Source organism: Coptis chinensis, chromosome 2, assembly GCF_015680905.1.
Source record: "Coptis chinensis isolate HL-2020 chromosome 2, ASM1568090v1, whole genome shotgun sequence".
Taxonomy (NCBI): domain Eukaryota; kingdom Viridiplantae; phylum Streptophyta; class Magnoliopsida; order Ranunculales; family Ranunculaceae; genus Coptis; species Coptis chinensis.
In genome coordinates, this window is record NC_141457.1 from 6,687,407 (window position 1) to 6,831,585 (window position 144,179).

Sequence of the window (144,179 nt, forward strand, 5' to 3'; positions counted from 1 at the left end):
GGGGGAGCTGTGACAATAGCGATATTGTCAGCAAGGTATATGCACCAGGCTTGACCACTTGTTCATGAAAAGCGACTGAAGTAAGAAATACCACTCTAAGTGGGCTGATAGGATCAATCTCAAGACGGAGGGGTTTATCAGCTTCAACTTTAAAGCTGCCGCTATCTTCATTTGATGACAATGTGACTTCTCCTTTTAGAATCTTAAAAACCTCATCGTGTATGATTTGTCTTTGAGAGGGACTAAGCGGGACCAGCCATACAATATTTTCCTTTCCCCCGGAAGGTTGGGATCCAAAACTAGATGATATGGGCAAAGATTGACCATCTGAAGAGAGTACTCGACAAAATCTTTCACTGAACTGAAATTGAAATTAATGGCAATAATACCCATCCTCTCTCCGCTGGAGTGAGGAGATTTATCAGAATCTTGTTCAAAGTCAATGAAGGTTTGCTTGTGGTTCTATTGATAGGTGTTTGTAATGGGCTTTCGATCGATCTTGGTGAGAGAAAGGGTTGTTTACCTAGAATCCATATTCCATAGAAGAGGAACGGACATAGGTTATAGTTGTTCCTTTTCCAACGTCTGAAGCTAGACAGGGTCGGGGCAAATAAGATGGAAAAGGGATCCTCCACTATTGAGACAAGTTTTTTTAATGGTTGATAAGTAGGACTAAACTCTAATTTGTCAAATAACAGTAGGGACCAAGTCGTAGAAGATGGTCTTATTTCTTGTATCAAAGTCTAACTTATATATTCACATGATCACGTTGCACGTGAGGGGTATTATTGTCATTTCAAAAGTACAAGTAGAGTGACCACAGTCAACTGAGTTGACTAACAGTCAACAACTAAAACTAGGACTAAACCCTAATATTCAAGCTTTTCTGGACCAAACCTTAATAAACCCACTATTGTTAGGACCAAAGTCTAAATTTTTTTTTTTAGGTTGTTGAAGGTTACCTTCCAAATATGAAAAAGAACTAACTATCAACTTAGTGATCTAACTTGTCGACTTTTGTCGATTTGGTGAGTGGACTTTTTTTTTTTCATTCAATTTGACCTCTACTTTTAATTTTTTTTGAATTTGGTGATTTTGTAAAAATCAAATTGACAGGCGTTAATTATTTTCATACGTGGCAATGGTTATTCATTTTTTTTCACACGTGACCTACAATGACTTGGAAAATATGAAAATACTGCTGGGATGCTTTAGATTGTTGGAGTCTACCACACATGTCTATGTTTCAAGATATTAAACAAAATATTGATGAGAGAAGATTGCAACCCGTGGCACTGTTCAGAAACCAGTCGACTGAAAGTGTTTTGAAAAAAAAAAATGATTGAACTCGCCATGATTGAAATAAAAACGATTGAACCCTAAATTTTTAAAAATTTAACGTCGAAGAAGGAGAATGAAGCCATTGACTAAAGGAGGACGAAGACATTGGATTGGATCAACAAGCGAACGGAATTGCGCGAAGAAGGAAGAACTAGGGGAGGTGGTGCAAGCATTGCCACCACCAAGAACAAAAAGAAGGTGATCGTAGAAGAAGTGAGTCAACTAGTTGTTCTAGTTTGAAGTCCACTTCAATTCCTTTGTTCGTGTCCATGTTTTTCTTTGAGTGTTTATGTTCTTGTTTAAGTATGTGTGTTGAAACTGTTTTTGTTTCAAGTCCATGTTGTTGTTCTAAAGCTAGTGAATGTTCTAAAAGTTCTTCTAAAACAGAGCAACTTTCATTACATTCCAAAACAATTTGAGAATCTTTAAATTTGACTGAACCAACTAAAAATCAATAAAATTACAAGGATTATAATGAACTTGTTCTTCTTTGTAAAAAAAATGAGTTTTTGGGAACTCACAAAGTTTTGGGGAAGAAATGAGTTGGAGAAGAAGCGTATTTATTATTTCAAGAAATTGGTCCCAAGGCCCAATTTTGGGGAAAATGAAGTCTAGAGGACACGGTTTTTTGTGAGTAACTCACAAGGACAAATTTTGGGGAAAAGTAACTCACAAACCCACTATTTCAAAATTAGTAACCCTTCAGGACAAAATAAGTTGGCCTCGCCTTTTTACATTTTTTAAAATGCCAGTTATACCCTTCTGTGAAAATAACCCTCTAGGACAAATAACCCGGATTTAAAATAAATATTTTCCAATTTTACCCTTTTTGTCATTTTACTATGAACAATGAGTGTTCATACCTTCTGCTGGTGTATGAACAATGATTATTCATATCCAAATAGGTGAATGTATGTACCTTATACAAGATATTGATGTATGAACATTGAATGTTCATACCCAAAGGACTATGAACATTCAATGTTCATACCCAATCAATATTCATACCCAAAGACTATGAACATTGAATGTTCATACCCAAAGGACTAAGGACTATGAACATCGAATGTTTATACCCAAAGGACTATGAACATTGAATGTTCATACCCAAGGACTATAAACATTGAATGTTCATATCCAAGGACTATGAACATTGAATGTTCATACCCAATCAATATTCATACCCAAGGACTATGAACATTGAATGTTCATACCCAATCAATATTCATACCCAAGGACTATGAACATTGAATGTTAATACCCAAGGACTATAAACATTGAATGTTCATGTATGTACATTGAATGTTCACATACCCAAAAGACTATGTACCCAATCAATGTTCATACCCAAGGACTATAAACATTGAATGTTCATACCCAATCAATATTCATAACCAAGGACTATGAACATTGAATGTTCATACCCAATACACCGGGTCGTTTCGTCTAGGTTGGGATGTTAATTATTTTGTATCAGGGGTATACTTGACATTTCATCTACCCAATCCATTTTTTATTTTGCGTCAAGGGTATACTTGACCTTTGATCTACCCGGTTCTTGTGAGTTACAAAAATAAAAAGGTGTCCTTGAGAGTTACTTTTTCGGCATTTTTGTCTTTGAGAGTCACTCCCTGTTATTATTTAAGCAGATGAAATATGACCGTTGGATTGGTAATTTCAAACCAAAGTTGAGATGGAAGCTAGCCCACGTGGAATGTAGTGTATGCCTATATGATGTCATTTTGTCATTATTCTCACGTATGAAAAAAAGTTAATAACTATTGCCACGTATGAAAATAGTTAACGTCTGTTAACTTGATTTTCACAGAATCACCAAATCGAAAAAAATTGAAGGGTAATTTCCCAAGTAGTAACCCATAATGTCAATTTGTTCCCAAGTAGTAACCCACTTTCAATTTTGACTTTTCAACGCGGCTTTTGATATTTTTGCCCTTCAAATAAAAACTAAGCAGTATTCTCTCTCCTCCTACAATCTCTCTCCTCTTACACTTTTCTCTCTCTTTGTCCCAATGATGTTGACGTATTTTAGTTTTATTTTTAACAGAACAGACTCTCTCTCCTCTTACACTTTTCTCTCTCCTCTTACACTCAATCAATTGATTTTTGAGTTTTTTTTTTTAATCTCTTAAGTAATTAAAATGACTAAAAATATAATAGATAAAAATAATTAATAAATAATAAAAACAATAAATTTAACACAATCCATCTTCATTCAAATAACAAAATTCATATTCTTTGCAAAATAATAAAAGATACCTCATAATAAAATTAACAAAAGATATATTCCATTAAAATGGTAAAATTCATATTCTTTTCAAATTTATTGTATCAATCTAACAAAACCGAAATTCTAAATCATGAAGTAGTTTCATCAGTAGATGGGATAATTATTAGTCAATGTATAACAGTAAAGTTGCTGATATACAATGTACATGAGTTTGTCAGTCCCTCACTTATAAGATGAAAATAGACAAATGAATTTGGCGGGAAAATTGTTAGGCAGGAATAATTGAGCGGGAAAACTGTTAGTGAGAAAACAATTAATAGTAGTAAAGTTGCTGATATACAGTGCATGTGAGTTTGTCAGTCTCTCACTTGTAAGGTGACAAAAGACATAATGAATTGGGCGGGAAAATGGTTGGGCGGGAATAATTGGGCGGGAAAATAGTTAGGCGGGAAAACAACAAGATATCTCATTTTTCTTCTTACATTTCTTATTACTCAGCTCATTTCCACATACTTTCTTTTATTTTTTTTTCAACTTTTGTTTTCTTAATGCTTCAATTCTCTTGTTATTCACTTTTCCCCATTTACCATTTTCATTATCCCTACATTTATCTTCTTCATTTGAATAACTATTCTCTCACAACCAATTATATTATCCATTTTAAATATTTGTTCATATATAATTCACATGGAATAAACAAGGGTTTATTAGTGAAAACCCCCCATTTTATGGCATGTTTTTGTGTTTACCCCCCAAATTTTGAATTATCACAAAAGTCCCCCCACTCCGTCCTAGCCCGTTCAGAAATCATCTATATTTGTTCTATTGCCTAAAGTACCCTCAGGGGTAAACACAAACTAAAAGAAATCAGCCCAAGCCCAACTAACTAAAACTAAACAATGAATGGGTGTATAGGATCACCCTCGAACTCATATTCTTCCTCAACCACCGAACCAGTGAACCCTAAGCACAACAAATCCAACTGAACCAGCAACCTCGGGTCGAAGAACGCTTCATTTGGAATGTATGTTCATACAACGAACAACTGAAAAAGAAACTACATGTCTAAATAAGTTAAGCAATTCCCTTTGCACTGTTATGGAATTTTTTCAATACAAGACCCTGACTCACATTTTCACCTTGCACTGTGAATGCTCGAAGCTCTTAATAGCAGGCAATCAGGCACATGAAGTCACGAACACAGGTCCACATGTCTCTTCTATGGGCTTGAACTTGAATCTTAGACCCATTTGTTCTCATATGCAATACAGAGCTGATTTTCATCTTGTTTCACTCTAAGAACAGATCCCAATTTCATCAATGGAAACAACTAAATTGAGATTCTTATAATTTCACCTCTTCACTTGCTTCCTTTTACCGTCCATGTGGTAAACTTGGAATGAGCATCACACTGAACCGAGTGAACACCACCGCAATTTTTATTTTTAATTTCTTTTGTTTCATACTTTAATTTTTCAAATGTTGATGCAGACAAAACACTAACATGAGAACATCTTCAGTAATCTAAGCAAGATCTGACAAACCACAGTCAATAAAACTTCAATCAAGTGACATGCTGCTGATTTGGATCATTGGCTCGTCCGCCACAGGAATAAATTTCAGGGTGGCAAATTGAACGATCTGCTTGGTCAAAGTAAATACCACACACATTAAAGTACGATATAGAGATGCAAAAATCTTCATCTGATTTTTTTCTGTTAGATTAGCGGCTGCCAAAAAATTAATAACATCTGTGTTTTGCAGTAGGGTGTTAATCTTATTAGTGCCTATTGAAGCGTTCTTCGACCCGAGCTTGCTGGTTCAGTTGGATTTGTTGTACTTAGGGTTTGTTGGTTCGGTGGTTGAGGAAGAAGATGAGGGCGAAGGTGATCCTATACACCCATTCGTTGTTTAGTTTTAGTTAGTTGGGATTGGGCTAATTTCTTTTAGTTTGTGTTTACCCCCGAGGGTACTTTAGGTAATAGAACAAATATGGATGATTTCTGAACGGAGCTAGGACGGAGTGGGGGGACTTTTGTGATGATTCAAAATTTGGGAGGTAAACACAAAAGCATGCCATAAAATGGGGGGTTTTCACTAATAAACCCAATAAACAAATATCAACTTCATATTTTAGTTTGGTTGCTTGTATCTTCATCATTAATCTACAAAAATCCATTTTTGTTAGAGATATGAAAAAATCAGTTCAACAAGATGTAAAACTCATCATTTAGTTTAACTACACTTAAAAGTTGTACAACAAATGAAAAAGGTTTTACCTTTGTGTGTTTGGATATGCTAAAACCTTATCATAGTTCCAAGACGTAAGAAAGGTAAGTTGTCAAGTAACAACTTTGTCAAAAGGTATTCCCAATCAATCTTTTTTCATTTAGTAGTTTGAAGACGTTCAAAATTGAAGGGTAAATTATCCAATGGAGAAAAAAATTCCAATGTGATAAGTTGAATTGACAATGAGTGTTGGATATTTGATTGTAGAGCAGGTGTTTTAGAAGAACCTGAAAAACGAACTTGTGTTTTTTTTCAATACATTTTGTATAAAAATTTTCTTGCCTATAATGTACGAATTTGGTAGTTACTTTCAAACAATATATCAGCTACATAATGACGAATCTGTTTGTCACTTATAAATATTATTTCTTACATACCAAATATATATATATTTTAAAATGCTTGTTTTTTTAGCATAAATATCTCTGAGTTTTAATTTATTGATTTGTGATCGAGTTATAAACTGATAAATATATTTGTCACATATAGAAAACACTAGTTGAATGTTGAACTCGTGTTATTTAAGTACATTTTTGGCTAAGTATATTTTAGACCTTATGTATATATCTGATAGTTACTTTTGAAACATATCTCAGCAACTTTTATGATTTTAGGTACTGAAATAGTGATTATTATTTTATTTTATATTATTTTTTCTTTATTAAGTTTCTCTAAATGATACTGGTTGAATGTTGAACTCATATTTTTTTAGTACATTTTAGGCTGGGGCTGGGTATGTATCTTTTGAATTTAGTGCACATGTTTAGTAGTTACTTTCGAAACATCTTTCAGCAATTTTTATGATTTTGGATACTGAAATGGTGGTGATTGTTTTATTTTTTATTTTTTTTTTTTCAATTAAGTTTCTATAAATTTTAATTTATTGATTTGTAATTGATGATATTGGTTGAATGCTGAACTCGTGTTTTTTTAGTACATTTTGAGCTAAGTATCTCTTGGATATAATGCACATATTTAGTAATTACTTTTGAAACATCTATCATCAATTTTTATGATTTTGGGTACTCAAATGATGTAGGTTATTTATTTTTATTTTTTTATATTTTTCAAGTAAGTTTCTCTAAGTTGTAATTTATTGACCTGTGATCGATGATATTGGTTGAAGGCAGAACTCATGTTTTTTTAGTACATTTTGTGCTAAGTATCTCTTGGATCTAATGCACATATTTAAGTAGTTACTTTCAAAGCATCTGTCAGTAACTTTTAATATTTTAGGTATTGAAATAGTAATATCGATGATTATTTTGTTATTATTCTTTTTATTAAGTTTCTCTAAGTTGTAATTTATTTACCTATAATCAGTGATATTGGTTGAATGTTGAACTCGTGGTTCTTAAGTACAATTTGGGTCATGCAAGTATCTCTTGAATCTATTGTATGTATATAGTAGTTACTTTTAAAACATATGTCAGTAACTTTTATGGTTTTTGGAACTGAACTCAGTTAATTTTATTATTCTTATTCTTATTCTTATTTTATTTTATTTTTAAGTTTCTCTACGTTGTAATTTGTAAATTGTGAGCAAGCTACATACTGAGGAATATGTTCACAACATCAAGCAATTGCAAAATGGGTTTCAGAAGTTGTGAAATCGAAACTGAGGGACAATATAGATATGGCTCCGAAACATTTGCAGTTGGAGGTGAAGAGCACACACTAGACAAATGTGTCATATAAAGTTGCTTGGAAAGTGAAATAAATTGCAATACAGAAGGTAAGAACCTTAGCTATATCATCAAGTGATGAACGCAACAGTAGCAACTACTAACCTATGTTTGTTTGGCTTTTTCGCTTGCAGATAAGGGGATGCTTCAATCAGTCGTACCAAATGTTGCTAAATTATTGTAAAGAACTTAAAAGAGTGCATTCAGATTGTTTCACCGAGCTACTTACGTCGTCCGCCCATGACCACAAGTTTGAACATTTGTTTGTTAGCTACGACGTCACTGTCCGAGCTTACAAAAGATATCTTCATCCATTGATTATGATTGATGGCATTTTCATGACCAGTAGGTACAAGTCAGTCATACTAACTGCTATCGCGGCGGATGGTGATAGTCACGTGCTTCCAATTGCATTTGCTATAGTCCCGAAGGAAAACAATGACCACTCGGATTGGTTTATGGAAACGTTGAGAGACCTTGTTGTTGGGACTGAGCAAAACTTTGTTCTTCTCTCTGATAGGCATGCAAGCATTCTTCAGGTCGTGCCTAAAATACTTCCTAATGTGGTTCATTGCTTTTGTGCACACCACATTTCAAACTGTGTGACTAAGCAATAGACAAAAGGGAAGGTGAATAGAGCAACTGAAGCTTACGAACAGGCAAAATTTGTAAGACTAATAAGCCAAATTTATTGTTGCGACAACAAATATTACATAAATATTGTTAAGATTCAAAAAGAGTCGTGGTGTTGTGCTTTTGCTAAAAGGAGAAGGTATGACATTTGTTACACAAATCACATAGAGCTAGAATAAGATGATACTTCTAGAGATAGCTATGCAAGTGACATCTCATTTTGTCAATGGTATCAGGTTGAACATAATGAAACATTTCTATGACTGCCGGGTGATGACGTCAAAGTTGAAGACAAAACTGACCAAATCAGCCGAGGATGTGCTTATCTCGTCGAGATATATGAGTAGACCTTTCACAGTGGTAAGGGCAAGTGAGCACGTTTACTCTGTGCAATCAGTGGATCGTACTGACACTGTAGACCTTTTGGAGAAGACTTGCACTTACGGTTTCTTTCAGTAGGTTGGTCTTCCTTGTAGCCATATTATGAAGGCAATCGATGACGGTAAGCTATGTGCATATGACTTTTGCATGCATTGGTACACAAAAGAAACGATGATGGATACATATAGGGAGAAGTGGACGCCATTAAGAGGAAAAGAACAGTGGGTTTGGGTTTATCATGACATCATTGTCCGTTCACCTTACAAGTGAGAGACTGACAAACTTACATGCACTGTATATCAGCAACTTTACTACTGTTAATTGTTTTCTCGCTAACAGTTTTTCCGCTCAATTATTCCCGCCTAACAGTTTTCCTGCCAAATTCATCTATCTATTTTCATCTTATAAGTGAGGGACTGACAAACTCATGTGCATTGTATATCAGCAACTTTACTGTTGTACATTGACTAATAATTATTCCATCTACTGATGAAACTACTTCATGATTTAGAATTTTGATTTTGTCGGATTGATGTAATAAATTTGAAAAGAATATGAATTTTATCATTTTAATGGAATATATCTTTTGTTAATTTTATTATGAGGTATCTTTTATTATTTTGCAAGGAATATGAATGAATATGGATTGTGTTAAATTTATTGTTTTATTATTTATTAATTATTTTTATCTATTATATTTTGAGTCATTTTAATTACTTAAGAAGTAAAAAAAAAACAAGGGTAAAAAATCAAATACTTAAGAGGAGAGAGAATACTAAAAAATCAATGATTGAGTGTAAGAGGAGAGAGAAAAGTGTATGAAGAGAAATAGTACTGTTTTGTTAAAAACAAAACTCAAATACGTCAACATCATGGACACGCCACATTTAAAAAATAATCCGTGTTGGATACGTGTCCGTGTCGTACACACACGTACACATTGTATGTGATATACCTCTACTTAAGTTCACACGTACACATACACACACGTACACACTTTGTATCCATGTCGGATATGTGTCCGTGTCAATGTAACTTAAGTTCACATGCACACCAGTACTTGGTGGTGATTTTTAAAAGTGTAGAATTTTAGAGAATGTATTTGTTTTTTCTTTCTTAAGACATAGTATGATTTTGTGTGCGTTGGGGGGCGGGGACTTAAACATTTCAAGACTTCGTATGTAATTGGGTTAGCATTGTCTTGTAATGTTATGTCTGAGTTCTTGTGTTAGTGGAAGGCTGTAACCTCGGAACTCAGACAATTTCCCATTACTGCCTGACCCCAGCTTACCCTGAAATGAAGTTTTTTTTAAGCCATGGGAGCATCTTGCTAAGTGTGGAATGTATCTTTTACCGTTTCCAATGAAAGAAAGAAGTTGGTGCTTATTTGGTTGTAACAGTAAAATCGTAACTTTACTTTTTGAAAATAGTAAAAAGAAAAAGGAACAAAAATAAAGTGAAGAAATATAAGAGTCCATACATATTTTTAAACGTTTTGTCCATTCTTTCATGTACATAATCTCTTTCTTATTACGCGAAGTTACTGTAGTCTTATGGTTCTTTTACGTTTATATATAGTGAAAAGGCATCCATTGCTCTCTTGGAGTGCAGGTTTTTGTTGCTCTTCTTAGAACTTGCCAGCCAGAGAATAAGATGCTTGTTAAGCAAGCCCTTGACATCCTAATGCCAGCACTACCACAAAGATTGCCTGCCAGGAATTTTCGTATGCCTATTTGGATATGCTACACAAAAAAAATTCTTGTTGAGGAAGGGCATTCAATTCCTAATTTGATACATATCTTCCAGCTCATTGTTCGGCATTCAGATCTCTTTTACAGCTGCAGAGTGCAATTTGTACCCCAAATGGTAAACTCTTTGGGATTGCCGTACAACACTACAGCAGAAAATAGGCGTATTGCCATTGAGCTTGCTGGATTGGTTGTTGGTTGGGAAAGACAGACAAAGTGAAATGAAAATAATGCCTGACAATAACATAGGGGGCTCTAGTCAGAGCAGTGATGTATTTAATCCAGGGTCCATAGCTAGTGATATAAAGCGTCCGGATGGATCTGCATTACCTGATGATTTAAGCAAACGAGTTAAGGTTGAACCTGGACTTCAGTCACTTTGGGTCATGTCACCTGGTGGTGCATCGTCGATCCCCAACGTAGAAACCCTTGGATCATCTGGCCAACCTGATGAAGAATTCAAACCTAATGCGGCAATGGAAGAAATGATTATAAATTTTCTTATAAGAGTTAAGTCTTTCTCTTATTAGATCTCTTTTTTCTTTATAAAGAAAAATCATCTTCATATTTCAGTATCTTCCGTGTTTATCCAGAAGCTTCTCATGGCAGTATGTTTTTAACAGCAAACTGTAGGTGGAAGATGAGGAAAACTTTTTGTTTTTTGTTTTTCCTGATATCAGTAAAAAGTTTAGAAGTCTCATTTTAAGTTGTCAGTCAATAAGAAAATGAATGCTTGTTTTTTTGGCATATGTTCATTATTTGGCGCTGCAAGTCTGCAACTAATATGCCCTTTTTCTGTAATTCCTTCCGTTATCTTTGGTAAGAACTTTCTTACCACAAACTAGTAAGTTTATTAGAACAGTTGTTATGGTATTTCCCTAGGGTATTCTGGTCTCTGCATCTGCCTCTTTGTGGAAATTGGCACAACATGGTAATGGAGTACAAACCCTTAGAGGTAGAAGATTTGAGTATTCGGTCCAGCACTATTGCTGATGGTTAGTGTGTCCCCCACCCCCCCGGGTTATTTTATTTTGTGCATCTGTTCCTTTCTTATACCCATGGTATATATTGCTGTATGCATAAATACTCCCTATTCTTAGGCGCTGTTCTTACTCCCTCTTTTTTTGACATCCACACATGACATTTGTCAACCCAACTGTAGAGTTAGATCTCCTTGTTGTTATGGTCATCCTCACAAAATGTTTATGCAATTGGAAACTTGTGACCCTTGGATAAATCAAAACAACGTAACGGTAATTTCCAGCACTTTGGATTTTCAATTTTGGGTGAATTGTCCAAGAGGTTTGAGTATCTAATAGGATTACTGTTTGGTGAGGATGATCTTCATCACATGCTGAACTAAATGCACAGTAGTGTACACTGAGTGGGTCAGACAACATGGAGTACAAACAGGGAGTAAATTTGGAGAAATCCTAGATATGTTTTTGCCTTTCTCCATGACTCCATTAGCTCGAGTATAATGGGGTTCTCACAAACAATAAAGTGAAATCGAGAACTAACTCTATGAAGCCATTGAAATGATTTAAATTAAGATTTTCTCATCTGTGTTTTTTTTATCTGTACTTGTGATCTATAGAATTTTATGTATTTGTTTGCAAGGAGTTTGAGATAGCAGCCTGGTTTTACTATGTTCCCAAATGAAAGAACGTAGAGGCTTTATTATGTGCCTCTCGCCTCATGTCTGGTACAATTTGATTGCTTTACTTGTGGAATTATTTATTTTGTCTCTCTTCCCAGCATCAGGCTTCTTGATTTGATTTCTTTAGTCATTTCTCTTATATATATTGTTAAGTTATCTGTAGAGCAGTTTTAAAGGTACATTTGTCTTCTATTACGATATAAATTGACAATCACATAAGCTTATTTTATGCATAAAGTGACTGAAGAAAATCCTCTGCCTGGATGTACCCAAGCACATCACAAACTCTTACTCATGTTTACGCTTTTCTTCACAAATAGGTTGCGCTGCTGGTCATAGAACCCAAGGATGTACCAGCAAGCTTTGGAGCTACTGTCACAGGCTCTGGAAGTGTGGCCAAATGCCATTGTCAAGTTTAATTATCTAGATAAATTGCTGAGCAGTCTCCAACCATCTCAGTCGAAGGACCCAGCAATGGCTATTGCACAAGGACTTGATGTTATGAACAAGGTTTTAGAGAAGCAACCACATCTTTTCATACGGAACAATATCAACCAGATTTCTCAAGTAAGCTTCCAGAAGTCTTATTTATTTTGTTTTTGTTAGATAATTTTTCTAATAGACTGCCTTTTCTATTTGATATAATTTTGCTAGATACTGGAGCCCTACTTTAATAACCATAAATTGTTGGATGAGGGAAGGTCGCTGTGCTGCTTGTTGAAGATGATTTTTTTAGCCTTTCCTCTCGAAGCGGCTAATACCCCTCAAGATGTGAAATTTTTGGACCAAAGGGTTGAAGATCTCATACATGGCACTGTAGGAGGCTTCACATAAGCTTTGTTATAGTAGTTGTTTTGTAAGCTCATTACTGTGTTTGTCTTTCGTGTTTAAAAGAATGGGTAGTTTATTTCTCAAATTTCATGTCCTGATATTCACCACCAATCCACCAGTGAGACTGTTGAGATGTTCGTTAATGATGTCTTCCATTATTATTATTATTATTTTTTGATTTTAAACTAAAACTTTTATTAAACCAAACGATATTTACATATGCCCAGAACATCATAGAAAACATGCCTATTTACAACCATTGGAGCCTGATGCCACCATACCGATGAAAATGGTGGAAGGAAAGACAAGTCTCCAACAGGGCCAGTTGAGAACTGTGCATTTGATTGCCCTAACATGCGGAAGTTCTTTACTTGAGCAGTAGCATGTGAAGCTAGAGCGTTTGAATTGTACTTCTTGAAAGTTATGTATCAATATCTTAATCTGAGTAACGATTCGAATAACCAATGACAGTTGACGTTTTCATCTGTTAAAACCTTAAACAATAATTGAGAATCTGTCTCTACCTCGACCTTCATATATCCTATTTTTTTCACAATTTGAAGTGCATATAACAGAGCAAGGAATTCCGCTTCATTGTTGGTTGCATAAAAAATCGGAATAGCTGCTCCCATTATAAATTTAGCTGTTGAATCCCTTAGAATACATCCTCCACCCGCATATCCTGGGTTTCCAATAGAATCCCTATCAGTACTCGGTTTAACAAATCTGTCCTCAGGTGGGAACCATTTAACATAAATCAACATTTTCTCTCTGTGAATCTGACGGGACATGGTTTCCTGAACTAGTTGTATATGTTTCGCAGCTCTGTTGATGTATTGAACTGGATGAGGACATTTACCTTTAAACCTTGTGTCATTTCTTGCCATCCAAATATTCCACAAGACCCCAACAAAGTAGCAACACTGCACATCGCCATTTTGCATAGTCCTGATATCCCTTATTAAGCACGCTAACTGCTCCTTAAAGCTGACAAAATTCATATTCCTTTGATCAATAAGTCTGCTGAAATTTGTTCCGCACCAAATAGCTCTAGAGAAAGAACACTCAAAGAAAACATGAAACTGTGTTTCCGGAAATCTCTCACACAGGGTGCATTATGGATAAACCTGAAAATGATGAGATGCCAATAAATCCGCTATTGGGACAACACCTTGCAAGCATTGTCATACGAAAAATCTTTGTTTAAATGAAACTTTCATCTTCCAAACATGTTTGTAAATACTGTTATCATGAACTGATGTATTTGTTTCAGTAATCAATTGAATGCAGCCATTGTATGCAGACTTCACCGAATATTCTCCATTTTCCTCCCATTTCCAAATCAAAGTATCCTCCTCATTTGGTGTAATAGGCATAGAAACAATTCTCTCCACATATTCGACATGCCAAAATTCATTCAACCTATCCCAATCCCAAGTATTGGTATCCAAGTCAATGAAATCAGAAGCAAGGTGAAAAGGACAGTCAGGTGGTTTCCCATTAAGTTCTTGCAAATCCTCAGAATGTGGAATCCATTTTTCTTCCCATGCGTTAATAGAAGTACCAATCCCAAGCTTCCAAACCGATCCAGCATTAATAATGCTTCGAGTTTTGCAAATCCTCTTCCACATTACTGAAGAAGTAGATTTAACTTCCGCCTTAAAAAAACTGGAGTTGTGAAAGTACCTCTGTTTCATTTGATTAGCCCATAATAATGTTGGATTCAGTAAATCCCATCCTTTCTTTGCAAGTAAAACATTTTGTAACTACAGTTCCTTTATACCCAGCCCTCCATTATTCTTTGACATACAAGGGAAATAATGAAGCTTCCTTGTTGATGGTGCATGTCCCCATAGAAAAGATCTTCTGATAATATCCATTCTATCGACTATCTGTGCAGGTAAAATAGAACATGACATAGCATGAGTTGGCAGTGAAGATAAAACTGAATTAACCAAAGTGAGCCGGCCTGCCTTAGATAAACAACTTGTTTTCCATCCTGCAAGCTTTCTTTGAAATCTTTCCAGTAGAGGACTGAACTTCTGAACTCTACCCTTCCCAGTTTAATTAGGTACTCCTAAGTACAGTGGCATGACAGAAGTAGAAGGCATACTAAAACATCTTCGCAGAAAGTAAACAAACCTCCAATGCAGTTTGGGGTGATGAATAATTTGAGACTTGGTTCTGTTGATAGTCTGGCCTGGCACTCTGCAATACTCCATTAACAGATTGTTCAATTGATGCGGCTCCTCGAATCCACACTTACCCAACACTAAAAGATCATCAGCATACATTAAATGAGACACTGGCTGACAATATTTCCCCAATTTGCAACCATGAATGAGACCCTCTCTATTGAGTTTCAAGAAATTCAAAGATAGAAGCTCTGAGCACAATATAAAAAGATAGGGTGAAAGGGGATCACCCTGTCTTCCTCTCGAAGGCTTAAAGAACCCATGTGCAGCACCATTTAGTAGCATAGAGTAAGAAACATTCTGAACACAAAACATTATCTTGTTAATCCATTCCACAGGAAACTCAAACTTAGTAAGCATCACTCTTAGAAAACTCCATTCAATTTTATCATAAGCTTTCTACATATCAATCTTCAAAGCAAAATATTTTGCTTTCCTATTCCCATGTCCTCTTATCTTGTGATAAAACTCATTTGCAAGTAGGACATTGTCATGAATACTTCTGTTAGGTAAAAAGGCAGTCTGAAAAGGACCAATAAGTCTCTGAATGATAGGCCTCAGTCTGTTTACAATAATCTTCGAGATAATTTTGTAAACCACATTAGTCAAACTGATTGGTCGAAAATATTCCGGGAGTGATGGATTCATAATTTTTGGAATTAAGGCGATAAAGGAATGATTGAGCTGTAGGGAGAAAGAACCAGAAAGGAAAAAAGACTTGACTGTCGCACATACTTGATCACCCACCAAATTCGAAAATTTGAAAAAGAAGGCCTGATAACCATCCGGTCCTGGAGATTTAAAGGGCTTCATATTCTTCAGAGCAGCCACAATCTCGTCATTTTCAACTCCCCTTAACAATTTTAATTTTTCGCCTTCATCAAGACCTAGCACTTGAACATCGAAAATATGCGACATAAGATCAGGTTCCGAAGTAGTCATTGTATCCTCAAAAAATTCAATGAGCCTATCACCTATCTGTCTCCTTTCAGTTAAAATTCCACCATTTCGATCTCTGATTGAGTGTATATGATTTCTTTGTCTTCGACAGTTTACCATGTTATGGTAGAATCGAGTATCCTGCTCTCCAAATTGGAACCAATCTAGACAAGCTTTTTGCCCCCAATGATTTGCTTGTTGTACAAGGATATCATTATGTTCCATTATCAAGTCATTCTCTATCATAAGTAACTCCTCAGACTCATTGTCATTCTCTATTAGCCCTTGAATCTCACTCAGTCTCTGTTTGACAACCTCCAACTTATGATCAACCTCACCAAACACATGTTTATTCCACCATCTTAAATTTTTATGGCAGTTTTGAAACTTCTTACATAAAACAAAAGAAGGAGAACCACACAACTCATACTGAAAAGCATATTGTATTTGGTCTTGACAGCTTCCATGTTGCGCCCACATTATTTCAAACCTAAATGGCCTTCGAACCGTTACCCTGTCTTGAATCAACTTTAAAATCAGGAACTTATGGTCTGAACTGGTAGACAACTCATGCCGAACTCTACAGTAAGAGAATCTTGAACGCCAAACTACATTTGCCATCATTCTATCAATTCGTTCCCATATTCTGTGACGACCATTCTGTCTATTCGTCCAGGTGTAAATACTACCAACAAACCCCAAATCAAACAACTCACATTCATAAATCATATCCAAGAAAATCCTAACTTCAGAGTAATTAAAAGGTTTTCTACCACACTTTTCTTCTGGACACGTTATTTCATTAAAATCTCCCATGATCAACCACGATTCATCATTTGTCGGTTTGAACATAGTAAGAACAGGCCGCTGTAATCTCCTAATGAAAGACTTAGAGTTTCCATAGACACACGACAAAAGGAAACATTCGTTTACTCCATTCACTTTTATAGAGAGTTTACAGTGAATGAACCATGACTCGGACATGATCACTTCGACTACCACACTTCTTTCCCAAAAGATCCACAACCCACCAGACAAACCTTGGCTTGGTACTATAAAAGACTCAAAATCCCCTAATCTTTTAATTAAACTGACTCCTTTATTTACAGAACACTTAGTTTCCATAACAAACATAAATATAGGCCTAACATCCTTGATTTTCTTTTTCAGCTCCTCCATCATCGAAGGTCGGCCACTCCCTCGACTATTCCAAGATAACAGACTCATGGAATCCTTGGGGTCTACTTACGGCCAGATTCCTTAACCGAGTGATGTTTTTTTCCTTTTCCAGCTGAAGTCTTCTGCAGTATGTTAGGATGAACAGCAGCCACCTCATGGTCATCATGAACAGGAGTTTTTCGTCTAGACTCTCGATCTTCCGCAAAAAAACTTTCCACCATTTCATTGAACTTCTCCTTGTCTTGTTTCATCTATTCTTTAGCTGCTACCCCTTGCGATATTTCCTGCCTTTTAAAAGAGTAACCCTCCTCCTGTACAGTATGATCTTGTAACTGCGACAAATCTATGAAGTGAAGATTCTTAGGATCACTAGAAATCTGGGCAAATCCTGGCGGGCATTCTAGTTCATGCAAGGGATGAAAATTCTGGAAATCTATTTGAGTTGAAAACCTGTCCAGGGTTGTGCGCTTCCACAGTTAGAGGTAACTGATCTTGTGCAGTTTGCCATTCATGGTCATTGCTTGGACCAACATTAGCATTTAGCCGAGGTGATGAGATATCAATGATCAGGGTCTTTTTGTTAGTTCAACATTTGTATTGATTCGCTTCGAATTCACAGAAGAATCACCCACATTTGTCATCAGCGGAAGAAGTGGTTGGTTAAGATCAGTACCAAACAACAACGAGAATCCAAATACAAATCGGTCTCCAATGGGTTTAGGAATAACCCGAGTTTTGGACGAGTAAAACTGAAACCTTTGTCCACCTGGTGAAACTCTAACTTCATTCCCATGACCTTCTTCTGTTACCTTACAAGCTGCGAAATGATGTCCGATAAAGCCACACTTAAAGCAGAAAACTGGCAGATACTCAAAGACAAAAGAAATCCAGTCAACCCCATTAATGGATTCCGGTAGCAGAAAGCCTGGAGGAATTGGTTCGTGGACATCAAGCAACACTTTAACTCTCACACAACTAGGTTGTGTTTCAGTCTTAGGATAAATCTCCAATTTTTTTAGATTAGACATATCAAAATAACCAGATTCAACCAGGTTGCCCTCAATAATCTCCTTATCCAAATAAACATCAGGATAATTATTTAAATGCATCCACACATAAAACTTTGAGAAATTCAACTCCTTAGTTTCATAAAATTCCATCCATGGAATAATCTGAAAGATGTGCTGAGCTACAATCCAAGGTTGCCCCAGCATGAGCGCGGCCACCTGTTCCTGAGACTCCATCCTAATTTGAAATATTTCACCTTTATAAAAAACCATGTCTTCAATCTTAAAAGGGTACCATGTTTTTTCAAGTGCTGATTTGATTGTGGTCAGATTCAGCCTTCCGTCCAGGACACGACCAAACAAAGTCATCTTATTGTATCCCACATATTTACTCTTCATTTTCTCAGAACTGGTGATCATAGGAGGATCTGTATAAGGCATCTTCATCTTGGCATCAAAATCCATAGCTAGAAGTTCAATAGAATTGGGTTTTTTGGAGGCAGACAGTAATGTGTTTGTGTTAGGGCTCATGTAAAGAAGGAATTGAAATAACTTGTTTTGATGAACTGTGAAGAACCACTGAGCTTCCAACAACCCCTTATATAGCCCAAACTCTCAAACATTCCAACCACATTCAAGTAGTCTCAATTCAGCCTCATTTCTTGCCCATTCATACAATTCCATTTGTGTTAAGAAAACCCAATAATCTATTCATAATCTCCTTATTATAGAACTAATCCGCCAAATGGCTACCTCTTCACTCAGATCATCATTGCCCATAGATCTCTCAACCCGCACTAAGACTGAAAAGAGTCTCGATTAAGACCACCATCATAACATGTAATCTCTATTAAATCTTGTTTAGACATTAGCAAGATTTGATCCCAATCTCAGCAGAAAGCAATATGCCCAGGAAATTTATTTCCACATAATAACCGTGTATTACACGTCAAAGATCAGCTGAAGTTAGCAAAGAAGCAAAGTATCTAAAAAGAAGTAAACACTCAATTAGAATTCTGAACCCACATGCAAGAACTGATATTTTGATGAAGAGACCACGAGACTTTAAATCCAAGGCCACAGCAAGCAAATATAAAGAAAATGGCCGAACAACCACTTAGATGCATTATTTTCTAAACTAATAATATTCAAGAAGACTTTGGGTTATTAAATCATTAACTATCAATGTACACATATTATTTATTCAAGTAGAGTTTGGACATTCTCTTTCAGAAACAAACTACGTCTTTTGAATCCCAACAAGGCGCAAGAATTTGTACATTCAAGGTGCAACCATTTTACAAATTAGTTGTAAAATCTAAAAAATTTAAAAAATGTTGTGGGTGTGGCTCAAAATTTATTGATTATACTAGCTTATTTAATGCAAATTGGACAATACAAATCAAGAAAATTTGAGGGTATAGAACTCCATGCCGTAGGCACCTCGAAACAAGAAAAAAATGGATGAAAACAGTACAATAGAACCACAACCAGTATTGAACATCCAGAAAATCTTGAACCAATCTCCACCTGAACCAAACAACCAATACTAGGCAACAAATCCACATTGGAAACCCCACCTCCATCTTCTCCGAGCCAGCTATAATCTTGCTAAACCAAACACCATGTTGGATCTCCCAAAGCGAAGACTCGAGAGCCTTCAAACCACGCAACATTACACTCCACGACATAAGCAGGAGATTAGTAATTCCATAATGGAATGCCCCACCAAGAGCCCTACAGAAGGGCGGTGGCCTGACCATGATACTACCCAAACCATCAATCCAGATAGGGAATAGATAAAGGGAGAAAGCCTTGGTCACGGACAAGTAAGATATAGCGCCAAACCAGAGAAACGGACAGAAAAGGCTGAACCCATAGCTTTGACACTGATAGAGAGCTACTAGAACTGGAAGAGCCAACTTGAAGCAACAACCACCTGGAAAATACAACTAAAAACCTAAATCTTACTTATTTAAGGTCTTCAAAGAAGAAACAATTTGCAAAATTAGAGAATAAGACATCACCAAAGGAGCTAGACCCCATGAAGTGCAAAACCTATGATGTCAATCATCTTATGGGTAGCAAAAACGCTTGGAGATTTTTTGTTTTTTTTTGTTTTTTTCTTCTTCATTGCTACTGTGGTGAGAAGAAAGAGAACCTAATAGGGAGGCGGAGAGAAAGAGGAGATTTTAAGAGAAAGAGGGTAGATTGGATCTAGGGTTTTTGTTTTTTTACAAAAAAGAGGGGGTTTCAGCCACCGTTATAGTTGTATACTAACAAAATGGTTATTCAGATATTATAGTGACATAGAGTAACTATAGAGGACAAATCGGGGGGAAAAGTAATTCTAGAGGACACTTTTTTTTTAATCATTCACAAGGACTGGGTAGATGAAAGGTCAAGTATACCCTTGACGCGAAATTAAAAACGGCTTGGGTAGATGAAATGTCAAGTATACCCCTAGTACAAAATAATAAACGGCCCGGCCCAACCGAAACGACCCAGTGTATATAGTATGAACAATCACTGTTCATACATTAATATGAGCTATGAACACTCATTGTACATATAAACAATCATTATTGATTGTTCATATCTATTTGGGGTATGAACAATCACTGTTCATACCTCAACATAATGTATGATCAGTAAAAACACCAATTGGAGTATGAACAATCATTATTTATACCTCAACATGAGCTATGAACAATCATTGTTCATACCTATTTGGGATATGAACAATCAATGTTCATATCTCAACATAATGTATGATCAATAAGAACATTTATTAGAGTATGAACATACATCAACATGAGCTATGAACAATCATTGTTCATACCTATTTGGGATATGAACAATCAATGTTCATACCTCAACATAATGTATGATCAATTAGAACATTTATTGGAGTATGAACAATCATTGTTCATACATCAACATGAGCTATGAACAATTATTGTTCATACCTATTTGGGGTATGAACAATCAATGTTCATAGATGTTCATACCTCAACATAATGTATGATCAATAAGAACACTTATTGGAGTATGAACAATAATTGTTCATACCTATTTGGGGTATGAACAGTGATTGTTCATACCTCAACATAATGTATGATCAATAAGAATACTTATTGGAGTATGAACAATCTCTGCTTATACATCAACATGAGCTATGAACAATCATTGTTCATACCTATTTGGGGTATATATGAACAATCAATGTTCATACATAAACATAATGTATGATTAATAAGAACATTTATTGGAGTAATAATTATTCTTCATATTTACTTGGGGTATGAACAATCAATGTTCATACCTCAATATAATATATAATCAATAAGAACACTTATTGGAGTATGAACAATCATTTGTCTATGAACAATCATTGTTCATACATCAATATATTGTATAAGGTACGTTCACCTATTTGGATATGAACAATTATTGTTCATACATCAGCATAAGGTATGAACACTCATTATTCATAGCAAAACGACAGAAAGGGTACAATCGGAAAATATTTATTTCAAATCAGGGCAATTTGTCCTTAAGGGTTATTTTCACTCGAAAATTGGTTTTCCAGGTTATTTTCACCCGAAATTTGTCCTTGTTTTTTTTTTATCGGGTTACAAGAGGTGATATGTAATATATAATAGGGCTAAAGATTACATAAAACCTGACATCTTCTCCTTAAAGGGAGACATTTGAGGGAGGTCCTAAAAAAACAAACCAACACAACTTGTCTAGTCACCTAAAAAGAAACATACAAAGAAGGCTTGCACCATACACTGCACCCAGATAGCTCGCCCTCAGAGTGGAGCTATGAGAGAATCCCAGTTCACTATCTTATCAGCAAAGAAGAAATTACTCCTGTCTTTATGTGCTCCCATCCAGAACCATAGGATTCCTTTGATATCCTTAATGATTCTATCAACCCTCACACCACTATTACGAAAAATTACATTGTTCCCTGAGTTCCATAACCCCTATATGATGGCATATGGTAGCAGACACCATAACTGATTTGCAAATCCATTTGACATTGGAAGCTTGGGCCACTTCTTGAGTAGTTCACACACTGATGTAACATGGGAGATGGAAAAATGAGAGAGAGGGCCCCATACTTGAAGTGACACCGGGCAAAAGAGAAAAATGTGCTCGATACTCTCTTCACACAAGCGGCACAACGCACATCTACTAGGGATGGTCATACCTCTTTTCCTCAGGTTATCGACCGTAAGAATCTTTCCCCAAAGAGTACACCAAAAAGAAGAATTTAATCTTTGAGGGAGCTTTAATTCTCCATACAATCTTATATGGGAAAGGAGGGATAGGAACCACCCCCTCCCTATTAAGATTAACCAATTGAGCATAAAAATATTTGATTGTGAAGATTTTCTCCTTTGACCACCTCCACTCCCATTTATCATCACCACCGTAGACTTTTGCGTTTGCCAGAGAATTATATAGAGCGGCCAGGGAAATAGCCTCACTCTCTCTGAGATTCCGTCTTCTTAAGTGAGGATTCCAAAGCACCTTGTCACCTTCAATGTTCATATGACTCTCCACTGCACCTTCTTTATTGGAGGCATATTTATAAATGTTGGGGAACTTTGCCGCAAAAGAGTGTACTCCACTACACCACTTATCGAGCCAAAAACGAGTGTTATTACCCCGACCCACACAATGAAGGATTTTGTTGAAAAAGAGTGTTTTCGATGCAAGTATACCCCTCCATAAATTGCACCCATAAGAAGACGTCACATTCGGCGGTTGCCCTCCCCTCTCTTGATAGCCATATTTATTGATAATGACCTTTCTCTATAAGGCTTCACTTTCAGTATCATATCTCCACAGCCACTTGGCTAGTAAAGCTTGGTTCATAAGTTTGAGTTTTCGTAGTCCTAAGCCTCTTCCTTTTTAGATGTACATATCTTATCCCAAGCTAACAGATGGAACTTCCTTTTCTCTTCACATGATCCGCACAAGAAATCTCTCATAAATTTCTTTAGACGGTTACCCACACAAGAGGGAATAGTCATCCCCACAAGAAATCTCTCATAATTTTCTCTAGACGGTTAGCCACACAAGAGGGAATAGTCAACAGAGACAAATAGTATAAAAGGAGATTTGACAACACACTCATAACAAGGGTCAACCGACCACCCTTAGAAAGAAGCTTTCTTTTCCAGCCACCTAATTTGGTTTGAAAAGACTCCACCACCGGGTTCCACACTTCACTATTTTTGTACTTTGCTCCAATAGGAATTCCTAGATACTTACAAGGGAGAACATCTACTTTGCACCCCAATGTCTTGGCCAAGTTGCTTATGTTGTCGACATATCCCACACTAATGAATAATGACTTAGAGAGATTAATTTTTAGTCCAAAGACCGCTTCAAACAACAGAAGAATGGATTTTATAGTGAGGATGCATCTGGTGACGCCTTAGTTAGGAAAAGAGTGTCATCTGCGAACTGAAGAATACCGACCTTTAAAGTGCCGATAGAAAATCCCTTTAGCAACTCCAAGTCCAATGCCTTATTAGTTAGCCAAGCCAAAGCTTCCATTACCAAAATAAAGAGAAACAGCGACATCGGATCGCCTTGCCTAAGGCCTCGTTGTACTTTAAAGTTGTTTTCAGGCACTCCATCTATCAAAATCGACAAGTGTGCAGTGGACACACATGTTTTTATCCATTTCTTCCATTTCACACCAAAACCCATTCACTTCATAATATAGTCCAAAAACTGCCACTCAACATGATCGTATGCCTTGGTTATATCCACTTTGCATAGAACACCCGGATTACCTTGGCGCACTCTTGAGTCGATACATTCATTTGCAATGAGTGCACTATCAAGGATTTGACGCCCTCCAATAAAGGCTCCTTGATGGTTGGAAATAAGCTTAGGCAATACATACACCTTTTAACCTTGTAGCTAACACCTTAGATAAAACTTTATAAATACCCCCTATTAGGCTAATAGGCTTGTAGTCGCCCAAGCCTAGTAGACCTTGTTTTTTTGGAATCAAGGATACGAAAGTAGTGTTATTTCGCCAATCCATGAACCCGGTATCTTGAAATTCTCTAATACCCGCCAACATATCCTCCTTGAAAATATTCCAAAACTTTTTATACACTATCATGGGCAACCCATCAGGGCCTGGGGCTTTGTTGTCACCTAGTTCTTTAAGTGCTCAAAACACTTCTTCTTTAGAGAAATTAGATTCCAAATCTTCTTTTTGGATTTCATCTAACTCATCAAAGACCAGCCCATCAATGTCCAGACGTTCGAGGTGTAGGTCTTTGTAAAGATCGGTATAAAAATCCATAATGTGCTTCCTAATCTGTGCATCGTCTCGACTAACATGCCCCTCAATTACCAAAGAAGCAAAACTATTACTCCGGTTTCTCATATTTGCCATTATGTGGAAGAACTTAGTGTTGTTCTCTCTGTCAGTTGCTAATTGAGATCTTGATTTTTTACGCCAGTTAATCTCCTCAAGCCTTAGTAATTCTTGAAGATCATTTCTAAGGTGGTCCTCTCAACTACCTCATCGTCAGTAAGTGGAGAATTCTCTTCCTTCTTGTCGAGATTCTCTATACCCAAGATCTTGGATTCAATTTTCCTGTCCACCCTCCTGAACACTTCCTTGTTCCACACTTTAAGCTTAGATTTAAGATTTTTAATCTTAAGCCACCACACATAGCTAGGCTTCCCATTAGGAGAAAAAGATGTCCACCACTCCTCTATTTTTTGACCCAGAGAAGGATCCTCCAACCACATTAGTTCGAACCTAAAGGGTCTCGGTTTTCTATTCACCTTGTTACAATCGAGCATAATAGCTCTATGATCCGAAGTAAACTTTGGAAAAGCAATCAGCCTCGCATCTCTAAAATGTGTGTCCCAGTCCACCGAGGAGATAAATATGTCAAGCTTCGACATAATTGGGTTTTCTTTGTTTTCCAACCATGTATAAGACGCACCTTCCATAAGGTATTCCACAATTTCATGCCTATTTTCGAACTCTGCAAAATCCCTCATACCCTTAGTAAGTATTGTCCTCCCACTCTTCTCAAATTCAAACCGAATCACATTAAAATCACCACCTATATACCAAGGTAAGTTAGACCAGGCTCTAATATTATCCAGCTCTTCCCATAAATGTTCTCTGAATCTCTTATCACTCGGACTGTAAACACCCATAATGAGGCACTTGAAATCCTCAGCTATCAAGGAACAAGAGATGGACAGAGAGTATGCCCCTTTAAGACGATCTTCAACAACAATTTTACTTGTATTCCATACCACAACAATTCCACCAGAATGTCCAGAAATACCGATTGCCGGTACAAAATCCCACTCCTATAGAGGTTGCCACATTCCACTTTCTTCAATCACTCTAGCATCTGAAATCTTCGATTCTTGGATTACCATTACATCACATCAGAAAATCTAGGAAGTTGCTTCACACTCCCTTGAGCCGCTAAATTACATAACCCCCTCGCATTCCATGACCCCCACTTTAATCGTCATTAACAAAGTCTAAGTCCCTGAGCACATCGTTTGACTGCTCATAATTAATACATTCCAAATCGTCTTCGATATCATGTACAGTTGTTTCCTTCTTCCCCAGTTTTGCTTTACCCAATTCATTTAGGATATTGGACACACTGTCTCTACCCATCTTGAAAGTGCATCCCAATCTGTTCGCAATCGGTATTACCGACATATTTACCCATTTTTCCACATCTTCAACATTTTCGCATTTGCATAAACCCTCTAAGAAATTCCCACCCTCATCCTTATTCAAGACCGTAGACTGTTCAGCTTCAAATCCCAGAGGAAACTCTATGGATTGACTTGAAGATTGAGGTTGTATGCATTTGGTAGTGGCCACAAGAACGTTTGAGAATGATGATTCTGTATTCATATCGAAACACAACGCCGGAGTTTCGTTATTGGAGTGAGCATGGGGAATCTGACCTCTTACAGTACTTCCGCGTGACCTAGCGGAGACAGTGGCATGATGAGGACTAGAAGCAAGAGTTGAATGAATGCCCCGTCTCAGTCAGCATGGGTTCGATGTTTTGTAGATTTAGATCCTTGAGAGCATCCCTACTCTCTTCTTTCTATTATCATGTCCTCTACCTTTCCGTTGAGTTTCCAGTGGGTTTATTTCTACGATGCTCATAACTTCTTTTTTTACTCGATACTTTTCTGTGAAATTCTTTCCTTTTGTGTGAGTGTGACACGATAGGCTCCGATGTTGTTTCCCCAGTAACTACATTTGATTCTATATCCCTATTAAAATTATCCATCTGCTCACTATTACGGGCCCAAGGACGTAAGTTTTCTCTAGTTCTGCCCATTACTACTTCAGGACACGTGAAGTGCAATGCATTAGGGCTGCTCATCGAGCTACCTGAGTCGAGTTTTGCTATACTCGAGCTCGACTCGCACATGTAGAAGCTCGACTCGAGCTCGCCTTCGAGTTTAATATTGAAGCTTAAGTTCGACTCGTCTAGTTCTACTAATAGCTCGAGTTCAACTCGGCTCGACTCGTTTTACACTTCGAGCTTGAGCTCAGGTTCGAGCTCGAGTTCAATTATGCTCGTTTGAACTTGAACTCAAGGCTCAAACTCGAAAAAAAATGTATATAAAATATTAAAACTAGTATAAATTATAAATTATAGTTGGGTATAAAATATAAAATGGCGTATAAATTATATACTAAGTATGGGTTAATAAAACGAATAGCTCGTGAGCTACTCGATAAATTATAAATTATAGTTGGGTATAAGATATAAAATGGCGTATAAATTATATACTAAGTATGGGTTAATAAAACGAATAGCTCGCGAGCTACTCGAGCTCGAATAACTCGCTATTTAGAATGAGCTTTAAATTAAGCTCAAGCTCGACTCATACTTTTGTGCGGATGAGTTTGAGTCAAAGCCTTCGACGAGCTGAGCTCGAGTTACTCACAAACAGCTCGACTCAATGACCAGCCCTGAATGTGTCAAAGGAGTTTGACGTGGGAATGTTGGGGGCCTCAACAAGTGCCCTTGGAGTCGACCCATGTAACTGAGCAAGGCTAGCTACATTTGTCCTTGTGAGTGATTATAAAAAATCTCTGTCTTCTTGAATTGAAATTGGGCCTTGGGACCAATTTCTTGTGTTTATAATCTCTAATAAGATTTTGGTTAGTTGTAAGACCACGTCTAAAGACAATCCCAAAAAAACAGTACACCTGAGATTTGAGATTAAATCAATTATCATGAACAAATTCAATATTATACTATAGTCTAGAATCTAATAAGGCAAATCTAAATTTAGGTCTCTTTTAGGTTGAAAAAAATAAATAAAATGGTAATGACGCACTTGGTAAGGGGTAAGGTATTGGAAAAGGCCCAATGTATGTCGTGCTTGGTAGGGGGTGAGGTATTGGAAAAGGTGTATGTCGTGTTTATGGCTAGACCCAGTGTTCTAAAAAACACTAGGTGGTAGTCGGGCTAAGCCTTTTAGGCAGTGTCTAGACGGGCTAGGCGCTAGGTGGTTTTTTTTCCTAATATATATAATAATACACACCTATATTATAAGAAATGAAGAAAATCATTTACCATAACTCAAAAAATAAACACAAACAAAGATATTTATTACAAAAATGCGTAATAGTTAAAGAATATCGACTTCATATAAAAACATATTATTTGTTATAGTGACATATAATTTATATTAGACTTTAGTCTTTTAAACTCGTTCAAATCTTAAGCCTACACGAGCTTTTAATTTTCGACATTTAATCATTCAAAAAAAAAAAATTTTGACTGGACCGCCGATAGGCCGCCTAGCCCGCCTAATTGGTCCGCCTATACCCGCCTAGTCGGTCCACCGATTTTTTAAACGACTTGGGTCTAGGCGAGTCGGTTGGGCACCACCTAGCGCCTAGAGACCGCCTAGGCGGCCGCCTAGACCGATTTTTAGAACAATGGCCAGACCGAAGCTTCATTCCACATCCTTGCTCGTCTTGTCCATCTGAGGCTTGAGGGCAGGCGAGGCTCAAGGATGAAAAGTCCATCTAGATGTTTAGAGTCATTGCCATCCCTAACTTGGGGACCTGCTCCATTGCCATGAGGTTGACTTCACCCGAAATGGTAGAAAAAACTTTTAGGCACCATTGGTGTTGTATAGCAACACCTGCTTCGCAATAGTTTACACGAGCTTTCACCATTGTCTTGCTGTTCAATGCATGTTGAGCACCAAGAGTAACGGTGCCCTCATCGGTCAAAAAGTTGTGAGCATAGTCGGCACCAATGACAGTAGAGGTGAAAGGACTCAGTACATGGCAGAAGGAAGCATTCAGGCTGTCTGCGTTATCTTTCCTGAAGAATTAGCCAATAACAGTATTTCAACAACAACAACAACAACACCAATAATAATAATTATAGGTGCTAGCTAGCTTAGTTGGTAAAACCTTTCGGTAACGATACCGGAGGATTGGGGGTCGAACCCTGCCAGCATTACTGCAGGTGGATGAATTTTCTTCATTGAAGTATAAGATCATTATTTTTCTTTCTTTTTTTCTCTTCAAATTACATACTCACAAGATGACTCAATCACTAAATATCACATCAAGAATGGGAAAACACATAATTCACCAATATTTTATTCTCTAAAATCGTTTCAGCATTATACAGAGGCAAGCTTATGTTGCTCGAGTTGCTACACGTGCCAAATTTCCGATGGCCACAAATTTTGGATTGTGCACAACCAAAGTACCCATTTTGACATGAAATTACAAAACTTGCTATTTAAATTTTCGTAAGAATTTGGGTTATATTGTCAGTTCTGCACTTGATTTTTGGTCTGAAACAAGGGTATTTAGGTTCATTCATCTATTTTCCTACTCCCTTTGGATGAGATGTCATTTCACCCATGTTTGTTTGATGGGGATTAATCACATATTCACATGCACAACACAGGAAGAGAGTAGCATGCTCTAAATTTATTAAATGGAGTTATCAGATGGACACACTAACACAAGAACGCAGTAGCAGACAGCTTACATGTCACTATCACATGCAGATACAGTAGTAAACATAATAATATGGTAATAATACCTTGAAAAAAAAAAAATTACTCACAAAGTCAGGGAAGCAGTTAAATTTTTATAGGATAAGGTCATCCCAGCGCCACACTTGGTGTCCCGAGTCATAAAGTCAAAGGAGACATCAGTTCCAAAGGAAAGAACACGACTTCCCACCATACATGAGACATTAAACCTTGGATGTTTATCTTCATAATAAAACATCCTTGTGCTGATTGCCGCATAGTCGTGCAGCCAGCGGAGTTCAATCTGTATCACAGGAGTCAACAAAAAGGACTTAATTTCAAAGACAAGATTTCAGCTTAATTTGCCTGACATACCTAACCTAAATTGAATTACAAAGAATATTGAGTAGTACAGGTGCGCATCAAACTTCCATGCAATGTAGAATGCATTTAGGTTTTCTCGGTGGTTTTACATTTAACTTCGATGATTTTTCCTGTGATGCCACGTGTCAAAGCTCTTAATGCTTCTTTTTAACCACGGGAAAGAATATGTCTAACGAGATCCATGCAATACATCCACCGCAGGTATAATTATTGTTATCACAAAACCAGTTTAACATATATATCCACTTCTCTGAATAATCCGAATAATCGCTGAAATTACAATGAGAAGCAATCGATTGAATTAAATAAAAGAAGTACAAGTCCATTATAATATTTCTCAAAGTCAGAGTCAGATACTATATGCTTTAATAGAGGAAAACTAAGGCAAGCCCAAGTCCCAGTGATAAGTTTCTTTGGGAAAAGCTATCTTTAAGAGGATGAGATTGTTGACGAGAAAAAGAGAATCAATGAAGTCCCACCTGTTGCTAAACGAGTAAAGAAAGAAGATATATGATTAAGCACTATTGCAGTTCTCCTATGATACTGCTTGTTTATCACAAGGTAGAACAAGAGACTGGAGATGACCGGAATTTAATTATGGAAGAAAATTTCAAAAAAGAAGGGTTTGTGAGAATAAGGGGTTGGTACAGAAGATATCACAGCGTGTACATCAAAATAGGTGTAGGGTCACAGTGACTTTATCTGATACTAGTATCATTCAAAGTAACAGACAGGAAGACCCACTAAACTCACATTTTTGTCCACATCTACACATACTCAAGTTGATGCATATCTCTCAATTCCCAAATCCTTTGTTCTATTCAAAAGTTTCATTCTATTCTGTTCCTTTTCTTCGTTGAATTCTAATCATTCTCTTTACTATCCAATCTTCCTAGTCTGTTTATTTCTAGTTATAGTTTCATTATTTGAAATATCATTGTTCTAACACTCTTTATGCAAAAAAATTCAAAATTGTTTTTTCTGGACCAGGCACATTAGTCTGATGACAATCATTTGCACTAGATATTCTCAGGAGATTGCGTCAGAAAGATAATCATATCCCAGGAAGGAACAACATATGGAGACCACATACTCACCTTGATCTATCACTTCTTGTCCCCCTAATTCCAACAAATCTACCCACATACCAAACCCTAATCTTCTCATACACTAAATCCAACCCCCATACCACTTTTAACCATCAATTCGCCAACATTACCTCTCACAAAACATTATTTATAAAGACCAAATCACCTCCAACAATTTTATACATCCTAGAGAGCATCATACGTACTTTTTCACAATCTCTCTACCTTGGAAACACAGAATGAAAGCAAAAAAATCTCTGGAAGTAATGGATTTACCAACAAACCTTCTAGTTCAATCATAGTCTCACTGCATTCCCTCGCTCATTGGCCGCATCCACACATCCACTGATGAGAATCCTAATGACATTCACATAGGAATCCAACAGAAATGGAACTTAAGGAAACGATTAGATATTGTTGTCCTGGAAGGTAACCACTTTATTCTAGGATTCGAGAAAGAGCAAGACAAACAGAAGATTCTTCGCAATCAACCATGGAAAATACTAGGTTATTTGCTAGTTCTCAAGCCTTTTAGATCAAATCTGGTACCAAGAGATATTGACTAGTACCTCACCGTTTTGGATAAACTTTACTGGTCTCAAACTTGAGCATTAACTGTCAGTTGTTATTGAAAGAATTGCAGCGGCCGCTGGTAGGGTGTTGAAGTATTTCCACCTGATGCCAACGGCTACAAGGCAAGAGTGGTGGTGGCTCTTAATTGAGATCAATGCATGAAAAAGTAACCAACATGTATTTGAACATGCAATACTCAAGTATGTTGGCTCCAATTACAACACAAACAAAACTAAATAGCAGGCTCATAACAACATTACTCACATTGCCACGAGAACGGCTGCAGATTGCGATTGCCTTCATTCCAGGTCCAACTTCATTCAACTTAAGAGTCATAAAAACCTGACAAAACTTGTAAAACTATCAGCCAAATATTCCAATAATCACAAAATTTGAAACACATTTATCTATTACTGACGTTATCTAATGTAATCAAGTGAGGTAATTCCAAATATATTAAGATCATAACTATTTGCAAGTTTGGCAATACAAACCAAAAGCATTTTCCTAACTGGTATAAAACTATTAGTATTGCATTACCGCAAAAAATAAATAAAAAATACTGGGGTACAACCGTACAAGTGAAGAAGGAGGCTCCGTCAATGTTCTCATAGATCCAAATGAGGGCAGATTGAAGGTCACATGTTACTATTCAGTTGTTACCCTTGGATCCACAAGAAACACTTGAAATATCAAGAACAAATAATACAAATTTCTGTAATTTTATTGATATTGATAATTGCATAAAAAATCATTACAATAAGAGTGTGAGTGTCTTTATATATAATAGACACTCACTCACATAAATAACTTACTAGGGACACTTGGCAGTCTATTAATAACTGTATTATAAAAGTAGATAATTCTAACTACTAACAATAACTGCCAGTAACTGAATTCTGCCTGAATTCAGTCTTATCCTACATCAGTCCCCCATCTTTAGAAGAACTCGCCCTCAAGTCAATTGAAAGAAGAATCTCATCATTTCCATGGTAATGGTAGAGGTCTTTGACGTTTAAGCTCTTAGATATGGAGAACTCAGCTGGAAGATCAACAACATATGCATTGTTGTTGATCTTTTTAAGAATAGGAACTGGACCAATCTTCATAGCTTTGAGCTTGTTGTAGGCATAGTACAAAATATTGCGATATCTATTGAGATTTCAGCAAGAGATACATAAATATCACGATATGTTTAGAGATATATAAGACTACAAATATCGGCGATATTTCGACGAAATTATATTTGGGGATATTTTGTTTAGGTAACAATTTTATTTAATATTTACCATTATATTTCAAATAAATATAAATGATATATCGTGATATATCAAGAAATGGCCACAATATCCACGATACTTGCATATGAAACAATGTAAAATATCCCCAAAGAGGGGATATATCCATGATACATATCAAGAAATTGAATATCGATAAATAGCCATATCCCGATATTTTATACTATGGTTGTAGGTACCCATTGAAAATCTTTCTTTTCGTATATGTACCATGACTAAGTCACCTACCTCAAAATTATTCAACCTTCAATGTTTGTCCGCATCAACTTTATACTTTGCATTGGCCTTGTTTAGACTTCCCTTCACTTCTTCATGAAGTTGTACAATCTTTCTCAACCACATGATCAAACACTTTGGCCAAGAACTTTAGGTAAAGGAACCAAATCAACATGTTGCGGTACTGAAGTATAGACAATTTAGAACGGTGACTTGCCTGTAGAGCGGTTACAACATTGTTATAAGTGAGTTCAGCCTGAGTAAGTGCTAAGTTCCATTGCTTTGGTTTCCCTCCTGATACCGACCCTAATTAAATTCCCCAAGGTGACCGTAATAAATCCTTCCCATTGAATCAGAGAAGGGAGTAAGGAAACATAAGGTGAGTAGGCTTGATGAGCACGTGACCAGCAATTGGTAGGAAACCTTGCTAGGTTTCTATATGATCCAGCACTTTCAATCTCAGCTAGAAACTGAACCGTAGGATCAACTCCCTTAGTTCTCTCCTTACTCTTTCACAAACAGCAACAGAAACTCATCTCGTGAAGAGGCGTTAACAAACCCGCACTCTATCTTTCCAATCACTCCATTATATCAATTCCAATACTTCATACCATTCAACATACTCCCTGATCCACCGTATCGCTCACTCCTTTAATCCACTTCCTTTCTAATTATGTTCTTTACTCTACGAACAGAACATGGAGTCCTACCCTTCTCTGCACCAACAGTTCAGTTCTACCATACCGACTTGCACCACACCACTTCATAAATTTCCAAGTCCATCACCCCAAATCCTTTTCCTAATTAATTTTGATTTCTAAACTAAGATATTTTCCATAGTATCAAACGAAAATAGAAACTGGTTTTAGAAGCAGATTTTGGAGTACGGAGGTTGAAATAGACTTAAAGAGCACAAATTGGAGCATTCGAGGCAGAGAATGAAGTTGGAGAAGAACCAACTTGCGGATCCACGGCCTGCAGAATGGCCAATTCTTTTCTTAATCTTGTTTTTAATTCCATGGCTCTTTATCACAAAACCTTTTGCTAGGTTTTAGATGAAACCCCATTAATGAAATTGTTTCTTTTTTATTAGTAAAATTCAATTTGTATTCATAGAAAGATAATAAATGTTACAATGGTCAAGGGTCTAAGTAGCAAAGAGTTACTCAACCACACTCAACCTCCGCCCCAATTAGGCAATTACAAAAGCTCACTCATCTCACTAGCCCATACCAATTACACATGAAATCAACAAGTTTTACACCCATAAACAATTGAGTAGCACATCCCCAATCTAATAGGAGTTCCTAGATTTCCCCTACCAACTCTTGCATCTCCCTTTCCTTTTGTTAAAAAATCCTCATGTTCCTTTCTGTCCATAATATCCATACAATGGCATTTGGAAGACATTTGGCTTTGTTAGAGAGTGGATTTGTGATAATGCTCCTACTCAAGGCCTCCTTGATATTTGATGGTGACACCCAAGCAATATTGAAAGATGCACAAAATAGTACCCAAATTCTGAAAGTTATGGGACATTTGAGAAGGTGGTCCACATCTTCTTCCACCACCTTGTAATATGCACATATGGGGACTATTCAGACCTCTCCGATTCAAATTGTCAATGGTTTGAATCCTACACAAGTAAGCACCCCAACAAATAAAAGCAACTTTACGAGGGTTGTAGTTTTTCTAAATCTGCTTATATGAAAAATTGGGGATCTTTTCATTATCCTCAAGCACCACCGATGAATATTCCTTAATGAAAACTTGGTAAAATGATTTCACTATAGAGTAAAGGAATCATTGTCATCCCACACCTATAGTCTCTTATATGCTTCTCCAAAGCTTCTACCCACTTCATATATTGTGGTTAAAAGATCTTCATATCTTCCAATCATTGAGTTGCCTTTTAAGTGTCACGTTGACATTAGCACATCTTTCTATGTAGTCCGAAATAAGCGGATTTTTTTTATTAGAGGCAAGTATGTAGATTCCACCTTGCCAAAATGTCATCCCAAAAAGAAATGGGTTCTCTGGTAGCAGGAACAAAACTAGTACATTTAGCAAATTTATCCCATCTTTGATTTGTTATCTTCCAAAAACTTTTCTAAGTGTTTTGCAACTCCTAAAGGAACTAGGTAAAGTGAAAAGTAATAGTCCGGAATTATGATGCACGGATACTGCTATTTACCTATTGCATCGGTGTGCGTACGATATTGATATTGGATACTTCTGATACATATTGTTCCATATTCATGAAACAATAGGGGGGGAGGGGGAGTACACACAAACATAGATGGAACAGAAGATATAGAGAAAGATGAAGAGGAATTCGTACCTACTTCGTTGCTAATCAATACTCACACTACCACCTTATGTTAAAATCATATTAAAATGCTATTTTTTTTAATATTTATATTCTCGTATCCCTACTTGTACCCGTATCCTAGATTTTCAAATAACGCCGTATCGTATCCGAACCCGTGTCACTGAATCGGTATCGGTACTCGTGTCTGTGCATCATAGGTTCGGAATATTAGAAAGAGTGGATTTGATCGAAGTCAACATCCCCCCTTTAGAAAGACACTTAGCTTCCCACCCTGCCAAACAAGAAACAACTTTCTCTATCACCTTGCCCCAAATACCTATTGACCTATCGATTTGTTTTAGCTCCAAAGGGCAAACCCAACTATGTAGTAGGAAAAGATTCAACACCATACCCCAACAAATTAGCAATCTCTCCCAAATTTTCCACCACACCCACACCATAGATCTTAGACTTGGACAAGTTAATCTTGAGGCCGGAAATCATCTCATACCAAACAAGTAGGTTCTTTCAAGCATGAGCATTCTCCAACATAGTAGTGCTAGTGAAGAACATAGCTTGGTTATTAATTTGTTGGATTCCCTATAATTACAAGCTTCAACGTTTATGATTTTTACTTCAATCGAAAGTTGAATATATTTTCTTTTCACCATTCATATCATGTATTTTGGTCGTTGAGAAAAATATTTGATTAATCAATGCTTGGTTTTGTATTTCATAATCTTAAACAGCTATTATCTTGTGTTTTTCAATAATTGCATACATATGATGCTCAAGGTTTAAGCATTAAAGTGAATGAAAATAACTCTTTTGGATATTGTCACCTGTGCTTTGTCGATCATATCTTGAGAAAGCAATGATTTCTCTTTCGTATTGATACTCTAAAAAATAGGGAATTAAATAAAAATAATTAATTAAAACAATTGAATTAATGGTGGTGGATTCAAACACCCTAGTATCTCCCTCCAATCGTTTTCAATCAACTTTAAATTGCTTTCTTCGTAATTAGTTAGTATAGAATTCTTAAATCTCGGTTCAATTAGATAAGTAGTATTCTAGAATTTAGTTGCCCAATAGCATTCCCTGTGGGATCAACCTCGTCCTTGCCTCCTGCTACAATAAAACTTGGGCAGTGGCACTTGCGAGTATTTTTAGGGTTAAATTAATTTATTATTTAGGTTACTTTAATTGTCTATCATCCACAAATTAATGGAAAGCTTGTAATCACAACTTAATCGTATACTTGTAATATAACCAAAAGAGATTACATTACTACTTGAGCAGTTAGCCAGCTAATTAAACAAGACCAAAACCACCCTCTAAACCCTTAATATAGTTATACCACCGTGGAAGAGCTACTGAGAAAGGCCACAGACAATGTCCTCCATTGTACTTTGCATATTATTTGGACACAAATCCATGCAACTTGAAACAGTCACCCATGATGCTTACATCAAACCCATTCACCTACAAAAAAATTATGGCCCTAAAATAATATAACTTACCCTGGAGTACTGGTCGACTTTGATATCAGGAATGAATTGGCCCTCAGCCATTTGCATGTTCAAGCCAGCAAAAAAATCACGGCCTACTCTTGTTACAGAAGTAGTGTTAACGGACTGCAGGGTGTAATGCACAAAAAAATCAGAAGGAAACAAAGGAACAATAATAAGTCTCACGAAATACCAGAATCGTATCATATAACAAGCATACAAGATACACACTGCATTAAATTATTAATCAGCTTGATGAAATCAGTTCTAGTGACGCATAATGGTTTATCCTGTAACAAAAATGATTTATAGCATAAAACGTGTACGATGACCTACTGTCGATAATCTTCCCAGTTAACCCACCTCATTGAGGTTCTAGCAAAAACATGGTGCTAAGCACCGAAAGATTGTTACTCAAAAACAGAATATTTAGGAGGCCTTGTGAATCTCAATGTGAGAGACACATGGTATTGCATTATTATACTTTTACATATTCAAAATAGGGACATAAGTATATAAGCATATTATTACTACATATTCAAATTTTCAAATATCAGATTTGCTAACACTCCCCCTCAAGCAGAGCAAGGACATCAACCATGCCTAGCTTGGACAAATCATTAGATAACATCTAGTGTTATATTGGTGGCACATTTTACAAAAAGAAGCTTACGAACCATCTCATGACGATGAAGCTAAATCTAAGCAGTTAAAATCGGTATGTGGAAGTAATCAGTCGAGGAGCGATACGGGTGATTAATCGCCGATTTAATCGGTTTTATATTATTATATATAATATACAATTATACCTTCAAAATATAGAAGAAAAAAAAACACTAAGTCCACAATATAGCACACAAATATGGCAAATATGTAATTAAGAAACAGCAAACGGTCAAAACATAAAATCTGGAGACTAAAAGACAAAGATTAAGCACGTGTGAACCCATTTCCCTTTTTTTTTCGATAAACAACCCATTTCCATTTTTCGTTTTTCGATAACTTACGCACTACTCCTTGTTTGTGCTGGAGCTGACTTTGTCCATGGCTGAAGTTCTAGAGGAGTGTAGGATGCAACTTTTTACCTCGCACGCAACCCTTCATCAACTAGTCGTCTCCAACAAAGTGTACAGCTAATCAGGTATACCGTTCGTCCTGTTCTAATAATTCGTGAAGCATATTAGTCTTTCACCCAAATCAGCCCCTCAATTCGATCATACCCCCAAAGTTTTATGCTTTCACTTCCAAGCTCCATCAGGTTAGCCCAAGCCCGATGGGCTAAAACCCGACTTTTGTTAGTCTTGGGCTAACATTTCAGATCCGTGGTCCGGACTTGGTCTTGTAAAATCAAAGCCCGACTCGGTTTTGGGTTGGGCTCGGGTTAGAATATCAAATAACCGAAAAATTCGAGCCCGTGTGCATATATATATACGTATATCTTCCATTCCTTCTATTCTTGTCAAAAATAAGATTGAGAACATCCATTTTAAGAAAGAATAATGGAATCAAGTTAGTTTCCCATTCAAATAATCAAATCCCTTTGATTATGTTAGAAGATTGCAATTTCGGTGTGATTTACCTCCTAATTTTAAAAAAAAATCCGAGAAGTGAAAGCATGCTTACTGTTGGAGTATTTCAAATTTTCAGAACCCGATTAAATTTGAAATACTCCGACAGTAAGCATGCACTTCTGAAATACTGCAACAGTAAGCTTCATATACGCAATTAATTGCCGATTAATCAGCAATTTAATCCGATATTAACTGCTTAGAGCTCAATATGTTCATGAAGCTCATGCTATACTGTACTAGCCGCCGCACTGCTAATATCTGACTTTTTGTCACAACACAACAATATCAGTAAAGATGCCAGAACTGAAGAAACAATTGATCGTTTCTTGTTGCGCCAGGCTAAGAGATTACAACCTACCATGTTGCAGTAACTTGATGTAGGATATTTGTTTGTAAAAGAACCATGTCAACTCGCAAACTGCCCATGATTTGCACACAATAACCCGCAACCTAAGTTACATTGACACGGATGCGTGTGTCTGTATTGACATGGATACAAAGTGTTTGACACAGCGAAATATAAAAAATTGGGGTATATCGCAATAATCACATACAATATGTGTCCACGCCGGACACGTATCCAACAAAGATTATTTCTGAAATATGGTGTGTCCATGTGGAATAGCCCACAATGAAAACAATCCTTTCAGACGACAGAGCACTCTAAAAGAAAGTGCACGTAGTGGCTTAGAACACCAATTGCCTAAACGATAACAAATAGATAATAATAAAAGTGGCGCATTAGGGAGTTTGTAACTATTTTAAAAGATTATTTTCTCAGTCTTTTAGAGTACAGAAGAAATCCTAGTTAAAAAAAAAAAAAAAAAAAACAGAGGATGAGGAGGTAATAACTTACCCCAGAGGAATCCTCTGTAGAAAGGGAGACATTATATCCATTCCGGTAATCCTTGTATAGAAGATCTACACATAATAATAATAAAAAAGAAAAACATAAAAAAAAAAAAAAAAAAAAAAACAACAACAAGTATTGGAAGAAGAGAATTGGGAAAAAGAGACCTCTGGTTTTCTTGCCAATATCACTGAACAGACTTGGTCCTTTCACCCAAGCAACAACCATTGTAAACCCTGCAAAAAAAAAAAAACACGAGTGAGGCGAAAGAGAAGGGGTAACTGGGGGCCTGCCTTGAGAAGAGTTTTGGGCCAATGGTCCAATATGTCTGGAGTCCAAACCGAGCCTAATTTTCTCTTATATTTCTTCCAAACTCTCTCTCCCAAATCAAGCATGGATGAAGTTCGACGAGGTCTATACGCAGATAATGACATAGAAATCAGAGGTACATACGCAGATTCACTCTTTATTATTATATTATATTATAATAATAATAATTTGGGTTTCTCTCTTCTTTTGTTTTATTACTATGGAGATCTGTTCTGTAAGGTTTCCTCGGGAGGCCTCAAGTTCACCCTTGGCCACCACACTTCGATTGGAGTAAGTATATATAAAAATTGCCCTTTATTACCTTAATGCCCATGCCCTTCTTGTATTGAGTTTTCCTTGCCAGAAAATACTGCAGGGTATCAGACATTCCGAAACAAGAATAGGTGATTCTTATTTGGCTGACGTCAAAACCCAACTGAAATGCGAGATTTCTGACAATATCCACTCCAGGGTAGGTCATATTAATAAATTTCTGCATGTCTATACTCATGCATGAGCATTGCTAATAATCTCATTAAATCTTTTTTTTCTTTATGATTGAAATTTTTTAAAACAAATTCTTGAACCGCTTGTGTTCTCCCTGGAGTTTGATCAAATTATTATGATATAACCGTTGTAGTTGTCATATATATTATAGAAAATCTTGGTTGACTGTTTTGTATGTTTTTGCCAGGTTTTTGCAACCATGATAAGTGAACCTATACCAGGGATGAAGACAATTTTCAATTTCATTATTCCTGACTGCAATTTCGGTAAAGTGGGTAATTTGGATTATATGTTACGTTTTTAGCTCAACTTTATCGTTGGAACCTTAAGTTTTCTACTTGATTTTGGCATTTTTTTATGCATATGCATGCTTACTGTTGGAGTATTTCAAATTTTCTAACAGCAATGGTGCCCCATGTCTTCCAGCACTCATTGCAGTGCACATGGCGGCGTTCCTTAATCCCGCGTCTCTGACTTTAATAATGTTACTTTATTTAAGAAATGCTTTGGGGCAAATATAGGGTTTAAACTCTTAATAGTGAGCTAATTTGAGTTAAAACTTAAAACCCTTGAGTTCCAAACTTTCGGTTTTGATTGATTTGTATAACTTTAGGGATGTTTAAGAACGTGTTTACTATTTACTTTTGGCCATTACTCTCCATGTACCATTACTTGGCCGCATAACTGTTTTTTTTTTTTTTTTTTGATTGGCAAGCCTATTTTAAATGAGATCAGTAACTCTTTGATGCTGATGGGTTAGATACCTAGACCTCTGGTATCATCACCCAAAGGTTTTACCGACTTTGCTAGTCGGCACCTGCCATAACTGTTGTTTTTTATTGTTAGAAACTATGAAACTTTATTTGATGTCTACTGTTTTTGTTGGAAACTTGATGAAATTATGTCCTCATGGGTTTGAACCCATGACCTTATGTATCTACTACACTCTAATGTAGGGGGCTTTAGTCCCACATTGGTTACTAAACTTAAGTCTCTTAAGTTTATATTGTTTTGTGTTCTTATGGAGGGATAGTGTAGAGAGATATAAGGAAGTGCTTGCGCGCACACAAGGCCACTTGGGAGGTGGGAGCTCTAGAAAACCGTAGTGCACGTCGCGCGCAGGGGGGGTGCAAATCCACCCATTTGGGCTTCGCGTGGGTGCGAGTATTGGGCTTGTTTTTGCAAAATTCGAAAACTGTTTTAACCTTATCACGCCAGTAGAGTCGTGCGTGATTCTTGCCTTCAGTTGCGACTTGAAAGTTTCTATAAAACAAAACGTTTTCCCTGTATATCTGAAAAAACCTTTTCTTCTTCTAAAAAACCATGTCTGGAGTACTGAGAGTTCTTACAAAGTTGGTCATTTGTTGGTGACTGGCTCTTCCGCTGTTGTATCCTGGGAGGCGTACGCTTGAGGCTGGCACCTACCATACCAGCGGCGTTTTTCGTCTTAAGGAAATTGTGCCGAGCACAATCCTCACTGATAAGTTTCTGTTTCAATTCTTATTCCTGTTTTCAGTACTAGTTAGTTACAGTTTTTGTTACAGGTCGAACTACAGTATCAGAATATGTTCGTCGGAATCAGTTCAAGTTTGAGGTTGACTCAAATGCCGGTTGTTGACTTCTCATGTATGTTAGGAAGAGAAGATCTGTCTATTGGAACTAATGTTTCCTTCAACCCTGCAACAAGGAAACTAACCGAGTGCAAGTATGGGTTGCGCTCTACCATGCCCGGCTACATTTTCTCCTGTAGTTTGTGAGTACTTTTCCCACTTTATAAGGTTCTACTGTTAAAATTACTCAATGTTTAATGGGGAGTGTCACTAAACTTTAGTTTGTTGTTTATTCAGGAATACCAAGAATGACATAGTTACTGGTTCCCTCTACCACCTAGTAAGGTCCTCAACATGTACAGCACTCGGTTATCAATTTACTTCAAACATCTCAACCTTTCAGAGCAAACTAACAGTAGGTATTCAACATGCAATGGATCCTTTAACTAAGGTGAAAGGTTGTGTAGATAACTTTGGCACTGTAAGTGCCACCGTACAAAAATGTGAATGGGATTTGTGGCCAAAGTCCTTTTTTACCATTTCTGGAGAAGTCAACGTATTGTCGATCTTGAAGAGTGCTAAGATTGGATTGTCTCTTGCTTTTTATCCCTAATTGGGTTAATTTTTGTGGATTGGCAAGCCTGTTTTAAATGAGATCAATAACTCTTTGATGCTGGCAGGATTTAAGCCCCAGTTCTCTGGAACCATCACCCAAAGTTTTACCAACTTTGCCAGTTGGCACCTACAATTGAGTTAATGTTTTGTTATTTGATGAGGAAATTGTTTATTTGATTTAAGTTGTAAACCTATCTTTTAACTCATGTTATGTTTAAAGAATGAGAAACATAAATTGTGGAGCTCCTCTCTTGACAAAAAGTTACCAATAACTAAAATCTGCTAAGCAGCGGGGCATGAGCGAAGCGAGGAGACGGAGAATTCGGGAGGGTGTGAGAAATCACAACGAGGAGAGAAACAGACGGAGAATTCGGGAGGGTGTGAGAAATCACAACGAGGAGAGAAACAGATGGGAAAATTGGAGAAGATGAATCAGACGGGTTTTTATTTTGTCAGTGCCATATGTCCCTATTTTTTCACCCCAAGAATTCGCTCACGGACTGTCCATCTTGTATTGAAGAAGTAAGAGCGGTAGTTATCGACTTATCAGTTACAAACGTAGCGGGAAGTCTTCATTGATTGCTACAACATTAAATAATATTTTCTCCAAAAAGGAGCCACCGCCGGTATTTAGAAGTTGCTATATTAGAAAAAGTAGAAGATCATTTTCCTATATTCCATCATCAGTGAAGATTATTTTCCTATTCCCATAATCATAGTACGTAATTCATTATTTATTTTTTTCTTTTTACTGAAAGAATATATTTTTTTCCTTTTTACTCATATTTGGATCAAGTTTACTGTTTGAATTAATTTCCATTGTATTTCTAATCTTTCTTGAGTTCATATACAAATCCAAGATAAATTCGAGTTTTGGTCTCTAACACATTGAATTTACATCTAAGAACAATTTGTTAGCATGAGGAATTGAAGTGATATTACAAGCTATCTAAAACTAAAAACAAAAACCGAAAAACATATCTTTTCAAAAATTAACTTATAAATAAAAAAAATAATAATAATAATAATAAAATAATAATAAATAAATAGAATGGGTGCAAATCACAAGTGCTCCACTTTGGTAGTGCTTAAAAAATAGAGAAACCACTAAGTGATGGGACCACGTGTTTTGACTAATGATGGGTCTATGTGGGCCCTGATAATTTTTACAACTTTATGTCTTTGCGTAGAGCTTGTCGCACTGATCGTTTTGACAGTTCACGTGCCAAAATCAGAACCTAAAATCAGAAGATATTATTGTTGGAAATTCCATGATTTTTTTGCATCGTTGTCTTGATTTGACCCATAAATAGTCAGTGTTAAGTACATGAACTTTATTTCGGCTTTTATTTTGTTATAATTTTGTCGTTAACTGTCGAAACCTGTGAAAATTCGAAAATACAATTAATTTACATTTATTAAACATAAAATCAACCAATATATAGTAGTGTCTCTACGGAGTTTATAACACAGTTATGGGTGTTTATCATCTAACAACACATACACTCAATAAACAAGGTAAGTAAATTATGTTTTCAATATATTATAATTACTAACCAAGATTTGAATGTAATTGATATTAACTATCTTAAAGTCCCACTTAGACCATCTACATACATTTTCATGTATAAAAAAAATTAATATCAAACTACATCTAGTCAAAGCAAATAATATAATTAATGATAAACACCTCTCAAGTATAACTTTTTACTAGATTATTAAAAATAAAAATTTTATGCTTAGGGATTTCCCTCCTAGATTTAAAACTATTATCCAAGTCTAGGTAAGAATATTATAATATAATTAAACCAAAAGAATTGCAAAAAAAATTAAAGAATACGATACCTTTCCGATTGAAAAATCGGATTACCACATTTTCCTCTATCCAGAAAATTAGTCCAAAAGAGCTGTAAAACTGAACCAGCTCAGGATGAATTAGATGTTGAGCCACATAATACTGTAAAACTCTTTGAATCAGCTATCAAACTCAAAAAGCGGATTGCAAAACCGAGCTCTAAACTGAAAATTATTGTCATTTCCGTAACGAGAGTGATGGAGCAGTCCAAAAGACGAATTTTGACGTTTTTCTTGTTTGAAATCTCATATTTGACTCCCACAAACGTAGGAGAAAAATTTACAACCATCTAGAGTTTGATAAACTACAAAAGATTGATAAAATTATAATCAACCCCTCCTAATATTTTTATATTGTTTTTAAAAGATGTTAGAGCGACAGGTTTAAAGATTTGAAAAAACTGATGCGTATCACGGTTCACATACTTGTATAGAGTGTAAAACTGGTTTCGAAGAGTTTACTAACCAATGTGACCATTCATTGTTCTACTTCTCCACTTTATATGCACGAGTAGTTTGTTTGAAATACATAAATGAGAGTTCTGTATAGGGCGTATTCATGACACGTGGGGTTATAGGTGGCAAGTGGGTCGTATGCCGAATAGCGAAGAAGAAACCTAGTGTAACGGATCGTGTCCGCGGCAATACAATTGCCGAGAGCTACCCTATGACGGCAGAGAAGGAGTGGGAGCGACGGATCAAGCTCGCGGAACAGAGATATATCGCGGAACCTAGTAAGGCATAAGATTCAGTGAAATATCAGGGGCCTAAATGGATGTGGATTAAGGAAAAAGGTAGGAGGAGCACAGTAGCCAGACATGATACTTAGAGAGACGGTTGGACAAGGGGCAGACGTGGGACACGGAAAAAATCATGGAGAGCGGTTAAAGAAGATGGAGCGGTTGGAGAAAGAGAGCGGTTATGGGATATATATAGAGCAACATCAGTGAGAGAAGAGAAGAGAAAAAGAAAAAAACAGAAAAAAAGAGAGAGAGAGTAAGAGAGAGATACTGTGATCTCAGTGGTTGTAAAATTTGATCATACAAGTTCCAACAAAACATCCTCGAGCAAAGAACTACGATAACTTTATCAAGGTGACGTAACAATGAAAAACGTATCAACTATCAAGCGGGTGTACCCTGCTCGGATGTTTTAGGGAAATAAAATACTGCTAACCCGGGTGTAGCCAAACGGAAAGGTGAACAGAAAATTTGTGATAACTTGTAAAGAAAATCAAGAACATCATGTGCATCATTGCTGAACATCCATTCCATATCTAGCTATCTCATAGACGGGGCGAACCTCATTTGAGACCATCCACGCATGCGAATGGAAAAAATGTTTATTATAACACAAAAGTGAAAGTGCTCATTCTTGATTGCTTGTGTAAACTGTGAAGGAGTTAATTTCCAGTTATCTACCTACATCCGAAGAAAATACTTCTTGGTTAGTTTCCCCCTGACTAGTTAGTTTTGAATCACTAACTTCTTAACCATTAGGCATACACTAATCACAAAGGTAAATCAGCTAGCCCAGGATCAATCCTCCCGTTATATGCAAAGTACATGAAGCGAAGATTAAAAGTAATACACACCAATACATAACACTAGTATGTGAAGAAAATACGAAGAACGTCCCCGGAATAGAAAACGAACACCATAATTTATTCAACTTTACAGGAAAAAGGAAGAAAAACATTGAATAAACTAGCTTGAACTTGCAGAAAACCAGATAGGACGGGGAGAAAATAGTCGGAATTAATTGGAAAAATCTCCCTCGATCGACAGTGCTATCGTTCATGTCCAGAACAACGAAAAATTGAATCATTATTGGAGAAGTAGATAGAATATTAGCTCTACAGCCAGGAAAATCAGCCACCAACTTGGCCTCACTAAAATCTCCCTTGAGGTATAACGGTTTCCTTCAGAATCATAATCACCATAAATCCTACGGAGTTTGGATAAGTCAGATAACTTTGGAAGTCGTTATCGTCTTTCACTTCCAATTAATGAAGCAACCAAATAGGTAGCAGCAGCTGTTTGAGACCCGCCATGACAGCCGTTCACTATATCAACCTCTCCGGTCTCTCTAACAGCATAAAAGTTTCCTTTGTAAAATGTCAAATTAGCCTACGCACAGTCATCATCGCCTAGTATTTCGATCCCATGCAGCCCTACAAATGAACAATTTTATGAAAACAGCTGGCATTGCTACAACCTTAGCAAGTTGGAAATCACGCCATTTAATCCGTATAATAATGCAGGTTTGTGTTGATACTCGGAAATTATACAAACGGGAACTTCTTTTTCATCACCTGAACTGTTAAAAACCATCCAAAAGAAGCACCACATACTCAGACGTTCAAGTCGTTCTGGTGTCTTTAATTTGTAAGTAATTCCATCCAAAATACTGAAAAACCCGACGGTACCATCACGACAGTAATTCTCCTCATCGCCCACCACGCATTTGGTGTTCTCAATATCATAGGGAAGTAGGGAACTAGAAGCCATGGTAGAAGACTTTTGTAACGGGAACAAAAACAGCTCTCCAACGATGGGATGTTACTGACTTTGTATTCGATCTAATTAATAGTATATTAATGGAATTTGGAATTTCCAATCTCATTTTCGTGTTACATTCTCTTAAGTTATTTTCACATTATTATAGATATATACCACACTTCACTTGATTTCATGCTCTCCCAAATGGCTTCAGCCATCCACTAAGAACATTTCTAATGTCGGGGAAGCTAATCATATATGTTACTCAAGAGTCCAATGACTTTAAGGCAAGTTGAATTCTGATTGCATGATTTTCTTGACATCGTCCTGGTGGCATATTGGCTATCTAGTAGTTTTCCGAAATTGGTGTGCATATATATTCTCTGGCCTCTTGGGCTTGCCAGTATAAACAGCGTAACATATACATGTTTGTGATGGAGGATCTAGTTAGGTTCATTCGATCGCCATGTATATGTTAAGCTGAACAATTATGTACATTGCACAAAGCCTCGTCGCATTTACTTACTCCTGACATATATGTTTGTGTAGAATTTAACACCTAAATAAATAGACAAGACACAATAATTTATAGTGGTTCGGTGCCAATGCGGCGACCTACGTCTACGGGAGAAGAAAGGTTTTTTATTTTGCTTGAGATAATAGGAGTTTAGGTTACAGAGAGTTTATATAGCACAACATAAGTGCATATCCGTGTTTATATGTTTCTATAAAGGATTGGAGACTTTCCTTTATAGAAAACATAAGAATCTGATAAATCTCTGCAAACACCGACTAGGGCGCACCTGCGCTCCAACTAGCCTTGGTCAAGGCGCGACTGCGCCCTTGCCTTTCTTCTCCCACACTCCCCCTCAAGTTGGTGCGAAGATATCCAGCGAACCCAACTTGGAGAGAATATCATGGAACTTGGAAGCTGGAAGTCCCTTGGTAAAAATGTCTGCAAGCTGTTGGTCACTTTGAACAAAGGAGGTAGTGACAATGTTGGACTGTACTTTTTCACGCACAAAGTGACAGTCAATTTCGATATGCTTAGTTCTCTCACGAAACACTGGATTTGCCGCAATGTGCATAGCAGCTTGATTATCACAGTAAAGTGTAGTTGGCATATGCAACTCAAAACACAAATCCTTCAGAAGAGCGCGAAGCCATATGATTTCACTGGTGGTGGAAGCCATAGCCCTGTACTCAACTTCTGCACTAGAATGAGCCACTACATTCTGTTTCTTGCTCTTCCAAGTGACTAAATTACCTCCCACAAAGGTACAATAACCGGAAGTAGACCTCCGATCAACTGGACATCCCCGCCTAATCGGCATCCGGTAATGCTAAAAGTAATAGATGTATGCCCATTTTTCCGCGATCCAAATACCTCGCCTCGGTGACCCTTTTCGGATATCGCAAAGATTCTAGAAACCGTGATTCATATGTGGAGTCCTTGGAGCATGCATAAAATGACTAACCAAGCTCACTGCATAAGAAATATCTAGTCGGGTAATAGTTAAATATATTAGTTTACCAACTAATCGCTGATACTAACCAATGTCAGTAAGAAGATCACCAGTGTTGTCCAAAACTTGGCCCCACTATCAGTTGGATAATCAAATGGTTTTACCCCCAGCTTTCCTGCTTCACTCAAAATATCCAACACATACTTTCTTTGATTCAGAAATATACCTTTTTTTGAATAAGCAATTTCGATCCCAAGAAAGTACTACATAATACCCAGATCCTTGATGGCAAACTTCTTGTGCAGTAACTCCTTGAGCTTAGAAATCTCGATAAGGTCATCACCTGTGATAACTATATCATCAACATAAATAAGAACTATAACCAAGCTTGTCCTGCTAGATTTAACAAATAAGGAAGGATCAGCATCACTTCGCTTAAGACCAGTTATAGCTAGAATAGAACTGAGCTTGACATACCACGCTCGTGGAGATTGTTTAAGTCCATAGATAACCTTTTTTAACTTGCATACTAATCCGACCTTAGTCTCCTTCGGATGTCCAGGTGGGATGCTCATATACACTTCTTCTTTAAGATCTCCATGTAAGAATGCATTTTTCACATCCATCTGAAATAATTTCCAGTCTTGATTCACAGCTAGAGATACAAGAACTCTAAACATATTCATCTTTGCAACTGGTGCAAAGGTCTCCTTATAGTCCTGACCATACGTTTGGGTGAATCCCCTTGCAACAAGTCAAGCTTTAGACCTCTCTAATGAACCATCACTGTTGAACTTATTTCTGAACACCCACCGACAATCAACAGTTTTCTTTCCATACGGTAGCATAACAATATCCCAAGTGTTATTCTTGTCTAGAGCATGAAGTTCTTCTTGCATCGCCTTTCTCCATACTAGACGAGAGTTAGCTTCTCTAAAGTTCTTGGGTTCTTGCACGTCATCAACTGTACTTAGGAAAGCATGATGAGATGAAGTGATATTAGCATACGTTATATACTCCTGTAGAGGATATGTAACGTTATGCAAAGAATAAAAATTCCTGTGAGTCACTGGAGGATGTCTTTCTCTATCAGATTTATAGTAATCCTTGAGAGTTACTGGAGGTCGTTTCTCTCGTTCAGATTGTCTAGAAACTGGAGGAGCTGGAAGGGCTAGAGAATCACCAGAGTGCACCCCGCGCTTAGTTTGCTCAGTCTGCAAGCGCACCTGCGCCCCATCTACTGGAAGTCGTGGATCACTTTGCTCAATCTGCAAGCGCACTGCGCTTCACCCGAGCGCACGCCGCGCCCCATCATCCACGGAAGTCGTGGATTACCGAGTGCACCCCGCGACTCCCGCAGCGCACTGCGCCGCTTGCTTTGCTTCCAAGCGCCCAATTCTTTAGTGGCCGGAACTGTACCTTCACCAACCATTGGGACAGGGGCAATGCCTTCACCAACCACTGGAAGAGGAGCCAACTCAGCCGTAATAATAGCTGGGAGAGGTGCCAAATCTGCCAAACACTCCCTTTGGGACCGATTCCCAGGCACAGCTGAATCATGAAAGAAGGCTTCAGATTCCACAAAGCGGACATCACGAGAGACAACTAATTTCTTTGTCGCAGGACTGTAACATATGTAGCCTTTCTGTGTGGTGGAATAACTAACAAACACACATTGAGTAGCCCGAGCATCAAATTTATCTCGATGAATGGCTTGCTGATGCACATAACAGACACACCCAAACACTCGCAGGTGAGAGAAATCTAGCGGCCTGGCTTTGAGCACTTCTAATGGCGATTTAAAACCAAGGACCCGACTGGGAAGACGATTAATCAAATATGCAGCAGTTAAGACGCCATGAGACTAGTAGTGCTTAGGAACATTCATGCCCAACATAAGAGCACGAGTGGTCTCCAAAAGGTGTCTGTTCTTTCTTTCAGCCACGCCATTCTACTGAGGTGTGCCAACACAACTAGTTTGATGAATTATCCCCTGGCTACGAAGATACTCAGGTAACATACCTTTACAAAACTCAGTGCCATTGTCAGATCTAAACATCTTGATATTAGCACCAAACTGGTTAGTAATCATAGTATGAAAATCCTTGAATACAGTCACAACCTCAGTTTTCGATTTCAATAAATATAACCATGTAGCACGAGATTTATCATCAATGAACAACACAAAATACTTATAACCATCATAGGAATTAACGGGAGCAGGTCCCCATAAATCAGAATGAATTAACTCAAACAACTTATTTGACACAGAATTCGAGTGTGGAAAAGATAACCGAGTTTGTTTAGAAAATTGACAAACATCACAAACATCATCAGAGTTTAAAGAAACATGCGGAAACAAATTTGAAAGGACATGACTAGATGGATGCCCAAGTCATTTATGCAAAATATGACTCTCAAGTAAATCACTAGCTTGATACGCCTTCTTATGCGACTTCAACAAGTAGAGTCCATTAGAATAAATTCCTTCACCAATCGTCCTCTTCGACTTTCGATCCTGAAAGACGACAGAGTTAGGAGAAAAAATGACATCACAATTTAACGAATTGGTAAGTTTTCCAATAGATAAAAGTTGAACAGGGAATGACGGAACGACTAGAGCATCACTCTTGAGATTTTTATCAAAAAATTTCACTTGACCACTACCTAGAATGGGAACTGTGGAACCATTTGCTATGGAAATATTATGTTTTCTAGGTTTGGACACAAAATTATGGACAGAGGCAGGGCAGTTAGCCATATGATCAGTAGCCCCAGAATCAATTATCTATGAGTTACTGTTTTCTGGCATAGTAAAATAGGCATGTAAATTACCTGACACATGAGTTGAGGCAAACTGACCTTTGCTAGAAGACATGGACTTAGTGAGTTGTTGGAGAATTTGACTCAACTGATGACTAATATCTGAGTTGGACATTGATGTCTCGGCAATAGCGGCATGCTCTTTCTTGGACAATTCCTTTTCCTTCTTAAGATGTGGATATAATTCCCAACAACGGTCCTTGGTGTGCCAGTTCTTTCCACAATGATCACAGTGAGATGGTTCCCTTTTTCCTTTGCCCTTTTCAAATCCCTGTGACTTCTTCCTAAAATCGTTTTCTGCAAACAATACAGTAGATTCAGAGATTGAGGATTTTACCTCGAAGTTCATGGTTTTCTTTCTTGTTTCCACCCTTTGAATAGTTGCACAAATAGCAGCAAGTGATGGAAGAGTGCTTTCCATTAGAATGTTGCTTTCTAGATTTTCATATTCTGGTTTAAGACTACGAAATACTGTGAAGATTTTATCCTCCTCAGCCCGTTTCAATAGAGTCTTCGCATCAGTGGTGTGAGGACGGTAAATGTTTAACTCATCCCACAATTTCTTCAAATTCCCAAGGTGTTCTGTAAAAGTTTTCTCACCTTGTTGCAAAGCACCGATTGCGAGTTGAAGTTCAAACACACGGGCAGAATTATTCTGGTTTCCGTATAAATCTTCAATTGAATCCCACATCTCCTTCGCAGAATCAGAGAAAGTAAAAATCTCAGCAATAGTAGACTCCATAGAATTTAGTAACCAAGATCGAACAAGCTGATCATTGGAAACCCAATTCTCATATTCGGCATCATCAATGGCAGGACATACCTTTGCACCATTAATGAACCCCAATTTCCTCTTTCCACCAAGCGATAGAGAAACCGCCCTAGACCAATGTATGTAGTTCATTCCATTCAAAAGAACTGATGACAACTTCCAACCAGGATTAGAATCAGTCTCTGTAGTAACAGCCGACTTTGGGTTTGGATTTGGATCTGACATAATGTATTGTGTTTATCTAGATTGATTTAGAGAGAGATTAGGAGCTCCGCTCTGATACCATGTAGAATTTAACACCTAAATAAATAGACAAGACACAATAATTTATAATGGTTCGGTGCCAATGCGGCGACCTACGTCCACGGGAGAAGAAAGGTTTTTTATTTTGCTTGAGATAATAGGAGTTTAGGTTACAGAGAGTTTATATAGCACAACATGAGTGCATATTCGTGTTTATATGTTTCTATAAAGGATTGGAGACTTTCTTTTATAGAAAACATAAGAATCTGATAAATCTCTGCAAACACCGACTAGGGTGCAGCTGCGCTCCAACTAGCCTTGGTCAAGGCGCGACTGCGCCCTTGCCTTTCTTCTCCCACAGTTTGGAGTTGTGACACTGAAGCTATCCTAGAAAACGGAGTGGATTGAACAGGAAGAAGGTTTGCCCAAATATTTAGTGCCACGTGTGTGTTAAAGTGATGATCGATTGATTTATGTAGAGAGCCACACTACAATGATGGTGGTGCACAAGGCTTTCAGAGGTCACGATGGGAGGGATCTTTCCATTGGGGAGGTGGGAGAGATCTCTATTGGAGCCGCCCCTACCTTGTACATGCATGTACTCGATAGGAGTAAGAAAATTTCAGTATACATTACTTCATTTGTTTGTGTTTTCTACATTTTGTTCCACTGAAGTAAACTCTTTTGTAATTTGAGCCATGCTCTGCTCCCTTGAATTTATACAGGTTCATCTTTGAGAGTTTTTGGTGCCTTTGGTTACGAATAATTTGTCATAGATTCACATTGTATGTACTTACGAAAAAAAGAGAGAAGGTTTCACTACATTAATTGCAGCAGAGCAATCTAAACTTACATAATTTGAAATTTATTGCTTCAGCCATCCACTAAGAACATTTCTAATGTCGGGGAAGCTAATCATATATGTTACTCAAGAGTCCAACGACTTTAAGGTGAGTTGATATAGACGAGTTGAATTCTGATTGCATGATTTTCTTGACATCGTCCTAGTGGTATATTGGCTATCTAGTAGTTTTCCGAAATTGGTGTGCATATATATTCTCTGGCCTCTTGGGCTTGCCAGTATAAACAGCGTAACATATACATGTTTGTGATGGAGGATCTAGTTAGGCTCATTCGATCACCATGTATATGTTAAGCGTTAGAGTTATCCCTCACATGAGGAGAGAAAAAGAAGTTCAGTTTGTGTGAATAAAGAGCGTAGGCTTCTTGATTTAGTCTTACCTTGCCCAAGGTAGCATGCATCCATACCGCGGAACAACTTACAATACATTGAGGGCGCCAAGATTTCGACATTGGCCTTTTGCGCGCGCCAGCGCCCATGTCTATTTTCAGTAGTTTGGTTGGTTTTACAAGAAGAACAGCGTTATAGCGGGTTACTATATAAACCGAAAACACTGTTTTGGAAACAAAGAGAAAACCCAATCTTGAAAGCAATCAAGATTGAGAGATAACCTTTACAGAGAAACAAGCCTATAAAGATAGAGGAGTGATCTAGTAAGGTGAGAGACTGAAAGGAGTGATTGTAATCTTCCTTCCCACTTTATAAAAGGATTAACTCTTGTGGAAGTAGGCACCATTGGACAAACCACGATATGTCTTTATGTTGTGGTATGATTGTTCTTCTCCTTACATTATTATCTGTTGTTAATAGTTTTTTAGAGAGTTGGACATGTTAGCTAGGTTGTAGTTGATATTTAGATTGTTGTCTGGTGATTGTTGTTGGTCCTAGTACAAGTTATCTGTGTAGTGGGGATCGATTGGTATTGATATTAACCCCAACAAGTGGTATCGGAGCCTTGGTTAGATTAACCTAGGGTGTTATCCAAACCTAGCCCAGAAGGTGTTTGAACAAATTCATATAAGGAGGTATGAGTTGAAAATAACTTGTAGAGATGGACCATTCCGTGAACACTCACATGACGAGTCTGAATAGGAAGAACTACACCATTTGGAAAGCCAAGATAGAAGACTTGCTCTACTGTAAGGACTTGGCACAACCCATTGAAAATGGGGGAGAAAAACCGAAATCGATTGCTGCGGCTGAGTGGAGCAAGCTTGACAGAAAAGCAATTGGATACATTCGACAATGGATTGACGACATTGTCTTTCACCATGTATCCCAAGAAACTACAGCTTTTGGCTTGTGGAAGAAACTTGAAGACCTCTATGAGAGGAAGTCAGACTGAAACAAAGTGCTGCTCGTTAAGAAGTTTGCCAACACGAAATACTAAGAAGGTTCTTCAATTCAATGTCTGAGCATCTTAATGAAGTACATAATACTATCAATCAGTTGCATTTGATGAAGATTAATATAGGAGACGAAGTTGAGACTTTGTTTCTATTAAACTCTCTACCCGAAAGTTGGGAAACGTTAGCAGTTTCTCTACACGAATCAGCTAAGGATGGTATCATTTCCATGGAGATGGCTACCGCGTCTTTATTGAATGAGGAGACTAAAAGGAGTTCAAGAAGCAGCTCCTCTCACTCAGAGATCCTTGTCACAGAGAAACGGGGGAGAGGAAGGAGCAGAAAACCATCTCATTCTAGATGTGATGACAGAAGCAAATCTAGGGGTGAAACTAGAACTCTTAAGGCAGAGAGGCAATATTACTACTGTGCCACCAAGGGTCACTTCAGGTATGAGTGCAGAGCACTGAAGAGGGATGAGAAGAATAATTGTGTACATGAAGACATGGTAAAGAGGAACAGAAACTCAGGCAGAGATACTACCACACTAGCTGATGATGGTCTAGTGGGAATTGTGTCAGATTGTGGTGAGTGATGTCTTAGTACCTCATGCCATGATACAGAGTGGGTGATAGATACAGGAGCATCCTATCACATCACACTGCACAGGGGATTCTTCATTACCTACAGCTGTGGTGAATATGGTGAAGTGAAAATGGGCAACAGTAGAGTCTCGAAGATTGCAGGCATTGGGGATGTTCATATAGAAACCAATGTCAGATACACTTTGACACTCAAGGATGTAAGACATGTCCCTGACATTCTACTAAGCCTAATTTACGCTGGGAAGTTAGATGATGATGACTTTCTAAACTCGTTTGGTAACGGGGTATGGAAACTGAGCAGAGGTTCCATTGTAGCAGCTAAAGGGAAAAAAAACTTGCTCTCTTTACAAGACACAGGCTAGTTTGTGTAAAGCAGAAGTAAATGCGGCAGAAGAAGAAGCTTCCTCCGAACTGTGGCACAAGAGACTATGTCATATGGGCGAAAAAGGGATGAAAGTTCTTGCCAAGAAAAAGGCCTTGCCGGACATCAAAGGTACACATTTAAATAGATGTACTCATTGTTTGGTAGGAAAGCAACACAGGGTGTCTTTCCAAAGATTCCCGTCTCACAGAAAGGGCAATATCTTTAAGCTAGTGCACACAGATTTATGTGGTCCTATAAAAGTAAAGTCCCATGGGGGAGCTTTATACTTTGTGACCTTCATTGATGGTGCGTCGAGAAAGGTATGGGCATATAGTCTGAAAACCAAGGATGAAGTACTTGGCGTGTTTGAGAAATTCCATAGCATGGTGGAAAGAGAGACAGGGAAGCTTTTGAAGTTTATTCACTCAGATAATGGGGGTGAGTACATTGGGCCGTTTGAAGAGTATTGCCAGAGTCATGAAATTTGTCATGAGCAGACCGTTCCCAAAACTCCGCAGCAAAATGGTATAGCCAAGAGGATGAATCGTACTATTGTAGAGAGGATGAGATGCATGATGTCTCACTCTAAGCTACCTAGAAGCTACTGGGTAGAAGCAATGTGCACAGCTGTACATGTGATCAACCTATCGCCGTCAAAGCCTCTGAATAGTGATTATCCAGAGAGAGTATGGTCAGACAAAGATGTTGATTATGGATACTTGAGGGTATTTGGGTGCAGGACATTTGTGCATATTCCGAAGGATGAGAGATCCAAGCTTGATGACAAAGCCAAGCAGTACATTTTTCTGGGTTATGGGGATGAGAAGTTTGGCTACAAACTCTATGATCCGATTAACAAGAAGGTAATCCGAAGTCGAGATGTTGTGTTCTTAGAAGACCAAACCATAGCAGACTTTGAGGAGGGTGAGAAGCTATAAACTAGCTTTCACTAATGATCTTGTTGATTCAGAACCAGAAGTTCTTACTGTGGAACGTGTAAAAGGCATTGAGAATGTAGAGAACCATGGGCTTGAAGCTCATGATGAGAATCCTATTACTCATGATGGGATAGAACCTATTGATATAGAAGACGCAGATGAAATGCACACTATACCAAAACATGATATTCTTAACGGCGCAAAACCGTTACTAAAAATATTTGTAACGGTTTATTTTTGTAACTGTTTGGGAGTTATTAATATATCAAGTTATTTACTTACGGTTTTTAACCGTTACAAATTCTTTTTAGCATTCATAAAATTAATTACTAACGGTTTTCTAAACTCAATTGCCATTAAATATTTTCAAAAATAGTAACGGTTTCCTTCAATTTATAGCGGTTTGTACATGTAGCTTAATGAAAATATTAGTAACGGTTATGAGAAATTAGTAACGCTTTTTCGTGTAGTGTGTGTTGCTAATTGAATAATTTACTAACGATTTTTGTACCCATTTCTAATGTTTTTCCTACTTTATAAGTGTTACTTAATGAAGAGCTTAGTAACGTTTTTTTGTCGTTACAAAACAATTTCATATTGAAAAAAAAAATGATTTTATCGTGCCACACGTTTACCACCTTCACCAATCACCTGCATAAAATGCCCCCATTTTTTTTGAAAATTCCACAAAAGTTACCAATAAACCAAAAACCTCACAAATACATCCAATCACGTACGCACTCCTTTATATTACTACAAATCACAACCAAAAAGGCATACACTGCACATAAAGAACATGCGAATTCGGAAATTTGATGCATAAGGAAATAAACATTTTAGATTTGTCAGGGAACTCACCTCTTTTTCTTCGACTATCTAGGCCTCGACATTCCATAAATATTGAGTCCTGAGAATAAGATAAATTAAAATACGTAAGACAAGCAAAATGAAAGAAACATCCATACCTGAATTCAGTGAATGCTAATATCAAGTCTAATTCCAAATATTACCCAAGTACCTCAAAAACTTTCCAACCAAATAATTTTTTGCAAGACAAAACCTATATGAGTGCATAATGCCATAATCATACTATTTAGTGTTGGAACAGTACCAAATATTCGCTAAAGTGAAAATTCTATTACAACTAAGAACGTAAAAAAAAACATCCCAGCCAGTAAGGTGTTTGACTACTGACTAGTAGTAGTCCCAGTTAACTAATGTAGTAACAACTAAACTTTTCTTATTTAAAGGACCCTGGTAGAACAACAGCCAATGCACCCTAAATAGCATCTTAATACCTTACTAGGCCACAACATACCATTGTGTGTAAGCCTGCATAGTACACAATGTTGGCACCTGAACAACATCCCATACGATAACACTTTAATAAACCACAAACAACTTCCACCTAAGTCTTGCACGTTATTTAACTTTGAAGGAAAAAAGAAATAGAGGTGATCCACAAAATGCATAAACATTTGTTCGTTGCAAGCTAAAAAAGGTGTTAATGTTACCCCATCAACAATTCTCTTCACTACATTAGTTAGTGGTATCCAAAATTTTCTCTTAACTTTCAAGACCTAAATTAACATCAATAACCATCACAATCTCACCATACTCAACAAAACAAATAACAAGACTTTTACACACCTTTAGTAGCAGATTCCCAATGTTGAGTGAAAACTGTCCAAGGCACCGCCATCCTCCCTCCTTTATCTGGGCATGGGACTAGCATTTCAAACCAATCAAGCAAAATTGAAAGCAAGCAAACAAAAATGAAGTAAGCCAAAATAACAAAATATAATTCATAAGACCAAATAAGAACATACAGGTGTCTTTGATTTATTCTTGGAAATGCTTAACACCTAAACACTAACCAAACTGAAATGTATCATGATGGTGTCTGTTCTATCATATTCATCCTTAATATCTCATACCAAAAATCACTAGAAGCAAAAAACCCCAATTACAATCGGCATTATCAGTTTTTCATTTTGTTCCTAAAACAATGAGGGAAACCTCATCCTCAAGCATCAGCAAACTTGAAAATATAGTATCTCGTTAGCAGCTTGAAAACAAGATAAAAGTAAAAGTGAACTTTGCAGAGCGATAAACAGAACCACAAAGCAATAATTTCCACTCACCCCAGCTCAGAGCGCTTCAAATGGGCTTTAGCGTAGTCTGCAAAGAAGGCATCCTCACCCTGAAATTCAACAAAAATCCATTATAAATCCACCTAGAGAATAAAAACACACAAAATATTGATCAGCATAGACCATTCAAATCAATGGAGCACACAATAGATGGAAAAGAAATAAGCAGAACTCAATCAAAGAAAAAATTATCTCAAATCTGAAAAATTCTTACTTGAAATAAAAGTTATCAAAGATTAGGGGGTTGACAGTCCAGGGCCCTTCAAAACCAGAGCGCTCCTTGTGGCACCTTCCCTATTGGATACATAACATATGTAAACAAAAGTAAGGAGGTAGCAAACTAATTGTTACAGCACAGGAAACACAATTGCTTTAATCACCACAGTAGAACTAAATAAGCTAGAAAATAAGAAATGGAGATAAAAAGAGTATATTATCGACAAACCAAGGTGTGGCCACAAGAGAGAACAACAATATCTTGATCACTAAGACCCATTTGTTTAACGAAGACATCCCTCAGATGGTCTGAACTTGAAATGTTAACATATTTCATCAAGGAAACAAACAATTCATCAATTGTAGAAAAACAATATAATAAACAAAACCTAATATGGAAACCAAAAGAAGCCGGGTAACACAAAGTCCCTACAACCATTTAAAACAGGTTGATGCAAAGATGATTCAAAGGACAATGTAGAGAGTGTGGGACTTTGTTTGTCTCTATATCTAAACTTAGTTAACATACTGTTAATAGTAGAAAATGGCTTAGGGATGGTCTATATTAGATTGTAATTTCCTCTGATTAGTTTCTAACCCCAGATCACTTTTTGAAAACAAAACAGAACATATAAATTAAATAAACAAACTGATTCTCTAAAATATTCAAATAAAATTAAAGAAAGGATTCCCAAATCAGTAAAATACTACTTAGTACAACCTGTGACATCTTTAGAATGGCCTCTCAACTCCTTGACGATTGAAGGTGGCTTGGAGACGCTGCAAACTGTCAAGGTTCCGTCAGATGCACCATATGCAAGTAAATCCGAACTCATGCGCCCAAACTTCAAGACCGTCACTGAAAATAACATCATATTAGTTTGCATTGTTTGAAACAATAACTTGCCCATCACATATGATCCATCCTTAAGAAAAATCGACAATGAAAGAATTAACAGTTTCCAAATCAATCAGAAAAGCACCTAAAGATTTACAGGTGTCAAAAATACAGTGCATTCCCACAAAAGAATAAGCTGGTTCAACCTTCCGAAGTAGATGATCAGAATCACTTAAACTCGAGCTAAAACTTGTACGGTGACTAGAAGCTTAGTTGGGCAGTTAAATCGTTGAGTACTCGCAGAGTAATCGGTGAGTATTCTCTACTTAGCCGACCCAAGTAACAATTTAATCCCCGATCACAATCAAGCTCAAAAACTCCCCGAGTACTTGGCCGATTAGCTGATTATTAACCGATTAGCCGAGTAATTGTGTTCACTATTTCATTGTTAAACATCAAATTCGACATTTCGCCGATTCAATCAACCCTCGATTCTTCAAAGTTCTACACTTTAATCATATTTATTTTAGTTGATTGAGTATTTTGATTGTTTATTGATTGTTTGGGTTCTTAATTGGCTCCATTATGTTGGTATTTCAATGTTAAATATATTTAACAAATATTTCTAAGGAAATATAGTGTTCTAAAAAATCACCCGATTAATGCCGATTAATCTCCGACCGAGTAGACCTACTTACTACTCACTCTTCGACCGAGTAGCGATTTAACTGCACAGCTATAAGCTTGGTTGAAGCTACGTAGATCCTGCATCAAGGGGCACAAAATTATTATATACATGACAGAGGAAAATACAACTGCTATCTACAGGTTCAAGGAAGATTAAAATAACATGTTAGTCAAAGTCTTGTCAATGGAAGGATTATGATGAAAACACATGTACACGTAACAATGCATACATACCCTGCTAGAGCTCCAACTTTCTCACCCCAAATCTGTGTCTTACGGGAGGCGGGGTCAATGTGGGGACACAAGGGAAATTCCAGCGTACCCAGGCAACGCCCATTGGGTGATACAGGTAGAACTAACATTTATAACGGATGGTCTTTAGACACCACCTGCCATAGTATGTTAAAGCCATCTTTGTGTTTCAAAAGAGAAGCTACGAGCAGTACAAAAGAAATGGACATTTTAGGCCTTAGGGAGTTAGGGGGATGACGTAATGCAACCGCTATTATGCCTTTAGCAGCTGTTATAACAGTTTCAAAGGAGCCTTCTCTAAAACAATGTGCCAAACAGCTGAAAGTAAATCTCAACAACTCAACTAAGCAAATAATGGATACAGATAGAGATGTCTCACAATACATCACCATATGCATAACTTGGTTTAACTGATGGAATACTAACTACAAAGCACGTGCACAAGCTATGGGCCCTACATTTTAACCATGAAATTGGTAAACATATGTCATTCAGTAGCAAAAGAGAAAGAAATCGGTAACCATTCAACGCATGCACATGAAGCTAGTTGCCATATAAATGCAAGTACAAGGAAAATATTCAAGCAACTCAGCAGCAGAGCAAATGAATAAAGAGATAGGTTAGTTACTGAAAAATTCAAAATTTAAAAAGGAAGCAGTGAGTGAGCACGAGTGAAGACTGAAGAAGCTAGAATCTACAAGCAAGGAACAATCCACAAACCAGGAAAAGAAAACATGTCATCTCTACCAGAGCAAGCAGAAGTGTATCCTCCTGAAGCACCAGCAGATGGGGCAAAGAGCTCAGACCGAGAAAGACAAGCTTCAACCAGGTATCCACCACATATGTATGTTCTACTATCGGATGGTGGAGAACCTATGTAATATCAAGAGGCTCTTGAATGTACAAACAAAGAGAAGTGGTTGAAGGTCATGCATGATGAGATGAATTCTTTGCATAAGAATCACACTTATGAGTTAGTTGAGAAACCGGAAGGAAGAAAAATTCTCAAGAATAAGTGGATCTACAAAGTCAAGCATGAGGAGAATAATCTACACCCAAGGCATAAAGCTCGTCTTGTTATGAAGGGATTCCGTCAAAGGAAAGGGATTAACTTTGATGAAATTTTCTCTCTTGTAGTGAAGATGACTTCTATCCGGGTGGTATTGGGTTTGACCGCAAGTATGAACCTGGAGGTTGAGCAACTAGATGTTAAGACAACTTTTCTTTATAAAGACCTTGAAAAAGATGTCTACATAGACCAGCCATAGGGGTTTGAGGTCAAAGACAAGGAGCACCTAGTATGCAAGCTGATAAAGAGCTTGTATGGGTTGAAGCAGGCACCGAGACAGTAGTACATAAAGTTTGATTCATTTATGGCGAAGCAAGGATACAAGAAGTCTGCTTCCGATTATTGTGTGCTTGTTCAGAAATTTTCAGACGGGGATTTTATAGTGCTCTTGTTATATGTGGATGATGTATTAATAGTTGGCCCGAACATCAACAATATATCTAAGCTGAAGAAAGACTTGAGTAAGTCCTTTGAGATGAAGGATTTGGGTCAAGCAAAACAGATACTTGAGATGTGGATCACTCATGACAGAAAGAGTGGAAACTTATGGCTTTCTCAAGAAAGCTACATTGAGAAGGTGTTGAAGAGATTCAACATGGATCAAGCGAATTGAAGCCAGTCAGTTGTCCGCTTGGTGGCTAGTTTCGTATGACCAAAGAGATGTGTCCAAAAGGTGAGCATGAGCAGAGTCAGATGGAAAAGATTCCTTATGCATTCGCAATAGGCAGCTTAATGTATGCTAAAGTGTGTACAAGACCGGATATTGCTTTCGCCGTTGGTGTTATAAGCCGATTTCTGTCAAATCTGGGTAAGGAGCATTGGGAAGGTGTTACGTGGATATTGAGATATCTCAAGGGCACTTCCAAATCGTGTTTATGTTTTAGTGGAAGTAAGCCTGTTTCGGCAGTAAACTGCTTCAACACAACGAGAGCAATGGTAAAGAACGCACTAAGAAACAGAGGAATTTGATGTTGGGGGAGATGAAACTGAACCAAATAATGGCTGCCTACGTACCCAAGATCTATTATCTAGGGATCAAGTTTCAACGTAGTTCCTTATGAAAAATAATATGGTATTTATATAGGTAGAGTAGAGAGTCCTTGTAGCTCAAGTAATCTTGTTGCTTGAGTAATTGTGATAGAATATAACTGTCAACTGATAATTATCTCTTTGATAAGAAATGAATCTTGACATAAATCAATGTACATTAGTGACAAGCCATGTGGCTAAGGTTCAGCCTTAGACACATGAGTTAATGGGCATGTACATTGATCCATGGTATTGTAAATTGGGCTTTAGCCCTATTGATTAAATGAATAAAATAGAGATTCCTACCAATGGACGTTCGCCATATAGGTGGGGGTCGAAACACCGCTCCCTCTTTGTCATGCGAACAAAGTTCACATGGCAAAGAAGAGAAGAAAAATCAAGGAAAACTTGGAATAAGAAAAGAGTAAGCGGAATGTATAACAAAGTGTCGTGGGAACGAAAACGATAGGAAAATGGACAATCGGAAAAAAATTGTGAATTATCGGAAACAAAATAATGTCAAATTAACGTATACGAAAGTGTCGTGTGAACGTAAACGATAGGAAAATGACAATCGGAAAAAATTTGTGAATTTATCGGAAACGACATAATGACAAATTAACGTATACAGGACGCAATGTCGTTAAAAAAATAGTTGAAAAATGCACCGAAAAAATAAAAGATGCACAGAAAAAATTTCAAAAGAAATTGAGTGTCGAAAATGTACCGAACGCATGATGTAACAAGAATAAAATTGATTTTGACTACTCATGTCAGTGGAAGATTTATATTAGGATTAGATAGTTAAAATTAAATGTAGGGGCAAGTTAGTAATAATAGGATTAAATAAGAATGCGGATTAGATAAAAATCTGGATTAGATTAGAGTTTGGATTAAATACGAATTCGGATTAGATAAGAGTTCAACTCTGGGGCCAACCAGTTTTAAGAACTTAATGTTCGCATTCTAACTTACGATAATATCTCGCAAAAGGGACCCATTATTATCATGATCGAAATATTATCAATTAATGACGCCATCATAACGCTATCAATTAAGGAGGCAAATCACGTAATCATTATTATCTTAGTATTGTCATTATATCCAATTAATAACGTAATGTTTGTTGTTATCAAGATCAATATTATCTTATTAAACAAAGTCCAAAACAAATGGCCCCATCAGCTAAACAATGAAAACCAGAACTCTGGATGGGTATGACAACAGCATGTGACGGCTCTCCTCTAGTAGAGAATTGTGGACATGGCAAACTAGAAAAGTGGACACGGTCGAGAAGAAAAAATTGACGACTCAATTCAATTGGTTCAGTTGAGATGGGTTTTGAGACTAGTGCAAAGCGTAAAACAATCAAAGAGAAGTGGAATATCTGTAATTGTTTTGCCAAAATCAATTGGAATTGGGAACGCAATTTAGATCGACAACTTCGAAAAACTGAATGGGTATCGATTGTACTGGTAGAAAAGGTAAGCTACCAATAGGATATTGATCGGCTAGCAAACTGATGAGTTTATATTTTTGGGGATGATCTTGACAGAGGGCAGTCAAGTAACTAACAGTGATGCTTTCTAACTTGGGTTTTGTGATCGATCTGTAATTTCGAATTGGATAGGCAACTAAAGAGTGATTGACCGATATAATCTAGCTCATGATTGATCAGTTTCAAATCGGATCTACTAAGATATTAAGTTCAAATTATTGGGTTTCGAGCAAAATTGAATTTGGGCTGCCGAAGAAGACGGAGAAGAGTTCGGAGAATATGAAAAAAGCGGTGTCAAAGAGTTTCGACAGCATGAAACAAGTATGTTAGTACTTTTGCTCAATTATCTTAAAATTTTAGTTAAGTCTGAAAGACTGACGAAAAATTTATTCTTGTCGTTGCAGGTAAAAACGGCAGTATGACGGGAGAAAGAAATCGACGAAAAAGTCTTCGAAGAAAAGATTCGAGCGGAAAGATCGCAATGCCTTATAAGAAAGAAAGAAAGAAACTGGAGAAAATTTTCGCTCAGAAAAGTCATCGAAAAGTGCCGCTTAGAAAAGTTGATGTAATGCGAATTTTCGCCGTACGGAGAAACAACAGAGAAAAGTTTCGCACAGAAAGGTGTCAATTAAAGCCGTAGAAAAATTAAAGAAACTGACAGAAGTTTCGTTAAGAAAGATCGGCTCAATGTCTTAGAAAAAATAACGAAGCTGTCGAAAATTTTCGCTTGGCAAGTTTCTCGTAGAAAGATCGGCTGACGAAAATTGTCGCTAGAAAAATTTATCGTAAAAAGATCGGTACAATGCCTTAGAAAAAATAATGAAGCTGATGAAAATTATCGCTAGGAAAATTTATCGTAGAAAGATTGACACAATGCCTTAGAAAAAATAAAAATGAAATTGTCAAAAAATTTCACTTGGAAAATTTCTCGTAGAAAGATCGGTAGAATGCCTTAGAAAAAATAACGAAGCTGTTGAAAATTTTCGCTCGGCAAGGTTCTCGTAGAAAGATCGGCACAATGTTTAAAAAATAGTGAAGTTGGAAGATAGTGAACCGAAAGCGCTAGCGAAGCGAATGCAGATTTCGAAGAAGAAAACGAATATTTAATCGAGCAACCGTAAGACAATGGATAGAGACGTTAACAGACACGGGAGATCAATTAGAATGTGAAAAGATGAATTACAAAGATTTGTATGAGTTGTATAAGCAGAAAATTGGTAAGGAACCATTGGATTTTCCCAAACTAATTATTATGTGATTGTGTGAATGTAATACCATAAAGCCAAAAATTCTTTTGATGAAAATAAAAATAAAGTATGTGTTGGTAATTGAATATTGTTGTTGTGTCAGATAACATACCTGTGGAAAACTGACAATGTTGTAGATTTATGCAGTTGAAATAAAATAGAACGAGACGCCCCCACGAAGAGAAAAACGCCTCCAATGCGTACTTAATTTTGCAAAATTAGACTAAGCGAACGTAAAAACGTTCAAACTTAGACTGACGAAAAGAAGCGCGGTGACTTAGTCGGATATTGTCGTAGTGATAGTAACGGATTAAGCGAGCGTAAAAGCGTTCAAACTTAGACTGACGAAGCTAAACGTGGTAACTTCGTCAGATTTTGTCGTAGAGATAGTAACGGACGAAGCGAGAGTAAAAAACGTTCAAACTTAGACTGACGAAGCTAAACGTGGTAACTCCGTCAGATTTTGTCGTAGCGATAGTAACGAACTAAGCGAGCGTAAAAGCGTTCAAACTTAGACTGACGAAATTAAACGTAGTAACTTCGTCAGATTTTGTCGTAGCAATAGTAATGAGTAAGCGAGCGTAAAAAACGTTCAAACTTAGACTGACAAAGCTAAATGTGGTAACTTCGTCAGATTTTTTTCGTAATGATAGTAATGAGTAAGCCAGCGTAAAAAGCGTTCAAACTTAGACTGACAAAGCTAAATGTGGTAACTTCGTCATATTTTTTTCGTAATGATAGTAATGAACTAAGCGAACGTAAAAGCGTTCAAACTTAGACTGACAAAGCTAAATGTGGTAACTTCGTCAGATTTTTTCGTAATGATAGTAATGAACTAAGCGAACGTAAAAGCGTTCAAACTTAGACTGACAAAACTAAATGTGGTAACTTCGTCAGATTTTTTCGTAATGATACTAATGAATTAAGCGAGCGTAAAAAACGTTCAAACTTAGACTGACAAAGCTAAATGTGGTAACTTCACGATTTTTTCAGAATGATAGTAATGAACTAAGCGAACGTAAAAGCGTTCAAACTTAGACTGACAAAGCTAAATGTGGTAACTTCGTCAGATTTTTTCGTAATGATAGTAATGAATTAAGCGAGTGTAAAAACGTTCAAACTTAGATTGACGAAAAGATGACTGCAAAAGTGATGTGTCAAGCCCTTCGCTTCTAACGGCGGCGGAGAGATAAGCCAATGAATTTGCATGACGTAAGTCATTTCGAGGTCTTTGAGTGATAGAGATGCTATCAAATTGTCGAACAAGACTATGTTTCAAACTAAGATAAGCCGCCATACGCTCATCTCTTGCTTCAAAAGACCCACTAAACTGATTTGCAACAAGGCGAGAATCTGTGTATAACTGGAGCTTTCGCGCCCCCAGTGTCAAAGCTGTTATCAAGGCACAAATGGCATCCTCATACTCGGCTTCGTTATTTGAAGTGGCGAAGCCAAGTCGCACAGATTTCCCAATCTTTTCTCCTCCGGGTTTAACAAAAACACATCCAATTCCCGACCCAGATTTACTATGGGAACCATCTGAGTAAACAAATACATAGGTCAATGGGTTTAGGAATTGCGTTTTCAAGTTGGTCTTTGTCGCCCCCAGTTATTGGTGGCAGATGTCTTCCATAGATTCTTCTTGGTGCAAAAAATCGTCAATAGGAAAATCATCAATCGGAAAATCAGCTACCAAAGAAGCCAGAACATGTCCTTTTTCAGTAGTACGACTTTCAAAGACAATGTTATATGCATTAAGATAACTTTCCCATTCGGCTAATCTACTTGATTCTGATAAAAAAAGACGGGTCTACCATCATCAATGAAAAGAACAAAGACTAACTTTGAGTTGAAAGTTTGCCGGTATATGCCACTAAGTTGACCCGTTGAAGGACTTGTCAATATAGGAGGACTGGCCAAGTATTTCTTCAGTTGTTGCAATGCCATCTTACAATCAATGTTCTAAGTTGCCGCCCTCTTTAAAGTCTCAGTATCCTTCGATTTAACGACTATATCATCGATATAAGCCTCCATTATTTTTCCCAGCAGATCGGAAAAAATTGTATTGAAGAGTGAAATCCATTTCACCCAAAAGATTTAAACAGACAGACGCCCCCAGTCGAGCCTATGTGGAAGATGACACCTGCCATTACCTCTTACAAGAGTTAGAGATTTTAGGCGGTACACACACTTCGGTCCGGACCGAGATTGTCTTTTTTTTTTGCGTGTAACCAACCTATCTAGGTCGGTAGTTTGTCTAGGATTGTGGTCTTCTCCTAGTTATTTCAGGACACCTTCATCCCCGCCCGGGTCGGACACATGCGGGATGGCGCTTTTCTCAAATCTGCGAGGTCGGCCTTCCCTGTCAGGTCGGTCCAGTCTAGGATGAAGGTTTTCTTTATACTTTCTTCCGTGACGCCTTTTTTCCCTGTCTGGATGGACCTGTCTAGGATGGCGATTTTCAGCAAATCTGCGAGGTCGGCTTTCCCTGTCAGGTCGGTCCAATCTGGGATGAAGTTTTTCCTTATACTTTCTTCCGCGACGCCTTCTTTCGGAGGCGTTTGTACCGACGTTTGCGGTAGCGGCGGCGGCGGTGCTGCTGTATTCCGGAACCTAGTAACAAAAGTCCGTAACTTTTCGTCATGTTGTTGCTTAATGTTCAAAAGTGAGTCGACATCCTTTGGTGTCTTGCAATTGTGGCGGAAACGATTAACAAACTGATTTTTCTAGTTCATTGTATTGGTGAATTGATCTTGAAGGCAACTCACTAAACCAGCGTAATGCTTCTCCCTTTAGAGTTGATGGAAAAAGCTTACATATGAGCGGATCATCTCCACCCCATAACACCAACTTATTTTTGAACGATAGAACATGCAAGCCAGGATCTCCTTCCGACTCATCATAAAGTTCAAAATCGGGTTGGTTGAAGTCGGGATGGTGGTAAGCTTTCTTAATGTCGAGCGAAAACTTATCAAGTACGCCATTATTGACTGTCAAGTTATTCATTCTTACATCCCTTGACTCTCTATCGTTAAGTTCTTTTGCAATCAACTCTTTCAACTGTTGTTATGTTAGAGTGAAAGTATTGGCTCGATCAACTGGACGCCCCCGGTCGTGCCCATGTGGAGAAGGATACCTTCCATTATCTCTTATTGGAGTTAGAGATCTTTGGCTGTACGCACGATTAGCTCCGACCGGTGATTGTCTTTGTCTATCCCTGTAACCAGCCTGTCTAGGTCGGTAGTCACCCTTGGCCGGGTGGTCGGTATAATTATACCACTTCTATGTTTTGTTGCTTTTGTGCGGGATGCCCGCCTTCCGGTCATGTCGGACATATCTCGGGCGGCGGTCTTCCCTGAAATTGCTTCTCAGAGGTAAATCTTCCCTTTGAGATCGGACATGTCTAGGGTAGTAGTTATCCTTGCCAATCTGATTCTCCCTATAAGTACGGGTAATATGGTTATTACTCCTAGAAAGCGTAATCGGTTGATTGTTTGAGAAATAGCACGCTGTCGGAGGACGACGAAGTGGATCGTCAAGACGGTCCCATACACTGGAATGGCTGCGGCCCGCCGTGCGGGTCGCCTTGATGTTGTTGAATTTGCAACATCGCCCAATCGCCTTTGCCTTTTGCTAGCTTCCTTCTCAAGTTCCTATTTAAATTTTTGATTCGTCAGTAACTCCCCGCTCAACCGTATTAAGGGTGAATTGGTTGTTACTATCACCTTTTCCGTTAGTTGGCGTGAGAGTAATGTCCACGTCCATATCCATGTCAACTGAAGGATCGACATGGATAGACGGCGGACCGCATGGAGGATTATTGACTTGTCGGTTTTCTTGTTGCAAGGCTGTTAGGGTTGGTGCCGGCGGTTGTACGGCCTTTTGCGATGGCGAAGGCGGTGGTGGTTGCGCTGCTACAGTTGGATGTTGAGAATTGATCCTACCACTAGGATCAACTTGATTGTTCAACGGTTCTTGCATTGGCCGATTTGAATTTCGAGGGTTGCGAGTATTATTAGCAGGAGGAATATGTCAACTATTTGGTCTGCTTCTTGTGCTTACCATCTTGATTGTTTCACGTGATAATGAATTCTAAATCCCCACAGACGGTGCCAATTATGTTTTGGCAGTAAACTGCTTCAACATAACGAGAGCAATGGTAAAGAACGCACTAAGAAACAGAGGAATTTGATGTTGGGGGAGATGAAACTGAACCAAATAATGGGCTGCCACGCACTCCAAGATCTATTATCTAGAGATCAAGTTTCAACGTAGTTCCTTATGAAAAATAACGTGGTATTTATATAGGTAGAGTAGAGATTCCTTGTAGCTCAAGTAATCTTGTTGCTTGAGTAATTGGGATAGAATATAACTGTCAACTGATAATTATCTCTTTGATAAGAAATGAATCTTGACATAAATCAATGTACATTAGTAGCAAGCCATGTGGCTAAGGTTCAGCCTTAGACACATGAGTTAATGGGCCTGTACATTGATCTATGGTATTGTAAATTGGGCTTTAGCCCTGTTGATTAAATGAATAAAATAGAGATTCCTACCAATGGACGTTCGCCACGTAGGTGGGGATCGAAACAAAGCCCTTATTTAAACGCTACACTGATACAGACATGGCAGGTGATGTTGACTCGATGAAGTCCACCTCCAGTTATCTGGTTACTTTTGCAGGGGGAGCAGTTTCTTGGCAATCTAAGTTGCAAAAGTGTGTTGCCCTCTCCACCACAGAAGTCGAGTATATTGCAGTCACTGAGTGTTGCTAAGTGATGCTATGGATGAAGAGATTCTTTGATGAACTAGGGCTAAAGCAGAAACAGTTTGTAGTTCTATGTGACAGTCAGAGCACCATTCATTTGAGCAAGAATCTGAGTTTTCATTCTAGATCCAAACACATACATGTGTGTTATCATTGGATTATAGAAGTACTCGAAGACAAACATTTGTGTATCGAGAAGATCCATACCGACAAGAACGGGTCGGATATGATAACCAAAGTCTTACCGAAAAGTAAGTTTGATGTTTGTTGTGCTACCGTCGGAATGGTAGCACACTCTTTCTATTGATTTGGAAATGCATGAAGGTATCTCCCTTCACTGTTCGGGAGGGGGAGATTGTTGGAGTTATCCCTCACATGAGGATAGAAAAGGAACTTCAGTTTCCGTGAATAAAGGCCGCCGCGACGCGTGCGGTTTTGGTCTTTGCTTCTTGGCGCACACCCGCCCATGCCGCGGAACAACTTATAGTACATTGAGGGCGCGCGCGCTCGACATTGGTCTTGCCCAAGGCGCCGCGCCCATGTCTATTTTCGTAGTTTCTGGTTGCTACAGTAACCGTGAGATAGCGGGTTACTATATAAACCTAAAACACGATTTTGAAAAACACATAACACTGAGAGAAAACCCAATCTTGAAAGCAATCAAGATTGAGAGATAACCTTTACAGAGAAACAAACCTACAAAGATAGAGAAGTGATCTAGTATAAGGTGAGAGACTGAAAGGAGTGATTGTAATTTTCCTTCCCACTTTATAAAAGGATTAGCTCTTGTAGAAGTAGGCACCATTGGCCGAACCACGGTATATATTTGTGTTGTAGTATAATTGTTCTTCTCCTTACATTATTATCTGTTATTAATAGTTTTTTAGAGAGTTGGACATGTTAGCTAGGTTGTAGTTGATATTTAGATTGTTGTTGGTCCTAGTACAAGTAATCTGTGTAGTGAGGATCGATTGGTATTGGTATTAACCCCAACATTAAGCTGAACAATTATGTAGATTGCACAAAGCCTCGTCATGGAGTTGTGACACTGAAGCTATCCTAGAAAACGGAGTGGATTGAACAGGAAGAAGGTTTGCCCAAATATTTAGTGCCACATGTGTGTGTTAAAGTGATGACCGATTGATCTATGTAGAGAGCCACACTACAATGATGGTGGTGCACAAGGCTTTCAGAGGTCACGATGGGAGGGATCTTTCCATTGGGGAGGTGGGAGAGATCTCTATTGGAACCGCCCCTGCCTTGTACATGCATGTACTCGATAGGAGTAAGAAAATTTCAGTATACATTGCTTCATTTGTTTCTGTTTTCTACATTTTGTTCCACTGAAGTAAACTCTTTTGTAATTTGAACCATGCTCTGCTCCCTTGAATTTATACAGGTTCATCTTTGAGAGTTTTTGGCGCCTTGGGTTACGAATCATTTGTCATAGATTCACACTATGTACTTACCAAAAAAAGAGAGAAGGTTTCACTACATTAATTGCAGCAGAGCAATCTAAACTTATATAATTTGAAATTTACTACTAGAATACTACTTGAACCTTCAATGAAATCTTGATACTTATATTCTTGTAAAGAGAATCTGAGCACCATATTGAGGTTGTAGGGTTAGAAACTGCATAGGTGCATGAACATATGATGGAGATACAGTAAATAAGAATCGACGAATAATAGTGGCCAAGATGATTTTGGCCTCAATGATAGCTAAATTTTGGCCCACACATATCCTAGGTCCTAATCCAAATGGGAAAAAATAACCTAGATGTTTTCTTGTACTTGCAAATCTTGATGGATTGAAGTTTTCAGCATCTTCTCCCCAAATTTTAGTGTCATGGTGAACAGCAGTCATTGCCAAATAAAGTTGAGTTCTGGCTGGAACATTGAGAGCCCCAAGCTTAACATTTTTGCATGTTTTGCGCATCATCATGACCGATGGAGGGTAGAGACGAAGTGTTTCATTGATGATCCAGGCTACCTGTTAAACAGTATATCAACCATGACAAGAATCAAATTTTATTTCTTTGCCTAGAAACTACCATATAAGTCTCAATGAACTAACAAGTGAACTTACAGTCTTGAGGTTACTCAGGTTCTCTGCAGTAGGAATCTCATTACCGCCATACACATGATTAATTTCTTCACGTGCTTTGTTTTGCCAATCTTGGTGCAGTGATAGAAGAAGAAGTGCCCATGTTAAAAGATTAGCAGTTGTTTCTTTACCTGCAAAATAGAATGTCTTGCACTCATCTATGATCTCTTCCACTCCTAACCTTTCTACAGTTTCTTCTTGGTCTTTGTTAGCCAACATCAACAGCCCTAGCAAATTTTTTGAACTTTTGCACATTTCACCATTCATCTTTATTAACTTCCTTAATGAATCTCGAGTTTCTTTCTCCAATCTCCACCTCATCTTGTTCTTCTTTGTGGGCAGAAACCTATACACGTGCACCAATGTAAAGATATTGAAGTAAACTATTCTCTCTGTGAAGAAATGAAGATTCTAGTATCAATTTGAGATTAATGCGTCAACTATCACTTATATTGGACACAAAATAACAGGCTTGAATCAAGTTTTTCTAATGAGGATGGCATTGGTGTTATGGAGAGCATTATTAGAAACTTTTGAGCAAAGAAAAAAAGATAGGTCAATGGGAAATTTTCTAATCTTCTTTAAGCTTGTGCTACAATTTTCAATATATTTTTCGTCACTTTTCCAGTGTGTCTATGGTTTCATAATTACTTAAAGGTTTAGTTTGATAAGGGGATAGAAGTCTTGCAAGAATCACAATTTGAATTTTAGGGAGGGGCTTAGCTCTGTCCCCCAGATCCCTGTTTCAGAAGGACTGAATTCTATAATACATTGTGTCTAATATGCACGATGGTGGTTATATTTGAAGTAAATCTCATTGAACAAGTAATACTCAAGTTCACCTGAATCCAGGAATGTATACACTTCTCAGGGCTTGTGAAACCAAGTGCATTTGTTCTTCTTGCAATAGAAATATGCGCTTCCCTTCCTCATAACTACTTCCGAAAGCTGTTCGAGAGATTATATCTGCTGTGAGGTTATGAAGTTCCTTGTGCACCTCTATCTCCAAATCATCTTTTGCTCCACTTTTTTCTTTCCAATTATCTAGCATTTTTGAAGTGCTAACCACAATTTCTGGAATCCAGGCCTGAAAATTTATTGCTCATACATATATTAGGGAGTTTCTGCTGAGCAAAATAAAAGTGATAGGATATACGGATTGTTCTCTCAGAATAATGGCTGGTAGTATACATAATCACAACTTCATAGATGTTCCTCAAGTTTCTTTTAAGTATACTGTGTATAGATGTATGGTATGGGGATTTTTGGTGCTCACCTTGACCCTCTCCATGTTAAATGCTTGGCTTGTGATCCTTCTATGTCTTGCCCATTTTTCACCCATCAAACCAACAAGTCCATCCCCAAATAGTGGCTTAGACAGGGGATTGAACTCAATCTTCTCAAAGCAACCACTGTGATTGAGTAACACTTCCTTGATCATATCGGGTTCCGCTATAGCTAACCGTGGCGTGGAACCAAACCAATATAAGAATGTCTTCCCATATTTGCTGGACCACTTGTAGTAGTGTGGAGTGACTCTATGAATAATATTGTGAGTAAATGGCATAGACTCGGCTTGAGCTTCTTTGATCAAATCTCGGATCTCGAGTGAGTTTCCAAAGATCGAAGGGTATCCAGGGCCTTCTATACCTTGTTTGCTGAAATGTTGTTGAATTGTCCATGGAATCCAAATGAGATTGTATGTGAATTTGAATATGATGAAGAGAAATACAGAGGATATAAGAGGGAAAAGAAGATGCATGATGGGAACTGAAAACTGAGCTCAAGTGTTATGCTTTTGCAACTGAAAAGGGACAAGATGCTATTACCACGTAGTGAGCACACCTAACGTTATTAATTAAAGTGAAGGGGGCATTTGAGGATCCAAAGCGTTTCAATATAGAAATAGAGATTAAACAAAGAGGTTTGAATCCAAGGAAATGGTAGGTTCATGGGCGTCACTAGTGGCTCACTATTTCGTGTTTATTTTTTCTAAATTAGCAAAATTGTATTAGAATGGGAAAAAGGAGGTACAAGTTACATTGCAGTAGATGGTTTGGGTTTGTACAATACCTAACCACCTTTAAACAAATCTATAGTAGGTCACCGAGGGAGATTCCCATCTAGTAAGCCAGTCGGGTCTTCCCTAATACAAAACTTGATCCGTGCAATTGGTGAAATCGCATGATTTGCGACTAAATCAGCTTGTAATCTGACAATGAGACAAACTGTGCTAATAATATTAACCTAGTAATTAAGTTAATCAGACTACAAATTTTATAATAAGTTAAGGGAAGGGTTATATGGACATATTTCATTTTTAATATGTAAACAAATTCAAAATCATTAGTACATTTATAAGTTTTGGATTAGACTAATTTTTTTGTAGATATGATCTCCTAACTATTCTAAACAATGTTACAAATAATTCAAAAAATCAAAAAAATTCAAACTTGCCAAATGTAATCAATAATTGTAGACCGTTCATTTTCACCATTTTTTATATTATATTTGGCAAGTTTAGAAATTTTTTATTTTTTTTGATTATTTGTAACAATGTTTAGAATAGTTAGAAAATCATATCTACAAAAAATTAACCTAATCCAAAACTTATAAATACCCTAACTATTTTGAGTTTATTTAGATTTTAAGATAAGATATGTCCTTAGAACCCCTCCCATAAGTTAATTGGACTCCATGTTTAGACTATAGCTTCTTCGTGTGTTAGTCAATCAAATCAAATGCAAAGGATTGGGCACTCATCAAATTGGATTGGGCAACCCCTCAAAAAAAAAGAAATTTTACAAATTTGCCATATTACAAGTTTGCCATCAAAGCCCAAACCCAGCAACCAATTCAACCGGTATCGCCAAAACGAACCCCCGGGTCGTTTACGTTTACACTCAAACGACACGACCGTGTCGATGCGAGTGTACACTCAAAACGACTTGGTTGTCGTTTTTACGTTTACTCAAACGACACCACCGGTGTCGTTTGAGTGTAAACGTAAAACGACATGACCATGTCGTTTGAGTGTAAACGTAAAACGACTTGGCCAAGTCGTTTGAGTGTACACTTAGACGACATGACCATGTCGTTTGAGTATTACTTTGAGTTTGAGTTACACTCAAACTACATGGCCAAGTCGTTTGAGTGTATACTCAAACGATATGGACAAGTCGTTTGAGTGTTACTCACACTAACACTGAAACTACGTGTCCATGTCGTTTGAGTTTACACTCAAACTACGCGGCCATGTCGTTTGAGTGTGCACTCAAACTACATGACCAAGTCGTTTGAGTGTATACTCAAACGACATGGTCGCGTAGTCGGTGTTACTCACACTAACACTCAAACTACGCTGCCATGTCGTTTGAGTGTACACTCAAACTACACGCCATGTCATTTGAGTGTATACTCAAACTTGTCATGTAGTTTGAGTGTACACTCAAACAACATGGCCGCGTAGTTTGAGTGTTAGTGTGAGTAACACTCAAACGACGGGTTCATGTAGTTTGAGTATACACTCAAACGACATGGCCGAGTAGTTTGAGTGTACGCTCAAACTACATGGCCGCGTAGTTTGAGTGTACACTCAAACGACATGGCCGCGAACGATATGGCCGCGTAGTTTGTGTGTTAGTGTGAGTAATACTCAAACGACTTGTTCATGTAGTTTTTGAGTATACACTCAAACGACTTGGACATGTAATTTGAGTATACACTCAAATGACTTGGTCACGTGTTTGAGTGTACACTCAAACGACGTGGACACGCACTCAAACGATTCCAAATGCACTCAAACGATTTCAATTGAATTAGAAAAATTGAAATCCGATTTAAAAAATTGGGTTAGAAACAACACAATTACATCAATAAAACTACATGCACTCTACACTCTTTATCTGTTATGACATAGTATCTTTATAACCAAGTTAAAACATGTAATCAAACATGCTACATGTAATCAAACATGCTATAAAATCTAAAATAATAATTTGTTTTATATCTAAACTTGTTATTATTATTATTTTTTCAATTGTGAATCATAAACTAGTTTGGGGTTTAGAGTTCAGAGTTCAAGATTTAGAAATTTCGTACCAACATATTTCACTTAATTATTTGAAATAATAATTTGTTTTATATCTAAACTTTTTATTTTTTATTTTATTTTTAAAATTGTGAATCATAAACTAGGTTGAGATTTAGGGTTTAGGGTTTAGAGTTGTTTACAAATTTCGTGCTAACATATTTTACTTAATTATTCAAAATAATAATTTGTTTTATTTATAAACTTATTATTTATTATTTTCTTTTTCAAATTTTGAATCATAAACTAGTTTGGGGGTTTGGGGTTTGGGTTTAGGGTTTATAAATTTCGTACCGACATAAAAAAAAATTAATTTCAAATATATTTCACTAAATTATCCAAATCTAAAATAATAATTTGTTTTATATCTAAACTTGTTATTTTCCATTTTTTTTATTCAATTGTAAATAATAAACTAGTTTGGGGGGTTTACAAATATATTTCACTCAATTATTCGAAATATATCAAAATTTCAAATATATATAGAATACTCATTCACTCAGTTTAGAGTTTAGGGTTTATATAGAATACTCAAGTTTCTCTACATACTCAAGTTTCTCTACACACTCAAGTTTCTCTAAATGGAACATGAAGATGAAGAAGAAGTATTTGAGGTAATGTTTGAGGTACAACAACAAATTAGAGAAGAACAACAAATTAGAGAAGGAGAAAATAGAAGATATGTTGAAAGTGAAGAAGTGGAACAAAATGTTGAAGGTCAAGGTGAAGAATTTGAAGATGTGACAAGTCGAGCAAATGAAATTCCGGGAAATAGTCGACGACAAAATGCAAACCTAAATAATGAGGTAACACTTGATTAAAATGAATACAAAACACTTGATTGATTGAATAAATGAATGAATGGATGCAAAATGAATGAATGCAAAACCCGAGCCCAAACGACATGGCTGGGTCGTTTGGGAACACTATCAAACGACATGGGCCTGTAGTTTGAGAACACTACGGAACGACATGGCGGTGTAGTTTGAGAACACTACGTAACGACATGGTGGGTCGTTTCATTACACTATAGCACTACATGGCGGGTCGTTTCATTACACTATAGAATTACATGGCCGGTCGTTTGGACTCTTGATGAAACTACATGGTCGGGTCGTTTGAAACTAAATGCAAATTGTTTGAGACTCTTGTTTTATTCTTCTATATGTAGAATTCTTTGCCGCTATCCGGGAACCTATCTTCTGCAAACTCGAATGATGTGGATTGTCAACCGATTTTAAGTGATACAACATAAATTTTTACTACGGAAGAGGTATGATTGAGTAGGCATTGATTTCATTTTTTTTTTAAAATTTTTTAAATATAATTTTATTAGTGTATTAATAATAGTTGTTGTTTTTATGTGTTTAGGTCTTTTCATACACGAAGCGAGGCAATCGATTGGGCAACCGCTAGAGGAAGACAAGTTAATGTTGTTGTGGTCATTGAAAAGTCGGAGTGTGCCAAAGGAAACCGAAAGTAGCAAGATTGAATTTGGCTTGCGAGTGCTCGGGTGTGTATCGGTCACACAAGAAGGAAGGCTAAGAGAAGGCTAATAAGAGAAGGTCGGGAACCAAGAAATCGGGATGTCCATTTAAGTTAAAAGGTGTTTTCCAACGCCAAGACCGTCGATAGTTGGAAAATTGTCGCTCTTAATGGTGTTCACAACCATCCATTGGCGAAGACCCTTGAAGGACATGCATTTGCTACTTTCGACTAACCGTTCCAGAGTTCGAAAGTATTTGTCGAGATGAGTAAGTGTGGAATAAAACCTAAACAAATATTGGATTCCATCAAGAATAGGTATCATGATAACATCTCTAGTATATCCCAAGTTTACACCGCAGCAAAGCGAAGGTGAGGAAATTGGATATGAGCGGTCTCACACAATTACGAGATTGCGTGAGTTGTTAGCAAAAGAACATTATTTTTGAGGAGTTGAGACGCGGGGATGAGAATACCGAGGAGATAACGAGATTATTATGGGCCCATCCAGAAGGTGTTAAGTTGGCTCAGACTTTTCCAACAGTTTTCATGTTAGACGCTACCTACAAAACTAACAGGTATCGGTGACCTTTCGCATGCTTTGTTGGGGTGACTTCAACGTGGAAATCTTTCACCGCGGTGTCAAGTGTCGCTTGACCAAAAAACAACAATGACTATGAGTGGGCCCTGCATCATTTTAGTGGCTTGCTTGGTGACATAAGCCCATCTGTGATCGTGTCTGACAGGGACTTAGCCCTGATGAGTGCTGCTGACAGAGTTTTTCCTAACGCACACAAGCATCTATGTAGATGGCATATCGCTACGTGCGTCCTTTCAAAATGTTACGATATTTTTCCAACTACAGAACTTGTAGAGAAGGCCCAGTTCTCGTGGAACACTGTAGTCAAATCGAAAATAGAGGTTATTTTCCAGCGTAGATGGGATGATTTGGAAAAATATTACAGGGTTGAGTACTCCAATTTTGTTTGTTATTTGCGAGAGACTTGGTTTCCTCACAGGGATCGATTCATATGTTGTTGGACTGACCAACACATTCACTTTGGGAGTACAACGACCAATAGAGTTGAAGGGTCTCATGCTCAGGTGAAGCGTGTACTAGGAAATGCAAACTGTCATGATTTTTTGAGTATGTTTAGCTTAATCCACCCGATTCTAGAGATCCAGATGTCCGAGATTAGAGCTACCTTCGAGAGAAGTATGATTGTAACTCAGCACCACCACCGGATTCCTTTGTTTCGTGAACTCAGAGGCCTTGTCTCACGCAAGTGTTTAGACTTGTTATTTGAAGAAATAGATACCCGCGTAAAAGCGTGTTAAAGATGGAGAGATAAGGTGTTGGTGCTATTTGGCGCCACGAGCCATGGACCGCCATGTGCTCATGAATTAATTAAGTTTGAAGAGCAAAAGCAGTCCATCCCTTTGATCGCTATCGACCCCTTTTGGAAAACATTATCCGCTTCTCCCAATGTGTTGGGTGTTGGTCCCGATGTTGCACCTTCGATGGACTTGTTCATGAATAGGTTTGCAATGGTTTCTGAAGAAGAGCAGAGGGTTATGATTAGGAAGCTTATGGAGATTGCCATACCAGAAAGTACATGGCTAGTACCGCCTTGTGAGGAAGCAAAAACCAAAGGTCGGCCGAAAGGTAGCTGCAGCAGAAAACTTCAAACTGGAGATGATAACTCTTCAAAGCGAGATCCATCTCATTTTGAACATTCTCAACGTGACCATGAAGAGTGGGTCTCGTCACAACCAAACATTACGCCCACCCAAAACACCCACACTACACCAAGAAAGAAGTCTTCTCCAAAACTACCAACCCAAAACATCCACACCACACCAACAAATAAGCCTTCTCCAAAAACACCAAAAACAACCACACAAAGAAATAAACCTTCTCCCAAAACACCAAAACAACCACACCATTTAAATAAGCCTTCTCCAAAAAAGTCACACCACGATAAATGTGAGAGATGGCTTAGACTTTGGAAAGACGAGGGTCCTAAGGATTACGGGTTGGATATTCCTGAAGAAATGCATAAATACATTGTTAGAGTCCATGACCCGTTGGCGATGGCAAGCTGCGGTTATAGAGCTTTCTGCATTGCATTAGGAAGAAGTCAAGAAGAATGGCCACGGATGAGAAGGGAGTTGACGAAGAGCTTATCGACAACCTCCCCTTTATTGTACTTTGTACAATCAAAGTGAGGTTTTTATTCGATGAAGGAAATCCTACATAAAGAAGGTTACGACCCTTAAATAAGTGGATGAGCATGCCTTTTTCTTTGGATACTTATTTGCTTCAAGATTTAATGTTGTCCTTATGCATTTAGGAGCTCATCGATTTCCTTCTCATGCCGCTGAGAACCCAAGCAAATCCTCGAGAGTGACCCAAGTGTTGGGTAGCGTACATGTTGGTGGAAATCATTTTGTCAATGTTGAACTTGTTGAAGATTGTCCGGTTCCTCTAGTAATGCGCCAATGGCTTAGAGCTCGATATGATATTGCTGAAAGTTGGAATTTGGCCTTGACAGTAAGGCAATTGCAATTTATGGCATTGAACATTCCCAATTTAATATGGGAAAAGGAGCTTGTTGAAGACCCAACAGTACATGTTATCGACTAAGTTGTTTGTATGTTGTCGATATGATATTTTGATGTAATTTGTATTTTGATGTAATTTGGAACAAGTGTAATTTGATTTGATTTTTATGTTATCAATGTTAGGGCTTTTATTTGGTTTGATTTGGAAATCGAGTAATCGACTAAGTTGATTCGGACGGCAATCGAGTGATTTTGAAATCGAGCGATCGACTAAGTGATATATTGATGTAATTTGATATTTTGATGTAATTTGGAACAAATGTAATTTTATTTTATTTTTTTGTTATTTGGAAATAATGTTAGGGCTTTTATTTGATTTGATTTGGAAATCGAAAGTGATCGATTAAGTTGATTCGACGGCAATCGAGTGATTTGGAAATAGAGCGATCGACTAAGTTGATTCGGACGTCAATCGAGTGATTTTGAAATCGAATGATCGACTAAGTTGATTCGGATGGCAATCGAGTGATCGACTAGTTGATTCGGACCTTAATCGAAAGTGATTTGAAATAATGTTCGTATGTTGTCAATAATGACCGAAACTACACGGTGAAGTCGTTTGGCTTTAATACAAAACAACCCAGCCAGATCGTTTGGTCTAAAGGCCAAACGATGTGGTCGTGTCGTTTGGCCTTTAGACCAAACGATGTGTCCATGTCCATGTCGTTTGGCCTTTAGACCAAACGATCTGGCTGGGTCGTTTGAGATTAAAAGCGAACGATCTGCCGTGGTCGTTTGGTATAAAGGAAAAATGATCTGCTGAGGTCGTTTGGCCTTTATGCCAAACGATGCGGCTGGGTCGTTTGGAAGAATTTTTTTTTAAAATTCGTTTTGTTTTTACAACACTTTCATATTCATCAAATTCCACTTTTCCATTCAAACATCAAATATCAAACACTCTCATTCATCAAATTCCACTTTTTCATTCAAACATCGATATCAAACACTCTCATTCATCAAATTCATCCATACATAAAATTCCATTCAAACATTAAACCTAAACTCAAAACAAATTACATTCAAACATTAAACCCTAAACCCTAAATATTAAATTCCATTCAAACATTCATGCAAACATCATATCCATCAATTCATTCGAAGTTAACAAAATTACAAACCCTAAACTGGAAACAAATTACATCCATCAAACTAAATTACAAAGTTACAAACCCTAAACTGGAAACAAATCAACTATAAGCCCACCAATGTACTTGCACCTAGTCAAGTTGTGCGCTGTTGAAGGAGGACCTTGCTTCCTCGGCATATCATTCCCACCAATTGCAGACCTCTCTAGCAAACGACTGGTTTCATCGATGACGCCGTTCATGAAAAAGAAAAATCAAGATAAGTTACCAATCAAATGCAAAAAATCACAGTTGGAGAAAACTCAATTAAAAATCACAATACTTACAATCGGTGAACAGTTAGGCAGTGTCTCCAGGGAGGGATGAATAGGAAGAAGCTCAGGGTTCACCAAAACTACATGAGAATTCCTCGCATACCAAGTCATGTAGTTTTGATGACACTCCCATGGATAAGACGAAATAGGTCCTCGGTTGCAGAGTTGAATCACGTGATTCTGCCACGACTCCCAGTAAAGTGGCCCAATATTGGTCCAGCTCACCTCATACCCGCGTCCTGCCACAGTTCTTGTTCTCCAATTTGGCATTGGAGGATCTTTAGGTACAAGTTGCACGTGACCCAACTGACGCACCACCCTTGCGACAGCGTAAAGCTCGACAATGTTGAAAAAACATAGCAATCCCTCAAAAAATGCAATGTCATCGATCGGGTTTGTATCTCTGATATTTTGTAGGGATGCCAAACAACCTGAAACAAAATCAAATGTGTCATTAACAACTCTAATGATCAATTACTAAAAAATAAATATAAACAAACTTAAATACCAAATTGTCATTGAATTTAATACTTACATTGAACTCATTCAAATCATCAATTATCGCTCGATAAAACTGCAATGCATACGTTGTGTCGTAATAGTGTGGAGGTGAATGGGATGTGTCTCATGAGCACGCACGGGCCGAGGCGCGAGATATAGTTGAAGTTTGGGACTGTCATGAATACCGGAAAATACTCATAGATCCATGCCTAGATATACACAAATAGTTAACATATTGATAGAGTAATAAAATTAACATTAAAAAAATAAACTCTAAAATACTCAAGTTTTACGTAGAAGAGTCATATAGCCCGTAACCCCTTTCACCTTCGCACATATGTGGCAGCCCGAGACCTCTATATAAAAACGCCAAAATTGTCGCACCCCATGCATACTCTTCTATCTCTCATTGAATTTCAACAACGGCCTCGGATAACATATAGGCACTCCATCCCGGACTTGTCGGAAAAAGCGGCACATCCAAAGAAAAACAGAATAAAAGCTCTAACGATCCGTTGAACATCTTGGAAACTTCGAGGCCTTCTCTACCACATTCCCAAAGCGTCACATATAGGGCTATCATGAATCTTGTTAGCAAAATGCTTCCGGATGAATTCTAGCCTTACTTTTGAAGTGAACTTGCTAGCTTCCATCTCGCCCTAATCAAATCAATAGGGAGCCCGCACCAAGATGTAAGAGATTTATCGATTGTTGTAAATTCAGCTCCTTCGTCCCCTTGCACCGCTCTTCCTCTAATTGTGACTCCACAGATTTGGACAACATCGCCCAAAGTCACGATCATCTCCCTAACCGGCATATGGAAGGTGTTGGTCTCCGGATGCCATCTCTCCACAAACGCAGAGATCAATGGTGGATCCATATGCTCGTGATAACCTTCCACGAGATCAAACAACCGATCCTTCTCAACCGCACGGCAAATCTAGGAGACCTTTCACATTCATTTTGAAATTCCATTGGGATAACTTCGCTAAGTGTGAAACACACTTCAACGCTCGCGATCCTCCTCAAAACAACCGAAAGCACGATTAGATATATATGAACGAAACAAAAGATTTTGTAAAAAGAAAATCAAAGTACACAAGAAAAACAAAATATTACCCTTCTCTCCCAAACATCGCGAGCGACATGCACCGCATAGTCATACAACAACTCTGACTCATACGGGCCTCCCCCATACACACCTCTTTGAAACTCCAAATCATCATTGGATTTTCTTACGAAATCCAATACCGGAGGTGCTTCTTCCACTGGTGGTACGTCTTCTACCACATATTCTTCAACATCATCATCCTGCTCATCCTCCTCCTCACTCTCCTCCTCACTCTCTTCCTCACTCTCCTCACTCTCCTCTTCTACTATACTCTTCCCTTTGTCTAAACCTACATTAGTATCACTATCTACACTATCTACACTATCTTCACTAAACGAATCAACCTCAGGAACCTCAGGAACCTCTTTTTCCAAATGGTCCCCTCTACGCGCTGATGCCGTTAAGCCGTCTGCCCTATGTCTTTTTCTTCCAACTGCATCACCGCTAGAGAAACCGCCACCAAACAATTTCTTAACACCCTTGAATGTAGTTTTCGCTACATTCTTCACATTCTTTGATCGAGGACCCATCGCTACAAAGAAAAATAAAACAAGTATTAGTAAACCATATTTAAATAAACAATGTACAAAGAAAACCACTAGAAAAAAGAGATCATCCCAGTCGTAAAACTAATAGACTTATAAGCTTGCTATGATAACTCCAAGTATATATGAAGAAATAGAATGAGGCGTTACGCTATCCAAATTCTATCGAATTTTGGGCAGAGTTTCCTTTGTTTGGTCAACATTTCATATACTTAAACCTGTCATAACCTGGAAATCAATAATGACATCCTTCCAACAACCATATGTACATATAACCTAACTTTTACACGACGATTGCAAAATGTATATATATACAAGATCTGTTTTCGTATGAACCGGCCATTTATGTACATCAAGTATTACAACAAAATAACCGGACTCTCTACAACAAAATGAACTTGACTCGTCCCCTCGTCAAGCATGGGGAAACCACCCAAAAACCACCTTGATAACATACATTCAAGAAGTTTGAAAACCAAAGAAAGCTTCTCACCTATAATGCTTTACCGCTTTAGTTTTGTTCCCTCAGTATCCGGACCTTAAGCAAGTACTGTAAAAGCCGCATGTGATCAAGGTCATTATTCATTAGTCAAGACTCAAGAACATAAGCAGTATGAAAGGTGAGTAAAAGAATGTACAGAAACACTAATCATAAAATGGTAAAAGTATCTTCTCTTAAAACATCAGGCCCTAAAGGAAAATACTAGTTATGAAAGATGAGCACAACTCCTAACTCTTAGTCTTTACGTCAATAAGCACATTATCAAGCTTTACGTTGTAGTGAATTATTGGTGGCTCACAATGCTCATGCAGAAAAGAGAGCCCAATTGCAATCTGAATTGCAATCTCATACAACTTCCCCCATTCTATGTTAAGGTGATTCTTGAACAAAATTTTATCGAATGATCCGTTTTCCACGTGATTAAGTAAACAAGTGCTTTCATGTTGGTATCAAAGCAATCGATGCGGCTCATCCTTAATGTGAAATGGCGACCGCCCTAAGGCCACAAGAAAAAAGGCCTAGTAAAGTTTGGTATGTGTATAATTACGCACTATCAAAAAAAAAGAAATTTCCTAGAAAATAGGAGTTTGATTCACACAAAAGCCTTAAATTCCTGAAAACATGGACTTTAATTTCAATCATTCAACTAAACTCTCGATAAATAGGCCTCTCTAATTCAATCGAATACTCTTAAACATCTTCGGTGTATAATCTACATAGAATCCTATAAATTAGGCATTCATAGTAAGTAATTCTATAAGAATCTTCTTATAGAAGAAGTCTCACCGTTTAGATTGTTCAAGGCTTTTGATTTTTTAAGGCCTCACTGGGTCCCTGCTTTAGGCCTCGAGTTGGGTTTTTTGAAAGCAATACCCATATAGTTTGATCGGGTTTTGATGGGAAGTTTTGCCCATGGTGCCCACTTCACCGAATTGTTTCCTCATAATTTCTTTTGTGTTATTGTTGTCTTTTAGTACCTTCACGCTATTTTGACACCATTAGGAAACTTTGTGTAGGCGTCTCCAAACCCACCAACACCTACATTCTTCTCGAGATTTGACGTAAATCTCTTAAGTTCATCAAGTGAAAATGATTTTGGTTTCTCGTTTGTTAGTTTATACAAGAAATCTTCGATTGGTTGTGAACCGTCATCGTGTTCCATCGGTTTATCTCACAAAATATAGGTTGTAGTCCAACAAAGTAGAGTATGAAAAATGAGTGATAACGACAACTTCGAAAAGAAAAGATGACAATGAGCTAGACATGAATTTCTATAGATTAGAGAATAGAAAATAGACACCGATGATATATCATTTATCCAATAAACAACTAGTTAGTTACGTGGAGATATTTCATTCAAGGATATCTTGGAGGAGCAATAGAATAAAAGTTCTAGGATTTTTAGTGCAACTTGATTGGTGCATATATTTTTGGTATATTATCCTAAAACTACTGAGATGTTCCAAAATGGGGGTTTTCAATAAACTTTGGTGAATAATTACTAAATTTTCTCGGGGGCATGTTGTATATTGTATTATTTCATAATGAAGGCTTCGATACATACCAAAATGAATGGAGTCTGTGTTTTTAGATAGAAGTTGTTCTTCTCAAACTGTTGGACGAGACTAAGAGTTAGGAGTAGATACTTTGTTGGATTGAAGGATCGCGAGAGGGATTTTGTCGAGGTTTTTGGGTGAGAAATCGCAAGAGAGATGACCGGTTACAACAAGTTTTCCGGTTTTTAGCGATTAGGTGGGGGTGTACATGGCTTTTTGTTGGGCTTTGTGATTTGGGGGCTTGGAGGCTGCCCAATCCAATTCGGTGGCTTCAACACTTGGTGATGTGGATGTTGAATTTTTTGTTGTTGCAGGTCTCTTTCTCTTCTTATGCTCATACCCTCTAGCTTTAGCTTGACCATCTTTTACTTTCCTCAAATACATACTCACAGATCTTGAAGCAAACAAATTCGTTTGAAGGCTTCTTCCACCATTCTCCTCATAAGCAGCACTCAATCGTCCAATCATAGAATCAACACTACCCTAGTAGTTGAAATGGACAATGACAAGGCCCTAGTGGATTCGGATTGCCATAATAATGACAGTCCAACAAATGCACCCTAGTATTACCAAACTGATTTAAATTGTTCAAAAAGTCAATAACTTGACCATCACTACATCTTTCCAAAACTAAAGGGGGTTGATGGTTTTTCAAATACTTCAAAAAAGTATTCCAGTCTCTCTTCTTTTGTGTCTCGTAACGACTTAGTGGAACTAGTAATGAGTCTTGTGTGGATTCTATACATAATGTAGGTGAAGGTTCTAATGTTGAGTCCGTAACTTAAAACTGCAAACACAAATGCCACATATTAAGAAACCAAATTTCTACAGTATTGGGCTTAATGTTAAAGTTGCAACTGCAGTCCAAATCACCTGAACTAATTTAAATCATGAACCCATATAAGTTGCGGGTGATTCCAAATCACGTTTCTTGTTATTATTGAACCTTTTCCATAACTTGGTTTTCTTGAATCTCCTTTTTAACACCATTCTTATGCTCATACAAGTTTGATCTTTTGCAATAATATCTTGTTCTTGCATATACCTTTGTAGGGTTCTTTTCCTTATTTTCATCTTTCATGTAGTTTCCTAGCTATTTGCACTTGAATATTGCTACTTCAAAGATGAAGTTCATAGCATAAACGTTTTGTTTCTTCTATTGGTACTTCAATGATCATTTAACTCTTAAAGCTTATTCTATAACAACAAAGAGTCTCAAAACCCCTTCTTCCTCTAGTCCATTCTCCCCAAACCCACCAATTAATGAGCTCCAAGACACCAAATCAGACCTCATAATACCATTAAAACTCTCACCGAATCCCAAACACACCCACAACTTGCATACATACTGCGAACTTCATAATACACTCAAACGACCCTCTAAACACTCCACATTAGATTTTTCATGTTATGATATTTTTCATCATGAAACATGAACAAGAATTAGATCACTGCCTGTCCGAAAACTAGACGCGCGACCCTCTAAACACTCCACATTATTAAAAAAAGTAGGTAAATCCTATCCAGCGTTCTTTGTGTTTCAAAGGATCCTTCAAGTTTTGGACAGACCGACTTAATCCCTGTTCAATCATCATCATATAAGAATGCTAATATGACAACTTGAGTACTTGACAAGACAAATATTCATTTATGAATTACTGATGAGTTCGTTGCCATAGAAAAAACTCGGCACTAGTACAATCAAACTAAGATTATTCAGTAAGCACAAATTATTCAGTTTAGTATTAATTTTCCACATTGTTAACTAGCTTATTGTGTATATGTTCTACTTAGGTGCTGGCGGTGATGGCTTTATTGCTCGAGACATATCCTTTGTCAATACTGCCGGTCCATCTAAGGGTCAAGCAGTCGCTCTTGTAGTCACTGCAGATAAATCTGTGTTTTATCGATGTTCCATTATTGGTTACCAAGACACTTTGTACACCCTCTCGAATCGACAATTTTACAGAGAGATTGATATCTATGGAACTAAAACCTAGTACACTTTAGTTCACACAATCGACACTTAGTACACTTTGTACCCTTAAAAAAAAAATCTTTTGTTGTTCACTTTCAATGCATTGATTCTCTTTTTCAGTTTCTCTCGAAGAAAATATATAGGAAATTCGAGCTCATTTTCTCATACTATATAAAGATGAACAAGACAAACATCACATTCCCATAACTCATCAAATTAAAATTAAGAAGAACTAACCTGAATTAATTAAAGCATCACATTCCCATAAGGAGAGACTTGGCTGGTCGGGTGTTCGACGATCGTGGTTTTCAGAGGGCGAAAGCAAAATGGAGCCAAAAAGCGTGAGCTCCCTTTCCGCTTCTTTCTTCTTTTCTGCAGACCACTCAAAGTAAAGCAAAGCAGCGAAATTGGGTAACTTCACATTGAAAACTTCGAATTCACAACCATCCATTATCACCAAACGACCATCCATCATACATTATACATTATACACTCGAATTCACAACCATCCATCATACATTATACACTATTCTAATTACTTATGTAAAACGACTAATAAAGTTCGGAATTGAAATAGGATAAAAGGGGAGGCGTGTACGAATCGGGATGAAGAAGATTGAAACGCAAATCAAGGGCAAGCTGTTGGCGATAAACAGGTAAAGATGAAGGGCAAGCTGTTGGCGATAAACACGGCTTTCTTGCTACTAGAACAAACCCTTCCTCATAGTCGAAGGTTCAATTGGATTGCTTCAATTCGGATTTTGAATTTTTTTGGTTAGGTTTCGCGATAATTGGCCGAAGGGTTTTGGCAGAGAGATGACTGAGAGAGATGACCGAAGGAACATGTTTTTCCGGTTTGCGATTTGGTGGGGGAGGTGTACTTGGCTGGGCTTTCTTGTTTGGACTTTGTTGTTTGGGCTGGGCTGGAGGCTGCCCGATCTAATTTCAGTGGCGCCCAATACAGCACTCCAAACTATACATTTCCTTATCATTGTTTCAGTCAGAACTAGTTTGGATTTATTATAGTGGTTCTGACTGAAACAAGTGCAAAATATTGAAGATCAAAGTCGGGATAAGATCAAAGTGACGGATGGGCAAGTAGAGTGTTATCAGCATGACATAACTACTGCAGAAACTCTTCCGGGCATTAATTTATATTATATATACTCTTTCCTGAGCAGTGTATTCGCTTAATGGGTCGCATGACGCATTTCATTGTTGAGATGCACCATAAATTTCAGAGCCTTACAAACACATCATTTACATGATATACTATATATACAAGACTAATGACACATTTGACATAAGACTGATGGCTCTGATGATGATAATAGTTTGCTAAACGATAATACAAACGACAATGTCAAAACAAGAACCTGTGACTGCCATACGGAATAACTGATCTAAGCTGATCCCAACACTTTCCTGACTCAGAGCTATCCAGGATAAAAAGATAAGCATCTTTATAACAGGTTATTCAAATTCACCCTTTCGCAGTTTAGTGCCGTTTTCAGCACAATACTGGCAAGAACGCTAGATGGCACAAAAGAAATAGCGTGCGTAACTTTAGTATACAGACAGACTTGAAGCTCATGCCCCGCTCACAATCAAAACAAGCAAGGGTTTGGAAAAGCAAGAAGGCTTCACCGAACTGTCATTGAAATCTAGGCTCCTATATTGAAATCTACTATTTCGATCCAGGAGTCGTCCTTCCCAGCCCTACAAAAGAACAATTTTCTGTGAACAGCCGGCATTGCTACGAGCCTACGACTATGGAAAGGTGAGAAGAAGAAGATCTACCCGGACCTGGGTCAGGAGGACAAGTAATTACCTTAGCAAGGTGGAAATCACGCATTTCATCCATATAATAATGCAGGTTTGTGTGATACTTGGAAATGATACAAACAGGAAATTCTTCTTTTTCATCACCATCATCACCAGTAGTAGGTTTTTCAGCATAATCAGTAGGTAGTTCATTGGTATCATCAGGATCTCGTCTAGTGCTTCCCAGTTTTTTTTTGTGAAGGGCTGAAAAAGTTGCTTCTCTGTATTCGCATGAACTGTTACAAACCATCCAAAAGAAGCACCACATATTCGACGTTCAAGTAGTTCTGGTGTCTTTAATTTGTAAGTAATTCCATCCAAAATACTGAAAACCCGAGGAGACCATCACGACAGTAGTTCTCCTCATCGCCCACCACACTTTTGGTGTTCTCAATATCATAGGTAACTAGAAGCCATGGTAGACGACTTTTGTGACCTAGGGCAGCCGCTGCCTCACCCCGAAACAACAACAGATCTCCACGATGGGCATACAGAAGCGAAACGGATCAAATCTGGAAGTTGTTTAAGGTTTTCTTTGATTGCATATAAGAGTTCTTCAAGAAGTTCACACCAGGTGTCAACTTGGTCATCGTAAATTCGTAATACTATTTTCCAAAGCCGATCGTACGACTTGGAATATTTATATCAATATTCAAGACAGAATCCTAGGCGAAAAACAAACAATCATGAAATATGGTCTAACCAGGTTCAGTTAAGGTGTTGAGGATGGCTACTGTATCTTCGCCAAATCTCAAATGATTTATTACCATATATACGTTTAGAATTTTGGATTACGTAACTCTTGGTGTACAAGGATTAAAATAATCAATACCAAACACTCTCTAATTCTTGCATATATAAGATGATCGCTAAGCATAAAGCCGCTGTATAGTGGACGAAAAATCTTAATGGGACATGGCGCTGCCAAGTGCCAACCAATGTTAACCTCTGGTCTTCTCGGAAGTCGGCACAAAACATACCCAGCACAGTTGACTGGGCGTTACTGCAGGGTGCCCTCAACTTTTAAACCCACTCCTTAATGCTGGAGAATCAATAAAATCAGATTTACCAGATATCTGACTTTAGTTCAGGTACAACAAAGATATCTCGGACCACTGAAATCTGGGTCTAACCAGTACCGAGGCTGTGGTTGGCCTCACTTGTGCTCTTTCCATTACTGGGAGATGAGGTGTTGGGCATCACACAATCGAAAGGCGTTTTCTGCTGGGAAAGTTATACATAGGGACTGTTGGCGATGGACGACTACATAATACCTTGCTGAAAAGGACAGGACATTTGTGTAAAGGTTATAAAGCCAACATCCAAAAGATGTAATTCTCTTAAAATTCCATTAATGTGGAGGTTGAAAAGATAGAGAGATCCAGCTAAAAGCGTGATTTTCTTTACAGTCCACTGATGAGAGACCCCAGGGTGGGGCAAAAGAAAAGAAGGAAAGACTAATCCATTAGGTAGCAAAACTGCAGAACACACAACAAAACCAATGTCTGACTTCAACCTTTCCAAGCAAATAGTCTTTTTCATTGTGCTGCACTTCGAACTATCCTAATCGTCTGGAGATGTAGTGTGAAGTCCTGGACTTAATAGTTGTCAATGTCCATAGCGAAGAATCAAAATATTTATTGGGAAAGTTGCATACTCGTGGTTGACGATCAACAGCATAATTCATAATACTCGGAAGTCAGAACGTCGGACCCGCTTTCATCAACCTGCTTTAATTTTTAACAAGAAATCCCCCAAATCATCGTTAACCCATTCAGAATAGTTTCGACACTCCCATGCCATGGTTATAGGACTTGTAGGTGGTCTACTGCTCTCTGAATGTATTAGTACCCAGAAGCTAGCAGAGCCTCATTTTTCTCAAGTCGACTACAACTATGTTAATAATTAATATCATGTCCTAAATTCTAACTTGTGTAATAGAACTTGCAATGCGCATAGCAAAAATAATCCTCATCAATCACGCACAAAACTCTCTAGGGAGAGTCACTATGGAGAAGTTATGAGTGTAACTATACAAGTTGACATCATTCCAAGATGTCCCGACTCCTGATGTTCCAATATTGTGATTCCAAGTTACATGTTGCATAGATACTCAAAAATTCTTAAGTAAAAAACAAAAAAGATGTTTACATCTCAAAATTTATATTAATATTAATCTCATTGGAACCTTTGGTTTTTCTTCATAAATAATACCAACAACATATAACTACAATGTACACGTACCTAAAGCATATTAATTTACCAAAATAACGAAGACAAAAATTAGACATCTCTCGCCTCCTTCATCAGACAAAATTGAGATCAACAATGATACAATCAACAGAGAAAGGAAAATAGAGAACTATTTTTCTTTACCAGCTTCTACCTGTTGAAATTACAAGGTTTACCTATACGCAGAACAACCATGCTTCAATCAATCAGATTTGGCTTCTGAATTGCCTTCTACTATTGATGAAGCAGTGCCATCAACAACATCCAGACGACCACCAACAGCGGTACCTCGCATTGATGAATATAGAGCTGATACCCCCCCAGTTGGAAGGCCACCACCACCCAATCCCATTCTTAACCCCAGAAAATCATGTGTGGGCAGTTTTGACCCAAACAGTAGAGATGGACCCGTCACCAATTCCGTCAAACCAACACCCCCTTCGGTAGGATGTCCAGATGCAGATGCAGTGTTCACCTCATGGCCTGCATTCCACTGTAAAGTCTCCTGCTGCCCAGATGATGAAGCAACTGACATATTAAAACCCCGCAACAATGACGGATTAGAAGCTGTAGCACCCATCTCTGCTGCTTTCTGAAGCAATGCAGTGGCTGACATTGCAGGTTGTGATGGCCGAGCAAATTGAGAACTATCTTTCCCCGTCGTCCCAAAGAGTGTAAAGCCACTATTGGAAGAGAGACGGAGTAATGGGGGTTCTGTAACAGAAGTCGACTCCCGAGAGGCTACACAAACTAAATCCGAAAATGACGAGGGTTGAGGTTGCAAATTTCCACTCAATGCTGAACCAAACACACTATTAAACATACTGGTACCAGTGCTTGAGCTACCACTGCTTCCATTTACACCAGCCAGAGGCGGGTTCAATTGGAAATGTCCCACAGGATTTTTCGGCAACTCTGTTTTTTGATAAATTGGTAACTCTGTTTGACCTAAAACAGAACAATTACACAAAAGGAAGTTTAGATAGCAGTCTTTTCATCAAATTCTACAAGGAGCTAAATCTCCCCACACACACTATTGTCTTTTAAACAGCGCGTCCTTTGTATCAATGCAAGTATCTAGTCTCTATTCTGCAAACACTAAACCTCAACAAAATCTTTAAAAACTTGTTCTTGGGGGAGGAACGAAAAGTTTTGCAAGCTCATACAGCTAATTATCTACCTCTAAGGTGAATATCCATGACTACATAAACACAACGGGAAAAAAGGGGTAACTCTGTTGAATTTAAATTAGAACTATCACACAAACGGCAACTTCGTGCCACTATGCTATCAATAGAAAGCAATATTATCATCTACTACTCATCATTTTTGGACCAGGAGCAGAAATTTTTTTCCGTCTCTATAACGTTTTAATCAATGAGGGCAATGCTGATTAAAATCTCCACAAAGTCATGCAGAACTTGAAACATGGAAGGAAAAGAGAGTGAAAACTCTCACTCCTCTTACCCCTAACAATCTATTTCAATCTGAATCTCCATAACTAAACGAAAATATTATATCTTTATAAACTACAAACAAAAATTTTACCAGTATTCTCAACTGGTTGAGCCATAGAAACCACCGAAGACGAATTCGGCGACGAACAAACCACCAACGCAAGTTTCTGAAGCTTCCCTCCTCCTCCATCTTTCCTCGAACTCTCATCCGCTAAAGCATCGCAAAATGCTCTATGCGTAACAAAACTATCTCTCCTACAAACACCATATCAAAAAAAACAATCAATTATGGAAAAACACAAAAAGAAACCTAAAAAAAAAAAGAAAACAAGAGGCAAACCTTGAAAACACAGTGCCACAATCACATTTATACTCTTTACTCCCACAAGTCTTTCCATGAGCTTTCCAATCAGACTGAACCGCATATTTCTTCCCACATTTATCACACTTCCATTTCTTCTCCCCATGTTTTCTACTAAAATGTTTCTTAATCCCAGTCAAATCACCTAAAGCTCGTTTCGGATCATGATGAATACAAGTCGGTTCAGGACAAACGTAAACTCTTTTTCTCACTACTTCTTTATTACTTCTCTGTCTTAACTTCCACGGCAAATTATGCCCACGTCTATGCAATTGTAAATTCTGATCACGTTGAAACCCTTTGTTACAGATCTCACATATGAATCTGTTTGTTGCCATTAGTGTCTTTGGGGACAACGATATTACTTCTGCTTCTGGATCTGGCATTCCTGGTAAATTCCTCTTCCTCTTTACTGCTTCTGTATTGTTTGTTGAATTTTTTGCTAATTGGTTACCTGATGATGACCCACTTGCTTCACCTGACGAATTTTCCACTTCTTCTTCCATAATTAAGGTTTTCAGTATAATCAAAAAAAAACTGATATATCGGGCGATACGGATGTGTTTCGGAGGGAGAGCGTTTTTTTGTTTCGTCTGGTTTTGAAAAAAAGGACAAAATAATTTTAGACGGAGAGTGTATGTTAGTGAACTAGTTACTAGGGTTAGATAGAATGACCGTGGTTAGGTGTGGAATGAGGTGGAGAGATTTGGACCGTACACGTATTTAGAGAACGTGTTTGTCTGTATTGTTTGGCATCTGTCAGAGTAGGTAATAGGACAAAATGAAGGACGACCTAAAGAGTTTGTCGGTTTGTGACAAGGGTTGGATTTTGTGGAAATTTTGAAAATTGTTTTGTTTTTATGTACGTGTTATAAGGCTATAAGCTTGGCTTGTGTAAGTTGTCTTGCATCTTGCAGAGGAAAATCGCATGCGTGTGTGCCTCGCTTTTTTATCTTCAGACTTTCTTTGACAACTTCTTTGGCATTTCAGAATAGACACGTACGTACACACAAGACACAACTCGTTTAGCTTGCAAGTTGCAACACCACTAGGACCCCATACTCTTTCTAATAACTTGCTAGTAATAAGCGAGCATCCTAAGAACTACTTGTGACCTCTGTCAAAGTGGGGTAACGCCGTAACATTTCAACCAACTTCAAGCTGTAAATGATCGTGCAAAGAAAAAAAGTGTTGATGGACTAATGGGAGTGTGGCTGTCAATACTTAAACATAAATTTGAGTTGGATTACAGACTGTATTGAAGCCTTGAAGCAGCCCTCACATAGTTCAAATTTGAGTTACCAAAATCCAAAATGACCCGTTTCTAAAAAGAGTCCTGTTACGGACACCCCATATTGTGTTGGGCAGACCCTGAGTTGGCCGTGCCCATTGTGTTGCAAGAAATGGGCCTCAGCCCCCTCGTTCTATTATGGTTGTATAAAAACACCCTCCCATCGGCACATACCTCTTAACCTCCCTGTTTTATAATATCTCATCAAATAACCTCCCCGTTTTTTCAGTTGAGAAAAAATCACGGTTGTTTTTTATTTTCCCAAATTTTTTTGCTTCCTTTTTTACCCTTTTAGATAAACATCACATATTCATCGCTATTTCAAAGGAAAAACACTTATTCAACTTCAATAACATGATTCAAACATTGATTCAACTTCGATAATACGATTCAACTTGGAAATTAAGGGAATAAGGTTCGATAATGAAGAAATCAGGTTCGACAATGAAGAAATCAGGTTCAAACAATGAAGAAACAAAGTTTCATGATGAATAAATGAAATAATCACTTATTCCCTTGTTAGTCGTGTCTCTGGTATTTGTTTTATTTATTCTTCTTCTTCTCCTTCTTCGATCTATTTTGAACATTTTCCATCACTATGTAAATTGTTTTTTGTATACAAATTTTAGTATGCAATTTTTTTTTTACATAATGATGTTTCTTTGCAAATCCCATCAATATGTAAATATGTTTTTGCATAGAAATTTCACTATGCAATTTTATTTTTACGTAGTGATTTTCTATGAAAATTTATTTTTACATATTGATTTTTCTATTTTTCTTCTTCATCTATTCGAACAAATTGGCTCCCGTCACTATGTAAAATTGTTTTTTGCGTACAAATTTGAATATGCAAATTTATTTTTACATAGTGATTTTTCCATGCAAATCCAATCACTATGTAATTTTGTTTTTGCATATAAATTCCACTATGCAAATTTATTTTTACATACTGTTTTTCTATTAAATTTTGTTTTACAAAGTGTTTTTTGAAAGTCTATTTTATCTTTTTGATATATGAATTTTTGCATTTCGAAATCATGACTTGAACAAGTTTTTTCAAATGATATCATCTTCAAATGGGTTTCGATCCCAAAATCGTCTCGTAAAAACCGGATCTACAACTTTCATGAGACAGCTACCACTTTTGTAATTTATTTTTGTCATGAAATGAATGATGTTAATATTTTTGCATTTTGTGTTATTTTGAAGTGATTTCTCTGCCAAACACAAAAACTGGAATTCTCATGTTGAAAATTGAAAAGAGAGGAAAGAAGAAGACATTATAGGGGTATTTTTGTCTTTATCATGTTTTTTCTGAAAACAGGGTGGTTTCATGGGTTGGTTCGTTTTGAAGGGTGTTTTATTGAACCATTTACCTGGCAGGGAGATTTTTCTTAAAACCTGCATTGTGTTGGGCGCATCTTCGAATCATACACCCCCCAACCAAATATCCAAGAAACCGGCAAACCGGCTACCACCCTTCGTCCTTCAAACCCTCGATTTCGCGATTTCTCTCGACCAAAAACACACAAAATCAAACTCGCGATTTCTCTCGGCCAAAAACCCACAAGATCAAACTCGCGATTTCTGTTTCAATTCTTTGTTTCCATCAAACTCTCGATTCTTTACCTCGATCTCAATCAAACCCACCCAATTACTGCTCGATCTCGATCTCGATCCCAATTCGTCGATCAACTAAACAGTGTTTTACTAAAACCACAATTAGTGAGTTCGGTGAGTATCTGAAACCACCTCAAGCTCTTCTATTAACACAAATTTCAAAGTGAGTTTTTTGCTTTCAAAGTGAGTTTTTTTATGCATTGTAGTTTGTCCATACATTGTAGTTAGAGTGTTCAAGATATTTGTTTATACATTGTACACTGTATTTGGTTGGTTCATACAAGTCAAAAAATAATATCGTAGTTTTTTTTGCCGTAGTTTTAAAGTGAGTTTGTTCATACATCGACCAACCAAATACACGTAAACACGCTCCACCACCAATTTAAAAATGTTAAGTTTGTATGAAGTGTACGTAAATTGTATTAAGTTTGTATGAAGTGTTGTGATCTTTGTGCGACATTGTTGCTTGTAATTTGCTAGACTAATTTGACATTATAGATTGTGTTTCTATTAATATCTTTGTGCAGCATTGTTAGGCGTTAATTGAATCGAGTTAACATTTGTATTGGGTTAATCATTAATTGATGATATATTAGGTGGAAGTTTTTCTTGTGGTTTCCCATTGACGTTAATTGAATGTGTATTATTAAGTCCTAGATTATGTGTAATGCTTCCATTTAAGAGTTGAGTTTGAATTTTGAATAGTGCGGCATTGTTGGCTTATTTTGGTATATATGTTGAGAAATGACCTTGTACTAATTTTGAGAGCTAAATTGAGTTATTGTTCTTTTATCTCGAGACGTTATACTAAGTTCTTTATCTCGAGATGTAAGGCATGTTTTGTTGGCAATAAGGAATGATGAGGAATTGGGGAAGTTACTTGCTGGTGTAACTATTGGACATGGTGGTGTTTTGCCTAATATTAATCCTATTTTGTTACCAAAGAAGAATAAGAAGGCTGACAAGGTTGAAAAGGCTCCTAAGTCTCCTGGCAAAGGAACTAGGTCACCCAAGAAAGCCTAATGTTGGGGTTTTCTTGTTGTGACGGTGGAAGTTTAGTTTTTATGTAATGTTGGGGTTGTTTTTATGTTTTTAGATTTTTGAATGTGAAAGAAGAGTTTAATATAGTAAGTAGTAGTGGTAGTGTTGTTGTTTAGGACTTAGGTGATGTGGAATTGAAATGAATGAAAACATCTTGTTTTGTTTCTTCTATGGATTTGTTTCTTGTTGTGTGTATTTGAATCTTACAAATTTGTGCATCTGGGGTTTTTGATATAACAAGACTATAGTCTGGCACACAAAATCAATCAATTTACACATTAGGATCTCATATTTTTGTAAGGGCCCATATTTTTTCTCGAAAGCTTTATAGTTGGACGTCTCAACTTTTTCTAAGGTCCCTGAGCTTACTATATGTTCTGATTGTTTTCAATTTGAATTAGTTGAATGTGTTATGGATATGTATGTTTTAGACTTTAGTTAGTGAATTCCAAAGTTAATAAACACTTACAAGTTGAATGTCTTAGCATTAGAAGTTGTACATTTGCTTGTTAGTATTAGAAGTTGTGCATTTGCTTGTTAGTATTAGAAGTTGTGCATTTGCTTGTTAATAAACAATTTGAATTAGTTGAATGTCTTATTTTTAACTCCTATTTATTTTGTAGCAATGCCTCGAACAAAGAATGTAGCAAAAAGTGTTTTCACGGGTGCTAAGAAGTTGTTAGGTGGGGGGAGTAGTACTTCAGGTCGCGATGACCCGCCTGAGAAAAAGAGAGGAAGGGGAACAACCACCTCGGCATCAATTCGTAGAGGCAATCGGAAAGCGGATGATCCCAGTAATGTTGTAAGTGGTGTAGAGTTAGGAAATCAAAAGAGAAGAAAGGAGACAATTCTGAGTGATGTAGATGTAGATGTAGATTTAGATTTAGATGTAGATGTAGATGACGATGACATAAATATGGATCGTGGGAAGAGTGTAGTTGTAAGTCATGCTGATAGTGAAGAAGATGACGAAGAGGGTGTTGATGATGTAGAAGAGGAGAATGACGAGGAGGAAGAGGACGCGGAGGATGAGGACGCAGAGGAGGAGGATGACGAGGAAGTCCCTGAAGTCCTTGTGCCTGTACCCCCAGTGAATATTATGAGAAAGTCCAACAATGACTTGGAGTTCTAGAGAGGCGTTTATGGAGGTGGCCCTCGTGTGTCACATATGTTGTATAACTATGCGGTGCACGTGGCTCGCGATGTTTGGGAGGGGCAGGTAATATTATTATATATTGTCTATTAGTATTTAAATTTTGTATTACGAAACCTTGTGCATACATTAATACTGAGTTTTTGTTGTTTTAGGCGGAGCGAGGTGTTGAAGTGCCATGGGCACCTAAACAAGTTGGTACAATGGGATATTGTCGGAGAGTGTTCAGACTGTTCTAATTTTCATGTGGAGATTCAAAGGACTGGCTTATGTGCTCTGGTCTTAGGTGTATACATGCATCAGGATCCTGTGTTGGTCTCTGCGTTTGTGGAGAGGTGACATCCAGAGACCAACACGTTTCATATGCCGTGGGGCAAGATGACAATCACGTTGGACGATGTTTCCCAACTCTTAGGAGTTCTGATAAGAGGCAAAGCAGTGACTAGGGACACTAATTTGACCCTGGAACAGACAAAAAGACTCCTCCACAAAGATCTTGGCATACCCATAGACAAGATAGATGCGGAGATGAAATTCAATAAGTTCACTTCCAAAGTTAGGATGGATTTCTTGATGAAGGAGTTTGCTGGGAAGGTAACAGATGAAGATTTACGGGATGAAAATGGGGTTGTTGTGAAGAAAGCGTCAACCCAAAAAGAGTTGCAGTTTGCTATGAGAGCTTATCTGTTATTTTTTTTTTGGATGTACCGCCTTCACCAACACGTCTAGAACTGCAGTTCCCGTTTGTTATCTGAGACTGCTTATGAAATTTGCCGAGATCAGAGAATACGCGTGGGGTGCAGCCTTACTGGCTTACTTGTATAGGGGTCTTGGGACTGCCACAAGTGCCAAGGTGAAGGGTGTTTCAGGCTATTTCACTCTCCTACAGGTATTAGTTTTTTTTGTTTTTCTTTTCAATGTCAATTTTATCTATCTATTATAATATTAACTGGGTGTCTATATTAATCTAGGCATGGATTTATGAGTACTTCCCGGTGTTCAGGCCATTCCCAAACGAGGACTATCAGTTGAGCATGTCGCGTACTCATAGGTACTCAGTTACTTTCGATCTTTTATGCTAGCACAACGGTGCATTGAAGCATACCCGAGCGATGATTGATAATATGACTTGTACCGATGTAAACATTTTTGTATGTAAATAGTTTTATTTATTAATTGATATTATTAGTATGTGGTTAATGATTAATTTCCTCGATCATATGCTATTTGACAGGTTGAATGGTATCCATATGCTGAAGTCCGAGCTACACGGCCGGTGGATGAAATAGCATTTTTCGAGGGATTTATATGCTTTCTTGATAATGTCGAGCAGTACAATGTTTTGAGGGTTGTGCATCAGTTGGGTCATATGTAGTTTGTACCCTCAGATCCCCCAAGACCAAAGACCTCGACGCGAACTACTTCCGGACGCGGGTACGATGTGAAATTTAATATTGCGGCTTCCTACTAGAGTAAATGGCAGAATCACTTGATACAACTTGAACATCGAGGACCCATTCCGTCTTATCCATGGGAGTGTGTTAGTAGATACATGAGTTGGTACAAAAATAATAGTCATATTTGAATGATAAACCATGATCATCATAATCACTACCCCCTACAGAGCCTTTCATATCATAATCTGATGAGTTAATACCTTACAACGTTAGTTTTTGTTTTTTTTTTGTTTTGATATTTTATAAATGTATATACTAATGTAGTTTTTCGTTTTGATATTTTACAGCACCCCATGGTCGATGAAGTTTCTCGCTTGCTCAATCAAGGCCTGCAATTGGGTAGGATTGCGATTCTAGACGATGCACGGAACGAGTTCATTGAGGCATACAATTTGACCCGGTGCAAGTTCATTGGTAGACGATATCGTGAAGGAGCATAAGTGAAGAAGCAGCTTGAGCATTGATCTCAACTCTGGAGTTCTAGTTTAGATTGCTTTTGTTGTAAAGAGTGACGTTGTGATATCTATACCCAAATACTTGTTTTTGTCGTATGCTATTTCAAAATATTATTTGATGTTATGTGAATTTGGTTTTGATGTTATGCGATTCCATTTTATTTCAAAATACTTGAATTTGATGTTGCAATTCCATTTTATGTCTTTGGTTTTGAATTTAGAAGTGTTAGAATTGTTGGAAGTTGAATATGGAAGTTAAGAAAAAAAGAAATCGAGGTTCGGCAAATTTCAGTCCCAAACAACATGGCCACACCGTTTGGGACTTAGTCCAAACGGTGTAGCCACACCGGTCAAGAGGCAAAAAAACAGAAGTTTGGGATTTTTCAAAGTTCAAATCCCAAACGACATGGCCACACCGTTGGGGACTTAGTCCAAACGGTGTGGACACACCGGTAAGTTTTTTTAAGTCCAAATAAAAAACGACATGGCCACATCATTTTGGACTCAGTCCAGACAGTGTGACCAGACCATTTGGTGTGCAATAGAAACGATCTAGCCGGGTTGTTTAAGCCTCGAATTTTCTCTTTCCGTCACATCACTGTACACTTGAATAATTACTACATGCATAATTACTATATGTATAATTACTACATGCATAATTACTACATGCATAATTAAGTTTAATTTAGATTTACCTTATTCTTATTAAATGAATCATCATTCATTCCTCTATTTTCTTCACTTTGAACTTGTTCTACATTTTCTTCTTGAATGGGGTAATGACCTTGCCTCTTTTTGTGTGTGAGATGGTATATGGATGATGTAGATAGATGATGGTCGTTGAACAAAATAGAAGCATATCAAAACCTAATTATCCCTCAATGAGTAAAGGATGAGTAGGGTATCGTTCCACTTTTAAGTGTATGTTTATATGAAGGACAGGACTGGAAAGGGGGTTTGGGGGATTAAAAACTATGATTATAGATATTATAGATTCTAATGCTAAACTAAACTAAACTAACTAAACTATTAAGAATTTATAAGAAAGGGAATTCAAGAGATTAGAATCCACCAATACTTTTGATCTATGACCTTCTGCTTCATGGTTGTTCTTACAAGTATACTACAATTAGGCAATCGAGCGAGTGCCGATGCCCTCTTGGATGAAACATCGTTAACAAATAACTCTACTTAAGGTTGTTCCTATGTTTATGTTACTAGCATCTTCTTTCCTTTTATGTGAGCTTGGGCAGCTATTCAATGAATCACCATCTAAGACAAACACAAGGAATACTTCCCTTACTCTAAAACACTATACAATTAGAAGAAAAGTAGAGAATAATGTATAATATTCAATTACAATAAATAAAACCATATTCTAGCATTATATTCAATTGCAATAAATAAAAGCATGTCACTAGCAAATATTAAATTTCAATAAATAAAACCCTAAACTAGAATGATATTCGATTACAATAAATAAAAACCTTAACCTATACTTCGATCCCTTAGTCTGGGCAATGGAACTAACGACTAAAAACATAAAGAATAACCTGATTGAAGAATACCATGAACCATAAGAATCAACAAACCCTAAGCACCGGCTTCATCTTCTCCCTTAAAGGAGAATATTATCCTTCTATAAAGAAAGAAGAACACGAAGAACGAGAAGAAGAAGAGTCAAAGAACATAAGACTAGAAAGACTAATTTATTAAGACTCAGCTAGTTAAAATCGAATATTTTATTATTAATCTCTCTCTGCCTCAAGTTCTGGAGACAAGAGTATAAGTGAATTGGCCAATTACATGGGGCACTTAGGTCCTTTATTTATAGAGGTTACAATGAGCTCTAGAAGCATTCCAAACCGTTATTTGTTTCCTAATACAAATAGACTTCTTTCAGAGTCCAACTTCGTCTTCAAAACTGAGAAGAAATTGGCTATAGTGTCGATCCATGCGTCTGGATGCACTATTCATGCGTCTCAGACCTGATAAATGCGTCTGGACGCTCGATCCATGCGTCCCAGACGCATTAGCCGATTTTGTCTCTTCTGCTCTATCTTTCTATCATCTTTTGTGGGCTTTGGTCCAAGCAACGAATCCTTTGGTATTGGGCTTCCAAATAGGCTTTAAAATAGGTCCAAGTTGCATCTTTAATAGCTCCAATTCCTTGGCCTTCTCCATGATTGTCCACGGGATTCTCATGCGATCCTTAATGCTCCGAATTGCTCCGTTTTACCCCTTTTTCTCTAATATTCCACAAAACTCTCTCTTTGACCAGTAGAATCATAAAACATAACTTACAAACAATATTAGTTCACTAAGATGGCTAAACAAGAGGCATAATCGAGGGTCAAATAGCACTTTTTGAGCACTTATCACAACTCCCAACTAGCCTTTTGCTAGTCTTTTAGCAAATAAGATAAAAAAATAGATAAGTGATCAAAATCACATCCTAATAACAAAAATAAAATCCTAACTCATTTTCACAGGCATCGCTATTGCATTTACCATATGCAACAAGGCTTTAAACCTTTAAGTTCCCCAAAAAGGACGAGTTATAGTCTCGTGAGGGTTTTCAGGTGATATACCCACAAAATCAATCAATAGCATGTTCAAGAATGATAATATTTTTGAGAGAGAAATTCCTTACCCACTTAGTGCTTACTCCAATGAGGCGGTCTCCATTACTAACTACATTGCTGCAAAGACTCATAAATTATGATGGGAGATAGTAAAAATTGACAAAATTCTTAATCAAGGCTTATGTGTGTACTTAGTCAATCTCCTATACTCTCCTATCTAAGAAACAGAATCCCTAGTTTACCATAAGTAGATGATCTCAACTTTCAATCCTCACCGGTCATACTCTCAGAAAAGAGTCTCTCAGAAGATGGCCTACTATTTTACCTCGTGTATGTGGGGAAAAGAATAATGAATACGAACATCCCACATACTACCTTGAAAAACGGACTTCTGGATGAAATTAGTCTCATGGAAAGAATGTCAATCACATATGAAGTGTCGGGTCCTTCACTTTAGCATCCTCTCACCTATTCTAGACTTCGTACCATAGTATAGTGATAAGTTATGGGTTGTAACTTGGCTTGGGTATTGGTTTATGAAGGAAAGGTAAAAGGGATTCAAAGGTTGTTTCTGAAAAACACTAAGGGTTTTGCTTTATTATTTGGAAGATTTCTTCAAATTCTGTATTTCAGAGAAAATTCTTCCTTTGTCTTAGCTTTTCCATCCATTCTGTTCAACATTTTTTTTTCTTTAGCTCAGTGGTATATCCTTGATTAGTATTGGATATGCTTGTTTTCCACTAGCTTCTTTCACTTAGAACAGAATGATGGTCTTCATTGTATCTCTCTGGTATCTCCTTGTAATCTTCCTTTTGTGTTATTCTTCCGCTTTGTGCCTCTCGTATTTTCAGAAATATATGGCCGGGTATGGCTGATAAAGATTTTGGCTATACTCCTTGTCTGGAGTTGGGTAAAGGGTAAAAGGTTTTATGAAAGAAAATGGTTTATTGTAAGGCTCAAAAGGGTTTAACATGATGGTCCTACTAGGTGGGATAAAAGCTGAATGGGTTCACTACTTGACTTATCAGTATGATACTCTGTTTCGAATAGACTACAAGACCTAATGGCGATCTCCCCAGTTGATGTCACTTCGTGATTAACCAAATCAACAAATAATGAGACTATATTACAACGACATAAAGAACTGAAAGATGTTGAGTCACTAAGACTCGGATTTTTCGTAAGAACTCTCCAAAGAATGGGTATAAAGCTCAAGTCTCACGAGCTAAGTCTAAAAATTCTACTTCCAGTTTACTAGGGGTTTAAATCTCTCTTCTAGCAAAAGTACACAAAACTGACCAAGTATTATGGTGGTGCCTTGATAAAGAATTCTATTAACAAGAACTATGTCCGAGCATAATAAATAGTCTAAGTTCACTCCACAGTCCCACCCCAACCCATCAATTTTGTGTAATGAACCACAACTCTTCATGTATTCAGTTCAAATGTAGAGAGTGTATTTGTGACATTTGAATTTAGGTTCAAAATTATATTCTTCTATGATGAATGAGAAACAATTAAAAAAGTTATCTCATTTAAAAATTACCACTTGAATTTTAGTTCAAGTTTTGTTTAAAGGATATTTACTTGAGGAAACATCTAATCGAAATTGGAATCCAATTTCGTGTTTTCTCTTCTTCAACCAAAACCCCATTGTTCTTGCTTCATGGTTATTTTTGTTTTGTTTTGTTTTTAAGTTTAAAGTACACCCTTTTTCTCATGGAAGAGGGTGCAAGTTTGAATATTACTAAGTGTTGGTTGTGATTTCTTTCTTGTGCAATTATGTGAGGCATTTGGGCCAAGTGAGTCTCCGAGCTAGATAATGGGTGCTGCTATGATGGGTGGACCGATGAGCAAAAACAAGTCTATGTAGACAAAGTGGATGTGATTGGGTCTACTCAAAATGGCGCATCAGCGCTTCGAGCTAGGTTATTTTCGGAGTTAGTGAGCCTTCGAGCTAGGTTCCTTTCGGGGTTGATGAATATTCGGTTAATGTAAGACCTAAGGTCCTTCAATATAACCGGTGTGGATATGCCTTAACCCTCTTAATATTTTTTTAAAAAAAAACAGAGAAAAAGTTTATAGTAATACCTCTTAAAGTGGAAGAAAACAAAAAAAATTAAATAATAGAATACGGTCCTTTATTTATTGACCACGTGGCTGACTCTCATTCGGCCAGAAACAAGCTAAGCATCTCAACACATTGCAACAAATTTCTAGGATTTGAAAGTGTAGAAACACATACCATTATACCAGTCATTCAAAATCATTACGAGTGCGTTTGTTTACCAAGAATTATACTTGAGGAATGAAATTAACTAGAATCCTTGGTGGACCACCCATTTTTGCCCTGTTTGGGGGCTTGAAATCCAATAGAATTGGATTCTAAATGGACTCCAACTAATTTTATTAAGTCTTTGAGAAACCCATATTAATCCAACAGAATCTCTAGTCTATGGAATCGGTTTCTTATTTATAATGCAAAACTTGGAAAAAAAAGAAAAAGAAATGAAATAACCTTACGAGTTGGAGTATGTTAGAGGTTTCTATAAAATTGTAAAAGTTGGAATCGAATTCTATTATAGTGGATTCCATTCCAATGGTTTCCAACTCTATTCTATTCCTAATTAGTTTTCAATTTCAAATGCCAAAAACACTCTAACACTACTTCGTTGTACATAACGACAGCCACCTCGAACTAAAACTGAAGAGTAGAGATGTTTTCAGCATTTCAAATGTAACAGTTAAAGCTTTGAACATCGAATCCTAAACCTGTATTCTTTCTGCTGGTTTCTTCCAAATGAGTTGATCCCTTTGTGCCGATCTTCGTCAAGGTAGGGAGACCATCACTATGAAAAATCTACCCTTCATATTACATGAGAGGACAAAGTGACAAACTAACTATTTCTTGAGATAGGTCCACTAGTCCACTACCGACGTGAAAAACAAGTGGCTCTTGAAGAAGATCTAACTTGAAGACCATAAAGTGTTTGCAAGTGACAGGACACACTTAAGAGCAAATTCCAATCTACTTTTGATCTAAATAGTGATTGGAGCAAGTTATTAAGGTTAAGACCCCTTGATTGAAAGCCGAGGACTGGAGATGGTTAAGATCGCCCTCATCTTTTTTTTATTTATTTTCTAACAAATCAACACAAACGCTGACACCAACTGACAATTATACATATGCATGCTGACGGAATAACTTACATTAGAGTGCCGACAAAAAACGAAGCTTTATTGCAAGTAATGGCCTCAAAACAGAACACGTAAAAATAAAAGCCGAGAGAGACGAGAGAAAGCAGAACAAGTAAACATCAAGTCGTCATTCTAGAAATCCAGACAAGCAAGATAATTTTGTTCTCGAGTTTGTTTATGGACAAAAACAAGAGTCATATCCACTTGACATCTAAAGATGAAATCATCTTCTTAGAACTTCACATGTTAACCATCATAGTCACCCTGGGAGAACTTATCCTCTGGATAAAAAACAGCAACAACAGGATTTCCACCAAACTTCCTTCCATTCATCCCCGTCCGTGCCTTTGAAGCCCCATCAGTGTCAGCATACTCCAAAAAGACCTAGTGGAAGGATAATTCACGTTCAGGAAACTATATGTTACATATTAGAAAAACAAAAACACACATGAATTCTATCTTTCTACTAACCTTTCCAACGCCTGGAGAAGGTTCACCATTTGCATTCGGACGAGGAATGGCAACATTGACCAGATTACCTGCAAAAAAAATTATAAGTTTTTGCAATCCCAGTACTCTGTAAATGAAACCAAATTCACTCATCAGGAAAAATGATAGAAAGGTTATAGATTCTTCTGTGGTTAAGGCCTGATTCTTTATAGCAAAATGGGGGCCAACAGGCTGTAAAACAGAAAGATACATGAAAAAAGAAAATTAATGAAGGCAAAAAAAATCAGATGAACAAGAAGAAAACGACGAGTGATGTATGAAATATATTTCTAGAAACATTAAAACATCTACCGAATTTCCTGCTTTCTTCTCTCATATCTTCCACAATGTCTTCGTACTCCTGATCATCTCTAAGCTCATCCGCACTTACAACCTGGGTCAAACATACAACCCTGGTAGGAAGGACACCAGGTCCACCTTGGAACAAGAGCCTCTGCAAGATCATCAGGCAACGAGAAACCTTATAACCAACATCAATTCAGTAATAACAATTTAAAGTTTAACCTAAACAAGAAAAGTGGTAGGATTTGAAGAATTAAAAATTGAAGACACTGGACTCCAGCTCAGGGATTTTGTAAACACTGTACAAGACAATTCTGAATCATTCATATACCCTACAAAATCAGTTCCATATATGGTGAACAAGAAAAATAATTGATGATTATTAATTATTAATTATTAATAATTTTTAATTCAATTTCAGATCATTGATTGAAGTAGTGAACATATAAAAATCAAAAGCATAATACTTGTAAATCACGCTATCATAGAAGTCAACATCAATGTATCACATCCGATTTACATAAATCATTTTCCCTCAAATGGGATTCACTGTGAATCTCGTCTGCAAACAGACATACAAGAGAAAATTTCTCTTCGCATGAGCATATATTAACACGAATATTTGGATATACAAATATGAAAACACTTCCATACAAATTACTAAACTAATACTGTAGATCATAAAACTGAGGAACTGAATGTCAATACAAAATCCTTATGCTCTAGCATGCGTAGAATGGCAGGCCCAACTGCTATAATTCCACGCAAAGAACCATATACATGTAACTTTGCTACAGACAAAATACAAATCTAACAACAATCCCATTCAGAAGAAGAATCGTTCATGAATTTAAGATGAAATACTACAGCCCAAATACCTTGTCACCTGAAGTCTATAAAAGCATAATGTAACCACAGTGACAGAAAATCATTTAATATTTTCTGCTAACACCGACAAAAATTTATTACTTACTATAACTAACCAGTTTATATTCCTTCATAGAGGTTCACAGTTCACTATATTCTAACAAAATCAATGATAATAACAATTTTATTATTTTAATAATAAGTTAAACTAACTAATAATTAGAAAAACAATTGGATTGCAGATGTTCTCACCTGCAATGCTACCTGTTGTTGCGCCTGCAATAGAACGGTCTCCTGCTCAGGCTTGGGCTGAGAAGCACCCTGATTAGCCCGCCTAACAGTAAGAGTTTTATCTCCCATTTTAATTCCATTGAGAGCCGCACAAGCAATGTCTGTAACTGATAGATCCTGGTAAACACAAAAGGCGTAGCCTTTCGAATTACCAGTTTCCCTGTCCTTGACTAAATCGAAACCACGGAGAGGCCCAAAGGACTCGAGCAGCTCTCTTATCTGCACTTCTGTGAAGTAGTAGGGGAGCCCTCCAACAAAAATGCGATCAGGACCCTCAAGTCCACCAGCAGAACCAGCTGTCAGACCCACAGCAATCAAATTCAGATTAGGATTAGGGTGGCTTGGACCAAGTGCTGCCGCAAGAGAAGGGTTGTAATCACTAGGCCTCCTCACTTTCACTGGTGCTCCCTGGACAAATGCAAGAGCCAAATAAACATGATTTAGAGACAAAAAACAATAGCGGGAGCCGGGAGATATTAAAACGCTACACACTAGTAGGGAGTTCTTCTAGGCATACAAGAAGCTTCAATTATTGAAAGTTTCGGAAAAGAGAAAGAAAATACTCAACATCATGTGAACACAAATATTCTAGCAACTGAATAACAAGTGTCAATGTATATTTTGCATTCTCATCAGGATGGTCATAATCATGCATAATTTTCCCTCCAATCTGTTCTCATCTCCATTCTCTCACAATGGAAAAGCAGAGGAAAACTAAAACTTGGGTGCAACCAAAATCCAACTTAAAATGGGGTCTGAGTTCACATTTGTTGAGAGGGGGGGCAGAGACAAACACTGACACCTGTCTGACAAACAACCATCACGGCTGCCTACCTGATTTGTGAAATAAAATCAAACCATACCACACATGCATTTACATAAAACCCAGCATTTGTCAAGGCCAATTCAAACTAAATCTTGCACGTTTTTGCTCATCTTTTAAAATGCCAAGAAATTGTTTCGGTTCTTAGAAAGGGGACATCCCCACAACCCTCGTAAGGAGATCACCATCGACTAAATTTTTCAGACAGGTTGCATCTGACCAAACATACTAAACTTTGAACCCTTCTGTTTTTAACTTTTTATGCTGCTGGGTGGACCATTGGGTAGGCAACTGTGTAGGGGGTCTTGGTCTGTGTTTTTTTTTTTTGATCAGTAAAATCAGGATATATATATTGATAAAAGAAGAACAATTACAAGAAGGATGAGATATCCAAACTACAAGTAACAAAAAACAAAAACTTAAAAACAAAAAAGATCATTCCCTAGGTTCCACACCTCGAAACCTACTACAAAGAAAGAAAAGCATCGAAATCAGAACATGAATAACTCCCATCTACGGTTTTTTCTTCGTAACGAAAGGTAATAGCCACAATCCTAGGTAATGAGGCCAGCAATAAAATCCAGATTGACCATTGGCTTGATCTCAATCAATGTTTTAGTCATCCATGTGAATACATACTATTCCTTAACAGTTACCACCTTCACAAACAGTTCCAAAATAAAATCTCAACTTTTTAGGTCTGTTAATTGGACCCGTAAGGCAATTAATTTGTGCTCCTACATTGTTTCACAATTATCTCATCAAATAACTTAAATCCATTTAGATCAAAATATTACACCAAATAACTAAATCATAAACATAATGTACCTCAAAAATGATGCCATCCAAGGCCATTGCATTACTGGCCTCCTCAACAGACCTCATCTCTACAAAGGCAAACTTCTTCTCATGGTTTATGTATACATTAACAACAGCATCCCCTAAAAACAGGCAAAAGTACAAAGTTAAAAGCAATAAAAGAAAGTGCACTGTTAACTACCACCAAAAGGGCAGGTGTAACAGAAAAACTTAAGAACTCTGGAATACCTGGACCAGCAGTATTTCCTCCAATTGCAGACATCACCTGGCTGAAAAAAGTCGCTACAGACTGCAGTAGTAACGAAAAAAAACATAATCAGGACTAAGTAAAAATACCGCATACATTACCAACGGAATTAACAAAAAACTGCCCATACAAAATCAGAAAACACCTGATAACAAAAAAAATACCTAGGTTAACAATAAGAAGAATATAAGATGGATAACCTGTTCATTAGCCGAAGGTGAAAGGCCACCAACATAAACCCGCCGCGCATGTCGAGTAGCCTACAACACCAAAGATAAGGACAAAATGGATATTCAAATGAACCCAATACAATAAAAGGAAAAGGAAAACGAAGTCATATAAATGTTGTCTTTCATCAGCTTTTCCAGATAGTCTGGAGTACTTGAGATAGAAGAAAGGGAAATAGGGGAATATAAGAAGGCATAGAGACTTGGGAGAGAAATCAACACCGACAGACTTTGCTAATATTTACAGCTGGAAAATAAAATAAAATAAACACAGGACTAAGTTGCTCCGAACCTGTTGGGTCATAGCCTGAACTGGCATTACAGGGAGAGTAGGAAAAGTCTACATCCACAAAAAAAATGGCAACATTTTATTATAGCTAAAGGATTTAACACAATGTCACAGAAAATTGAGATAGAATAGTACTGTTCCAGTGCTTAATGGAAATATGGTCTGCAACATTCCAGAAACAGTAGGAGTGGTCCCAGTCACTTGGCCTGTAAAAGTCAGTCACGTTACACATTTTAGAACCAGAGCCTAAAAGTAATGATGTAAGACTATTTATCTTTCAGCACCGAAAGCAGTAAGCACCTCCTCCATCTTTGATCAGCTTATTTAAATTTCTTTTGCATGCCCAAGCATATTGGAATAATTCTTACTAAAGACGAATGTATAACATCTACTTCAATTAATGGACGAAATATTTATAAGACTACCAAAAATGGCTATAGTTGCTGGTTGAAGACGAACAAGAACCATCAAACCGGTGCATTGATTCCTCCATGTACATAAAAGCTACAGTAGTCGGCTCACGCCCCATTGGCAGCACAGTGGGACAAGTAGCCCAAATTGCCTTCTTACAACAACATATAGACACAAAAACAAAGAAACAACCACCAAAAACAAGAAAACAACCAAAAAAGGCTCTCAGTTTCAGTATTAAACCACGAAGAAAACAATACGAAAAAAAAAATAATAATGCAACCATCGAGACATTGCATCATACACTCTAGCAAGGCCAAATGGTTGATGAAATGCTTACCGAGTGAAACTTCTAGAGAGAGTAAAACTAGTGAAAGATGCAAATAATAGGAGACATATTGAGGGTGTACAAATATGTACCTGCACCAGGAGCACCAGCTAGCAAAGTAGATACAGGTGGCGCCATGTCAAATCCGCTAATCCTTTTGCTGCAAATAAAAATCAACCGTGATACAACAATATTAATTTTTTGGAATAATATTAAGTTAATGAAACAACTGCATAAAAGAAAAGCCTTGAGGAAGGAGAAGTGAAACAATTAGAAAACTTGCATCAAGGAGTGAAGAGGTGAAATAAATAGATTCTTAAAAAGAATCCGCCTCAAATAGATCATACTTATGCAATGATCTCCAGATGATAGACAGAGCTGACATCATCGCACAAAAAGATCTCATTCCAGTAAGCAAAGGAGCAGACATGCAACGCACAGTTTTACAGTTAATAGCATAGAAAAATATATTTACCTTTTTGATCGTGATCGTGATCGTGATCGAGAACGAGATCTTGACCTGTGAGAATGAGACCCCGATCTATGAGATCTAGATCTATGAGAACGAGACCTCTCTCGAGAATGAGATCGAGACCTGTGCCTACGTCGACCATCTCTGTCTCTATCATATTCTCTAATCCTGAACACATAGTAAAACGAATATCTTTATTCAGTATTAGAGAGAAACATTTTCAAGATAAACTCTCTATCTTAGAGAGAATGCAAAACTGTTGGAATGGACTTCAAAATAGGATCCCAAAAAATCATTTTCACATGTCAATTATAGCACAACGTACGTGAAAAGCTCTACTATGCTGTAGGCACACATGTACAGTTAATACAGTTGGTACTGCCTAGATATATAGCTTCCTCTGATTAGTGTTTCATATCTTACAATATCTACAGCTCAAGACAAGTTTCCTTGTGTACAAGTTTGCAGTCATTGTCAATCAAAGTTGTCATCGACTGCAACATTGTGCATACTTAACCTAGTAATAAAGAGAGTACTGTCTAAGCTTTCCCTTAAAAAACTCCAGAACACGAACAGAAGCAACGCAAAATGCATGCTAAACACAAGCCAGGCGGCAAAATATGATCTGTTCATTGATCTCAGGGTGCATGTGATATTCAAGTTTGATATAAAATTTAAAGCTATGACTAACAATAGGCTACCTCAATATATCCCGACAACTATAAAACACCAGGATATACTAACACAGCTTAGATGAAATACAAAACAAACTGCTAATTAAAGAAAGCAGATTTTTCACCTATCATAGTCTCGACTTCGGCGATAATCATCTTCCTCATCTCTACTTCTGCCTCGTTCCCTTCTCTCACTTCTATCCCTGTGATGATCTCTATGACGATGCTCACGATCCCTATCTCTGTCACTATCCAAGTCTCTGTCTCTCTGTCCATCCCTTTCCTTCTCTCTTTCTCTGCCCCTCCCTTTGGAAGATTCTCTTTCGTAATCACGTGAATCATGCTGTCAATAACACTAATAAGTACAACTCAAGCAAAAATAAAAGTCCAATGACTCACTCTCCCAGAGTCCCAGAAACATAACAAGACAATCCTCATTCTACTACCAACCAAAATAACAACAACAACAACAACAACAACAACAAAAATAAATTAAATTAAATTAGTTATAACTTAAGAATTGTATTCTAGATGTGGACTTATGAAAATTGTGTAACCCAAGATTCTCAACAAAACTGGAAAACAGTTGAGTATAGAAGTCATGTTACTTCTAGTTATATTGTGTAATGTTACATAAAAAACCTAACATACAAACAGTATTAATATTCCATATTTTCAAAATTTGTTAAATTCCTGTGTAGTTTGAAGTTTAAAAATTATAATCCTATCGATATCTTTAAACTAAAGTGTAAATTAAGACCCTTAATACCTAATGATATTCTTTGTGTGTGTTCTTCAAATTATGATACCTAGTAAGTATAGTTCAGAAACCATCATTCTTATTATTCTAAAGAAAAATCAAAAGCATTTTTTTCATCCATTCTATGATTCTATCCATTCAAACACTAGAAAAACTGGCAGAAGAAAAATATATGACACAAATCAATCAACGATGTCTAAATCTGTACTATATAAGGACCTTGATACAAGTTAGTGTCTGGCAACTCCTCAAAACATTTTTTCCCCAAAATTTCCATTTATTAGCATTAATCCATGACTGATTGTCAACTTTCTCCTGAAGCTACTAGCTACTCTATTACTGGATGTTGCTAAGAGAATCAATTCAATAAGAGCATTAGAGCTCACAAACACGCCCAATAAGGATTTTAAAAAACAATTGTACGTTTTTTTTTGCTCTGTAAATGACAATAATATTGATAATAATAATTATACAGCGATATCCTGCATCCGAGACCCATCACCATAAGTTCATAGCCAATCGAATCTCACACACAAATGGAATAGGTGCTTATTTTTTAAACGTACATTGTGCATTTAAAAATACCTCATAAATAACCAATTAGTCTAATTCTTTTGTTTGAAACACAATTTATGCTACGACCAAGCACAAATGTCCTTAGAATATTAAATTACCATCCAGACACATGTGGCACAAATGACACATAGAAAATGCAACATGTATAAGACCGATAGATGCTACGACTCGACGTAATGATATTTTATTTATTTTTATTGAAGTACAGATTCAAACACACATGTTACATCAAAATCGGATACAAGTCAGAACAGGCCACACGATCCAAAGCAGACAAGTTAAGGGAAACATAATATTTCCCTATTACACTGATTCAAAATCCTCAAACACAAACCACAATAAAAAACAATTCAACTCATTCTCCAAAACATAAAAAAATAAAGGAAAATATCTTAATCTATATGTCTGGAAATTACAAAACCCTAGATCCTTCTAAAACAACAACACAATCAAACTCTACAAAAGAAAACATAATCTTCTCTATAACAATTCATTCTTCATATAATAATTCAAAACAAAACACGATAAACTTACTCCTTAACACCTTCTTAACTAATCACACTAATAATTCAAACAGAAACTGATCATTCATTCAACAAAAAAAAAACACAATCATCAAATTGATCATTTACTATTACTACCTCCGATCTATCATTAAATCCATCACTGTTTTTATGAGGCGGTGATGGTACGTAATAATCATCTTCTCCATTCCCTTCGTACTCTCCCATTTTTCTCTCTCCTCGTTTTCGAGTTTTGTTAAAATCTAAATGCCGGCCTATTTATATACTGTTATATATATATATATATATATATCGATCAAATAATATATTTCGATAAATAAAATTATTTCACGAATATCGTAACAATCTTTTTATATTTCATTGAAACATAACGACGTTTGATATTTTGGGTTACAATTAATCTTTATATATCTACTATCTACTATCTACTAGTTTTCGAACCCGTCTTACGAACGGGTGCCATTATATTAAATTATTCTAAAAAATATTAACAATTATACATAGCTATGAAATATATATGATAATTATATTAATCACTCATTTAAATTTCTTGCACCACTCTCAATAAAAAAGAAAACGCCAAACTTTGATAAAACCTATTGACTTCTTTTAGCTGTTAGGTTTAACAATTGAAGTTTGATTGAAGTTTTATGAGAATGCTCAATGTGGCGAAGATGATATTGAAACTACTTGAATAGTAAGACACTCTCAATCATAATAAAATAATTATGATAAACATTATTTAAAATGCAAAATTATACTTGTTGAGACATTATATTTTCCCTACAAATAATACAATTATGTTTCGAGGTTAGTTCAATGCATTTGCATAAAGTTTTCGATTTTCTGTTAATTATTCATGGAGGTTAGTTCAATGTAGTTATTGCATCTAGTTTCTGATTTCCCATAAATTATTCTTTGAGGTTAGTTCAATGCAGTTGCATCAAGTTTTCGATTTCCCGTTAATTATTCTTTGAGGTTAATTCAGTGCAGTTGCATTAAGTTTATGATTTCTCGTTAGTTATTCATTAAGGTTAATTTAGTGCAGTTGCATCCAGTTTTCGATGTTTCTTTAATTAGTTTTTGATATTACTTCATTGCATTTCTATCCAGGTTCCAATTTATCATTAATTACCCTTTCAGATTACTTCAATACATCTGCATCCAGTTTCTGATTTCTAATTATTTTTAGAGGTTAGTTCGATGTTCAATGCATTTGCATCTAGTTTCAAATTTTTGGTTATTTATGCTTTGAAGTTAGTTCGACCAGTTACATCCGATTTCTGATTTCTAGTTAACTATTCTTTGAGATTATTTCAGTGCATTTGTATCAAGTTTCTGATTTCCCGTTAAATATTTCTCAAGATATTGCATCCAATTTCTAATTTACCATTAGTTAATATTTGATTTTAGTTTTATGCAATTGCATCCAGTTTCTGATTTTCTGTTAATTATTCTTTGAGGTTAGCTCAATGTAGTTGCATCCAATTTTCGATTTTTAGTTAATTGTTCTTTGAGGTTAGTTCAATATCAAGTTTCCGATTTCCCGTTAATTATTTTTTGAGGTTAGTTCAATATAGTTGCATCAAATTTATGCTTTCTTGTTAATTATTCATTGAGATTAGTTCAATGCAGTTGCATCTATTTTTCGATGTTTCGTTAATTAGTCTTTGAGATTAGTTCATTGCATTTGCATACAGTTTTTGACTTCCCGTTAATAACTCTTTGAGGTTAGTTCAATATATATGCATCAACCATCAATATATATATATATATATATACATCTAGTGTTTGATTATTTATGCTTTAAGGTTAGTTCGATGCAATTACATCTGGTTTCTGATTTTTTGTTAACTATTATTTGAGGTTATTTCAATGCATTTGTATCTAGTTTCTGATTTCCCGCTAATTATTCTATGAGGTTAGTTCAATGCAGTTGCATTCGGTTTTTTATTTTCTATTAATTATTTTTTTAGATTAGTTCAATGCATTTGCATCCAGTTTTCGATTTTCCGTTAATTATTATTTAAAGTTTGTTTGATGTATTTGCATACTATTTCCAATTTTCGATTAAATATTTTTCAAGGATTTGCATCCAATTTCTAATTTATTGTTAGTTATTTTCTGACATTAGTTTAATGCAGTTACATCCAGTTTCTGATTTTTAGTTAATTACTTTTTGAGTATAGTTTATTGTATTTACATAAAGTTTCCGATTTTCTTTTAATTACTCTTTGAGCTCAGTTCAATGTATTTGAATCCAGTTTTTTATTTTCTTTTAATTATCCAATGTAGTATGTAATATCAACTTCAAACAGGACATAAAAATAAATTATGTTTGATTTACTATGTGGGATCATCAAAAATTATCTAGTTCCCGATTTCCAGTTAATTATTCTTTAAATTATATATGACTCACTATGTGGGATCTTCAAAGATTATCTCTAAGCGTGTGATGTTATATTAATTATTTGAAAAATATTTGCAACTATATATGCAGAACTATTATATATGAATATTATATTGATCACTCATCCAAATTTCTTATAACGTAAAAACCCCACTATCAATTAAAAAAAAAGAACTCACCCTTGATAAAACCCTTCAACTTCATTTTGTTGTTTAATAATAGAAGTTTGATTAAAGTTTTGTGAGATTGCCTAATAAGGTGAAGTTCATATTGAAGCTACTTGAATAGCAAGGCGTTCCCAATCATATGAAAAGAGATAAGATAAACACTATTTTAAATGCAAAACTATACTTATCGAGACATTCCTACAACATATAACACAACTATGTTTTGATGTTAATTTAATGCTTCCTCCAATTGGTGATCAAATTAATGTCAACATAGATGGAGCTTCTAGAGGGAACCCAGGTCCAGCTAGGTTGGGTGGATCTTTTAGAAATATTTATGGTGATTTTGTCTTATTCTTGAGCAAGGGTATCGGAATTGCAGACAACTATACAGCCGAATGCATGGTTATATTGGAGAGTGTGGAGCTTGCCCTTTCAAAAGGATGAAGCAATCTCTAGGTGAAATCATATTTGGCAGCAGCTGTCACAGCTTTTAACTCATGGGGCATCCCTTGGCAACTCCTATGTAGATGGAAAATTTGCACGACAAAGGTGCAAAGCTTGAAAGTGTAGCACAACTGGAGAGAGGCTAACCTAGTCGCAGACTAGGCGGCAAAATTTGGATCTTTCTTAGCTGAGAATGAGGTTTTTGTATCAAATGGCAGACCCCCATGGTTATATGAATGGGAGGTTCCATATGGTTGCTATTTTAGAATATCTTGAACCTACATCGTATAGCATGTAGGTTCTACCAGTCCTGTACAATTCTTTATTTCGTTTCTTTCCTTAATTCAATTTACACTTACCGAGAAAAAAAAGGTTAGTTTAATGCATTTGCATCCAGTTTCTGATTTTCAATTCCATTATTTATTTTTTGATGATAGTTCAATGCAGTTGCATTTAATTTTCGATTTTCCGTTATTTATTTTTTGAGGTTAGTTCAATACGGTTAGTTCAATGCATTTGCATCAAATTTCCTATTAATTGTTCTTTGAGGTCAGTTCAATGCATTTGCATCCAATTTTCGATTTCCCGTTAATTATTCTTTGAGATTATTTTAATGCATTTGCATCAAATTTTTGATTTCTTGTTTATTATTCGATAAGGTTGCATATGCATTTAGTTTCTGATTTCCCATTAATTATTGTTTGAGATTAGTTCAATGAATTTGCATCCAATTTTCGATTTTTTGTTAATAATTTCTTGAGGTTAGTTCAATGCATTTGCATCCAGTTTATTTTTTGAGGTTAGTTCAATGCAGTTGCATCCGGTTTCCAATTTCCCATTAATTATTATTTAAAATTAGTTCTACGCATTTTCATCTTGTTCCTAATTTATAGTTAATTTTTCTTTGATGTTAGTTCAATGCAGTTGCATCAAGTTTCTGATTTCCCATTAATTTAATCATTGAGGGTTAGTTCAATGCATTTCCAACCAGTTTTCGATTTCTCGACAATTTTTTTTTATGTTAATTCGATATATTTGCATCAAAGTTTTGATTTCCCGTTAATTATTCTTTGAGGTTAGTTTAATGCAGTTGTATTCATAGTCTAATTTCCCATTAATTACTTTTTAAGATTAGTTTAATGTTTGCATTTGCATCAAGTTTCCGATTTTCCGTTAAATATTATTTGAGGTTAGTTCGATGCATTTGCATCCAGTTTTCCGTTTCCCATTAATTGTTCTTTGAGCTTAGTTTCATGTAGTATTATATATATTTTAAAATATTTGTCATTATTGGTTTGCCGTTATTTTTATTTTTATTTTATTTTTTATACATGTGAGCTTGCATTAAAATGAATGCAAAATTTTCTATTATATATTTTGTGATATTATTTTTTATATAATTTAATTTTCCACTGTAATTTGTTTTGGTTTGGTATATATATATAATATTAGAAATTATATTATAATGTTGAATTTTTTTTTATAAATTCAGAAATTTGTCGTAATTACTATGGTTTTTGAAATCTTTAACGATAACTAAATGTCTAAATCCCAAAGTGGATGATGCATTAAATCTATCCAACTTTATTTGTTTAGGCCCATATAGACATATAGTGCAAACAATACAATTTTATTTGTTGTCCGCTTAGTTTTGAATGTACACTTATGATTAGTTGACTTTTATTTTTCCTTTTTGTCCCAGTCACATGTGTGGTTAACAAATGTAGAAACTAAATGTTCAGGCAACTCCATTTATTTTTTCCTTCGTTATTTCATTGTCTTTTTGTAAAAAAAAAAAAAACTTTGTTATGTTAAACTTCACATAAGATTAGTGTGGAAACTATTCTTCGTAGTGTAAGGGTTTTAGAAAAATCGTTTTCGGTGGAAATTATTGTTTTTAACAATTTAGTTTTTTGTCTCATATTTTTTCATAATTAGCTATAGTGTTTAGGAAAAGTTGGAGAATCTATGAAAATCTAGATAGGATTGTTTACTTCTTTATATCATATTTTTTTTACTAATTAGTAATAGAGTTTAGAAAAAATTGTTTCATATTAGTCTCCTACTTTTTAGTAATTAGTCAAAGAGTTTTACAAATATTGGAGACTCTGTCAATGCTCAAAAAATAGAGCCAAGAGGGTACAGCTATAATATATATTTAAAGATATACTAAAGCAGAGACTTCTAATGAAAGATTTTCTCTCTCCTATGTGACACTCTAATATGAGAGTTAGTTTTTTCTATTTCTTATGTGGCACTCTAATATGAAAAATAGTATTTTCTAATAACCTACAATCTCATATACATGAAACTTCTTTAGAGAGTTTGAGTGTATTTATAATTCTTATATTTGGAGAGCTTGAGTGTATTTTCAATTTCTATATATTTTATCAAATAAAAAAAATGGCTAAAAAATAGGTAATTTATAAAAGGTAATTTCCTTTTACGAATCAAACACTTTTAGTGATCAAATTCTTATATATTTGATCAAATAAAAAAAAAATTGCTAAAAAATACGTGATTTGTAGAAACTAATTCTCTATTACAAATCATACAATTTTAGTATATATGATAAAACACTGACTTATTTCGAATATATCCTTAGCACGGTCTCACAAAATATATAATAGAAAATGGAAAAATAAAATAAAAATAACGGCAAAGCAATAATGACAAATATTTTAAAAAATATATAATACTGAATAAAACTAACGTCAAAAAACAATTAATGGGGAACTGAAAACTGGATGCAAATGCATCGAACTAACCTCAAATAATATTTAACGGGAAATAGAAAACTGAATGCAAATGCAATCATTAAAATAATCTTAAAAATTAATTAATAGAAAATTGGAATATGGATACAACTGCATTAAACTAACATCAAAGAATAATTAACGGAAAATCAAAATTTGGATGCAAATACATCAAACTAACATAAAAAAATAATTGTCGGAAAATCAGAAACTGGATGGAAATGCATTAAGCTAACCCTCAAAGATTAAATTAATGGGAAATCGAAAACTAGATGCAACTGCATTGAACTAACTTCAAAGAAAAATTAATTATAAATTGGAAACATGATGCAAATGCGTGGAACTAATCTTAAAAAATAATTAATGGGAAATCGGAAACTGGATGCAATTACACTGAACTAATCTCAAAAAATAAACTGGATGCAAATACATTAAACTAACCTCAAGAAATTATTAACGGTAAATAAAAAACTGGATGCAAATTTATTGAACTAACCTCAAACAATAATTAACGAGAAATCATAGACTAGATGCAAATGCAACTTTATCAAATAATAAATGAGAAATCGAAAACTGGATGCAAATGCATTAAACTAATCTCACAGAATAATTAACGGGAAATCAGAAACTAGATGCAAATGCATTGAACTTACCTCAAAGAACAATTAACAGGAAATTGGAAATTAGATGGAAATGTATTGAACTAACCGAAAAGAATAATTAACGAGAAATTATAAACTAACTGGATGCAACTGCATAGAACTGATCTCAAAAAATAAATAATGGGAATTGGTAATTGGATGCAACTGCATTGAACTAACCTCAAAATATAAATAACGAAAAATCAGAAACTAGAAGCAAATGCATTGAACTAACCGGCTTCAAAACATAGTTGGGTTATATGTTGTGGGAATGTCTCGATAAGTATAATTTTGTATTTAAAATGATGTTTATCTTATCTCTTTTCGTATGATTGTGAACTCCTTGTTATTCAAGTAGCTTCAATATATATGAACTTCACCTTATTAAGCAATCTTACAAAACTTCAATCAAACTTCTATTATTAAACAACAAAATGAAGTTGAAGGGTTTTATCAAAGGTGAGTTATTTTTTTTTAATGGAGAGCGAGGTTTTCACGTTATAAGAAATTTGGTTGGGTGATCAATATAATATTAATATATAATAGTTCTGCATATTTGTAAATATTTTTAAGAATAATTAATATAACAACACCCGTTCGTAGATAGTCTTTGAAGATTCCACATAGTGAGTCATGCATAATTTAAAGAATAATTAATGGGAAATCAGGAACTGGATAATCTTCGATGATCCCACATAGACACTACAGATGTTGTGTTTTTATGTCATGTTTGCAAATATTTTTATGTCATGTTTGCAAAGACACTACAGATGGATCAGTAGAAGTTGGTATTGCACACCACATTGGATAATTAAAAGGAAATCGGGAACTGAATTCAAATACATAACTGAGCTCAAAAAGTAATTAACGGAAAATCGGAAATTTTATGCAAATGCAATAAACTAAACTCAAAAAGTAATTAACTAGAAATCGGAAACTGGATGCAATTGCATTAACCTAACGTCAGATAATAACTAACAGAAAATTATAAATTGGATGCAAATCCTTGAAAAATATTTAATGGGAAATCGAAAACGGTGTGCATATATCAAACAAACCTCAGATAATTAATTAATGGGAAACCAAAAACTGGATGCAAATGCATTAAACTAAACTCAAAAAATAATTAACAAAAAATCAAAAACCGAATGCAACTGCATTGAACTAACCTCATAGAATAATTGGTAGGAAATCAGAAACTAAATGCAAATGTATTGAAATAATCTCAAAGGATAATTAACGGAAAATAAAAAATCGGATATAATTGCATTGAGCTAACCTCAAAGCATAAATAATCAGAAACTAGATGCAAATGTATTGAACTAACCTTAGAGAGTTATTAACAGAAAATCAGAAACTGGATCCAAATGTAACGAACTAATCTCAAAGACTAATTAACGAAACATTAAAAAATGAATGAAACTGCACTGAACTAACCTAAATGAATAATTAACGGAAAATTATAAATTTGATGTAACTACATTGAACTAACCTCAAAAAATAATTACCGGAAAATTGAAAACTTGATGCAAATGCATTGAGCTAACCTCAAAGAACAATTAACATAAAATCGGAAATTGGATGCAATTGCATTGAACTAACCTCCAAGAATAATTAATGAAAAACTAAAAACTAGATGCAACTGCATTAAACTAAAATTAGGGATTAACTAACGGGAAATCAGAAATTGGATGCAAATGCATTGAAATAACCTAAAAAAAATAGTTAACTAGAAATCGGAAGTCAGATGTAATTACATCGCACTGACCTCAAAGCATAAATATCCGCTTTTTTAGCCTTCTCATATGAGTAATTATGAGTAATTAGGAACCCAAAACGAAAGTGAGTTTATAAAAACAGACTCTTACATGTATGCAAACTGTATAGAAATTGTAAACTATTGAGCTAACCTAGAAAAACAATTAACGTGAAATCAGAAACTTGATGCAGATGTATTGAACTAACCTCAAAGAGTAATTAACGGGAGATTGGAACCTGGATGCAAATGCAATGAACTAATCTCAAATACTAATTAACGAAACATAAAAAACTGGATGCAAATGTACTGAATTAACCTTAATGAATAACTAACGAGAAATTATAAAGTGGATGCAATTGCACTGAACTAACCTCAAACAATAACTAACGGAAAATCGAAAAATTGATGCAACTGCATTAAACTAACCTCAAAGAATAATTAATGAGAAATTGGAAACTGGATGCAACGTACTACATTAAACTAAACTCAAAGAATTATTAATGAAAAATCAGAAATTTGATGCAAATGCATTGAACTAATAACCCTAAAATATTTTTGTATTATATGTAAGGGGAATAAATGTCTCGACAAATATAGTTTTGCATTTTAAGTAGTGTTTATCACAATTCTTTTATTGTGATTGGGAATGTCTTGCTATTCAAGTAGCTTCAATATTATCTTCACCACATTGGGCATTCTCACAAAACTTCAATCAAACTTTTATTGTTAAACCTAACAATAAAAAAAATCGATGAGTTTTATCAAGGTTTGATGTTTCCTTTTTATAGAGAGTGGTGCAAGAAATTTAAATGAGTAATTAATATAATTTTCATATCTCATAGCTATGTATAGTTGCTAATATTTTTTAGAATAATTTAATATAATGACACCCGTTCGTAGGACACATTCATGTGATAAATCTTTTCAAGTGGGAGTAGTATATTCTTTGAGGATATAAAAACAATCAATCTATTTTAGTGATTTGTACACATTAGTACGTAAGTCGAGTGGTGATGATTTACCGCTAAATCACCATAAATCTAATAAAATTATTATACAAACTAAGCTAGATCGAGTTTAAGATAATTCCATTTGAAAATTACGGATTAATATCCTAAACCACAAAGTGAAGAGGCTATCTCAATTTGATCCATTAGTTTCCAAGTACTTATGCACCATAATTGCTACTCATTAACGTATTTCAGTTTATTTTCAATAAAAATATATTATGATTTGAAAATTTTCCGCTAAATCACCATAAATCTAAGAAAACTATTATACAAGCTAGATCGAGTTTAAAATAATTCTATTTGAAAATTACGGATTAATATCATAAACCACAAAGTGAATAGGCTATCTCAATTTGATCCCTTAGTTTCCAAGTACTTATGCACCATAATCGCTGCTCATTAACGTATTTCAGTTTATTTTCAATAAAAATATATTCTGATTCAAAAATTTGCCGCTAAATCACCATAAATATAAGAAAACTATTATACAAGCTAAATCGAGTTTAAGATAATTTTATTTGAAAATTATGGATTAATATCCTAAACCACAAAGTGAATAGGCTATCTCAATTTGATTCCTTAGTTTCCAAGTACTTATGCACCATAATCGATGCTCATTAACGTATTTCGGTTTATTTTCAATAAAAATATATTCTGATTCGAAAATTTGTGTGAGACATTTTGTAAAGCCTTTTCATCACACAAAATATTTAATAGATCCCGGGCGTATGCCCGGGTCCAAAATCTAGTCTATATACTAAAATAGAGACCTCTGAAAGAGATTTTTCACTCTCCTAAGTGACACTCTAATATGAAAGATAGTCTTTTAGCCTACAATCCCACATACATGGAACCTCTTTGGAGAGTTTGAGTGTATTTATAATTTTTATATTTAGAGAGTTTGAGTGTATTTCCAATTCTTATATATTTGATCAAATAAAAAATTTGCTAAGAAATAGGTGATTTGTAGAAGGTAATTTTCTATTACGAATCAAACACTTTTAGTGTTCCAATTTTTATATATTTAATAAAATAAAAAAAATTGCTAAAAAATAGGTGATTTGTATAAGCTAATTTCCTATTACAAATCATATTTTCAAGTGGGAGTAGTGTATTCTTTGAGGATATGGAAACAATCAATCTGTTTTAGTGATTTGATAGATATTTTAGTGATTTTTACACATTAGTACGTAAGCCGAGTGGTGATGATTTACCACTAAATCACCATAAATATAAGAAAACTATTATACCAGTTATATTGAGTTTAAGATAATTTCATTTGAAAATTTCGGATTAATATCCTAAACCACAAAGTGAAGAGGCTATCTCAATTTGATCCCTTAGTTTTCAAGTACTTATGCATCATAATCGCTGCTTATTAACGTATTTCGATTTATTTTCAATAAAAATATATTCTGATTTGAAAATTTGCCTCTAAATCACCATAAATCTAAGAAAACTATTATACAAGCTAGATCGAGTTTAAAATAATTTCATTTGAAAATTTTGGATTAATATCCTAAACCACAAAGTGAAGAGGCTATCTCAATTTGACCCCTTAGTTTCTAAGTACTTATGCACCATAATTGCTGCTCATTAACGTATTTCGGTTTATTTTCAATAAAAATATATTCTGATTCGAAAATTTGCCGCTAAATTACCATAAATCTAAGAAAACTATTATATAAGCTAGATCGAGTTTAAGATAATTCTATTTGAAAATTACGGATTAATATCCTAAACCACAAAGTGAAGAGGCTATCTCAATTTGATCCCTTAGTTTTCAAGTACTTATGCAGTTATGCACCATAATCGCTGCTCATTAACGTATTTCGGTTTATTTTCAATAAAAATATATTATGATTTGAAAATTTGTGTGAGAGATTTTGTAAAGCCTTTTTAGCACACAAAATATTTAATAGATCCCGGGCATACGCCCGGTCCAAAATCTAGTTATATATATAATAACAATCCCTTTAGCTGCGCTATGAGGGTGCCACGTTAGCAAATTTTAAGTACCATCTTTACTCACGAGGAATCAGGAGAAACCCCGCGATTGAAACTCCGAAAAGTGATCAAACCTAAACCTAAAAACCCCCGTGATTTAAACTTAAACACTTAGACCCAAAAGAAAAAACAATTCGTCGCATAAAAAAAACCTTTCTTCCCCGTCCATCACTTCTATAAAAAAAAAGGGGGTTTCAATGATCGGTTCTTCCCAGCATATATGTAGTGGTAGGATCTAAGAGGTGACAGATCAACGGTGAAAGTGAACCTGGGGTAACATATACTGCGAAGGTGCGGAGCACATGATCGATCCGTGAACCCTAAGTTAGTGTACGACACCCTACACGTGGAGATAGGCGTACCGCGAGATCAAGGGACAGATGGAGGGCTGGGGAAAAAGATAGGGAGAGGTATAAAAAGAAAGAAGGAGAAAGAAAAAAAAGGAGGAGGCATTGTGAAAGGGGGCTAGACCTAGATAGAGAGCGAAGGAGAGAGAGAGAGAAAGGAGGAGTGAAACATTAGAGTGTGAGATATAACATTTGGCACCGTCTGTGGGGACTGACAAGAACAAAAGCAGCATGAAAAGAGCTACAGTAGGAAAGAGAGGAGTAGGCCGACTGCGAAAGGTGGTGGCGTAGGAGATGGAGGCGGAAGTGGTAAGCAGCGAAAGGGGAGATCAGCGAGAGGAAACAGACGCGGGAACGGCCTCGGAGGAGACACGACTAATGCAGGAAGAAATCGCGAGATTGAGAGAGGAGAATGATGCACTAAGGAAAGAAAGAGAAATGGCGGAGGAGGAGGGGAGAGCGGAAGCAAGTGAGGAGTCTGACAATGAAGAAGAGGGTCCGGGTCTCGTAGAAAATCCAGTAGCGGGCCTTACAATGGAGCAAGTACAGGAAATGATAAACAACGACCAGGAGGCGAATCTTCTACAGGCGAAAACCCAAACGGGCGCGGCCAGTCAGGTGGTGGCTGGGCTAAACCGCAACAATCTGGCGGATGCGATATGGGCTTCGGAGGTGCCGAAACGGTTCAATCAGCCAAGGTTAATTTGAAAGATACGATGGTACAGGAGACCTAACAAATCACATTCATCATTTTAGGCAACAGATGCCACTCTGGCAAGAGTCGCGGTATGATGGGTTGTGATGCATGATGTTTCCGGCCAGCTTGAAAGGGGGAGCTTTGGATTGGTATTATCGGTTGCCTTCGAAGAGTATAACCAATTTCCAAGAGTTGGAGCAGGCGTTTATAGATCATTTTATACATCAAAAGAGGCGGGTTGTGGACATCGCGGCCTTGTTCAATGTTAGATAAAGGTCTGCGGAATCTGTCAAGGAGTATCTGTGCTGCTTCAAGGCCGAGACATTGAAGGTGGAGAATTTAGATGAAAGGACGGCAGTGATAGCGATCGAAAGAGGCCTGCGGTCGGGAACAGGGGTCCATCAGTCCGTCGCAAAGAATGAGATTGCGACCTTGCATGAGTTATATCTGCTGGTAGAGAAGTACATTAGATACGAAGACACAATGCAGAGGATTCTAAGAGGTCAACGAAGGCAGTGTCATCTGTGGAGAAAGAAGGGGATCGCAGAAAGATGGAGTCGGCGGACAGAGGCAATGGAAGGTATCGCAGACAGCCATCGCGTCCGGAAAGGAGTAGAGAGATAGCGCGAAGGGAACAGAGGGAAAGGAAGCCATACCGCGAGCTTGAACATACGCCTTTAAACAGGCCGTTAAGTGAGATATTACCGTTGATCAAGAACGTGTAGGGGTATGAGGGACCGCGAAGCGTCCCTGTCGAGATGCTGAACAAGCCGTACTGTGTGTACCACCAGGTGCGCAATCATGAAACTAATGATTGTTATGCGTTGAAATGGTTGGTCTAGAGGTTGATAAAGAAGGGAATGATGAGAGAATTTATAGCGGAGGCCCCAAATGAGGAGCAGGTGCCAGCTCCAGGGAGAATATTGGGAACCATTAATGCTATTTTTAGTAGAGAACTTTTGAGTCACAACGCCTACAGAGACAAGGTAAGAAGGACAACAAGTATTCAGCAGATCAATGAGGCGACCAGAGGACCGCGATATAGTTCAGGGACAATGGACGGGGAAGACAGGATTGTATTTTCTAGTGTGGACCTCCGAGCCGGTTATATGCCTCATGAAGATGCGTTGGTCATCACTGTGGCGATGGGCAATTACATGGTCAAAAGGGTACTGATTGATTGTGGCAGTGCGGTGGACTTCCTGTTTAGGGGAGCTTGGGATGAAATGAGGATCGACCCGGGGCAACTCAGGCTGCCGTGGTCCAATTTGTATGGGTTTAATGGGAGTGTCACGGAGCCTATGGGAGAGCTTTTGTTACTAGTGACAACAGGGCCTATAACTATTTTCTCTCGATTTATGGTGGTCAATTCCAACTCCCAATACAACGCGATCCTAGGAAGGAGGTGGATCCATAAAATGAAAGCGGTGCCTTCGACCTATTACCAAGTTATTCGATTCCCCACCTCAATGGGAATGTATGAAGTCCGCGGAGATCAGGTGGCATCTAAGAATATTCATTAGGATACCATTAAAAGGATGGTCTGTGGACCTGGAGGAGAATCATTGAACCCCAGGAAGAGGCAATCATAGCAATTACAGTGCGGGGCTGTGGAGGGGGAGGCAGAGGTAATAATGGGACCGAAGACTTTAGATGAGATCGAGGTAGTGAATCTGGGGGCGGGCGAAGAAGAGAAATTTACATTCATAGGGTCTAACTTGATGGAGGAGTGGAAGAGTAAGTTGGTACAGTGTTTGTTAGAGAATAGGGATGTGTTTGCATGGGGGATAGAGGATATCACAGGGCTGGACCCTAATTTCGCATGTCACCGACTGCATATGAGGGAGGATGCAAAACTAGTAAGACAGAAGATGAGGAGTGTGAGGCCTAAGTATGCGGAAGAGATCCGGGAGGAGGTTGCTAGGCTGAAAGGAGCGGGAATCATCATGGAGGTAGAATTCACGGACTTGCTGTCCAATGTAGTCGCGGTTCCAAAGAAAAATGGCAAGGTTCGAATGTGTGTTGATTTTACGGATGTAAACTTGGAGTGCCCCAAGGACAGCTATCCTATGCCGTTAGTAGATGAGTTGGTGGACAGGATCGCGGGGTTCAAAATGTTTTCATTTATGGATGCATCTATGGGATACAATCAGGTTGCAATGTATGGACCAGACCAGGAAAAGACGTCTTTCGTGGTGGAGGGGGGTACATACTGCTATACGAGAATGTCATTTGGGTTAAAAAATGCAGGAGCCACCTTCTAACGGTTGGGGGAGAAAATGTTCGAGAACAAAATTCGAAAGAGAATCGAGATATACATAGACAATATGATGGAGAAGAGCATGTCAGAGGAAGAGCACTTGGAAGGGCTGCGGGAGACATTCAGGATACTACGAGTGCACAATTTGAAACTCAATCCAGAGAAATGCACGTTCGGAGTCATCACGGGGAAATTCCTCGGGTACATTGTGACGCAGCGGGGGATAGAGGCTAATCCCAAACAGATAAGGTCCTTGGTGGAAATGCCATCACCTCAGACGGTGAAAGAGGTGCAGCGATTGGTAGGTAGAGTCGCGGCCCTAAATAGATTAATTTCAAAATCATCTGATAAGTGTAGGCCGCTGTATAGGTTACTGAGAAGCACCACAGATTTTGCATGGATAGCAGAGTGCGAGAAAACGTTTCAGGAGTTAAAAAGATATCTCGGAGAAGCGCCTCTGTTGTCGCGGTCCGAACTAGGAGAGAAATTGTATTTGTATATGGGGGTTATGGAGTATGCAATCAGCTCGGTCCTCATCCGTGTTGTGGATAAAATGGAAAAGTCGATGTATTTCCAGAGTAAAACTTTATTAGATGTGGAGACTAGGTACAACCGAGTGGAGAAGTATGTTCTGGCATTAATATTCTCAGCCCTGAAGCTGAAACCATATTTTGAAGCTCATGCAGTGATCGTGGTGACAAATTTACCCCTCAAACAAGCTTTGAAAGCTTAAAAGTCCGGAAGAATGCTGAAATGGGCCGTGATGCTGAGTTCATATGAAATCCAATATCAAATCAGGATGGCAGAGAAAGCTCAGGTGGTGGCAGAGTTCTTGGCAGAGTTTCGTGCAGAAGATCCTACTTGGGGGGAAGAGATGGTCCTGGAACCTGAACGAGAAGAGGAACAGGACCACTTAAACTCGTGGGATGAGAGGAATGGTTGGAGGGTGTTTGCGGATGGATTGGTGACAGATGCAGGCAGCGGAATAGGTGTGGTGCTGGTTACGCCGAAAAACAATAGGCTGGAACAAACAATGAAGCTGGGATTCGCAGCATCAAATAATGAGGCGGAATATGAGGCGGTGATTACGAGCTTGAGGATGGCTGAGGATGTGGGCGTAAAGGAACTTACCGTATACTCAGACTCGAATCTGGTGGTGTGTCAAGCGAATGGCGGATTTGCAGCGAGATGTCCTCGAATGGCGAAATATTTGGAAGTCTTACATAGGGTGGCTGCGAAGTTCACACGGATCAGATTTGTACATTTGAGACACGGAGAGAACCGTCATGCAGATGCTCTGGCCTATGTAGCCGCAACCATGCCAGGATTGGAGGAGAGGATTATCAAAGTAAGGAGGTTGGACAGACCAAGTATCGAGGAACCTACGGAGATACTGAATATCGCGGAAGAAGATGGAGGATGGATGGAGCCTATCAAGCAATTCTTGTCTGGGCATGAGGTGAGTGAGAAGAAAGAGAAGAAAAGACTGGAACAGGCTTCATAGAGGTATACACTGATGGGAAGGGAATTGTACAGGAAGAATTTCAACGGGCCTTTACTGAAATGTCTGGGGCCGAGGCTGGCGCAAGAGGTGCTATCGGAGTTGCACGGGGGAGATTGTGGGAGCCATTCAGCGGGCAGGTCAATGACCCATCGACTATTAACGCAATGATACTTTTGGCCTCACATGAAGAGAGATGCTGTGGAGTTTGCCAAAAAATATGAGAAATGTTAGACGTTTTCTCAGTTGATATTTGCCCCAGCTGAGCTGCTGCACAATGTGTCTAGTCCTTGGCCGTTCGTGATGTGAGCTCTCGATATAGTAGGACCGCTGCCCATGGCCAGTGGTAAAAGGAGATCCATGTTGGCTGCTACCGATTATTTTACAAAATGGATTGAGGCCGTGCCACTGCAGCAGGTAAAAGAGGTGCAAGTGGTTAAATTCCTATGGGAGAACATAATATGCCGGTTTGGGCTGCCCTATGCTATTATCGCGGACAACGGAACCCAGTTCACAGGCTCTAAGGTGAAGGAGTTTTTACAAGCCTATCATGTGAAACAGGGATTCTCAGCCCCATGCAACCCCGAGGGCAATGGACAGGCTGAATCCTCCAATAAAACCATACTTAGCAATCTCAAGAGGAAGTTGGAGGATAAAAAAGGGGCGTGGGCCGACGAATTGAACCATGTGTTGTGGGCTTATCGAACTACACCAAGGACAACCACTAGGGAGACTCATTTTTCGTTGGTATATGGCATAGAGGCAGTGATACCATCAAAAATGGTGGCAGCTACCACCCGAACCAGAGCTGTCGAAGATGGGTCAAACTGGGGCATTCTGTCCAGGGATATGAATTTGGCCGAAGAAAGAAGGGACACAGTGCGCATAAGGCTGGAAGAGTATCACCGCCGCCTCCAAAGGCAGTACAACAAAAGGGTTAAGCTACAGAGATTCAAAGTGGGAGACCTGGTGCTTCGCAGAGTGACCCCCAGCGCCAAGAAAGCGAGTGAGGGGAAACTGGGTTCAAATTGGGAGGGACCCTATGCTGTGGTCGTCGTTGGAAGGGCAGGCACATACAAGTTACAAACCATGGAAGGAAAATTGGTAGAGAGACCTTGGAATGTGAGATTGTTGAAAAAGTTTCACTATTGAATGTAATATGAAGCTGTTATCAACTACATGAACTATTTTTAAATATATAAAACCATAGCACTTTTGAGTGGACAATGTTGCTTTGAGTTTTGATTTCGCTTCAGAGTGGAGGCAGCGAGAGGGATGAGCCCTTCGCGGACGTAAGGTCCAAAGTGAACTAAGGGCAAGCTGAGTTGCCTGTTCGCGAAAGAGATTCCCAAATCTCTATCAAGGACAAGATGAGTTGTCCCTCCTCGGACATGAGGTCTACAACAAACTGGGGGCAAAGTAGGTTGCCCTTTTCGCGGACATGACGTCCGAGTTGAGCAGGAGTACGGGGAACAAGGGGAGTTGCTTCCCCAAAAGAGGACAATAATATGACCTAGGCAGGAAAGGGCTTGAAAGCCCACAAAACATATCCAGGAGGGATACATGTGAGAGTTTGTCAAGGAAGAAAGACGAATCATTGATTGAGAGTAAAAAATTGGACACTCCTTAAACTTAGGAAAATACACCATTGTTGATAGAGGATATACAGTAGCAAAATGAAGCAAAATTACAAGAGTTGCAACAGTTAAGCATCTTTGGCAATTACTGCATTCGTGGCGTCACTGATAGCCGCATCCACAGCTGCATCAATAACCTCAGCCACGATGACAGGCAGAGTGCCAGACTCCAGAGCATCGGTAGGGTGGTCGGGGACCTCGGGGACCAGTGTAACTACGAACTCCTCAATAGGGGCAGGCTGTTCAGGAAGGAGTTGACCTTCTTTGATAAGGCGGTCATGCTCTTCCTTGATCTTTTTGGCCACCCACTTGTCTGCCAGGGATTTAAAGCGCTCTTGAAGTTTATCTATGTCCGACTCATGTTGTGTTAGAAGAGCCACGGTGGCATCCTTGTCTTCTCGGAGAGGGTGGCCGTGGCGGTGTGTTCTTTGAAGGAGTCTCTCACCGGGTTACTTAGGCGATCATTGGCCGCGGTCTATGTAGGCCTGATGAAGCCTCAGCCCCCCTGAGTTCATCCTGAGCCTTGACCTTATCCAGAGCTGCAGCCTCCAGGTCTTGTTTGAGTTGAGCGCAGGTCTCCTTTAGTGCCTCTAGGCGAAGGACTTCAGCCTCTAGGGATTCTACCTTGGACTGGGCGCCGAACAGTCCGCGAATCATGTAAGAGATATCCAGGCTCACCTAAGAAAGAGAGAGAAGTTAACACAACCTAGATGGAAGATAAAAACTGAGAGGAAGATAGAATGGGAGTGCACCTTCTCCCAGCCAGTGTAGAAAGAGGTCCGATGTTGGTCAAATGAGCCCTCTTCCGCGTATGCCATGTCCTTAGGAAGGTGGGACCCATAGAATAGGGAGGAGGCGACCGCCGAATTCTCCAAGGCCGAGTCATTGATATTGATGGTATGGCTGCGGACCTTGTAATGCCCGTATTTAAAATACATATTTATCTATTTATTAATTAATTAATTTAATTATTTATTTAAAATTTGCTGGATTTGGATTTGGGATATGTGGGCCTGATTTCTGGGCCCGAGTCTGTGTTGGGCTTGGTTTTCAAACCCAAGTATATATTCATATTTTTCTAGAGAATAGGGTTTAAAAGATAAAAATAAAATAAAAAAAATGGAGGCAGAGATAAAAGCTTGTTGGCTAGAGCGTTGGAGCGTGACGATTCAGACTAGGAGAGATTCGTTGAGCTGTTAATTAAGGTGAGTAGCTATTTTTGCTATTCCACCGAATCTATTGTTTTCCGTGTATTGGTATATACTGTCTAAGGTTTCTACCTATTGATACTGCTCATTATCCTGTTTTATTCGACGTCGTGCCTGTCATATTATTAAACTTTGTTGAATATCGGAATCTTTAATTGAACTGTCGAAGAAGCTTGATTGGGCCCGTTAATGGTGGTGGAAGCCCAGGAGACAGAAATCGTCCTGCCTAGTTTTTTTTTTACTTTTTGTTGTGGTTTTAAATTCCTCTTGGTGTATTGGTTGTGGAGTGTTGGTTTGATGTTTGGTTTGGGGTGATTGAGTGTTGGAGAGGAGTGGGGCTGTTCAAGCTCTGCTGATGCTCTGTAAAAGTGTTAATGGCGGCTGGAGAAAACCGCCAGTAAATATTTAGTTGAACTATTTTTGTTGTTGTGTTTTTGAATGGATTGTTGGTTGTTGAGGTTTGAGTGATTGTTGGATTGGGTGGGGGCTGTCAAAGGTGGTAGAAGCCATTAATGGCGGACGGTCCAGATCTACTTTGGAGGAAGGGGTTTGATTTAACTAATTAGAGATTTTGGTTTTATTAAAGTTATAGGGTTTTTGATTTGGGTCAAAACCGATATGATGAAGAGGAGAGTTGGTGGCGAAGGCGGTGCGGTGGTGGTGGGAATTTCTTTGGAAGGCGGTGAAGAAGACGACCTGGTGGTCTTTCTTGGGCTTCGGCTTAGATGGTTGCTGGGACGAAATCTAATTTTGGTTGTTGGGCCAGTTTCATTTCTATTTGTTTTGTTTTGGGCCAGTTTCTTTGGTTTAGGTTGGGCCCGATTCAGGTTAAGTTGTTTGGGCCAAAAACTAATTAGTTTTCTTGGGCCGGTTTCTAAGTTTTGTTGTGGGCTTAAGTAATTTTTGTGAACCTGTGGGCCGGAACTAAGTTGTGTTTATTTGGGCCAATTTCATTAGTTGTTTGGGCCAGTTCTATTGTTATGTTGGGCCAGTCCATATAAATTAAAATAGATCCAATGGGGTCTTTAAATATTTAGACTTTTAAGATTTGGTTTCGGGCTTTGATTGTGGACTTTTGACTATATAATTGTGCTACGTTTTATGTTGTAAATTGTATGGACAAATCAAATGTTAAAATAGTGCAGAAGCCTGCATAATTGGTTAGTCATTATCTAAGAAAGATTTGACGTTGAGGTTGTGTATTTTTGACACGTGACGAGATTGAAATCTTAGGAGACATAATATTCCTAAAACGCTATAAAAATGTTAGGCAGTACGTTTGGAGAAATTGTGACATTAAGTGGTGTGTGGAAATTGCTGTTATGTTAAATGATATCATATGTTAGGATATCTATTAAATGCAATATCTTTGAGAAATGGATATAAACGCGCCATTATTATATATGTGAGATGCTACTATGAGGTAGTATAGTATGTGTGGATATTTTCCCATGGGATTGTTGCTTAGTGCAATAATATATTGGCACGTGAAAGAATGAAAGTTGTTATGAGATGTATTAAGATAATTCTAAATATATTTGGTTTAGTGCAATAATGTATTTGACATGCACGGGATATAGTGAAATGATTATTCTGATATATAAAGGTATGACACTTGAATAAATTACGTAATGAAAGTCCTAGAACCTAGCTACCACAACTCATGTGATTTGGCCCTAGCGAGGGGCGTATGTGATACGATTCGCCCTTCTGGCGTTTCAGTGAATCTGAATGGCCCTTCTGGCGTAGCCGAATAGTGGGTTGATTATTCCGTTCGCAAAATTAGAACGAGACGTGCAATATTTTATGCCGAAAAGTGGCAGTACTCACATAATGGCTTTCATGTGAGGGTTACCTGGTGTGCGTCATCCCGCTCAGGGTAGTTACGCACGGAGTGGTTCATTATGTGAGGGGAGGCATGTGGATGTATATGTTCGGCGTTGGGAAGCGATTGTGATAGCCAGGGAAACTAGGTAAGACATAGATAGGACGTGATTTTAGGGACACGCAAAGAAAGCCTTAAATAATATAATTATGGTAATATGTTGGTTAATGATATATCTTTAGACAGATGATTTGTATATGGTTTTGCATAAGGGTGGGTCAAACTAATTACTTGTGCAGAGACGACCCACTCTGTAATTGAGCATGAAATGCGGTAAGTATAGAATATGCTTGGCTGGTTATTAGTTTAGTTAGAACCTAAGGCATCTCGTGGAGGAACTAAATGCCTTTGTATTATTGTCGGAAAGCTAAGGCGCCTCAGTGGAGGAACTACCTGCCTTAATTATGGTACTTAAGGATGTTGTATTATTCGTTGGATGTTAAAGTGCCTCGGTGGAGGAACTAATTGCCTTATTTAGTGTGTAAATATATGTATAGATATATATTGTATTTTAGGGCTATTCACACCAGCATTTTTATAATGCTGACCCGATTTGCATGTTTGCTTATCGGGTGTGTTCATTAAATGAACATAGTTGATAAGTCTTGACAGGTTTAGTGTTGAAGAAGGTTGGTTGCTGCTTGTGGTTTGCGTTAGCGTTGCATTTCAAGATAGGTTTTGTTTTCCCTTGAGGTGATATAGATTTTCAGTTGAGACAATGTTATTTATATTTTCATTTGTAATTTTAAATAAAGAGTTATTGAAAAGATATTTATAACCTAATCTTATTTGTAAATTTTTGTAATGAAGAAGACTTTTGTTTAAGTTAAAATTTTTATTGGTTTTTAAATTTTCCGCATGTTTAAACTGTTTATAGGTTTTTGGGAGTTGAGAGTGCGTCACACCTCGAAGATCGAAGAGTCGGGAACAAATATTGTTTTTCCGAATTCTATCGAAATTCGGGGTGTGATAGACCTTGACTAGGGGGCGGAAGGCAGTTGAGGGATCTGCAGACTCCTTTCCTGACCGTTGTGTATGGCGAACAGGAACAGTGGAAGGGGAGCAGCGACCGTTGAGATTGGTTCATCGGAAGCCGAGGTTCGCGGACGCTTGAGAAGGGGTCCTGGAGGGGGAGCTGTGGGGGCAGTAGGAATGACTTCTGTCATCGCGTCATCGTCTGAGTCGCTGTCAAACAGTTTTCTCTTGGAGACATTCATATCTGAGCAAGGGGAGTTAGCGGTGGGGGAATGAGGGGAGTGGTATTGGTCCTCCCAAGTGACCAGAGACTGGTAGGACCGAGATGAGTGGCGAGCAGATGGGGAATGAGTAGTGAGGGGCGCAGGTCTGCGAGTATTGGTTGAGAGTGGGTGATGCTTTCTGGCAGGGGCCCTTTTGGCTGGAGGAGAAGCTTGGGGCTTGCGTTCCTTCGGAGGAGGGGGATGGTAAAAAGGGGTGCTGTAGGCTCCAATGGTTTGCAATTGAGGGTCGGACAACAGAGTAGTCCTGTGTGGGGAGGCAAAAAGAGTAGTCCTGTGTGGGGAGGCAAGCGGTGGAGCAAGCACCAGGAGCACAATCACCAACCAGTGAAGCGAAGGTATGGGGAGGAGCAGTGGAAGAGCAAAATGTGAGAGGAAGAGTCTGAATGAGAGAGAGAAGTTTGAGCGGGATTTTATAAGAAGAGGGGTAAAACCGTAATCCGGAGGTGCTAAAATTGAGGAGACACCCCCAAGGACCAGCCAAAAAGTGTCGCGTGGATGCACAAAGCTCGAAGAGGCATGACCTATTGCGCGTGTTGAGCACGCATGGTCCAATGGTACAGTAGGGGGGACGGACCGCGGCTGTCAAAGAGAGAGAGTGCGAGGACTCTCGACCCCCCAACCTCTGAGGATCATGGCCTCGAGAGGGGGCATCTGTAGTGGTAGGATCTAAGAGGTGATAGATCAACGGTGAAAGTGAACCTGGGGTAACATATACTGCGAAGGTGCGGAGCACAGGATCGATCCGTGAACCCTAAGTTACTATACGACACCCTACATATGGAGATAGGCGTATCGTGAGATCAAGGGACAGATGGAGGCCGGGCTGGGGAAAAAGAGAGGGAGAAGTATAAAAAGAAAGAAGGAGAAAGAAAAAAAGGAGGAGGCATTGTGAAAAAGGGGGCTAGACCTAGATAGAGAGAGAAGGAGAGAGAGAGAGAAAGGAGGAGTGAAACATTAGAGTGTGAGATATAACAATATATATTAGACAAAATCGAATTTAAATAATAAGCAAGAGACTCTCTTCAAATCAGATATATACAAGATATAAAACCCCCACAAAAAACCCCACAAATTCTCCCCTCTCTGGCGCTCCGACTATGCTATCTTCACCATCTCTTTCAACGTAACGAATCTCTAACTTTAATTTTTTTTTTACTTGAAAGAAGTGATTATACGAAAGTGCCATCCAAACTTATTATCGATATCTCTCTTTCAAAAAAAATTTATACGCTTCTTCTTCACCTAAATCTGACGAGGGAGAAGTTCACTGCTTCTCAGTATAAACTGGAAGCTAACAAATAAAGCTTCAGATCCACAAGGTAAATTTGAAGTCCATGTCAATTGGTTTTTTCTTTCTCTCTCTCTCTCTCTCTCTTATGTATTTACGAGAGTTACTACTCCCCCCCCCTCTCTCTAGAACAATGGGTATTTTTTATTGGTGGTAAATTGGGTTTTTGATTGAGTTTATTGTTTTTGGATTTAGCATGGTTTTTTTGTAATGACATTTGGTTCAGTTTGGTGCAGGAAATCAATAACCAAAATATTGGTTTTGGGTCTTTGGCACTTGAAGAAGAGCCTGCTCCATTACCCAAAGGTATGAATTAGAGTTGAATTAATACATTTGTGATATTGGTAGGAAGTATGGACTCACCTTTTTATTATCTTTGGCTTGATGACTGAAATCTACGTATGGCATGAGAAAATCGTGTGTCTGTCATTAGTTGTTATTTATCTCTTTCTTCACATTTGTACTTTCGAGTCTCTCACTCATCATTTTGTCCGTCACTTTTCCTTAGTTCTTTCTCTCTCAATTAGCAAAACATGGATAACGTTCGCCTATTCCTCTCACAAGTATCTTTTTTTCTTCTCTAGCCTATTTGCCACTCTTTCTTTTCTGCTTGAGAAAAAGGACCATGCTTAGAATTCGGAAGTGTTTTCTCCATCTATTTTTTAGGTTATCAATTAATTGTTTACTTTAGCTTTGGTCACAAAATACACACCAATTACGAGAGCTTTCGGATTCTCATAGTTTTTTTTTTTGATTAATAGTTCCCACTTTAATTTCATCTTTTATGTTTATGTAATTAATCAGTGTCAATTGTCGCAAGTGCATTGTTTGATATCTCAATACAATATTTATGGTAAATCATCAGTTGAAATGGATCGACATTTGATTTTGCTATCGGCGCGTGTCATATTGCTTGGAATCGTTTGCACTTCGTTGAACTTGCCACAATTGAAAGGTGAAATCCTTTGATCATGTAATTAGTCATGTATATATGTTTTTCTATCTACAGTTCTTTTATTTCTCTGCATACATTGTTGTAGTTCATGTTCATATATCCACCACTTTGTTCATGTAGTTTCAGGTATACAAGTAGTTATGTGTTTTCACCTTATCAATTTTTACCCCTTTTTCTCTGATACTCTGTTTATAATGTGGCAATTTTTATTTTACGGAATGTTAATGTTCGGTCATCGGTTATTATTCCTAATACGCACAACTCAAGTTGGAATTTTATTACTAGGTATTATATACTGTCAGATTTTAAAAAAAAAAGAATTATTGTCAGAGCAAGAAAGAAACTATAAGGGTGGGATCATGCAATGGAAGCCATATCCATTATACATGGGAACCATTGTGGAAGCCCCTTTTACAGACATAAGCTCCAATGATATCTTAGAAAGAGATAGGACGAGCAGCTCGGTCAATTGTTATAGAATGGAAACTTAAGCACATTTTTTTGTGAATGAAACTTCATGCATTGTAGCAACTTAGCATAGAATAGCATAGAGAAGGAACTTAAAAAACTAAAAAGAACAACTTTTGTATGTGCTAGGGATAGTATGGCACTAAAGGTTCTTTCAATGAATCCAATTTGTTATCGTAATTCGAGTAGGTATGCATCTTATAACCTTTAACATGTCATATTTGAGGAGTTGCAGTTTATAGGTTAGATTTGGCTTTTGTTGATTTGGTTACAGTTTATAGGTTTAGCTTTAGGATTTGAGATAGATTATTGGAAGCAATAGCATCCTCTCGGTTTTGTGCATGTGTTACATTGCATTACATTGTACTTCAATATATGTGTTTGGATTACATTGCATCATAAAACTTCAGTATGAGTTAAAAAGTATCAAATGAAGCCTTTTACGTACATCACGCAGAATGTGTAAAAGATCCCTGGCATATTTAGTTGTCTCTTTGACATTTTCAGTTTCAAATTCTCAACACGCATAGTTCTTGCTGGTAAGCATCTAAGAAAGTGCACAATGATTCAGTAAGATCAAATATCATTTGAAAAAAATTATCTTCTCCTCTTTGCAGCTTTGAAAATATGTTTGTTGGTTTTAAGAGTAATTCTTGATCTCTCTAAGCATTATTGTCGATGTTGGTGTTCTTCCCAGATGGGGAGAAAGTAAACTTGATAATTGTAAAGCTAAGACTTAGTGTTTAAAGCGTTAGCACCCTCACAGTACTTAAATTTCATATCATTAAAGGCACAAAAGGTATTTAGGATGCTCTTTTTGTATGCTACCAGATTGAGTGATCAAGTGATGACTGTTGATGGTGTGCCAAAACAAAATGTGAACAACATCAGACTTGGGTGCATTCTGTATTGGTTATACTGTGATGTAGTTAGGGCATTCATGGTGACTTGGGAAATGCCACTAAATATGTAGCTAAAACCTCGTAGTACAGAGCTTGACTAAGGCAGATTAGTAGTTGACATAGAATAGAGTCTACAATGCCATATCTTTCTAAGACATTTTCTCATAAGAATGTCGACAATGAGCTTGACTAATAAGGTAGATTAGACAGTCTTAGATTGGCATAGAATAGAGTCTACAATGCTATAGCTTCCTAAGACAGTTTCTAATAAGAATGTTAATGATGTTAGGAATTTCGACAACCATTTCCATTTTCAAGTTAACACTACATGATTGAACAAAATTCATACAATTCCAGCTTGCCAGGAGTGGATTCTTTTAACACCATGGATCTAGATCTCGTCTTATTTGCCGCCTTAGCTCCTATTTTTGGAATCCTCCAATCCAAAGATGTTAGAGATGTTAGATTTGTGTAATTAGAATTTGTATTTGGCTTTTGTTCCATTGGATATTGCTAGAGAGATTGGAAGATTACAACAGTTGTTAAATTTGGATTTCAGTAATAGTATGTTGGTGGGCTCGCTTGCTCTGGAGATTAGCCAATAATGTAATTGATCTTAGTATAAATGAGCTTACAAGGCAGTATGATGATATTGAATTACTTATAATTTATCAAGGAATCATCTTGATGGTGGTATAACTTTATCGGTTATGGTTGAGGCTTTCGGGAGTTAAACTAGAGAGTCTTCAACTTGGGCCTGAGTTTTGTGAAAGGATTAGTAGTGATGCTATTAAGATGGTTGGTTTGTGTTGTCCTAAGTTAAGGAAGTTGAGGCTTTTAGGAGTTAGGGATGTTGGTGAAGATTCTATAAATGCTTTGGCGAAAAATTGTAAACAATTGGAAAAGATTTGTTTTATGGACTGTCTTCTTAACCCTGCGGTGTTTTGCCAATTTCAATCATTCTGACAGGCAGTTTACAAGTACTATCATTCATCGTTTTCTTTTGAGCTTTCGAGTTACTTCTATCACACTCAACACAATTGGTTTTACCGCTACAACTATTAATGTTTCTATAATCTAATGATATGCATTTTGATACTAATGAGTTTTTTTTTCCCAAGAATGACTGTCTATTTTCTCATTCAGTTCTCTGCCTTGCTCTCATTAAGTAAGGTCGATTTTTCATGAAAACAGAATGCTACCCAAAAAAATAAGATTTGTTATATTAACTGAATGAATTGAGTTTTTTTATTCTAGAATAGCTGCAAATCAAAAGGATTCTACTTGCTGGGATTGGACAACACTTCACCAACTTTTGCTTCAGCCATACAGAACTCAGTTATAGCCTTAACTTTCGTCATGGCTGTTGCACTTAGGTGAGTATTTTTCAATACTAATTGTTTTAATTTATTATACCTGAGAAACCTTACTTCAATGAACCTGGATATGAAATGACGACTGGTAAGAGAGAAGGTTAAATGCACACCCAGAATTACAATGAGAACACTTTTATCCTTTCCTACAAGACAATGTTGTACACGCTTAGGAGGCCCACCCAAGGTAAAACTGTATCACATTTTCCGAATAATTGCTTTTGTGTTTCTTAGTGATTTGGGGCGTTTAGCTATTACAATCTCTTTTCTCTATCTGCCTAAAGTTATTAACAATATTTTTTCAAAACCAAAGAACTGTAATTTACCATTGGGTTTTTGGAATGGACATTTGTAGTTTTACAAAATATAGGAATTTCATTCCCCACTGTATGTGGGTAAGTCTCAAGTATATATTAGGTGCATTTTTTGACTGTTTAATTAGAAATCTCTGTTAAGAAATCTCATCCGGCTTGGTGTAGTTAGGTTGTCCGTTGCCCTCTACGTCAAATAACTCAAGGGTTTCAGTTACATATATTGCCTATATTGCTTGAATGTTTGCATCTACAATAGATTTTTATGGCTTCATATTGCTTATTTTTTCCATGAGGTGGAAATCACGACCAATATTAGGGAGTGGTTAGAGAAAGTAGAGAACAACCACTGTTGTGTGTTTATAATATTTTTATCATTTATATAAAAGGCCGATGATATACTGTTTAAATTCCATAAAAGATGTGTCTGCTACTATTTTGCGATTATCAATATAGTTCTTGCATTTAGTGACATATGTTGTTGTTGGAATTTGACACAATCTTATTTGCTATGCCATTTTGCCTGAATGATTTCATTAGTTGACGATTCTTGAAATCCATCATACACTAAGAAGACACACATCATAGTCTTAAGGGGCATCTTCCTTAAGATATCTATAAATGCTTCATATGTCATTTGCAGGGAGCGTAATTGATTGCATTGGAGCTTCTTAGCAGGGGCAGCAAGACAATAACATATTCATCACCATTTGCCCACCACTTGGTATGGTGAAGATTAAGTTTGATGATGCTTTTAAAAGTGATGGTTATCATGATACTCTAGCAGTGGCTGGCAGGGACAATGAAGGAAGCTTTTTTTTTAAGGTGTTTGCTCAAGAAAGAACAATGCTAATACGTCTTCTTACAAATATATTTTGTTATAAATCTTTCTGTAATGAACTTCATTTATTTTAGACATACCATTAGAGCATGTAACATGCTTGCTCAAAAACACTTGCTGCTTAGGCAGCCAAGAGTGGACCTGCAGAGTTATTTTTGTATTGTAATGACTTCTTAAATTTTTTGATAAATGAATGAATTTTATGTATATGTTTATATAACATATATCTTAAACAAACTGTTTTATAATTCCCAGTGCTGTTGAAGAAGACAATTTCTAGATCATGATCAGCTTGCAGTGAATAAGATCGATATTTGTCTCCTAACTCTCCGCCTGCTTTACTTTTAGCCTTCATCCCAGTCTTAAGGGATTTTGGAAATATATAATCAATTTAGTAATTATATGCTAAATTTATAGACTCCCAACAACTTAAATCAGTATCCACATATGCACAGCAACAACGTGTTCTACAAACCTCACATCCCTGAGTCCTATATAAACAAACATGAAGAGTTGGATGAGGAAAAGAGGTATTACTACAAAAGTACTCTCTGAAAATAAGGAGAAATAAACTGCGAAATAAGAGTACCACCAAATTTAATATTGGACTGCTCTCATTATTTTCAAAATAAACCTTAATAGATCTTCTTTCATAATCAAAATAAACCTTAACAGATCTTCTTTCATAATCAAAATAAACTTTAACAATTCTTTAATAATCTTTTACTATAGAGATCAGTGTCTGCCGATAATGGTAGAAGAACTCGACTCCTCTAGATTTGGATCTACCATTGCAAGGCCGATTTTGGATGTCCGTGTCTATCGTATCAAAGTTTTTTTTCCCCTTTTGTTTTGATCCTTCAAGTTGTGCAACTTACACACCTTGAGCCCCAACTTCTTGGTTTAACTTCTTTTGGGTCAACAAGTACTGGTGCTTTTTCATCTTACAATGAGCAAGGATCGGACTGTTGTTTCAACAAACCATCTAAGCTTGAAAATAGTTTGCAATTTCTGACCTTCTAGCTCATGCCCTTCTTAGACCTCATCACGTGTATGTGCAAAAATTCATATGTATTTGAAGTAGACAAGAGGAACCCCTGACATACGAAGAATATAATTGAAAAGAAATCAGAAAAGGAAAAATAAAAAGTTCAAGAAGTAGTGGTGCCTGACTTACTCATGAATGTTTATCTAAATTGAAATTTTAGTAGAATGCTTAGCACCCTCTATTCCTTAGCAAAGTAGAATGGTTCCACCGAACTGTAATACTAAATTATACCTCTTAATAGACCTTTTATCTATATGAAACACAAACATCAAGCATTAATCTGTGTAACTGCAACAGGCATACTGACATTGTGTATTCCATCTTGCCAAGTTATCCTACCAAACGCACCACATAGCTCACCTTTTGATCCTTTTCACTTCCACCCATGGCAACTCCAATGTTTGATGCTGCCAAGGCAGCTGCGTCATTGATTCCATCGCCGACCATGGCTACAATTTTCTGATCCTTCTGAAGTTGACTAATGAACTTCTTCTTTAATTTCCATCTGGCTTGATTCCAGATAACACCTGCCATGCATTTATACCATATTCAGAGAATGAAAAGAAGAACCAACTCCAAGACATTTCATAGTTACTAGGTCACTCAAACAGTTTTCTTTATGTTTCTTTGAACAGTTTCTACAGTGCCCCACTTCTATATAAGAAGCAAGATCTTAATAAAAAAAACACATACTAGACCAAATTTGCCATTTCGTTTCTAACCATTCAAATAACAGAACTACAATTTTTTTAGAAAATTATCTCATGCTTGAGTTATGATGGCACATGCAGTGTCTCGGTT

The 144,179-nt window shown here is 37.2% G+C and overlaps 10 protein-coding genes and 2 long non-coding RNA genes across 20 annotated transcripts; 5 read left to right on the plus strand and 7 right to left on the minus strand.

Annotated features, from left to right (window-relative positions):
* Window positions 1-10,844: 10,844 nt before the first annotated feature.
* LOC147514599 (uncharacterized) lies at window positions 10,845-13,018 on the plus strand. 2 transcript variants are annotated; one of them, XR_015208926.1, is made up of 3 exons: window positions 10,845-12,030; window positions 12,306-12,552; window positions 12,640-13,018. It is a non-coding gene; the product is annotated as an uncharacterized LOC147514599 (long non-coding RNA). The 2 variants fall into 2 exon arrangements; XR_015208920.1 differs by having other exon boundaries at window positions 10,845-12,552.
* Window positions 13,019-27,788: 14,770 nt separating this feature from the next.
* LOC147514600 (mitochondrial outer membrane protein porin of 36 kDa-like) lies at window positions 27,789-39,311 on the minus strand. Its single transcript, XM_086584293.1, has 6 exons — window positions 39,176-39,311; window positions 39,015-39,079; window positions 36,600-36,713; window positions 31,516-31,593; window positions 29,299-29,510; window positions 27,789-28,536 (listed from the first exon to the last, which is right to left on the minus strand). The coding sequence occupies exons 1-6, from the start codon at window positions 39,234-39,236 to the stop codon at window positions 28,233-28,235; spliced, it is 834 nt and encodes a 277-aa protein (XP_086440419.1). The 5' UTR covers window positions 39,237-39,311; the 3' UTR covers window positions 27,789-28,232.
* A 21-nt stretch (window positions 39,312-39,332) lies between these two features.
* On the plus strand, window positions 39,333-42,231 carry LOC147514601 (mitochondrial outer membrane protein porin of 36 kDa-like). 5 transcript variants are annotated; one of them, XR_015208964.1, is made up of 6 exons: window positions 39,333-39,453; window positions 39,544-39,608; window positions 39,682-39,789; window positions 40,012-40,090; window positions 41,369-41,577; window positions 41,672-42,231. XR_015208964.1 is itself a non-coding variant. In XM_086584271.1 (6 exons), exons 1-6 carry the CDS (start codon window positions 39,333-39,335, stop codon window positions 41,985-41,987), a joined length of 903 nt encoding a protein of 300 aa, XP_086440397.1. In that variant the 3' UTR covers window positions 41,988-42,231. The 5 variants fall into 5 exon arrangements, 4 of the variants coding, with proteins under 4 accessions (XP_086440397.1, XP_086440402.1, XP_086440408.1 ...); XM_086584271.1 differs by having other exon boundaries at window positions 40,012-40,095; XM_086584276.1 differs by having other exon boundaries at window positions 39,694-39,789; window positions 40,012-40,095.
* Window positions 42,232-49,222: 6,991 nt separating this feature from the next.
* LOC147514602 (uncharacterized) lies at window positions 49,223-51,909 on the minus strand. The gene is made up of 2 exons (XM_086594386.1): window positions 50,673-51,909; window positions 49,223-50,328 (listed from the first exon to the last, which is right to left on the minus strand). Exons 1-2 carry the CDS (start codon window positions 51,628-51,630, stop codon window positions 50,300-50,302), a joined length of 987 nt encoding a protein of 328 aa, XP_086450512.1. The 5' UTR covers window positions 51,631-51,909; the 3' UTR covers window positions 49,223-50,299.
* Window positions 51,910-71,078: 19,169 nt separating this feature from the next.
* Window positions 71,079-73,540, minus strand: CYP721A1 (cytochrome P450, family 721, subfamily A, polypeptide 1). The gene is made up of 4 exons (XM_086584302.1): window positions 72,909-73,540; window positions 72,475-72,719; window positions 71,615-71,978; window positions 71,079-71,518 (listed from the first exon to the last, which is right to left on the minus strand). The coding sequence occupies exons 1-4, from the start codon at window positions 73,392-73,394 to the stop codon at window positions 71,105-71,107; spliced, it is 1,509 nt and encodes a 502-aa protein (XP_086440428.1). The 5' UTR covers window positions 73,395-73,540; the 3' UTR covers window positions 71,079-71,104.
* A 7,670-nt stretch (window positions 73,541-81,210) lies between these two features.
* On the minus strand, window positions 81,211-81,840 carry LOC147514604 (uncharacterized). The gene is made up of 2 exons (XR_015213241.1): window positions 81,767-81,840; window positions 81,211-81,662 (listed from the first exon to the last, which is right to left on the minus strand). It is a non-coding gene; the product is annotated as an uncharacterized LOC147514604 (long non-coding RNA).
* A 981-nt stretch (window positions 81,841-82,821) lies between these two features.
* LOC147514605 (uncharacterized) lies at window positions 82,822-83,913 on the minus strand. Its single transcript, XM_086592627.1, has 2 exons — window positions 83,882-83,913; window positions 82,822-83,375 (listed from the first exon to the last, which is right to left on the minus strand). The coding sequence occupies exon 2, from the start codon at window positions 83,371-83,373 to the stop codon at window positions 82,822-82,824; it is 552 nt and encodes a 183-aa protein (XP_086448753.1). The 5' UTR covers window positions 83,374-83,375; window positions 83,882-83,913.
* A 7,481-nt stretch (window positions 83,914-91,394) lies between these two features.
* Window positions 91,395-93,928, minus strand: LOC147514606 (zinc finger protein GAI-ASSOCIATED FACTOR 1-like). Its single transcript, XM_086584310.1, has 3 exons — window positions 93,278-93,928; window positions 93,029-93,192; window positions 91,395-92,428 (listed from the first exon to the last, which is right to left on the minus strand). Exons 1-3 carry the CDS (start codon window positions 93,802-93,804, stop codon window positions 91,683-91,685), a joined length of 1,437 nt encoding a protein of 478 aa, XP_086440436.1. The 5' UTR covers window positions 93,805-93,928; the 3' UTR covers window positions 91,395-91,682.
* Window positions 93,929-97,878: 3,950 nt separating this feature from the next.
* LOC147514607 (uncharacterized) lies at window positions 97,879-100,409 on the plus strand. The gene is made up of 5 exons (XM_086592628.1): window positions 97,879-98,472; window positions 98,562-99,295; window positions 99,378-99,457; window positions 99,641-99,840; window positions 100,151-100,409. The coding sequence occupies exon 1, from the start codon at window positions 97,879-97,881 to the stop codon at window positions 98,383-98,385; it is 507 nt and encodes a 168-aa protein (XP_086448754.1). The 3' UTR covers window positions 98,386-98,472; window positions 98,562-99,295; window positions 99,378-99,457; window positions 99,641-99,840; window positions 100,151-100,409.
* A 5,711-nt stretch (window positions 100,410-106,120) lies between these two features.
* On the minus strand, window positions 106,121-114,475 carry LOC147514608 (splicing factor U2af large subunit B-like). 4 transcript variants are annotated; one of them, XR_015208989.1, is made up of 13 exons: window positions 114,319-114,475; window positions 112,467-112,684; window positions 111,671-111,835; window positions 111,288-111,355; window positions 110,592-110,662; window positions 110,460-110,507; window positions 110,141-110,200; window positions 109,922-109,982; window positions 109,703-109,815; window positions 108,013-108,459; window positions 106,903-107,044; window positions 106,573-106,782; window positions 106,121-106,485 (listed from the first exon to the last, which is right to left on the minus strand). XR_015208989.1 is itself a non-coding variant. In XM_086584318.1 (13 exons), the coding sequence occupies exons 1-13, from the start codon at window positions 114,406-114,408 to the stop codon at window positions 106,348-106,350; spliced, it is 1,689 nt and encodes a 562-aa protein (XP_086440444.1). In that variant the 5' UTR covers window positions 114,409-114,475; the 3' UTR covers window positions 106,194-106,347. The 4 variants fall into 4 exon arrangements, 2 of the variants coding, with proteins under 2 accessions (XP_086440444.1, XP_086440451.1); XM_086584318.1 differs by having other exon boundaries at window positions 106,194-106,485; window positions 106,573-106,640; XR_015208990.1 differs by lacking the exon at window positions 110,460-110,507.
* Window positions 114,476-127,305: 12,830 nt separating this feature from the next.
* LOC147514609 (uncharacterized) lies at window positions 127,306-127,965 on the plus strand. The gene has a single exon (XM_086592629.1). It carries the CDS (start codon window positions 127,306-127,308, stop codon window positions 127,963-127,965), a length of 660 nt encoding a protein of 219 aa, XP_086448755.1.
* Window positions 127,966-129,501: 1,536 nt separating this feature from the next.
* Window positions 129,502-130,206, plus strand: LOC147514610 (uncharacterized). The gene has a single exon (XM_086592630.1). The coding sequence runs from the start codon at window positions 129,502-129,504 to the stop codon at window positions 130,204-130,206; it is 705 nt and encodes a 234-aa protein (XP_086448756.1).
* The last annotated feature ends 13,973 nt before the right edge of the window (window positions 130,207-144,179 follow it).

Bases quoted from the DNA above. Each gene is read 5' to 3' on its own strand.
- LOC147514607 (XM_086592628.1), top strand. From the start codon at position 97,879: ATGCCTCGAACAAAGAATGTAGCAAAAAGTGTTTTCACGGGTGCTAAG.
- LOC147514601 (XM_086584282.1), top strand. From the start codon at position 39,333: ATGTCTGGAGTCCAAACCGAGCCTAATTTTCTCTTATATTTCTTCCAA. The intron at 39,790-40,011 runs GTAGGTCATATT...TGTTTTTGCCAG, and splicing joins CTGACAATATCCACTCCAGG to GTTTTTGCAACCATGATAAG. The intron at 41,578-41,671 runs GTGAGTACTTTT...TTGTTTATTCAG, and splicing joins TACATTTTCTCCTGTAGTTT to GAATACCAAGAATGACATAG.
- LOC147514609 (XM_086592629.1), top strand. From the start codon at position 127,306: ATGAGAGAATTTATAGCGGAGGCCCCAAATGAGGAGCAGGTGCCAGCT.
- LOC147514602 (XM_086594386.1), bottom strand. From the start codon at position 51,630: ATGTCAGATCCAAATCCAAACCCAAAGTCGGCTGTTACTACAGAGACT. The intron at 50,329-50,672 runs GTCAGTTTGCCT...GTCGTCTTTCAG, and splicing joins GTCCATGTCTTCTAGCAAAG to GATCGAAAGTCGAAGAGGAC.
- LOC147514610 (XM_086592630.1), top strand. From the start codon at position 129,502: ATGGCAGAGAAAGCTCAGGTGGTGGCAGAGTTCTTGGCAGAGTTTCGT.
- LOC147514605 (XM_086592627.1), bottom strand. From the start codon at position 83,373: ATGGGTCCTCGATCAAAGAATGTGAAGAATGTAGCGAAAACTACATTC.
- LOC147514606 (XM_086584310.1), bottom strand. From the start codon at position 93,804: ATGGAAGAAGAAGTGGAAAATTCGTCAGGTGAAGCAAGTGGGTCATCA. The intron at 93,193-93,277 runs GTTTGCCTCTTG...TGGTGTTTGTAG, and splicing joins TGTGGCACTGTGTTTTCAAG to GAGAGATAGTTTTGTTACGC. The intron at 92,429-93,028 runs GTAAAATTTTTG...GTTCTGTTTTAG, and splicing joins TCAACCAGTTGAGAATACTG to GTCAAACAGAGTTACCAATT.
- LOC147514608 (XM_086584318.1), bottom strand. From the start codon at position 114,408: ATGGGAGAGTACGAAGGGAATGGAGAAGATGATTATTACGTACCATCA. The intron at 111,836-112,466 runs GTGAAAAATCTG...CTATGTGTTCAG, and splicing joins CGAAGTCGAGACTATGATAG to GATTAGAGAATATGATAGAG. The intron at 109,983-110,140 runs GTTATCCATCTT...TTACTACTGCAG, and splicing joins CACCTTCGGCTAATGAACAG to TCTGTAGCGACTTTTTTCAG.
- LOC147514600 (XM_086584293.1), bottom strand. From the start codon at position 39,236: ATGGTTGTTGCTTGGGTGAAAGGACCAAGTCTGTTCAGTGATATTGGC. The intron at 39,080-39,175 runs GTCTCTTTTTCC...TATTATGTGTAG, and splicing joins TATTGGCAAGAAAACCAGAG to ATCTTCTATACAAGGATTAC. The intron at 29,511-31,515 runs GTGAGTAATGTT...CCTGTGATACAG, and splicing joins GCAGCCGTTCTCGTGGCAAT to ATTGAACTCCGCTGGCTGCA.
- CYP721A1 (XM_086584302.1), bottom strand. From the start codon at position 73,394: ATGCATCTTCTTTTCCCTCTTATATCCTCTGTATTTCTCTTCATCATA. The intron at 72,720-72,908 runs GTGAGCACCAAA...ATAAATTTTCAG, and splicing joins TTAACATGGAGAGGGTCAAG to GCCTGGATTCCAGAAATTGT. The intron at 71,519-71,614 runs GTAAGTTCACTT...ACTGTTTAACAG, and splicing joins ACCTGAGTAACCTCAAGACT to GTAGCCTGGATCATCAATGA.